The sequence below is a fragment of the Physcomitrium patens genome, chromosome 17, assembly GCF_059467195.1.
Source record: "Physcomitrium patens ecotype Gransden chromosome 17, ASM5946719v1, whole genome shotgun sequence".
In the NCBI taxonomy this organism is placed as follows: Eukaryota; Viridiplantae; Streptophyta; class Bryopsida; order Funariales; family Funariaceae; genus Physcomitrium; species Physcomitrium patens.
The window spans coordinates 10,076,258-10,202,183 of NC_143426.1; the positions used below are offsets into that span (position 1 = coordinate 10,076,258).

Consider the following 125,926-nt stretch of genomic DNA (forward strand, 5'->3'; position numbering starts at 1 on the left):
TTTTCATCTTTTAACTCCTCCCTTCCCTTTTTCTTTATACTAACTATCTAAATCCTATATAATATAAACTCTATGATCAAACTAGATTAACTTCAAAATAATTTTTCTTATTTCAATTCATTTTAAATTAACATACTAACTATTCTAACTCACATTAAGACTTATAAACATATTACATGTTTTCACTAATTTTTACATACTGTAAGTAATTTCAGTACGACAGCGTTATTTGATAAAAATCTCTTGCTTCTATGGCATCCAATTCTCCTCTATCAGCTCTCATCCTCCCAATATAGCCATATCTGCTGAAGATGTCTTCTAATATAAACGTGCATATTGCTTCCGTGGTCTTGGTTCTCAAAGCCCTTCCTTCAACATAGTTTGATAACTCTTCTCTTGTTAAAACCAAATATTTCATACCCCATAATCCTGAAGGCATAGCTACCAAATCAATTACCCATTGAAAATGTATAGAAGGTGGATAAGTAGGATGTAATCCATCTCTATACCTAACCTTAGATTGTAGTTGGCACTCTGTGCATGAACTCACAAAGTCTTCTACATCTTTGTATAAACCCTTCCACCAATACCTTTCTTTGATCTTAGTATATGTGGCCCAAACTCCTCTATGTCCTGCCCAAAGTGTATCATGATATTCTCTTAAAACCTTAATTTTAGTTTCAAGATCTCCTATAACTCTCAATGGGATTTTGTCACCTCTTTTTGGCCTCCTCCATAGAAATCCATCCCTGAGTATATAACCATAGGATTGGTGTCTAATATCTTTGAAGGTTTTGTCCATCCACCCTTCTTGTTTTTTCATTGTGCTTAAATAAATTCCAATATCCTTCAACTTGCCTTCATACGTACCTTCATAGAAATTTTGAACCTTGTCACCAAAATCCATTCCACCAGTAGCAAATGAACTTCCATAATTCTTCTCTTCTTCATCTTCACCTCTTTCATATGCCATCATCTCTTCTTCAAATGTATATCTAACTCTGGACAACATATCTGCCACCAAGTTCTCTTTACCAGTAATATGTACCAAAACAGGGTTTAATGTCCTTATATAGGCTATCCATCTTAGCATGGCAATATCTGGAGTAGTACAGTTAATTATCATTCCAAGTAATGGCAAACAATCTGTTTCCAAAACCATACTTGCTCCAATCAAATAATTCCTCTCAGCCTTTAATGCTGTAAGCGCTCCCCAAAGCTCTCTTTTAACTTGAGGATAAGCCCTTTGTCTCTTTGTAAGAACCCTAGCTCCAAACCTTATAGCAAATCTTCTTCCTTCTACATCATTTTGTCCAATAGTCCATCCAATTGCTATAGGACTTGTATCCACTGTTACAACTACTGGTCTTTCATATTGATAATCCACTTGTTTAAGCACAGGTGGTGAACTCAACATTTTTTTTAGATTTTCCATAGCTATTTCTTGTTCTTCTTCCCATACAAATTTCTTACCCTTCCTTAATAACTTATATAGTAGCTCTGAGATATGGGCAAAGTGTGGCACCCAAATGTGATAGAATACACATGCTCCTAAAAACCTTCTAGCTTCTGTAACATTTTTACAAGCCTTAATTCTAGATATAGCATCAATCTTATCAGGGTTTGGTTTCCTATCATACCTGCCACACATGTGCCTCACCACTAGAATCTCATCAACTCCAAAGCTTGATTTCTCCAAAGATAACGTGAGATTAACTGACTCCAATCTCTCCAATATCTGAGCCACATCTTCAATATGTTTCTTCACAAACTTTCTACAACCTTCAACCTCCATAGTCTCATCCTTGTCTTCTTTTTTATCTCCTTTTATAGGTATATCATCTAGAAATGGAATGGTTTTCTCAGGCACAAATTCTTTTAATATTTGGTTCATAGCATTTTGCATATGAGCCACTGAGTTGGTTGCACCTTGAGGTAGCGTACACATCCTCATTAAACCCAAAGGAGTCTTCATGGTAGTTAAATCTCTACTCTCTTTAGCCAATTGAAATTGGTCATATCCAGAATATAAGTCTCCAATAGAATAAATGGTATGACCTGCAAATTGTTCAGCCACTTCATCTACTATGGGACCTGATCCCATATTTCAAATAGTCACCCTGTTTGCAGGTTGCATATCCTGAATAAACCTTAATGCCCCTGACTTCTTGGGTACTCTGAACCATCTATTTGAATAGGGAGCAATTGAAGGTTCCAAAATACCCATCTTCACCTTCTCTTTTAATAATTCTATCAATTTTGGAAGTAAAGCTCTAGGCATAGGTATAGGCTTTAAATCCCATGGAACATGTGGCACTGTAAAGATTACCATAGGTACTATAATACTAGGATCCACACATCCGATTTCATCAGGAGTTAAGGCAAATGCCTTACCATGTCTAATAAGCATTTCTTGAAACATATCTTCCTCCGTTGATGTTAAGAAGTCACCCCCTCCAATCTTCAACTTAGCTAATGATTCTTGTGTAAATTGATGTCCAATTCGACGCCTCTCTCTTAGACTTGGCTCCATAACTGCTTATTTAATATGCTCCATATTATCAACTGGTAATTGTGTAGCTACAAGTTTTATCTTTCTTGCCACAGTTTTATATTTAGTTTGTACTCTAGCCTCATGCTTCAACCCATAGTTTGTAGCAAGTCCACCATTTGCTACCATCCTTTCTAATCCTTCATAAGTCCTTCTTGAATATATTTCTACTATAGCATCTCCATCTATGTTTATAGCCAGATTCTCCAAAATCTTTACCAAATCATCTTCCAAACCTATTTCTTCTATTACTCCAACTATGGCTTCATCACTTGAAACTAAATCCACTCTTTTTAAGTTCTTCTCTTGTTTCTTTACTTTTTTTTTTTTTTTTTTTTTTTTATAGAATCTAAATCTTTAACCTTTTGAACACTCATAAATCCATTATTAGATAAGTTCAAAAATCCAAAACTCATACTATCTACACTGGGGTTTGTAGATGAATCATTTGCATCCATGTGCCCCCATCTTACAAGGGTGCTTTTTAGAAATCCACAAAGTTATTTCTTGGCTCCAAGGGCATCCCTCTTAATGTTTCTCTGTGTCTCTCATGGATAAGTTTCACAGTAATAAATTGCACAACTTTTCTCCCATCCCAACTCCGAATTCTGGCATAATGTAAACCATCATTCAAGACTCTAGTCTCCATTCTAGCAGCTGTAATATAAGGTTGACCAAGTATTACCGGATATGTAGCAGAATTTTGCACAAAAAAATTTTGCTCCACTTCTACATCTCCAATTCTAGTCTTTACAACTGGACAAGCTCCATGTAAATCACCTTCTTGATTGTTTGCAGCTCTGATTACCCAACCATGGTTGATATCAATTGGCCACTTATTCTTCTCATATATCTTCCTTGACATGATGTTGATTTCAGATCCATGATCAACCAGGGCCAAAATTGGATCTTTAAAGTCCCCTAATCTCACATATGTTTCTGTAGTAGCTGTAGCCCAATAAGGAACTGAATAACTACTACTCTCTATTCCCTCATTTTCACATTTGGAGCAAGTATTAACACTTGCTTCTTGTGCATCCTTCCTTATCCCTATAAATCCCAAAGGTGTGCATTCCACTTGATGCTCTTTTTTACCTTCAACATGTTTAAATGAAACCTTGTTTTCCATATCAACCTTATTTCTAGTTTCAGGCATTGCAAATTATGCAAATACCTATCCTATATCTTCTTCTTCATCCACAGTTACCCGAGTATCCAATGCCTCTACCATAATAGCTTCTGCTGTCATTTGCCTCTTCCTCTTTATCACATTGATGATTAATTCATGAAAATCCTTCTTGGCTATGCCTAGAGCCTCTCTTAGAGTGAATTCAATCTTTGCATCCAAGATCTTCTCTTCTAAAATACTCTTCATATCTGTAGATAATTCAATCTCAAATTGAAGTTTATAAGCAGGAGTTTTACCTTTAGGTTTGCTTATATCTTCTTTCTCCTTTTCTTTGCCCTTCTCCCACCACTCTTTTGGTAATGGTGCACTACCATGATGAGTAGAAGAAGATACCTTCTCAGTTTTTTGCTCCTTAGAAGCTTCTTTATTTCTTGGAGACCTCTTCTTGTTTTCAGGCTCAATAACATCTTCTTCATGAATAGTTCTACCTCTTTTTTCTTCAACCATAGCATCATGCATATCATCATCATGCTTGTCTCCACACAAATATGCTTTAATGCTAATAGAATCAACTAGATCATTCCACCCAGTTTTCTTTCTGATAGCTTCAGCTCCCCTCATCATGACTCCTTTAGTTGGCAAAGAAAGAGCCTTAACTCCCTTTTGTTCAACTGTAATAGAATAAGACTCAGCTCCTTCCCCTTTTATGGCACTATTCTTTGATGTTTGCTCCTCTACTAATTTTTTCATGCCACCCTTCCCAAAATTAGTCTTTAGAGGCTCATCTGACCTTGTGAGTCTTATCCTGCCATCTTTGAAATACACAATACCATCCTTGATTGCAGCCTTATAGCTATCACACTCACCACGCTTACGGTTTGGATTGTCACACCACATACATCTTTCTATAAATCCCTTTGAGCCTTCAATTGTCTTTGATGAGCTTGCCATCTGGAATTTCTTCAATTTAGTCATTTCCACCTTCAAGTCCTGCATGCCCTTAATTAGTTCTTCAAGAGTACCATCCTTAACAGTCTTGATTCCATTTTGAGGTGGCATTAGATTTTGAGATGCAGGCATTGGCTCCAACCTTGGTAATAATCCACGAGTCTTAATCTTTTGTTGCCTAGCCAAAAGCCCCACTGTCTCTTTTACTAGCTTCCAATCATTAGTAAAACCACTCTCAGATATCTTGTCTGCTAGATAAAAGAGTAGCTTATCCTCCAAATGTTCATCAACTGCTTGTAAAAACAATCCAGTCTTCTTTGTTTCCAAAAGCTGCCTCTCTTGTCGTGGTAACTGTCCAAACTTAGCCTCAAATTCCCTGATTAATTCATTGGGAGCCATTTGATTCCCTGGCCTTTGCTCAATCCAATCCAAAAAAGTTTGTTTTGTCTTTCTTTCTGAATCCTCCTCAAAAAACTCATCTTTCAACAGTTCTTCAAATTTCTTCCATGATATAGTCTCAATATGCAACTCTTGCACCCTCTCTCTGATTTCTGGTACCACTGCCAAATCAAAGGTAGAAATCATCTTTACTTTTGAAACCTGATGCACTTCCATTTCACATGTATAAACCCTGAGGAACTTAGTGATGTTCCTCCTATCAAACCTCCCAACCTTATCCACCACTACTTGTAAAGCTTTGGTGGTATTCTTATCCTCCCCATGCACATGTTGCCTTTCTTCCATAAATTGAGCAAATGCCCTGAATAAATCATGAGCACCTACTCCACTTGGTAATCCAAACCCTGGAACTTGATCCCCCATTCTAACTTATTGAGAATTTTAGTGCCTTAAGGCTCTCTCAGTGGAAGCACCAAATATGTCGGGGTAGAGAGAGTTTGCCTGAAGAAAGCGCTGGGCTTCTAACTGTCACTAAATACTCAATCAAGTTTGAAATATAAGGGTAACAATTTTATATATATAAACTCCTCTCCTTTGGAGCAATTACATCAATATACAAGCCTTAAAATCCAAAGAACACCAAAATACTTGATAAGGTGTTATAAAAAACTTATATATCCTTATGAGGAAATTTTCCCGAAGTTCAACAGCTCATAACTTACGATCTAACCGTCTAAACAACTCCAAATTTTACATGGAGTACTGATATATCTTTAGCAACTACCACACCAAAATTCAACCGTAAATTCGTCTTGAATCTTGTGATATCTTGAAAACTCTAACTGTAGCTTCAAACCCTAGCTTTTTTACACCCGTGTACAACTTCCTTCATATCTCACAAAGTAATTATTTAAATACTATGAAACTTTGATCTAAAGCTTCTTAACCCAATTACACACACTTGTGGAAATTTTGAGCTAAAAATTCGTCCAGAAACTCAAGATATGGCTTCACCCATAACTAGCAACAAAACGATATACTTACTGCCTTCAAATTACAAGTGCTGTCTTCAACGCCTCATAACTCCTTCACCCAATCTTAGAATTCACTATACAATAAGTAGAATGTGTAGCCGAGAAAATGTTCCCTCCAAATCCAGTCGCCGATCTTCCGTTGCTCTCCGTATTCGTATGTGATGCCCAAAAGAAGTGACAGTAGGTACAAAATTGACACCTTATCTTTGAACATTCATATCTTTTCCATAAAAACTCGAAATCACACAAAATCTTCACCCAAATTATACCCAAAATCCTAAACCTTCTGACTCTAGCCTCAAAAGCTCGAATGGCCTCGAAAGAGGAACCCTAATTCCTAATATGGCCTCGGGCAGCCTCCTCAAAGCCCATTGGGCATGGTATTCGACCAATAGGGATGAAGTTCTTCACCCCTTGCCTTCATCCAACCATGCCTTACTTTCATCCTTCCCAATAAGCCTCCTTCTAGTTATATTTTCATCTTTTAACTCCTCCCTTCCCTTTTTCTTTATACTAACTATCTAAATCCTATATAATATAAACTCTATGATCAAACTAGATTAACTTCCAAATAATTTTTCTTATTTCAATTCATTTTAAATTAACATACTAACTATTCTAACTCACATTAAGACTTATAAACATATTACATGTTTTCACTAATTTTTACATACTGTAAGTAATTTCAGTACGATAGCGTTATTTGGTAGAGGAGCCCCAGGTAGATTTAGTTAGAACCTTACTCACAAGACAAGCCTTATCTTGATTTGTTCCTTTATTTGAGAAGAGATCTTTAATCTTGAACAACTTTTAATTTTTATTAGAAGCATTTATGGAGGCATTTAGAGAACATGAGAAAATCTAATGGGCAACAATAATGATTTGCTTATTACATCAAGGATCACATTTTGTATTAATTTATGCATCTAATTTTAAACAATTGGCTTGTGATATCAATTGAGATGAATAAGCTCTTATGAGCTAATTCTAGTGGAGACTAAAAGATGATACAAAAGACCTATAATTATTATTATTTGATCCTCAAACACTCAACAAAGCTATCCACTAAGCTATGAAGTAGAATAATCAATAATTTTAATACCATCAAGATCAACGCTTGTGAACTTTGACAAAAGAAACATACTAAAAATTTGTACTTTTTTGCTTTAATAAATATATTAATTCTACATTCTAGAGCTCAGGATATACAAATTGGTTTTACATAATTTAAACCTCTTACAATACGGAAAAGAAATATTAATTTGAATAAGGCCTATGTCTATATTATAATGAAAGAGGCCACAAATCTAGAAATTATCTAAATAAAGAACGTATAAGTAGGACTAAAAGTACAATTATTCAAGAAAATAAAGATGACTAGCTATAATAAAGATGTTATGATTAGACACTTCAATACCTCAAGTTTATCAAGGTTCCTCTCTATTTATTCAATTTGCTCATTGTTTTACTATACTTTTATTTCTTGGTCCACAAAAACTTCAAACAAATGCCTTATTAGATTCAGGAGCATTTGCTTGTTTTTTAGATGAGGAATTTTTTAAATTTCATAAAATTCTTCTAATACAAAAGCCAAAATCTATACATGTAGAAGTAATAAATGATCAACCTTTATCTTCAAGCAATGTTACTTATGAGACAATACCACTAAAAATATCATTTGAAAGTCACAGTAGCAAAATAATATTTAATATTATTAGAATCTTATCCAATCCTATCATTTTAGGACTTTTGTAGTTAATAAGATATAATCTATCTATAGATTAGATATTTCATAAGGTTGAATTTCTTATAGAATTCATTTGGATAAAGCTATCAAAAAGTCATCAATTATGAAGCCCTTATTTTTTGAAGAAAGGACTTTTATGAAGATGGCTAAGAAAGAAATGCCATTTATTATTTATGCAATTCTAGCTTACAAAGAAGCAAACTTACTAGTAGCTATGTTAAAGCAATATAAGAAAGTTCAAGATGTCTTTGAAAAGAAGAATGTTGACAGATTGGTAGAACATTGATCTTATGATTGTTTTATTGATCTTCAAAAAAGGGCTCAACCACCATTTGGCCTAATGTACAATCTAACTTAGAACAAGCTTTTGACATTAATGGATTACATCAATGAAAATCTTGCAAAGAATTTTATTTAGTATTCCAAATCTCCAACAAGTATACCAATACTTTTAGTGAAGAAAAAAATAGATCTTTGTAAATGTTTGTTGATTATTGTGGCATCAAAAAAATAATAGTGAAGAATTGTTATCCATTATTATTGATATTATGGCTTTTAAAGTAACTTGATTAAGCTAAGATTTATGCCAAAATAGATCTCTGTGGAATATTAACATAGTACATATGTTCTTATTTGAAAATGCATCAGGCACCTAGCTATAGAGGATAAATGAAAATGCAACAACAATTCTACCAAGTCTAATAGAATCTTAAATAAACTTTAAGTAATCCTTAATAATCTTAATCAAACTTTAATCAATCTAAACTAATTTTAAAAGAAGTTATAATAGAAGTAAAAAAAAAATCCTAAATTAATCTTCAAAAAATAATAAAAAATCTTGGAGAAATTAAAAAAAAAAATCCTTACAAAAAATCTTAAAAAAATATTAGAAATAAAAAATTTAAAAAAGAATCTTAAAGATATATTAAAAATAAAAATCATAAATAAATCATATATAAATCTTATATAAATTATCTTAATTTAATTTTAATTCAAATTATAATGAACCTTAATCAAATCTTAAATAAAATTCTAATTGAAACCTTAAATGAAATCTTAATGAACTTTAATCAAACCACAGGTGAAATCCTAATAAAATCCTAATGAAATATTAAATCCTAGGTCAAGTCAAATAAATCATAGTAAAATCTTAATAAAATCCTAGACAATTTTCAAGAAAATACTAATTAAATCATAATTAAATACTAATCAAATTCTAATAAATATCTAGTCAGTTTTAATTACTCATATTCAAAATCCTAATCAAGTCCAAATAAAATCCTAAATCTTAATCAAATCCTAAACAAATCCTAAATCATAACCAAATCCTAACCAAATTTTAGATCCTAAATCAATCCTCATCAATCTTTAATCAATTCTTAAATCTTAAAAAATCTGAATAATCCAATAGATTATTAAAAATTAAATAACCAATGATTAATTTAATGATTTTGGCTCAAAATTTGCATGTATTGCAATAACTAAGTATGAAACAAGTGTACAAAATTTGAAAAATAATGCACATACCAATAGTAAGCAAAGCTCTCAAAACCTCTTGATCGTTGGCCTCCCTCCTTCTTTGAATTGAACATTGATCTTACAATATAGATTTCTCCTTGCTGAACTATTCAATTGCTTCACAATTTTTTTTTTGTGTGTAGATATTCTACTTTAAATTGCTCTTATTAATTTTTGATTCAATAAAACTAGCAAATATTGCCACATTGTTAAATCCTTTAATGATCCTAAATCTCAATTATTCAAGTTTATAACTTATAAAAATCCTCATATGCTTCAATCTAATAGCTTGATTGAGCTTTAATTTCATACATGTATTTACAACAAGTACAACAACATTTTTTTTTAATTTTTATTTATAAATATGCTATAACTCTGACAAAATCTTAAAGTTTATAAACTTATTTTTAATTTTGAATACTAGAAATAGATATGGCATAAATAACAAACAACAATCTTTCTTTTGCAATATGCATAAAAGCTCTTGCATCTACAAATAAGATTTTTTTTATAATAATCTTATGATTTTTTACTTGATTAGTAAAAGTCTTAATTATGTTCTAAGAAAAAACTAAAAGTATAAAAAATCCAATTTATTTTAGAATGAAATTTTTTTGGCTACAATAAATTTAAAATAATTAGATTTGAAGATCTAATAATATTAAATATCATTATACTATTATAACCATTTGTTATTATATTCATGGGAATGTTTTCATAAATAACATCTATAGAAAACAAAAGACAACCATCTATGACTTCTACATATATATATTTAGTTTTTTTTACTAAGGATATTTTATGTTTTTTTAATAAAGACTTTATTTTAAAATATATATATATATAATGAAAAAAAGGCTTTGTAATTTTTAGATCATAAATAAATATCTATTATTAAAAAAAAAAGATTCTAAAAAAAGAATATTTATTAGGCATTGTACAAGATTCTAGCTGCATGGTTTTTAATGTAGTTGGACAAACTTGTTTTGTAATATACTATCTTTTTTGACAACTATGCTTTTTATTTTGTGATTATGCTGCTTCTTTAGACATGTTGAGCATTATCTTTAGGTTCTCTATAATATACATATAATCTTTCTTAACACCATTGAGTCTTTTTTTGTTCAATTAGAGGTATAAAATATACCACATTAATTTGTATTTCTTTCACTTTTGAATATATGTATTAAGAAGACGTTGGTATTTCCATTGAATTGTAAAAACATTAAGGTCTACATATACGGCTTTCAACTTAAAATTTGAAAAATCAATTGTTACACTTCACAAAAAAGTTAATTATTTAATTTAATGTATGAGGATCAAGTAAATTTAGCATTAATTTCTTTACCTCATATTATGATTTGTATGAGTGGATATTTTACAATTTCATCTTCTTTTTAAAATTTCCTTTATAGATTTTAAAATGAGATAGAAAAAAATCAAGATTGCCTTTATAGTTCTAGAAAGAGAAGAGTACACTTACTCCATTCTTAAAGATCAAGTCACATAGAGCATCCAAGTCCAATCTTAATACCACAACAATAATTTATTGATAATAATAAATTTAAGTATTTAATCAAAAGTAATATAGGATATAAATTTGAAATATTTTTATTTCCAATCAATGGTCTTTTAGAAGCCACAATAATATACATGGATTAAAGAACAATGTTTTTTAATTCCAAGAATCTCTCATGGTGTCTCTATTTTTATTAATGGTCCTTCGAAAGTAAAGAGAGAATTTTAGAATTGAATCTAACTTATACATACAGCTTAGATTTTTGTCTTTTTATCCAAAACTATTAGAAATTCTAATTTTGCTCGACAGTTTTGTGTGTGTGTATATATATATATATATACATACACTACATCCAAGTGGAAAGTGGTTGAAAGCTCCAAATATCTTTATTTTAAATTCACATCTTGGATTCCTCACTGTAACTTCTACTTTTCAACCTTTCCAAATCTGTAGCTCAACATAGAATCTGGAATCCATTCTTTCTGGGTTTGACCAGCTGTTCAGAACGACAGTGCCAATCTAACCTGCAGTTTGATCTGCTACACGTTAGCTTGCAAAAGGTAATTTAGGTTGAAACGTCCATGTTTTGCGATTCCTTTCGATCAAAACTCGAATCGCAGGAATGAAAGACGCATTCGCCAAGTAGCGTTTGGTCTGTAGGGACAAAGTGAACACTTAAGGATAACATGATGATAGCATGATGATCCTTTAAGTTACTTATTTCGGAATAATTTGGAACTAATAGTAGTTGGGTTGGCTCCGACAACTACAGCTGTAGGGTACATCTTTAGATACTTCTGTAGCTCGACCGCAAGCTTCCGTCTGCTTATTCTGAATACTAGATGTTTCGATTCGTTTTGCAAGAGTAGTGTACCTGCCTCAGAAGTATTGTTGCATTTTCAAAAATTTGTTTGGGTCAAGGATCGTCGATTTAGGGCGGATACCACAAGTGTAGGTTTCAGTTCCGCTTGTTAGAATTCAACATCCATCACTGCGTTTCTGCATGGGTGCTCTAAGGTTCACAGCTTGTTTCCTTGCTCTGAGTGTTTTCTTTTCGAAGTCCATCAGTTGGACCCATCACTATAATATGCGGAGGAGGCCGTGCTTCTTAGTGTTTTATTTACCAGATAGGTCTGTTGTTCTGCACAGTCGAGTTTGATGGATGTTACGTCCTAGAGGGAGGAAAATATTTCGAGCTCCACCCAAAATAAGGCTCTACAAAGAATAATGGTTTTAGTTCTCGTTTCTTTATTGGTGGCAGCACACCACAAAATAGAAACTCCTGCCAGATTTGCTTAGTGAATGAAAGTGACTGTCTCGCTGTTACAAATGCAACACGTCGTCCAATCAGATGGACTTCTTCTACAAATCCTTGGAAGGAATCGTCATCAGCGCGTCTACGTCTGTAGTTCCAATTTCTGGTGGCTGTGGTGCTCTATAGCACAATACCTGTAGCATTCAACATAGTAATTGCTTCTGAAGGTTCTAGGTCCTAGGTGCTTTAATGGTGCTTCTGATCCAAGAGATTGAACAATGGAAAAATTCAAGGAAGATTTTCCAATTTCTTCTCACAGATTTTCCTCCACTCACATTGTTGTTTAGAGATTCCTTCCGTATTCAACCAATCTCTTAGCTCTTGCTACAAAACGCTTTAGCCTCAGCACCTTCTGCGTTGCTGCTTAACTCACTTGCTACGAAACCCTATCGCTACTGCACCTTCTCTTGAAGCTGGGGATTGTAGATACGGCGTGACCTCTACCAAATTTGTTACTGAACCAGAAACCAAGTACATCCTGGAACAACAAACTTATAAGTAGCATACAGTGATTGTGGCCATGGTTTGCTTCGAGCTTAAGGGCATGGCAGCATGATATGGACTCTGATAGCAAAGAAATCTTCAAGTTTCACGATATGACAAAACATGGCAATTTGCTCCGAAGCTATGACTTGAGTGAAGTGAACACCACAGTTGTGCTACAGAAACTGCTAGATAATAAGCTCGCTACCGTAGTTCCAGCGACGTGAAACTAACCCTGTTTTTTCGAGGCATTACCAAGCCAATGCTGCAGAACAAGTTGCTGCGTCAGTTAGAAACTTCAGTACACCACATTACGTAAGACTAGCGAGTCACTTGCCAGCGACCGGAGGACCAGAAGTGGGATTGGTCCAACTTAATATCTCGGTAGACAACACTTGCACAGAGGAGGCAATTGACAAGACACAATTACTATTACACCAAGAAGCAAGAACAGACCTAGTGGTTCTCCAAAGAAATTTTTGAAAACTCTACGGATCTCGAAGTGAAATCATGACACTGTAATTCAAAATTTACAGAACAGCGGATTCCTTAACACGATTTCGGTGCCCACCTCAAGGTCGTAGTTTCGGAGTAAATTATCCTGTTTAGTCGTTGTAACACTGGCTGATTAATTTGGTTCCAGAGCCCCATCATGTAGCCATGCTCTTTACTTCGAGGATCTCTGAAACTAATTTCACTAAATTGTCACGCAATTCCCTGATCCACCCTGATCTCTATTCCTCGAGGTATTCCACAACTACGATCCGTGTATTGTGCAAGTAGGTTTGCTGTTTCCAGCATGAAGTTGGTTACCTGTAAAGTAACAGCCTTGAAAGCAGTAACACCTCGTTTACAATCCCAATTCGACGAGAGGGCTTATTGGCCGGGTTCTACAAGTGTGACATGTCGCAGAGCAGAAGGTGCTGTAGCCAGAGATTTTGTAGCAAGGGCTAGAGAGAGTGTGAAGACGGAAGGAGATTCTGAACAACACTGTGTCCCAGTAGGAAGAGAATCTCTGAGGAGAATGTAAACTATCCTGCTTGGTCTCTCCTCTGTTCAACCTCTTGGGTCATCAACAGTATTATTCGTAACACCAAAGGTCATAAAACTTCGAGCAACTTCTACTGCATGAAATACTCGTTTAGAAAATACCAAGGGTGTTGAACTAAAGAGCACGACAGCCACCAGATATTCCAACTTCAAACGTGGACGCAGTGATGACGGTTCTGCCTAGGGATATGAAGAAGAAATCAGTTCTACTGAACGACGTGTTAGACTGCATTCACAACAGCCAGAAAATCACGTCCATATTCAATCTAAAATCGTCCTCCGAGAAATTTCTACCGTGTGGTGTGCGGCCACAGATTCACAAAAGGGAACACTAAACATTCTTCTTTGCAGTGCCAGGTAATAGATGAAACTCTAAACATTTCCTCGTTCTAAGACGCAACATCCATCATAGCGAATGTGCAGAATAACGGACCTATATGACAAATGGAAGACTAAGAAGTGCAGCACCCTCCCTCGCACCTCGAGTGGTGGGTTCAACAGATGGACTTCCAGTGAAAAGACTTACTCAGAGCATGGTAACAGACTGCGCAGCAAAGAGCAGCCATGTATGAATGGATGCGGAGTGCGGAAATCAGAGTAACTGGTAACCACCCTAAATCGACGATCCTTATCAAAACAATTTGAGAATGCAAAAATCCTTGAGAGGCAAGGTACACTACTTGCTCAAGGGGAGTGAAAAACGAATCAAAACCTAGTATTAACAATAAAGAGACGGAAGCCTGGAGTCGAATATCAGCAGAAGTAGCTACCTTCAGGATGTAAACAACACCTGTAATGGCAGTAGCCAATCAATTTAGTGCGTTCTATTCTTAACATAGAACATCCTCTTTCATTTAAATATATTCGACTCCAGTACTGCTGCGGCATATTCTCGTATCCGTATGGTTAGGAATTAGGAGATTGCGAAGGCACGTGTTGAATGACTAGTTGATACAAGAAGCTCTCCTCATTCCAACCGGGGTTAAGGGCACACAGAAGATAAAAAAGTGGTGTTCAATTGATTGGTATCAACACCTGTTGGTGTCCCACAACGCAGGAGGATAAGGAAACGCTGTGGCTGAAGCTCGGCACTCGTCGCTCGCTGACCTCAGAACGATGACAATCTTTTGGCACATTCTTTGGAGAGGCAGCAACAGGCCCTACAATTGAATGGCCCATTCTCCACCGTGATGTTCTAGACTGAGAACATCTCGACACCAGAATTTTTTCACATCCACTTTCTGTCATAATCGTCGCCGAGAAATTAGAAGACTAAAATTAGAAGTCACAATTTAAAAGAACCAAAGCTAAATCCGACACCAAGCACATGATCATATCCTGTACAACCACAAGAACCAATGCCAGATAACCGTGAATAAGTGTCTGGTACACAACAACAATTACCTATATTTATGCGGCAAGTCCTGCAATATTTGTGCGAATCATCAAGAACGGTAATTCAACTCACTTAGATAAAAAAAATCAGATGCGAATGCGGCGGCTGCAGCCGCTTCAAACTCGTCCCACTCCAAGTCTTCCATTTGCTGGCTAGTGACTAACTCGTCTTCAGTGACGAGCTGCAGTGGAGTTTCCAACAGTGGCGACTTCGCTCTATCATTTCTCATCTTCGCCATATCTTTCTTGGCATCTGCCTCTGCCTGTAGAGTTGCAATTTAAAATAAGATCACCCCCTCTTGTCCACTGCAACGCAGTTCTAATGGTCAAGCAAATCGTAACAGACTACCCAAGGTTGACACAAACTATCAATCAAACATCGGCCAAAAATTAACTCACCTGCTGCTTTAGCTTGTTGAATATACTTTGCCTCTCCTCGAGCTGGGGCAAGGCCTTCATCAAGGTATCTGATGAGCTTCGCTGATGCCTCACAACTGGTTTCGGAGTCGGCTCCTCCGCCCCGACCACGGGCTTGGGTCTATACTCTGGTATTTCAAGATTCATCTCCCATTGAAGCAGCAAGTTCGATTCCGCCGGCTTGATGTTATCAGGCTTGGTCCAAGATTGGTTTTATTCGGAGGGGGCGAGTATAGAAGGTGACTTACAAAAGATTTGAGAAAATGAGGGAGGGCATGGCGGCGACGGAAGAGACCTCGTGGCCGGTTCGGTACCCAACCAAGCCGGAGGCAATCCAGGATGGGTTTGGCGAGGAAGACTTATGATTTGCAAATGGCTGTTCAATGCGAGGAGATATCGCCGCTTTGGCTTGTAATTCTTCCGCTAAATAACTATCTTTTAGAGAACCTCCTGCATCTGAAAGGTAGCGAGTGCTCGCCGGAGCGCCTCCGAAGACTTCTAAAGATTTTCGGTCCGAACGTGGAACAGCGTTGATCTTCCCACGCCCCCGAGAGCCTCCGGGGCCGGGGAGTGATGGAGGAGCCTTTGGACTTAACCCATGTCCAATTGCTGTTCACATGGAACCTTTCTCCACTTCAGTCTTCAAAGTTCTCATTTGAATATTTGCTACTAAGTGCACAGGGTCCTTAACCTCCATCTTACTCCTGGAGGCTGGAATTTAATACCGAAAGCCTCTACAATCGTCGCAAGGATTCGTTACACTAACGGATTGATCTACATCAGTGCATCCTTCCAACTGGCGCTCCAGTGCTCCGGCACTCCTGAACTGTTGGAAACTGCAATCATAGTTTGAGCATTCATGTTGCCCGGAATGGCAGGACTGCATCTTTCCCGTTAAGTATATGACCTCTATCTGACAAATCTGGTACACCGGGAAAAAATTGCTCACATCTTGTCTTACAAGACAGTAATGAGTACTATATAGAATGGAAGGGTGCAGTAATATAGAAGTGAATGATCTGGTAGCTTATTCGAATCCCACCAACAAAGGGACTCGAACGTGGGAAACAAATGAAATTCGACACACTTATGATTGCTGCCGAAGATTGGAAGTTGGTGCCTACCAAAACTATCGTGGAGGAGCTGCAGGGGATGACCTAAAAAGCTCTTGCTGGATTCGGCTGACAAGCCAAAAGTATGCACAATCTCTACACAACAACACAACTCATGCACCGGTGTAGTCTCCAAATTCCAACTTATCCACTCCACGTGCCAACATGGGATTATTCGGGTGTCGAATTGATGGGAGCGAAAAAAAAAAAAATCTCCGCAACTCCGTGCTGGAGAGGACAAGTGAGAAGCCTACACTGCTCGCACAATCCGTCCGACAAGCCTGCACACTGGGTACCATTAGCCCAGAGAGGCTTGAGGCATGACTATGGGGATTATCAGACTCCACATCGATGTTCATGGGGGAGAGAGGCCCACCCCTCCCCAATGGTCTCACTGCGGGTGATCAGAGGTGTAGCTGCAATTCCTTTATTATAGCTGAAGGGCTGAGCGGGGTCATTAAGATGATTATGATGGAAGTCCATTTCATTATGACAAATGATTATCCCCCCTGGTGCGGTGCTGCGGTGATGGGGAGGGGCTTGCCAATAGGATGTTTGGACAGCGATGCCAATATCTTTGAGGCACCAAAGGATGACTCTCCGTCATGAGAAATTCCCTGTAACTGGATAAGTAAGTTTCAATCCTCGGTGTGTACGTCCTGACTGTCTGTGTCAAATCGCAAGCCTCGGAGATGATTCGAGATCCGAGCGTGCTTGAGAGGCAGTTCCCATGACATCCCGAACTTATTATTGTTTGACGAGGGGCAAGGTAATCCACTTTGAAACAGTAGTGGTAGTCACAGGGTGTGGCTCAAAATTGATTCAGTCTGATTGCAGAATTTTAAATCGTTGTCTATGCGCGTGCTGATAGCGAGAGTGAAAGCCTCACAAATCCAATCTGGGCGTCGAATCCTCCACCACTATGGAATTAACGGCGCGAACTGGAACAAATTCCTTTGGCTTGTCTCCATCTGCCTTTCATTCTTCGTCGATCCGAACGCAAAATGGTTCTGATTATTCCTGGGAGGATATTTGAAAAATGATTCGGCACCTGAAACACTTTTCATCCCACGGATATTTGAACTCGTCGCATCCACTGCACATGACTTCCATACTGTTACTATCTTTACGAAGGCACAAGACAGAACCCGAACATCTGAATATCACGCCCAAGAAGGACACTCTTCTTCACAGAAGATCTTTGAGATATTAGCTGAGAAAAATAAAGAAAAGAAGGAAAAGTGTTTAAAAAAAAAACACACGAACATTCTGCAACGCAATTGTTCAGGTGGGGGGCTATTTAACGCCCTGGTATACTTTTCCCAGAGTATATTTGGCTGCTTCTCCAAATGTGGTAGCTCCCCTGAATCCAACCCTACAACCTGGTAGAGGCTAATTTCGGCAGGAAGTGACGGATCTGGGGTCTCAAGGGAGGAATAGAAATGAGCAGAGACATGCCCAGCAAGGACTGAGGTGACCAATAGGGGACGCGGAGCAGAGTGCCAGGTAGGCAAAGGGAAGGGGGGGGGGGAGTGTGTTCCGGAGCTCTTTGGTTTCCGCATTTTGCCCTAATAGTGGTAGTTCGGAAGGAAAATCTGCTACAGGTTGGTTGGTGCCTGAGTGTGAGATAGGATGCATAGTAAACTTGTACAGGAGTGTGATGTTTGGTGGGTGGAAGTTCACGTGGATGTTCATCTCATTCAATAGTTTTGACAGGTCTAAAATCTTCAAATTTAGAGCATTTTGAATGCTACACTCTACATGTCATCTTGATAAACAAGGAGTTAATAATATGCCTCTTTCTTTTGTGTATTTTTTTCTTTCTTTTATTTAGGAAATAAATTTGGCTAATGTTTCTTACTTGGCTACCAATCATAGTTTAATGTCAAAGATAAGAACTCGATGAAAGCAAATAATCAAATGAGGCTATCTCAAAGAAATTTGACAAAATAGAAATAGATAAGTATATACATTAAAAAGAAAACTGGAATGGCTATTGCCAAAAGACAAAGAAACTAGAGACTCTTGAAATTAGATTAGAAGCAAGAAAAGAGTTGATAAAAGTGAAGAAGGCTTCACTTTTGCTTTTATATATACTATCTACCTAAGATCTATGTGGCAACATTCTATAGAACCTCCAAATATGTGTTGATTTTGCATGATACATATCTAAACTTACAAGGCAAGTTTTCTATATGAACGCCACATAGTTAGCTTGTTCTATAAGCTACCAACACATGTGGCATGTGGTTAGCTTATTGACCAAGTTTTTAACCTACCAATCAACTAAAAACACATGTAAAGTCAAAACAACTTCTATAAAGCCTTTAGGAAGCTTTTCTAAAAGGTATTGTCATATTAATCTATTTTTATCAAGTTCTACCTGAAACAAGACCGATCTAAGTTGTAGCCGGTGCAACACTTCTCATTGGTGTTGCTCATACTCTTCATGGGTTTTATTATATAGGAGGATATCATCAATGAAAACAACTACATATTTGTCCAAAAGGTCCCAAAAGAATCTGTTCGTATAACTCATGAAAGAAGCTGAAGCATTGGCGAGGCCAAAAGGTAAAACCAACCATTCAAAATATCTACAGGGTGTACACAATGCTATCTTTTCTATATCATCTCTTCTAATAGGTATCTACCAATAGTCACTTTAAAGATCTAATTTACTAAAGATAGTCACATCTTGTAGTTGGTTCAGAAGATCATCCACGCATTGAAGTAAATATGTATTTTTAATAGTCTACTTATTGAGGCCTTGATAGTCAATGCAAAGCCAAAGTCCACCATCCTTTTTAGGTGCAAAGAATACATCTGTTCTCCATGGTGATGTGCTTTCTCCAATGAGGCCCTTCTCCAAGAGTTTGTCCAATATTTTCCACAACACTTCAAGATTATTTGGTCTTAGACAGTAAATTGGTTGACTTGCTGGTTTGCTTTCAAGCAATAGTTTTATTTGAAAGGAGGCACCTCGATTAGGAAGAACACCACTAGGTAGGTCAATTAGAAAGACATTTCAAATTTTTTGTATCAGTTGATCTATTATTCTACTCCTTTGGTTGTTTTTACCACCATTGATGCAAGATTTAAAACCATCATATATATCGTTTGCTTATGTTGTATTTGCTTCTTCATAAATGCCGTCCCTATGATTAAGTCTTTAGTTGCAGATTGTTTTTCTTCTTTATTTGATGTAGAGATACAAAGAGTCACCTCACGTCCACTATTTTTGAAAGAAATTATCCTTGCTACTTAATTAACTTACTTATTTTTCATCTTTAGCCATGGCATACAAAAGATAACATTATATCTTAGCTTTGTTACCTTGAACTTCTCTCTTAAGATATAGGTGTCAGTCAACCTCAAGGTTTCTTCTTCACATGTCTCATTCAATATGTTCTCTTAGTCATCTATAAGTATATATTTCCTATTTTGATTATCTTAGTTTTAATTCCAAGTCAATTGGTAATTTCAATCAAGATGCAATTTTTTATAGAGCAACAATCCACAAGCACTTGACATGCTTGTTCTTTTAGTAGTCTCATTAGATGCAGTAATCAACTCTTTTTATAGTTGTCTAAGGCCATGCCATTTGTTTCTAAGAGATAGTAGCTATTCCTAGTATTGGCCCTCGACGCCTTTATTGGAGAGCCTCGTTTATGTACTGTGTCTCATTATCAACTTGGTAAGTTTTGAGACTATGAATCCACCTTATTTTGTTGGTGCTTGAATTTTGATATTTTGGACAACCTTCAATCTGATGGCCTAGCTCTCAATAATAAAAACATTATTCTTTTTGCACCAATATTTGTTGTCTTTGTCGTATCAATGATCCTTGTAGGGCATCAATCTCCATTGGCATTGGTTGTTGTACCATAGTATTAAATAGCAGCATAAGACTTTGTGCTATAGGTTGTGCTCCGTGATTTTTGAAATCTATAGCATCGACCCTCTTTACAAACTTAATTGTCTCTTTCAATGTTTGTAGATTTCTTAGTTCCACCTCTTGTTAGACTCTAGGTTTCAAATCTCATAGAAATCAATCTATCATCTCTTCTTTCAAAACATTACCAATTTGGAGACATAAGGACTTGAATCAAGAAACATAATCTTGCATCAACTTAGATTGTGTAAGATTTTTGAATTGATCACATTGTTGTGATGTAATACAACTATATAGTGAAATTATAATCAAAATTGAATTTCTAATTAATATCTAATTATTTTAGTTCAACTATAATTTGAGGTATCTAGACATGGCTTTTATGAAATTCTCTTAGGCTATTTTCTTATCTTAATAGTTAGTAGGTTGAAGATTAGTTAGTAATTTTACCTTCTAGGTTGTAAAGACTCTTCTATTACCTTAGAAAGACCATAAATTGATAAAATCAAAATAGAAAAGATAAATAGTTGGTATGGTTGATACTAGGATCAAGTTAAGGGTAGAATTGGGCAAAAAATTCCTTAGGATAAGTTAGATTGATATCCAAGGATCGACCATTTGTGAGACAGGGACAAAATCAAACCTCTAGTCACTAAAACGACCGCCAAGGGCAAGTTAGGGATTTATTCAAAGATTGAAGGATAGGATTTGAGATCTAGCTTAAATTTCTTTCCAGAGGCATAAGGATTGTTTTTTGAGGGTTTTTGAAGACTTAACAATTGTTGTTCAAAGTCAGGGTGTGTATCAATGATTTGGGTTTTATATAATATAATTAGGGCTAGAAATTTTGGCTATTTCGTGCAATTGGTGTAACATCTATAGTTGAAAATTTAATACTATTTGGATCATTGGGTGTGCTAAGTGTATACAAAATTTTGTGATAATCTAATAGCATGGTTTAGAGTTATCTAGTTTTTATCACAAGAGAGTTTCAGAAGGTGGCAGTTTGAGGTTGGGTAGGATTTCTATGATATGTGAAGATCTATTAGTTGGATTAAGGTGAAAATTGGCATGGTAGTGAAGGACTTGAAGATCAAGCTACACACCAATTTTGAAACAAAGTTAACAGTTGGAAAGGGAGAAATCATTGCTAGGATTTCTATTTTACTTTTTAAGTTGGCAGCTAAGTGACATCACTGCAATTTTTGGAGGTTTTCTCACAATCTGTAAGTTGGATTGAGCTAAAAATTCTTGAGAATATAGAAGAATTACATTGAAAATTGCATGAAAAATTCCACATCAAGTGGATGATCGGATTGGATGTTACAGCTTGGTAAAGCTCACTAATTAGGATTGGAGCTTACAAGAAAAATCTAAATTGCTTAAATATGAAAGTAACAAGGTAATTGGGATTTATGTATAGTTAAGTCTACTAAGAAGAGTGTTTTTAGTACTTTTAAATTGAAATTGAGATTACATTCTTCTTGTATGGGCAAAACCTATTAGAATTTCTTGACTACTTATAAAGCACAATCTCACCTTCTACAGCTAGGTACTCAATGCATTCCTAAGCAAGACAACATGTAATACGACATGTCATCTTTTCCGCATTGATGGCCCAAAATTGATTCCTAAACTTAGTCTCAAACTCCTCTCAGTTACAAAATCCGCCTTGATCTCCATAATTTTGAATTCATTATTGCCACCAAATAGTTGCCACATCTCTCAAATAGTTGGCTGCATATATAATTTCTTCACTGGTTTTTGCTCCAAATAGTTAGAGATATTGTCGCATGTTGAAGAGCCATTGATATGCATCTTCTTGCCTTGAAGTTCTAAAATATGTACTAGGCTTACTCAAGTTCAGCTTAATAGATATCGACTCCCTTATTCTAAAGGCTTCTATTTGCCCTTGTAAAGTAGCTATCTAGCTTAAGAGGTGTTGTATTTGAGCCTCCATCTGGGATTGCTCTGCCATATCTCCCATGCTGTAATTCACCATTGGACTTTACTTTTGTAATACCTAATCATCTTCTGATTGACTTTTTAAAAGTAGCTCGTAGTAGCTTCAATACAGTATCCAATGTGATGACAATAATTGATTTTAAATTACATGATGACTATTGACATATTACCAAAGTACAATCTAATAGTCACTCTGATATCAAACAAAATAGAACATAAAAAAAAAACTAAGCAACCAAAATCAATACAAAGTAGAACAAAATATGAATATATAAAATCAAATTTTATTAAAAAAATATTGTGATAATTACAATGTCTTATTTGACAAGTTAGCATATGATGGCTCTTAAGTTGAATCTACTAGGTATTGATTCTTTATCTTCTTAATGCCACAATTATATAAAAATTACAAACAAGGATAGAAAGTAGATGCAATCTTTCCTAAATTGTGTTTCTTTTATAGCAAAGATTTGCTATCTTTCATCTTGATTTTGATGGATATCATTGATGAAAAACTTTGACCTTCTCTACTACATTTGTAAGATTTTTTGCTAGCTTTCATGTGTTTACTAATATTATATTTTTGCCAATGAATAAGATATTCTAACCTGTGTGGATGCCACCTTTAGTCTAAAACTTCTTCTACATCAAATTTTTTATTATCATCCATTTTTATAGAAGGTAGTGGTATTTATCTTCTTTCCAAGATATTCACTATCTTATATGATTCTAAAAGAGACATGTAAAATATAGGATGGATTTTTATAGACTCAAATAAATGTAATCAATAAACAATTAGATTGACTTGTTTACAAATAAGAAATATTTTAAGTCTACAATAATCCAACATACAACAAGAATGAATAGTTTTAATATTACAATGAAGTAATCATATCTTATCACTAACATGGAAATGAGGTTGTTCCTTACGATAAGCATCTACATTGCTCTTTTGTTGCTCTTGAGCCTCTTTTAGTTATACCTTCATTATTATATGTAGCTCAAATAAATGATTTGTCAAATCTTCCTCTACATGATTATCAAGTGTTGAAAAGTCAAAAGTATCAAGTTATGGATGATATCTATAATTAAGAAAGAAATGCGTTTGGTAACTAGAAGAATATATTGTCTTATTATAAGCAAATTCTACTAGTGGAAAAAGAGTTGTCCAATCATCTTATTACTACTTGATGGCATATCTCAAATATTGCTCCAAAACATAATTTATACACTTTGTTGGTCTATCAATTTTGAAGAAAGAAAGCTTAAGATAATTTAATATCTATTTTTAGAATATTAAAAAGAATATTTTAAAATCTTGATCCAAAATGAGTTCCTCTATCAAATATAATATCCTTAGATACTTCATGATAGCAATAGTTATTTTCAAAGAAAACCTTGGCTGTTTTTTTACTTGTGATTGTTTTTGTACACAGTACCAAATATGCCATCTTGGTGAAATGATCCACTATTATAAATATAAAGTCACAAGAATCTAAGACTAGATGATCTATGATAAATTCAATAAAAATAGAAGACCATGGCTATTCAAGAATAGATAATGATTGAAAAAGTCCATAAGGTCAATCACAAGGAGTTTTTGACCTTGAACAAACGTCACATAATTGAACAAAGTCTTTCATTACCTTTCATATTTGTAGCCATCAAAAATCTCTAGATATAAATTCCAAAGTCTTGTCATATCTAAAATATTTGGCTACTAAAAAATCAAAACATGCTTGAAAAATATGTAAACGTGCATGTTAATTTAAAAAATATAAACATCATTTGAAAGAAAATACATTGTGCTTGAATTCAAACTTAGAAGCATTATGAGACATAGAAAAATGATTCTTAATATCATAAATAAGAGGATCAAAGGACATATTAGATTGAATTTGTTTCACAAAGATTGAATCAACAATCAATGTTGATTTTATTGCTTAAAGATAAAAATGCTTTAGCTTCAAGAAAATCATTTTTTATTAATCAAAAGATGCATCTTCTTCTTTTGGTGCAAGATAAGAATGTCTAGAAAGGATGTCTAATAAACCTTATTATTTTTTGGATCAATAAGTGATTTCAAAATCAAATCTTAACAAAAACATGCTCTAACGAGTTTGACAATGATTCAAAATACATGCTAACATAAATATTTAAGATTCTTATATTTTATATAAATAATAATTAAATTAGAAGCACCTTTTAGATAATAGCACCATTCTTGAAACAAATCCACAATTGTAAGAAGTTCTTTGTCATATATCTTATAATTGATCTTGGCTATTAAAAAATTTCTTGAATAAAAAGCTACTAGGTGAAGTTTATTATTTATTCTTATTTTTGGCAATACATCATCTAAAGCAAAGTTTGATGTATCTATTTTTATAAAGAATGGCTTAAAAAAGTCAACATGATATAAGATTGATGTAAAAATAAAACATATCTTTAAAGCTTCAAATGATGCTTCCACTTCTTAATTCCATTAAAGTTGGTCTTTATAAGTCAAATGTGTAAGTGGAGCTACAACCTGAGAGAAGTTTTTGATGAAGATCTAATAGTAGTTAACAAATTTTAAAAAACATTAGACCTCTTTTATCGTTTTTTAGATCTTTCAATCTATAATAGTTTGAACTTTGTTACGATCCATCTTAAGTCCATCATTTGAAATGATATATCCTAAAAAATTGACTTGAGTAATATAGAATACATAATTTTCTATCTTGGCATAGAGTTCAGCATCTTTTAATTTTTGTAATATACAACAAATATGAAGTTCATATTCTTCTATGTTCTTAGAATAGATTAAAATGTTATCTAGATAACAAACTACAAAGTCATCAAAAAACTCTCAAAAAATATCATTCATTAGATGTTAGAAAGTTGTTAGTGCATTTATAAGTCCAAAAGATATGATGTTGTATTCAAAATATTCATACCTTGTTCAAAACGTAATTTTTCATTCATCTCTTTTAATGATGCATACCAAATTGTATGCACTTCATAGATCTATTTTTGTATAGATCTTAGCTTGATTTAATTGACTAAAAAGTCTAGATATCAAAGGTAGTAAGTACCTATTTTTGATGGTGATTTTATTGAGTCTTTGATAATCTATACACTTTTGCAATGATCCATTATTTTTTTTTACAAATAAAATTGGAACTCTTGCTAGAAATTTGGAGTAGCATATGAGGTTTTTGGCTACATTTTTTTTAATATATGACTTAAATTCAACCAACTCATTTTATAATAAATTGTAAATTGGTCCAAATGAGGGTTGAGCTCTTTCTTGAAGGTCAATTGAACAATTGTAGGGATAATGTTATGGTAGAGTATCCACATTTTTTTTTTCAAATACATCTTAAAAAACTTGATATTGGCATAAAATACCACTTGAAGTCTTTTTACTATTAGAAATATGTGTAACATAAATGATACAAAGTAATCATTCTTTTGTAGCATACAAAAAAGCTCTTATATCTACAAATATATGTTTAATTACACTAGACTAATGACTTTCTATTTAATTAGCTATATTTTTAATTATACTTTCATAAAAGTCAAGAATTTAAAAAATATAATCTATTTTTGGATTATATTTTTTTAGCCTTAATAAACCTAAAATTATTGGATTAGAAGGAGATTTAAGATATTAAATATTACAAAATTACTATAAGTATTAGTTGTTACTTCTATAGGAAGAATTTCATGAATAACATTTCCTAAAGACAATGGACAACCATCTATGACTTCTTTGTGAATAGGTTTATTTTTCTTTATTAAAGGTCTGTTATGTCTTTTAGCAAATTTTTCATCTAAGGAATATACTGAGGCTCCTGAATCTAACAAGGCAGAGACTTTATGATATTCAAGTTTTCTAATAACATTTATTATAAACAAGAAGAAGGTTTTGAGAGAAGAATAAGACCTTTACTAGGTGTTGTACAAGGTTCCAATTGCATGGTCTCTATTATAACTAGACAAACTTATTTTTTGACATATTATCTTCATTGACACTGATATTTCTTATTTTGTGGTTGTGTCGCTTCTTTGGAGAATGTTGAACAGTGTATTTAGATTCTCTATAATATAAGCACAATCCTTCTTAACAACAATAAGTCTTTTCTTGCTTAATAAGAGGTTTGAAATGTATCACATCAAATTGTATATCCTCTACTTTTAAATATATGTGTTGATAAGATATTCGCATTGTCAATGAATTATAGTAGTATTGAGGTGCACTTATACAACTCTCAAATAAAAATTCAAAAATATACAAAAATCAAATAATAGGGTGGTCTTTCCATCCTAGTTTGAGACATAATTGATGGCTGAACGGATCTATCAACTATCTTTGAAGAAAACAAAGATCAAAATATGTGAGAAATATAATTTGTTGCATCCTAAATTTTCTCAATATATGATGACCATGCTTCGTAGAACTCATTCTTAGAAGGGAAATAATATCATGGACATATACTCTTATTCTAGTAATTACCTATATAATTAAGCAAAAATAGATAAAAATAAATAAAAATAGATTAATCTCATCATATCTTCTAAAACATTTTCCTAAAAGCTTCATAGATATGATTTTGACTTAACATGTATTTATAGTTGATTTTTAGATTAAAAACTTTTTCAACAAGTTATTCATGTATTATATGTAAGAATAGCTTATGAAACAAGCTTGCTTTGTGGTGCACACATAGAAAACTTGTCTTGTAAGTTAAAAAATGTGGCTTGCAAAGTCAACACATGTTGGAGGTTCTATAGAATGTTGCCACGTAGTTCCTATATAGATAGTATATATAGAGGCATGAGTAAAGGCTTCACTCTTATCAACTCTTTTCTTAATTTAGTCTAAATTCAAGAGTCTTTAGTTTTTTTGTCTTTTGACAATAGCTATTCTTGTTTCTTTTTAATATAAATGTTTTTTTTACTTCTATCTTTTCATACTTCTTTGAAAAAGTCTCACTTAGTTATTTGCTTTTATTGAGTTCTTATCCTTGAAAAAATCAAACCTGAAGTTTATATTCTTTTATATTATTAGAATAGATTATAATATTTTCTAAATAATAAATAGTAAAATTATTAAAAAACTTCCAAAAAAATCATTTATTAGATGTTGAAAAGTAATTGATGTATTTGTGAATCCAAAAAGCATGATATTATGTTCAAAATATTCATATTTGATTTGAAATGTAGTCTTCTACCTATTTTTTTTTTCAATACATATCAAATTATATACTTCTTATAAATCTATTTTTGTATAATTCTTTTCTTCATTGAATTAATCAAGAAGTCTTGAAATTAAGAGTAAAGGATTATTATTCTTGATGGTGATCTTATTCAATCCTTGATAGTCCATACATATCTACAATGATTTATCTTTTTTCTTTATAAATAAGATAAAAGCACCTACTTGAGATTTTGAATGATGTATGAAGTTCTTAGCCAAGTTTTTATCAATGAATTTCTTAAGTGCAACCAAATTATTTTGTAATAAGCTATAAATTGGTCCAAATATCAATTTAGCTCATTCTTAAAGATCAATTAAATAATCATACAGATAATGCTTTGGAAGAATATTTACATTTTTTTCCTCAAAAATATCTTGATTTTCTAAGGACTAACTTAAAATACTGGTTATAATCTTTCTACCATCAAAAATGGATGTAACATATACAACAAAAGATGACCATGCTTTTGCAACATATATAAAAGCTTTTGTACCTATCAATAAGGATTTGATTATATTAGACTTATGAATTTTTATTTAACTAAGAAAATCTTGGATTAAACTTTAAAAAAAATTAAGGTTATAAGAAATCTAATCTATTTGAAGATTATACTTCTTTAGCTACGATAATTCTAAAATGACTTGGTTGAAAGGAGATGGAATTACATTATATATTACTAAGCTATTATAACTATTAGTTGTTACACCTAAAGAAACAATTTCATGGATAACATCTCCAAAAGATAATAAATAACCATCTATTATTTTTACATATATGGGTTTGATTTTTTTGATTAAGAATATTTACTATTTTTTGATAAATTATTTATCTATAAAAGAGGCTGAGGCTCTTGAATTTAAAAAAAAAAAAAAAAAAAAAAAAAAAAAATTGTGATTTTTTTATCCTAAATAAATTTCTACTATAAAACAAGGTGAGGGATTTGAAAAGAAGATAGAACCTTTACTAGGTGTCCCACAAGATTATATCCACACGGCTTCTATTGTAGTTGGAAAATTTATTTTTTAATATATTATCCTCCTTAGCAACCATATTCTTCATTTTGTGGTTGTGTTGCTTCTTTGGACAAAGTTGAGCAATATATTTAGGTTCTCTATAATATAAGCACAAACCTTCTTAATAGTATCAAGTTTTTTCTTGCTCAATAAGAGGTTTGAAATATATTGTTTTAATTTGTATAGGTTTCAATTTTAATAAATAAGCTTTTAAAAAATTTAAAAGCTATTGCCATGACTTTATTTGAATCTCTCTAACCAAATCTTTGTTCTTAGTATCTTTCAAAGATTTGGTTATTGTATGCAATGGCTTGAGCAATAATTGTCTTTAATGAATCTACTCTTGGCATTATCAAAAATAAATCTTTGACATATACTTTTAATCCATATCAAAATTAATTGATAAGGGCTTTGTCATTCCAATTCATATTATAAGCAAAATTTTGGAATTTAGCAGCATATATCATGGCTGAACATGATCATTATTATAAACATATGAATTTGGTCTTTGCTAATCTTTTTTATCACTTTCTTTAAAAAATGCTGAAAATAATTTTAAGAATGAATTTAAATTGTGGAGAAGACATGAATCTTTTTTCATCAAAGTTCAAATCAAGAGAAGGCACTTCTAAAGGAAATTATATATATATATATATGAATTTAACTTGAGTAAATTCATGAAGATATTAAGAAGGATGCAAAATTAGATATAGAGTTTTAAGTTAATACAAAAAAAATATAAAAAATGAGGTCAAATTAGGTATAATATTCATACTTATTTTAATAATTTCTACATGGACTACTTAAAAATAAGAATAGTCCAAAATAATAATCAACCTTGGCTTATTAGCCAAATAAAGAATATTTATATTATTATTATTTATAATATTTACTTCTAATAATAACTACTTACAAGATGCTTAAAGTAAGCACACTAAGTATTTTGTCAAAAAAATTGGTGTTTGATAATTAAAGGTATTTTGAATTTTATCTCTTCTTATAGGAAGAAATAAATTAAAAAATAAAAAATAAAAATAAAAATAAAAATAACTCTTTTTAAATATTTTTAGAAAAAAATATGTCTAATTAAAAAGTAGTAGATTATAAAAAGAATAAAAAGCAATTTTTTAAGAATACATGTATATTATTGGATTAATTAATAGATTATTTTCTTAGAAATATTAAATTTTAATAAAGAACTAATAAAGTAAATTATAATTTTGTAAAAAAACAATTAAATTTTTTTAAATATATTTTTATTTTAATTTTTATTTACTTCTAAAATATCCTATTTAATTAAATATATTTTTATAATTTTAAATTTTAATCATCTTATTTATTTTAATTTTTTATAAAATTTTATATATTTAAAATTATTAGATAAAAAGGATGTATTTAAAAATTAAAATCAAAATAAATAAATAAAACATGGATAGAAATTAGATATGGACTATTATAAATGAAATAGTAATACGTAACTTTAAAAACCACTAAAATAAGAAAAATAAAGTAAAATAAATAAAATATTAAAAAAATACATATATGTAATTGAATACACAAAAAAATATTATATGTATTTAAAATTTTTTATTAAAATTTGATGAATAAACATATATTTGGAATTCTTTCAAGGTATACATCAGAATTACTAAATTTCCATAAGATGACATAATTTCTTACTAAATAGAATATACATTGTACTATATAGTATTATTTTTATAAAAATTATAATAGAGGTAGTTATAAATGGCAAATAAGTTTATTGTATTGTACCTAAGAGCAAGTAAATAAAATATATCATATATATACGATTATTTCTATTTTTATTTTTTTAGTGAAAATGATATTTTCTTTTGTTTGTTAATACATGTTCTTTCATCAATCATATTTAATAGTCAACAAGTTTAAGCAGAAGTTGTCATATTAGTTAAATTTATTTTTATATCTAAATTTTTTAAGTAAATCTCATTATCAGCAATGGCATTTTATATATATATATATATATATGTGTGTGTGTGTGTGTATGTGTGTATGTTTTATATTTTTAGATATCATACATAATTCTATTCAAAAAAATACACGTTTTTGATTATTCTAATGTAATAAAGCAAAATCTTGCACTAGATCAATCTTACTACTAAATATTTTCAATTGCATTTCATTTTCAATTCTTTATTCAATCACCATATCATATGATTTTAAGATTGAAAGTATTGTATTAAAATGTAAATTAGACTTCTAACTTATAAGTATTCTAATTATTATAAAAATATTATTAACAGTAGAAAATCTCTTGTGTAAATTTTTAATAAAATCAATATTAAAATATTTTGTGATATGTCTTTATTTCTTTTGTCCTAATAATACTATGACATAAAAGTTAATAAAAACCTTTTAAATAAAAACTATCTATTTTATTGCTTCTCAATATTTAATTTTTAAATTTTTAGTATAATTAATAATTATACCTATAACATACGAAAAATTCAATTTAAAATATATTATTTCATGAAAAAAAATTCATATTTCACATACATATAATGCTTTAAATATTTTATTTTATTTATAGTATTAGGATAATTATATTGAAGATAATAAAAATATTAATATTAATATAAATATTAATATTAAAATCTATTTATTAGTTATACTTTTACTATGCTAAAGTGAATTAATATATTTAGAATGAACCTCTTTTCTAATAATTAAAGTCTATGTTTTCTACAATCTTTGTAAATATAGATATGTAAAATATTATTGTTTGCTTTTAAAAGTTGTAAATAAAACTTTTTATTACTATATATTTTAAACTAATCAATATTAGACTTCTTTTTTGCTACAAACCAATAAATTACACATATAAAATATAAGTATTATATATATATATATATATGTAAAATATTTTTAATTTCTTAAAACATATATATTTTTTAAATTTGCTTTGATTATAACCTTTTTATTTGAACACATCAAATTTCTTATAAAATTATTTATAACCCTACTTCAAGTTGTATAGATATTTCTTTGATTTATACAATAAATTATCATTTCCATGTCTTTTAAATTTTTTTGATCTCAATATGTAAATTAAAATATAAAAGACTTAATTTTTTTGTTATTGGAGTTAAACCTATTAAGTATTTTTTTTTTTTATAACTTTTGCATTCTTAGATACACCTTATATTTATTATCAAAAGTTTTAAATATATTAATTTCAAAAATCTTCATTGAAAATTTTAAAATTTTAGAAAAACCAATTTTTTCTTATAATTATTAATTATAGCTTAATCATCTTTTTTAATTTGGTATAATTTTTTTTAATTTTAAAAATAAAATTATTAAAATTTTATCTATATTTAAATTTCATATATATATATATAAATCAAGAAAATATGTTTTATAAACTTATAATTTAACTTTAAACTTTTTTCTTGTTATACACAAACTTCAATTAGGCGTCTAAACTTTCTAAATTTAAATAAATTTACAATAATTTTATTAAGCATTTCTTCAAGAATCTTACAACCAATAGTAGTGGATAGAAAAAAATTTATTATAATAATAGTAATAACATTATTTCAATTTAGAAATTCTTTTCTATCTCAAATTATTTAGTATAATTTTCATGTTTTTCTAACAACATTCAATTTAATCTTCTTGAAATATATATATATATATATATATATATATATATATATATATATTTATATATATATATAATCTTTCAAAAATATTGGTATAAGTTCTTCTATATATTTTTATTAAATTATAGTACAATAAATAATAATATTAAAGCTTACTTTGCTTTGAGATAAAGAAACTAAAATACACACCATGCAATTGGCCATAAATGAGAAGAATTGAGTATTAATGCATCAAAGAAAATTAATTTTTATTCCAACAAAGCCAAAAGTGAGAGACCATGAGAAAGGACACAAATTCAAGTATGTACTTATATTAAATATGAAGTAACTTATTACAAGAAAATGATAAGACTTTTATAAAACCAACTAAGTAAAACAAAAACAATGTATATAATAAAAATAAAGATAGAATGTCATCAATACAAATAATAGATTATTTCTAAGTAGTTTAAATAAATAAGACAAAACCATCACAATGGTTTTGGTAGAAGACTATCTACGAAACAAACATTGCAATAATGTATGTTAAAGTAAATTAGACAACAAAAAATAAGCTAAGCAATAGAAACATAGATGGAAGATGCATTATGGTATAAGATTAGATGTTTTATTTGTATATTTGTGTGTAAAGTATCCAAATCTAGAATTGTTGATATTGTCTTTTAAGTATATAAAACTTATCTTGTTAATTCAATAGGAGAAGAAAATTAAAGTGCAAGAATAGAGCTTTTTCAATATCTTCAATTTTTTCTCTTCTCAAAGTTTATTCAAGTCAAAGTTTATAAAAAGTTAAAGCTTAAAAAAAGACTGTTATTTAGATTTTTAATTGCAGGCTCTATGGATTAGTCAAATTATATAGAATAGGCTTGTATTTGTGCTGGGTTGTCAAAACAAGCAAATTATGCAAGTACAACCAAAAAGGCATTAATCATGTGTTTTTTAGATGGATTTCATTTCAACTTATGCAATCAAATTAACTAAACATTGTACAAATAGAAAAAATACTAACAACAAGCTATAACAAATTGTAGTTTTAATTATTATAATTCAAAAAAAATAATATTAAAGTTAAGAGATTTTTTTTTTCCCTTATATCTATAACTTATAAGTAATATGCATTAATCAATCTATTACTTATAACCAATGTAAACAACTATTATAAACTAATGAGTCATAGTTTCAATTTCTAAAATAATAATTATAATTATAATAATAATACGAATTAAAAATAAAATTACTTACTATTATTTGTTTTAAAATATAATTTTTGAATACTTACTTATCTATGTAATTTTATTATTGAATTTAGTTCCATAAGTAATCTCTTTTTAGTCTATTCATAAGGCCTTCACTGTGAAATATTTAAGATTGATTATATTCACTTTCAAAAAATAAAATTAAGATTTTTTTGGATTAGATTTCTAAAAAAATATTTAAATAACTTATTCATGATTTTGTTGAGATTTAGAATGGACATCTATTTATACTAACTAAAATTTGAAATTATTTAAAATTCTCAAGATTAAGATAAAGTGAACCTTAGATTAGAATTAATTGGATGTAAAGTATAACAAAGCAATATACTAAACTATAAGAATAAATTGCATGTTACTCTACTTTTATACAATAATAAGGTTAAAAAAATAATATAAAGATATTGTAATAAAGAAAATGTAGAGAATTGGTATTCTTACCCAAAGTTATATTATTTTCACCTAGAATTGTTTTACACCTATCATATTATTATTGTTGTAGATTAGTGACTTGTTGCATTTCAACAACAATTTCACTTGGACATTTTTGAAGAAAAATTTGTGCTTTCTTAATACCTTTGACTATTGCCAGCAAAAGTTGTCCTATTGGAACACTAATCAAAGCAAAATTATCTTTGAATTAGTCACAAAACCACAACAACAATATGATGAGTGCAACGCAATGCTGGGTAGAAATAATTAAACTCTAGGTGAAAATATCAATTTCCAAAATATGATAATCAAATATGGCCAACTTCTCCTTTGAACCACCCATATTGATACAAAGAAAAAAATTCTTCTCACATGCATACAAAACGCAATAAATGATATGTGCAATTATCTTCGTTGTGTGTAATTGAGGCCAAAGTTGAATATATCCACAAGGTCCTCACAAACTCACAGAAAGCTAGTTTACATTAGCTGAAGTTAGACGGATCCTTACCGAATGCTGCCAGCGCGGGCAACTTGTCAGATACTTCCACTGTAGGAAGGAGCTTTTCAAGCATTGGATACGTTCTATCACCTTCATTTGAAATTGAATTGGAGGAAATCTTCACAAAAGCAGAGACTAGTGAAATGATTTCATGAAACCGACAGTGCAGCTAATTATCAAATAAGCCCACAGAAAAGCCAGGTATCTGAACACTATTTTATTTTTTTTATTTTTTTATTTTTTTGTACTTTTTGCTTTGTTTATACAGTCAGATAGTGCACATTAACATTGGTAGAGGGGAAGAGCCACCTTTGTCTTCCAGATAAACCCGAGGGAACCAGACCGTGATTTCCCGAACTTTTTCTTCTGTTCCTTCCGAGGACTACTAGCAACATCCTTGGACAGAAGAGACTCCTGTTGGGGCTCGGTTCCAGATGACTCGCCATCGATGGTTGCTCCCATGCTGAGACTCACACTTAAAGGGGCAGAGTGTGAGAACACCGTCTCCTTCTGGCGTTGTTCACGGAAGTGTTGAAGGAGTTTCTGAGCTTTGTCTTGACCACGCGGACTGTTGCCCATAGAAAGGGAGACGAGTGCAGGGATTACCCCTTCCCGCAACACTAATTGGCTATGCTGCAAGCTATTAGTACATAGTAACAAAAGGGTGGCAGCGGCATGCTCTTTCTCCTTGATACTTCCCGAGTCAAGGATTTCAGCCAGCACAGCTATGCCGCCCTCAGTATCTGCAATGGTGGACCGCCCTTCTTCAATGGAAGCTAAGATGCACAGCAAGGCCACAATCTTCTCCAACAAGTCCACTTTGCGTAAGCTCAGCAGATGCACTAAGATGGGGATTGCGCCAGCCCGAACCACACGGGGCCGGTTGCCCGGTAATATGGTGAGGTTGTTGAGTGTAGTCAGTGCGTCCTTTCGTCCCTGGTTTGAGCCAGAGATCAGCAGTTTCACCAACAGAGGAATTGCTCCAGAGGAGCCTATACAAGCCTTGTTCTCGTTCAAGCACGACAAAGTCAGAAGAGCAGCCGCTGCAGCTTCTTTGCATGCCCGACTAGCTCCTGCTTTCAGTAACTCGACGAAATGAGGAACACCTCCTGCGGCTACGACTGCAGCCTTATTCCTGTGCACATCAATGCATGAAATCAGCTCATTGTACAAGACTTCCAAGGGTGCACTTAGCGGTCTTCCAGTTATTTACGATGTACATAGCAAGGCTAAAATAACCGGAAGACGCAAAGTAAGACATATTTGTAGCAAATCTTATGATGAGACACCATACGATGACAAACCAACATAAATAGACGAATGATAATTATCAGGGCCTACTCGAACTCGGTTCCGTAAAACATCTGAGAATTACACAAAAGCTAATGCAAATAGACTGGATCAATTCCAGAAGTGTGGTTCTTTACCTGTCATGACTGATGGCAACATTGAGGAGAGAAAATGCCACCACTTCTTGAGCTTTCTGGTCATCAGCATCAATTGCTACCCTGAGCAGCTCCACAAGAGCTGGAATAGCACCTCTTTCTCCAAATTGTGATCGTGCCCTAGCATTGGTTTTAGCCAAAATCCGGATCTCCTCGGCAGCCTGATATTTTTGCTCTACAGAACCCTCTATAAGATCTACAATCAAGTCTTCGCACTTGTTTGCCCATTGCCCTTCGGGTAGCAACGCTAGAGAATGATTCATACCATTTCCATCAAGTTGAGAAGACCCAAATTCATCCATGAAGTTATCTTCCTGCATTTGGACATGTTCACGGGTGCTTGAGCAACTGAGAGCGTCCACTGCTTTCTCAGCATCCTGATTCCTAGGAGTGTTGATGTCCTCATCTGGAAGATCATCCACTGGCACAACCCGAGCGTCTTTCCCCTGCTCGCCACTTGGTACCTTGACAAGCTCAGAGGCTGACCCAAGCTCCCATCGCCACGAGACTGGTGAAGGCGGAGGAGATGGTGGGCCTGGAACTGGAATATTATGAGCATCGCACCAGCTTGCGATCAAGCCTTTAACGCAATAATTCGGAGTGAGATTGAGGTGCGCCAAGGTTTGTCTCGTCTTTGGGCATGTAACATGTCCTTCTCGAAACCATTTTTCGATGCAGACTCTCTCATATGTTTGTCCTGACGCAACAATGACGGGCTCCGACATCAGCTGCAGAGATATAGGGCACCGAAGTTCTTCTGGGGCAAGAGGAGTTTGAGGAGTGCGTGGAGTTCGTGGTGTTTTAGGAGTTCTTGGACTTGAGCAATCAGGATCCTCCAATCTATCTACAGTTTCAAGAAATGCCATCTCAGAGCATCGGCAGTCTGCACAATGTTGATGAGTACGGGGAGAGTTGTTCCTGTCCAGCTCTGAATCCCCGCCTCCAGAAATCTTCCCTGAACCCCAACCTCTGTCCGAAGTAAGCCATGAGGACGGGTCCCCGCTTGTGCGCATAATATTCTCCATTCGGTGAACATTATTGAAATTCTTCATAAGCTGTAATATGTGAAGGGTGACCGACTCTTTCCGACGATCCTCCTCGAATCGCGCTTTCTCAAGTAGTCTTTGTAGAGCGCGTTTTTCAGCTAGGATTGCATCCGTTGTTACTAAGCCAAGCCGGATAGCTACTTGACTGAAAGTTTCTTCCTCAGCTTCAGGATTCTCATACTGGGAACCCTTCTGCTTCTGAAGCAGCAAGGATATGATATCAGCCCCTATCTGTTTCTCCTCAGGGTCCAGTTGGAATTTTGTTCGACTCAGCTCAGCTTGAAGCTCACCAATCTGAACATAAAGCAAACACACATAATTTGCTTTGCTGCTTCTAAGCGAACGCAGTACTTAAACAATTATTCTTTACTAATATTTGGTGAAACAAATATCGCGAAACCTACATAGACTCTTAAATCACGTGCTGCAGAATAAAGCACAGCGTGGAGGCCTAAAGAAGATCAGAAAAAATGGTCGGAAAGAGGCAATCACTCTTGCTCGCAGACGAGCAAAAAATGAGGAACACGTAAATATTGTCTTCGGAGCATGCGGTGCAATGCACGCAGTGAAATTGCTCATTATAGTTGCTTAACCTGCAAAGCATTGTACTACGCCGATTTTGGTGGCTCTCACTGCATTCCTTACTCCACTCTAGGATGATTGCGAGATGTCTGCAGGCACAAACCTGACAGGCAAGATCTTGCGAGACCAGGACGACAATTCGTCGAAGAATAGTCTCAAGACTTTCTTTAACCTCTTCAAACCGCGTCAACATGGATTCGCCTTTGATGGCCTGCATAGAACATCAGTTGAAGATTTAACACTCTCAGGATCCACACAACGGAGAAGCATAAACTGAAAGTAGAGGATTTAAGAGCAGGCTTGCTTGTAAGGGCAGTAATACCAATCACTTGATTACTGAGGTGTGACGGTAGTGAATGTATCCGGAGGGAGCAGAAGCCTCGATACGAACAAGATATCACGTGATTGCCTAAGCAATAAGACAAACATACCAAGTAGAGCTTGCTGGAATCAGAACAGTACTGTAGGAGTGATCGAGCCTTGTCCAAAGCCAGCTGCAATGTACAAAGTGCCTGAATTCCTGCTTTACGAAATCTTCCTCGCTCAGAATCCAAAGAATGTCCAATAGCTAGCATACGCTTCACAAGTGCAGCTAAAGTCGCGCACATCTGAGCATGAAGCTGCACAAGACGAGACCTCAGATTTTAAAACTCCATAAAAACATTGCTCCTAAAACGCCTCACAGGCGTGAAGCTACGAGACCATCGCAGCTGTTAACTTAAACCCTTTCGACCTAGTAAGCGCTGAAAATAAAAATACAAAAAATAAATAAATAAAAATAAAAAATACAGAGCTTCAGCCTGGCATCTACAATCTGAAAAGAGACTCATCAATATAATGAGTTGGTCAGTGTTCATGACGATGACATGACAAAGCGTACCTGCGGAGGCTTGCTGAAACCAGGGCCCGATGAAAATCTAGGACTTTGCAGGGACTGAGGACTTCCTACAGAGCGTGGGCTGTCAGCGAACCCTGAAGTCTGAATGGAGCTCCGCAGAGACCGAGGACTTCCTACAAAGCGTGGACTATCAGCGAAACCGGAAGTCTGGATGGGAGGCCGGAGAGGCCGAGGACTTCCCGCAGAGCGTGGGCTGTCGATAAATCCGGCCGACTGGTTAGGTCTCCGAGGAACGGGACAAGTATCCATCTTCCCCCCTGATCTCTGCAGCTCTGCTTGTAGCCAAAACCACAGTACTTCAGAGACGAGGGCCATCCTATTGAACTAGTCAACGAATACACCGCACATCATACTAAACTGCAAATAGCTTGCACATACAGGAAAAAGTCCCAAGCGTACCAATGTCTGCCATGGCAAATTAATCGCTGAGATGTATGCGGGTGATCAGTGACTTCCTGTCATTGCCATAACAGATTTGCCATTGATATGAGTACGATCTCTAAAAGGTGAAGCAGCAAGGATTACAAAAGAAATTAGGATCCTCTCAGACCAGAAACAAATTCAAATATCAGTTGCAATGGCTCTAAACTAGGTTGCCTCACCTCATGTAATGGCCCAAGGATATCCTTCTAATCACAGGATCCTGATCTGCTGCAGTCATGGTCACCTCAGCCACTTATATATGAGAGACAAGAAAGCATACTCAGGCCCTCTAGGGTCATCAGATTGACGCCTCTGGCCAAGAAAAAAGAAAAAAGAAAAATGTTTAAAATCTTAGTAGAATGATACTCCCGTCCAATAACAAAGTCTCCAGTCTTAAAATCCCTGTGGATTATACCACAACCTCTTTACTCTTGGTTTCAGGTAAATTTCGATTGGCAGCACAATCGATGTTGAATGATATTCAACCAAAACGAGTCAAACCTGCACAAACAATTAAACCAAGTGAATTAGATGTACGAAATTCCGACTTCTGACACACGCATTACTAAACCACTATCCCTAAATGTCAAGGAACAGAGGAATGAGTAGTAAGCGTTCAAGACTTCATCACGAAGACTTCACACACAAAGACACGAAAACCCGCTCGTATTACAGCGGAGGCGGAGATGAAACCAGAAGGAATGATGTTGTGAGAGTCCACCCACTCAAACACTCGCGCAACCTAGACTAGTCTGCAACTTTGTAAGAACGCAACAAAAGTACACAACCTTGTGTCCAACACACGGTATCTACACATAGTTTCCCCGAAGGAACAGATGACCTCATCTCAGACACTGGAGGGGCACAATTCTTTGACATCCATACCGGTGTCTACCACCTCAGAATGCACTAAAAAGGCCATCAAGAGAACCTAGCAAAATTGGTTCAACGAGTAGGTGATAAGGTGCATCATTCAAACTAATTCGAGTTTCGCTACCACCTTGCTAGTAAGAGAGCAATCACCTAAACTCTTAGTATAAAAAATGAAACCATAGCCGCTATATAACCACGACAAATACTTCCATAGGAAACTGGCGAAAAACGTCAAGACGCAGGGAAAATACTCCTTATCCACTGCATCACAATCAAACGTGCCAAAACATGCTTCCATCTACACCCTCAAAGGTAGTAGGACTGTAACAGTGTAGAAAAGAAGCAGCCGCTGTAACTAATGGACAACCAGAGCGTCGATGTCACCCGCTTGCATAGTTACAAGCACCCCTAACCTCACACAAGAGGGTGACCCACTCCATCCAAGCCTCAACCTCAGCAAGAACTCCAGCAGAGCCAATATCAAGTACAAAGGATCACTTCGCACATCATGATACTAAGAGAGAAGCTGACCAATAAAATCAAAAGTATAAAAAATTATAAAGAATTGAAAACACCCTAGCCACCTAGAATCAAACAAAAAGTCAAAACCACCAACATCCAACACGTACACTCTGGTTTCAGAATCGAAACATGTACTACGACCGCCACTAGTTGCTAGAAGAAACAATCCTGAAACTAACCTTCAACGAGGAATCCACCAACTCCGGATGGAGGCTACAGCAGTAGTAGCTTCGAACATGAAGCCTTATCACACTCCTCGGACTACCACCGCCACCCCTACCCAAGGGCACCCACGGCACAACACACACCCTGCCACTAATCCCTCGCAGACATTCGCCAGAATTATCCCACCTGACAACTAGAATAGCTGATCATCCATAAGGCCACTGACGACGTCCAAAGACCGTTTCAAACGAACTCCGAGGAATCTCACCCACGGCATTAAAAAAACTCCTTCTCTCTCCCACCCCCTACCCCGCTTGCACCAAGAATTGTCTCATCAAAACTAAACCCAGGGGAAAGGGTTGCGTACGGGCACCCCCCAAAGCACGCACCTCAAGGCAACACAAACGCAACGCAACTTAGAGCAAACTCGTCTACCCGAGCCTTATTTTTATTTTTTCTCTCTTTTGATCTCACCCCGCGACTGTACAACCCCAAGAAACAACTCCTTGCAGAACGTAAAGACTACTACTACCGCTACACGGCTTTTGCTATTGTTCTACAAAAATGCCATCGAAAAGAAGTGTGCTGGGAAAGCTTCGGATCGAGACAAAACCAAACCAGGGTATGTGTGCCGCCGGGAAACGCAAACGAGAGGGGGGCATGATTTGATTGGGCTCGATTGCCCGCTCCGCCATCGTCATCCCGTGTTGGATGCATGCTTCGGACACACCCTCCGCCTCCTAAGCTAGCTCGCTGGCTGGCTCCTCCTCCCTCCTCCTCCTGCCGCCCTCCCCGCCGCCCAACCCATTTCTTTCCGAATCCTCCCCATTTCTTTCCACAGTCCCCCCCCATTTGGCGCTATATTTATAGCTTCTTCCCCCATCCCGAGGCCGGGACAGCGTATCTTTTCCGCATTCGTGCCGCTCTGAGCAAACGAACGGACACAATATTTCCATTAAAGAATGGGGAGAGAGAAAAACCGTTTATTTCCCTACAATTGGCCCCCAGGGGGGAAGGCTAATTACATCGAATATTCATTCTCCTTCGCTTATAGGGCGCACACCTATTCCACCTCGGAGCGCGGCATTGGATGGCGCACGGGGGAGACGATTCTGACCGCTTCTTTATTATTTATTTATTTATTTATTTGTTGTTCTGGAACGGGGCTCCTCCTTCTCCTTCTGTTCATGGTGACTGTTCGGTGGTTATGGCTCAGAATCTGCGCCGGCTTCATCATTCAGCAGACAAAAGGCTTCTTCCTTCATATTCCTTGTGTTTGGTTTGGCGTGTCGCTGAAGGCTCCAGTGAAGGAGGCCCCCCCGCAGGGATCACACGCCTGCCTTGCTTCCTTCCTCGTCTGTCGGGCTTCTATTCCTCCTCCTCCTCCTGTAGCAGAAAGCATATACAACTAACTCTATCTGAGTCTATTAATACGTGAAACGGGATTTTATTATACATGATTGATGATGCTTGGCAACCAAGTTCTAATTCCTCCTCCAGGTCTCCGTTTGGTCTAACCTGATAGATAAATACTATTATTACTGTTAGTATTATTATTATTCTTATTACAATATATGCTGAATGAGCCAAATGGGCTCTTCTCAACGAAGCCGTCTTCTTTCATAAGAGTCTTTACTCCTACATGGACTTAAAGCGGAGCAAAAGGAGCTTTGGCTGACCCCACCCCCCCCCCTTCACCCAAAACAAGTAAATAGATAAATAAATAAATAAATAACATTCCTATTATTAAATTCCACGTTATGTGATGGATATTTCAGTAAGAAAATAAAATAAAAACACTTTTCCATGAGAGCATTCACAAGGTTTTTTCCAGTAATTTATTCAATCTTTTCTACAATTTTGAACAATTGGGTTTTAATAATGATAAATGACAGAAGACTTTTTATTTATATTTTAAATTTATATTTTAAAATCTATGTAGTTTATAAATCAATGCCTCTGATGACGTAAGATTCAATGAACATAATACCACAACAACCCAAAAATGAATCATATTTCTTGAAGTAATTTCAACTTCCATTTTCATCACAATCATCAATTTTTTCTAGCATGCCATGCTAATGTACAAAATAGATTACACTAATTCATTATCATGTGCTTATTTATTTTATTTCAGAATTAAATAATATCCAATACAAGCAAAAAATTTACTATGATATGACACATGATTGATGAGTAGATATTTCATTATGTATTTGGCCACTACATTTTTCAGAGACAAGGCGACTTTAAGCATTTACTATTGAATCGCTTTTTTTATTTATTTTAAATAAACTTTACATTAGACTTGATGAAAAGAAATTGCATCTGAAGTCATTACAATCTCATTATTATCAATTTCAATATATTAAAAAATAAAAAACTTAGAAACCCTAATGAAAGTGAAATATTTTAAAGTTTCATTGAGTATTAGGAAAAAAAATTGATGAAATTTGGCAGGCAGGCAACCTTAACTATAAGTATTTTTAACTTACAAATGAATTTACAAAAAAAAAAAATGAATAATCTTTACTCTTGTTGTCAATTAAATGTACTAATTTGCTATTGTAATGGAGTAACTATCAAGGACCAAATTAGCATTGTTAGAATTTATAGCACTTCATTTTATCATAGCCTTTAATCCATACTAAGCTCTGTCTGTATAACCAGTACAATTTTTTAAAATATATGGTGTCAAATTATCCAGTGAAAAATACATGCCTACTATTACAACTTATGTTCAATATATGATACTACACAATGCATTTTTCGAAAGAGCTTCAAAATTCTGGTCGCTGTAAAATATATGCCCTACACATATTTCTTTCTTGATGTTTAAACATATTAAAGAATTGAATGTGAATTTAAACATTTAAAATAAAATAATATAATATTTATTTATTACTATAAAGTTGTGATTTCTTTGAACAAAATGCCAACTCTTTCAATTTTTTTGTACAACATATCATAAATATAGATGTAGTAGATAGAAAATAATATGTATGTACGTACAACATTTTTCTAAATTCTCTGCATTTTTTTTTCTTTGATAAATGTGCACTTGCAACAGTGAGTACATTTGATTAAAAGAACATAGTTATAAAATAGGTTTCTTTTTCATTGAAACTCAATTCATTTTAGTATATTATTAAAATGTAATAATAATAATAATAATAATAATAATGAATTACCTCTGATTCTAAATTTTTTTTTCCTTACAAAAATGAAGAAATGTATATAAATAAATACACACACACAAAATTTCTACAACTATGCTCCATCAAATAATGTTTGAATTATTGATTCTTTTTGTGGCACCGAATATAACAAGCAATGTTATACCTGAATGAATGCTGCCATTATGACTCTACTAACTATGGTATAATAAAAAATCAAAAATCAGAATAGTTTATATAGGGAATTAGTATAACATATCCATGCATCAAATTAAAAATTTGTAGCTAAACATTATACACCTATGAACCAAGAATTACAAGACAAAATTAAGGATGTGAATAGTTTTTATATTTTGTGCAATATATATATATATATATATATATATATACATACATAAATATAAACTGAATACCACGAAACCATATCATATTGGTTTATGAGCTGTAATATTTTGATTGTGTTAGAGAAGGGACTTCGAACATTATATTAATTGTGATTTACAAAATACATGTAATAAAGAGGATTTAATTAATTAAATTAAATTAAATTAAAAATATAATCTAATTAAAGATTATACACAAACTCTATTCTTTTATAAAAGTATGTGTTATTAATATAAATTAATAAATTATTATTATTTATACATATGTATATTATTTGAGAAACTAAGTAAATAATGAAAAATATCTAAATACCGTGAATTTGTTTCACTATTTATTATCTGAATTATCTATTCATTAGTTTTATTTTATTATTCAAATTTAAAAATCTCTTTTTTATAGATATATATATATATATATATATATATATATTCATATTTTAAATTCACCTAAAATTAAATTAAATTAAAAACTAATAAAGTGAATAAAACATATCAAATAGGTGGCAAATTGTTGTAACAATAGCAAAAACTATGGTGATATGTTGTAGATGGCAAATTGTGTTGACAATAGCAAAATTTTATATAGACTCCACAAGAAATGAAATGAAATTTTAAAAAATAAATTTTAATTAGAAACATCTAAAAATTTTAATAACAGTCATAAATGGTATACTTTCCAATAATAAAATACGTAAAGAGCACAAAACTATACAGACTAGGTTTCTTTTACAAAGAACAGAGATAATAAAAATAAATCAATAAATCAATAAATCCTCCACAATCAATATTAAGATGATAGACATAATAAAAATCTAAAAATATAAAATCTAAAATTTTAATCATTGCAAGTAAAGAAATTATTTGACTTTTAGAAGATCTTAAAATTTTATTTTTGATGGAATATATAAATATTACTATTATTTTTAGTCCATCTAATTTCTCTTGTATTTCACTAATGCAACCATTTTTTTGTAATTTTAAGTAATAAATTTATTGAATACACAATGATAGAAATCATAACAAAAATAATTATAAAAAATGTTAGTTGAAAATTTTAAAACTTGTAAAAAAATTAAAAATATCATCAATACTGTAAGAGATTAAGAAAAAATTAAATTTGGAATATAAAATAAATTAAAATATTCTTTAAGTATATATACACACAAACATGTTTGAATGAATGCTGCTACTTCAATCTAATTTTAATTCAATAGTCATTTCAATACAACAACATTCCACCAATAGTAATACAACCATAAAGTTCAACATCATGAAGTGCAAAACCAAGCACCGCTGTAGAGTTCTTAAAGGAAAATAAAACATTCCATGTCATAACTCCAAACAAGTCAAAATGAAACACAATTCACTTTGAGCTCAATGTGAGGCACTTCCCTTTGCCCTTTATGCTCAGATTACTACACAATTGATGTGGGCTCCAACAATCTATCCGATGATTGAGATTGAAGAAAGCCTCCTTCATTTATTGTCCCCTCAAATGTACTAACAAAAAGTCATGCCAAAAATAAACTAAAATGCAATAAAATAAAAATAAAATAAAATAATTGGAGGCTAATAATTAGAGCAAAGTGAACCAAAACTTGGAACCACATTTGTATGATTATGGGTATGTATTCTCATGAATTTGCACAAATAGTTCATTCACTTTTTTTTTTTTTTTTTTTTTCTTTTTTTTTTATTTCTATCACCCTAAAGTGGTTAATTGAATTGGGTGGTTCACACATTCATAAAGAAAAAAAGAAAAAAGATAAGGAGAGAGAGTCAGCACTGAAGCAGCTTCTGAACCACCATGTACTCCCTTTCTTTTGCTTCTTTCCCCTTTTTGTTTTGTTTTGTTTTGTTTTTTTTTTTTTTTTTTTTTTTATTTGTTTTTCCTTTCCTTTGCCTTCCTTTCATGAATGCTTGCTTGTGTGATTGAAGGACAATCTCAACCATAGAAATTGTCTTTCAAAGCGCTACTTTGATCCCAATCCAAAGTTGGCACCCACACTCTACATTCATTCATCCATTTCAAATCTCATCCATCCATTTTCAAATTTCATCCATCCATTTCATTTGTCCCATGGTATAAGCAATATGGACTCACACTTCCACCAAACCTATATGTCAACTTTGAGCCGTTTTTTCTAAGCTTTCATTACTAATAGATTCAATCTCACTTGGGTTGTGCTCATGGCCTTGGAGATAGAAACTTTCAAATATAATATACCAACAATTAAACTCTCTTTTGTTGAAAATCCAATCTATGTTTACAATTATTTTGGATATTTGATACGCATTTATAAAAATAAAAAATTACTTTGAAAATATGCCATCTTTTTGGCTTTTATGTTTGGATGAACTTTGCTTTGTGACAAGGAGAAGGAGATTTAATCTTTAATTCTTCTTTGTGTTTAGAAATTTATAGCATTTTCTTTTGTGTGGTTATAATGCATCTCATTTTGGTTATGTTCATTGTAAGTTGATTTAAGAAGGCAATTATGTTTATGTATGGAGACAAAATAGTATCAGGATTAAGTAATAAATTGATTAGAAGTTTACATATACATGGTTTATTAGATTTGTACATCCACATTTAGGTTTTTGAGTAACCATGCTCACTTTAAAAAATTTAGAGCATCCAAAAAATTGAACATGTATCACACTCTATATACATTGAATAAATGTGTTTCAGCTTGTGTGTTTTCACTCCATGATAAAATAAATAAATAAATATTCATATGTTAATTTAATAGTGAGAAATGAATTCAATGAACACACAAACATTAATGCAATTTTGTGTGATGTCAATTTAATTTGTTTAAAAAAAAAGTGAATTAAAAATATCTTAAGTATTTGCAATGCAATCAATCCCTTAAACCCCCAAATTGTCAAATGTATAAATGTTATCACAACAGCTATGAACCCTTAGTGTCTAAAAGAGTTAAAGAAAATTAAAGCATATTCATCACTATATATATATATATATATATATATATATATGAAAAGAAACATAAAATGTTTACAAGATCAACAAATATTTACAAACTCCAGCATTTCCTTGGGTGGTTCTTCATCATCACTTTTATTTCTTTATTTGTTTGTTAGCTTGTATTATTAGTACTATAATAATATGGGGATGGAAACCCACCACCTTATGGACCCAACTAACCCCTCCCCCTCTCGTCCCCCTTTTGTGAGCTCCAAGACTATTCTCAATTGTGGGGCACCAAATAAGAGGGGAAAGAGGAAGGGAGCCCTGACAAAATAAATCAATTTCCCAAAGGAGTAGTAGTAGTAGTAATCGTAGTATTAGGGCCACCCCCACCCCCAATAGAACCATAATAATAATATGTGTGCCTCATGCATCCCCATCCCCACAACCCTACCCACTAACAACAAAAAAAAAGGAGAGAGGGAGGGGGAGAAGGAATTGGGTTCAGGTGGACACGCATCTGCCAACTCAGCTTGTCGGTCCCATGTGTCCATTACTTCCGTGGGTCCAGGTGGCAAATATTAATTAATGGACGTCAATATTAATGCCCACAATTAGCCCACTTTTCTCTATCACCGGATTTAGGGTGTGCTGGGGTGGGTGGGTTGGGAACCCTCCTCCCCCGAAGCTCATAATCACCCTAATTCCGAGCCGATGGCGCGCCAATACCGACCCACACCTGGCGGCCATGACTCCAGCCAGGTCAGCATTCACGAGCTCGCATGGGTCAGTAAGAAGCATCCAGCTCGCTCGGCGAAAGGCACCTGCAGTTTGACGTGTCGCGCTGAGCTGGAATCGGGGCATGGAAGTGGGTGCAGCCGACCTCACCCTCAACAACGGGTCGATCGCTCCCCCGCTAGCCACGTGGTGCCACGTGTAAGTCCACGTGGGAACCGACGTGTCATGGGGTTTCTATTTCGTGTGGGCGGACACTCTGATGGCATGCATTACTAAGTGATTTTGAGTATTATTTTTTATTATGTGTAAATATTTGTGGGAAAGATGGAGGTTGAATAATAAAATATGTGTGACTTTATGGTCACTTGACCACTTCAAAGCTTGACTATTCAATCCACACACAAAGTTTGTGACATCTACATCACTCATTCCCATGGTTAAAATAATCAAACAAAATTGTATAATAATCCTTCTATTTCGTATTTACAATTTCCTATGTTTTTCAAATTCACACAGAACTTCATGTGATCGGTTTTGATGAACCAACTTTTTTTTTTCTTTTTTTTTTGGTTTTATTGAATTGACATCATGCCATGCTTTTGAAATGTGGTTGTATGTTTTTATTGTTGTTCAAAACAAGAATTTGAAACACATGGTAAAAAACATCACATCTGAATAATGTTTCAGAAGACTGTCTTTCTGTGTTTAAGACTATCAACAGATTTAAGTGACGTTTGTAAAGAAACACTCAATCAAAAATAAAACTTTCTGAATAGTGGGATTTCCTTGAATACATGGGAATATATATATATATATATACATAAATGTATATGTAGCCATGCATACATTCTCTTTGTTGACAGTGTTTGCATGTTAGATCCTAGTATTCATCTCCTCACCATTAAATTGTGAAATTAGAATAGTAATAATAATAATAATAATAATTTAAACAATTAACTTGCAAAATAACAAACAATATGGTTTTTTCTTTGTATTTTATATATTATTTTTGTCACATTGTAATGTTTTTAAAAAGTATCATATATTTGTACATATATAATGAAAGAAAACATGTCATAATATTAATTTTCATGCATAAATTTATGATTTTACTTCTTGCATCCTTTATTAATGATTATTTATTAATATTCTTACCCAAATCAGCATAACTATCCATATTCCTGGTGTGCTCAGTTATATTAAAATAAAACTATTTGAAAATCCACCATGATACTTTCCTTTAAGTGCAGTGTTTGTCTCACTTCAAAAAATGTTAAACAAGATATTTGAAAATGCATTTTGCATGCATTTTAACAACATGTACAGCAATTTTTGCTTACTGCAATAGTTTATGAAATTATTATGTGCACCTTTTTAATAATTTGAAATTCATATTACTTGATTATATATATATATATATATATATATATATGTCCACATATGCATACTTACATATTAAAACCAAATAATCACATGTTATCACCTCATTATAATTTGAACTGAAGTAATTACAAACAAGCCTCCAACTAAAAATGACAAATTAACAAGTGAATATCTCATATTTAAGAATTTGGATTAGTTGTTATTGGGAATAACTGAATTGTTTTGTCTAACTTCTGATACCATAAATTGAGCTGACAAAGGTTGCATGTGATATTTATTGTTAAACATCAAACTGAATTAAAATTACTAAGCAATTTTTGATGATATGTCGATTTTTTTAAATGACAATTTTATCTAAATTTTATAATGATATTTGAGAATATTATTCAGGTTTTTCAAACCATGATACATTTTTTTTTTAATTTTGTTCTTTTTTTTTTATAGATATTTGTATCTGACACTAAAGGCATATTGATTTAAAACAAAATCAATAACGGGAAGGTGTGAAGATATTAAAATCAAATCTGTGTTCGTAGAACAAGTATTGTTTTTGTGTGAGTGTGTATGTATATATATATATATATATATATAATATTTTTCGGTATTGATCTGAACCAATGATTCGTTTCAGTGGTCTTACATGTTGAAACTTTGTCAACTTGTTAGTTGTAATTTACTAGAATATTTCATAACACACATTTTGAAATTATTACTCAAAGTTAAATTGAGTAACAACTATGATTTTTATTATTTTTTTATTCCATTAAATAAGTAAATATATGTTTTTTTTATGAGCTTCCAATATAACATGTCTGACACAGAATGAATACATCACTACACAATGTATTTGATATTAAAGTTGTGTGTTGGTTTTAATATAAAACAGAAATGAATATTTCTTGAGTTTCTGAAATGTTTCAAAACCTGTATTTGTTAATCAATTGTAATTTGTTCAATGGCCATTATGATAAACTTGTAAGCATCATAAAATGGATTTTTGAATTTTGATTCAGAAAATTGTTCTTATAATTATATGTATTTGACAGGCATTGATTCATCATTAGATATATAGATATATTCATACATGTGCATATTTAAAAAGTATTTGCAAAACACATCTTAATTTTAAATCACTCAAGCCACCAATTTTTTTAAGACCATCTATTTTCAAATGTTAAAAGCAAAATGATAAAATCTTCTCAAAGGATGAGCAGACATGAAAATTCTAAAACCATAATTAATTAAGAGTCTATAAATAGAATGACTAATTTGTGAGACATCAATAAAAAAAAATAGAGCCATCAACAAGACTGTAAACCAATTTCAAAAAGCTCAGAATGTACACTGTAAAAAGTAATTGTACACATCAGAAGTTTATCACAACTCATAAGCATTTGCCATACAACAAATTAATTAGAAATCTTTCCTAAATCACCTCAAAATATAGTTTCTATTTTATGGTTCGAGTTTTACAATACTTTCACAATGATGGACATTCAAAATCAAAATGTACAAAACACTTGCCATTAATAGTAAAACTTGAATTACACATTATCGATCCTACTTTGAGACAATTCAATCAAGATACAAAATCCATTCAAGCAGTTCAAAACTAAAACTTTAATTCATTGATTTGTTCACTTTCTAAGACAATCAATCACTTGCAAAAGTGCAACTTATAATTTAGACTCTTCTAACTATCATATCTCATAATCTCAATTCTAATGCAAGTTAAGGCACTAATATCAAAAACTATCGTGACAGCTCAACTAGTATTTTAACTTCAATTTCGTGAAGAACCACGATGCCAAAAGTCCAAAAAAATAAATTTCATCCACAAGTACAGCAGAGCCTAGTGAAACGACGACAGGGGAGGGCCGGTGGCCATAGAGTCCCAGCATGGATCCAAGTGCGCAAGGACAACAATATGCAAAGCAGCAGCACATAAACTTTATTGCAGAAAACACAATTCTGTTCAGCCATGAGTTCCGAACCCTAGAAGCAACAGTACCCCAGGTACTAGGCTTCTTTGTGCCCGGCCTGGCCTGGCTTCCCTTCTCCTATAAGCCAGCTAAGTGTCCCATGAAAGGGTCAGTGTAAGTATGGAGGTCCAGTCACTGCTCTGGAGGCAGAATGACAGATTATGGGGCTTTTTCACACCGAGAAGGCAACACACGTGCTGAAAATACGTGGTTTTTGTATCTGGGGCCATAATATACATGTGGATTTAGAGGTCTGGTATCTCACACATCGCATCACTTAGGGCGCTGGTGATCATGGATCCAGGCATGTGCTCATGGCATGTCCTGTTTGCATTCCTCCCGCTTGTGCTTTATAGCTGCAAGTGAGAACATGAAAATCACCTTTTTTGAGTTCACTGGAATGCCGTGGTACTGGCTACATGTAGAGTGAAAGTGCACTTCATAATACCGCTTACAAAAAAAGGAGGAAAAAAACAGGAGGGCACGCAGTTGCTGTGGTTGCACCGATACTTCGGTCAATCCCATTTAATCGAGAGCCCATATGCAACTGCATCCAAACTGCGAAGAGTATTCCTGGACCATAACTCTTGATTTTCATAGAATCAAAATGCCGTGGCTAACAAGGACAGAGAAGGAGCCACTTCCAAGCCTTTTACATCGGATATCCATATCTAAGTGAATCTCACAAGAGTGCCCGCAGACTTGTCAACGAGGGGAAATGAATAGAAGCAAATTCTTCAACCGTGTCACTGTAGACACGCCAAAATGAGATGTCATGAATCGTTGTGAACGTTGTTGGTAGTTTAGAATTACATTTTTTACAAACACTCACGAAATACATAGGACCACAGCAAAATTTGCTAGCAGTAGAGTCCTGAGATAACAAACCCTGAGGTAGTACCAAGTGGACCCCGAGGAAAGTATGCCTCCGTCACGGTACGGATGGTACCTTGACTAGACTTTGCAGATGAAATTCTAGCGACGTGCGTTAAGGTCTTTTGCGACTTGATTTTGCCACCTGCACAAACACGCGGTTGTGTAAGCAAAACGAAATACCAAAACGGCAAGATGCTATACGACTAAAATCTTTAGAATTGAGTTCGTCAAGGAGAAATCTTATAACGACATTACTGCTGACAGCGCTAGGCCATTCTATCACTATATCAATTCAATGATAACTAAAGGATAAAAAACCACGAGAACTTGAGAGAAACTACAACCCTATAAAGAGTTACGAAGAAATATAATAAGCGTGAAAAAAAATACCAAAACCAAAAGCATATACACCCAATCAAACTGAAGAGAATGTGCGACTATAAGTCCAGGAAAAAGAATTGGCAGCAGGATGCTGTCTTGAGATGTGGACATCGTGTCAGAAAAAAAAGCGAAAAGGGTACAAAAGCCAGAGACAAGACGAACCTGTGAAGTAAGAATGAAGCCACTGGACTCAAACCCGAATCATCAGTTTTGTCCCTCTGAAATCTGTGTCTGACATTCCCAGGCTGATCGCGTGAAGATGGGATATGCCCAACTTCACTGCCATTATCTGACGAAGACAGCAGCCGGCGCGCCAGATTCTGCAAACCTTTCACGGGAGCTTGGTCCTTCCTGGAAAATACGTTACACTCAATACTTCGGAGGAACATTTTCTTCACACAGTAACATAAATTACGCCTACAGGAATCGTGGACCACAAATTCCTACATCACCGACATTACAAAACTGTAGGAAGCTGTACATGGTCATAATAGATCAATGATGACTAACGCTTGAAGACACGACAAAAACATTTTCATGAAACAACTGATACATCGGCATGAATCAACATAGGCTCGATCAGCACTCGTCCTGAAATCGAAAGCATGAAACAATTAACAGCGTTAAATACCTTGCTAATTGTCGTAACAGTTTGCTAACGAGAACTTCACAAGCACCTGGCGCCAGCCGCTCCAAATCCATCAAAGCGTCGGCTGCATCAGCTGCAGCCCTTAAGGCAGGCCCTTCTGACTGCTCCGCTGCGGTCTGCATTCATTGATGTGAACAATTAACAGTAGACTTTGCTACAACCATATAAAAACAGACTCACCACCTATCTATGTAAAAAACAAAAGAGCATAGAAATTACCTCCTTAAGAGCAGGGATTAAAAGTAGAGCCAAGGCAGCAGATGCACCAGCTGCAGCTGCTCGAGCAACATCCTCCTCACTAGCCCGTGCACTTGCCCGCGGTGTTGCTTTAGGGGTTTCTCGAGGAGTCTCTCGAGGGTCACTGCACCAAAAACTTGAGAAGGTCAGGCATGAAAGTGAGCCTTAAACTAGCGCAGATATACGCGTGAAAATGGAAACAGAATTGCAGGCTAATAAAAGGGTTGTATGTAGACATTTCAAGCAACTGCTGCCAAGGTGCAAAAACAGAGTCACGGAAAACGAAGCACCAACCTTGCGTACTCCAATGCCTCCTTTCGTAATTTCACAGGCGCAGGGCCCCTTGGCCCTCCTTTTCTCATTCCGGCCTGAAGGGCAGCTTTTGCCTGCAAAAAAGCAAGGTTACGTTGAAATAAATACCTAGAACGTGCTGTTCTGGACACAAATGACCAAAGACAAGATGATACGATATTCAGACAAAACACAAGTCCAAAAGGTATTGGAAAATGTAAAATATAAGATAAAGACGCGAGTATCTCCTTAGATAAAAACAATTCCGCGTCAAAAACCAGCGGCATCGAGAAAGAACTTCTTAAGTCCAGGACATGAGATGAAATAGAACCTCGGCAAGATTTGTTGCACTGTCTTCTCGAGGTTCTTGCTTAGCCTTCGGAGTTCCTGGAACAGAGCCCCCCTCGTCGGGCGTGCTGCTTCGTACTATAGTCCCGCTTGCAAAAATTTCAGAGGCCTCTTCATTACGATTACCTCCAGTGTTAGCCTACAAGTGAAGATGTTAGTTCATATTACCACATTAAACAATTCAGGTGAATGAAATAGACGGATATAGAACTCACTAGAGATACCAGAGTGGCATGGCATGTCAGTGAGTGCATCCAGCGAAGACCAAAAGCAAAAGATTACCAAGGAGGTCGACAAAGACTTCAGAGAGGGTCGTTCTAGGGTAGACGCGGCCTTCACAGTGCCACTGGCGCTTGCATAGGACCCCTGCGAATAAATAGAAAAAACCCTGGGTTAGCTAATCAGCTTAAGACAACACATCAACTCAAGAAAATAAAAGACTTAAACATTTGTATGCCGCGAATGCCAAGCCAGTCTTATCTGTTGAATGTATTCAAGTAATGCAAAGCTGAAAAGAAACTTTAATCTGCATCAACAAAATATCGTGATAGTAATCAATGTTCTAGACTCAAGAACATGACATGCCGAAACTCAGTGCAATAGGACAACGAGCAATTGTTACGTCAGGGGACCCAAAAAGCTACGTACTGGGGATCGCTTCGAGAAAACTTACATAGTCACTCGGAGAGTACTGTTCAGTATCTAATTTTCTTTGAATACCGAAGCTATTCCTACGAAACCCATTCCCATCCATACTGGCATCCCTGAGTCCGGCATCAATTTGATAATCAAGTTCAGCTTTGCTCAGAAGGCTGGGCAAAGCTTCACTGCCTGAAAGTACGGTATTTTCATTCCCGCCAGTCCTATCTTGGTCTGTATACAAATTCGTCGAGCCGCTTCGAAGAGTGCCAGTAGTGTGAATAGTGCCAGTCCCAAAGTCCCAACTGGCATCTCTGAGAGGCTTGCGCCGAGAGCTGACACGCACACAAGTCTCAAGAAATTAGAAAATAAGATATTATTATATCATTTACGCTAACGAGAGAAACAAAACCACAAAGGAAGTCCAAGTGCAAATCTCACCACTACTGAATATTCATTCTTTTATCAAACCATATGTTGTAATTCAAGTATACTGATCAAACAAGAACTGGTCAGCTCACCTCAGAGGAGGGTAGACACCATTATCACCCTTCGCTCCCATTTCCTTACTGCTACTCTCATTCTCAAAAGCTTCAGCTGGTCTGGGTACGTCTTTGCTCTTGCTAATGTGCGATTTCGGCCGTTCTCTGCACCATCGCAGGAACATTCAGTCTAAAACATGTTACAGCTAGATTGGCGAGACTAGTTAAATGAGCAAGTTAGAGGATTGGAGCATAACTTTTAAAAGTAGGAATGTAATAAGTGATGTATAGACGCCATTCATTCAACCCTAACCTTATCCTATCAAGAAGCCTGGTACTCTTCCGGGCATTCTTGACAAATCGATGCCTCAAAAGCTCCTTCGCGCTTGGCCTCTGTGCAATGCACTGTAATATTATTTCTACATTCTCTCTCATAGATGTTATATGTGCAAATATGAAGAGCTAAGGCAAAGGTTTACGAATTACACCAATCCATCGATTAAATCCATTGTTTCCATCCATTAAGTGCTGGTGGTATCTATAAGATTCGATGAAAACAATACCAGGTCAATTGCGACAAACTAATTCTTTGTAAGAATCCTACTTATCTAAAATATGCTAAAATATACTCAGAATCTCCTCTCAGTTTTCAACTCCATCCAAATACCTCCTCTACGGTGTGTAGAACTCAACATCCCAGATTACAATCGGATGGATGCTCCATTTCAAGTCTAAAGATCTCAAGGTTAACATACCTCAGCAGGATTCTTCTTGAGACAAAAAGATACGAACTCTTTGAATGGACGCGAATAATGATCATCTAGCTGCACTTGATAGAAGCACATGTTCTACGTTAGTCAACCAAACTCCCAGCAGTTAGGTGTATAGGAGCAACCAAAAATCTTGATAAAAAAACACGCGTAGCGCCGGCGGGTGATGTTTGTGCCCCACAATCTAAGCGGAGTAAATGAAATGATAAACATAGTCCATTACACAAATACCTAACTCTTTAGGTCCCTCATTAGCAGTTGAGCCTAATAACACTGCACGCCGGTAACTCTAACCTGTGGGGGATTGTTCTTGGGAATTAGAAAGAGCACCCGCATAGGGTGTAAATCAGCATAAGGTGGTTCCCCTTTCGCCATTTCAATGGCAGTGATTCCCAATGACCATATATCTGCCTGCAATAAAACGCACTGCTTTCAGCTATTGAAGGAGTATTGACAAGAATAAGAAGAAAAAGAGGAAGAAGAAGAGTCGGTACTCCTCTAAGCGAAGGGTCGATACAACCTAAATAATTACCTTCTCATCGTAGCCATCTCCAGAGTTCTGTATAACCTCTGGAGCCATCCAGAATGGAGTTCCAACAAACGTCTGAGGAACATATCCACCATCCAATCAGATTGGATCATTCTGATGCCAAATAACCAACTCTGAGATGTAGAATAACAGATACGATTTCAATGCTGCAAGTAACCATTTTTTATGCACAGATAAACATGGATGGTGATCTGCTGATTGAAACTGCATATTTAGTTGTAAAGACAACTCACCTTGCGTTTGGACATAGTCCGTGTCAGCTGGGCGGAAACTCCAAAGTCTGCAACCTGCACTATCACCCATCAGAACTGCCATTCATTTCACCACATGCTACAAGTGCATGCATCAAATATGTGACGGATCCAAGGGTTAACCAAGGTCTCTACCATGTCTTTGCAGAAGACTATAGGCTGCATCCACATCCAATCAAGGAAACAAAAGTGTGGTATTACAAATGACGTGTGTGAGAAACAGAGGGTTCTAAATCTCGGATTCATGGGACCCAGGAGCATAGTTTGAATAATCGCAGCCTTGTTCTGAAAAAAAAACCCTGTTATTAAATCGAACTTACCTTAACATCTCCATTAGCCGTAAGTAGGATGTTGGCAGCTGTTACAAACCATCCCCATAATGCATCATGAGTGTCTAATTTTTTTGGTAAATAGGCTATCATCACCACTACTTGGCGAAGCGAGAAATTAGAACATAAAATATCTACGACCAACTCACGTGGTAGGAAAATAGAGCCCAGAAACAAGTTCACTGAATAATTCAGGGAGCCTTCGTACAAAAGACAACAATGCACCTTTAATGTCGCGATGGATTTTTCCTTCCGAATGTAGGTAATCAAGTGATAGCAACAGCTCCCGTAAAATGCATGCTATAGAAACTTCATCGAGTGGTGGTCCGGTCTCAAGCTGTAAGACCACAAAACACAAAGCCTTGAAACATGCGTCTGGAGTAAAAATATTCAAAAATAAAATAAATAAACTACAGCAACTCGTCAACACTGATCAGATCAGTTTGCGACTATATACCTAAGAAACGATTCAGGCAGGTGAAAGGTTGTCAATAGAGAAGTTATTCAAAAAATGTTGCACAAAAAACAAGTGCGAAGCTCTTTAAGCAACAGAAGTAGCTCAAGGTATTCATTAAAACTCACCAAGTCTAATACAGAACCACCTGCCATGTATTCCATAACAATCCATAATTTCGTTGCGTGCAAGTAAGACCCATAATATTCTGTGATGTGAGGTGACCGGCACTGTGATAGTACAGAGATTTCCTGTGCAGAAAGTATAGACGTCCGATTATCAGTCCACGTGCTGAGGGTCTGTGAGACACACTTCCTGTAAAGCAACTCCCTTGCGGACTACAAGATAATACCCATCAGGATGACATGATGTCTAGACCTGAGCTAAAATCTATTAGGTAATAGGACAGAGAACCAACCTTCTGAATATCCTCAACTTCGTCCTCTCTGATAACAGGAAAATTTCACAGCATAGACCAAAAGTCAGACTTCATTGACAACCGCATTTCCTTCTTCTTTGGAGAAAGAAATAGTTTTCCAAATTACCTCACAAACCAATCGGCTAGCACAGGTAGCATTTGAAAAAGACACGTGCAACAGAAAATAAATTCAGAGTTAAGACGTCACTTACGCTTCCTCCAAGTCAATGACTTTAATTGCTACTTCTTTGTTTAACTCCTTGTCAAATCTGCGGATAAACAATTCAACCATCATTTCAAACTATGACTAAGCACTCCAAAAAGTCGAAGGGTCCAATGTGGAGTAATTTTAATAAGACCTACTTAACTTGTACATTTTACCCCCCCACTTGAAGACCTGCATGCTCACGTACTCCATGAAATTATGGACACTTAGTACGCCAAATTTATGCCATACGACATAGCATATTCAATGACATAATGCAAAGTGGATTCGTTTTACCAAACGACTTTAGGAACACTGAATGAGATATAAATTAAATAAATTCACGAAAAAGAACCAAAATGTCCACAATGACTAACTTGGGAATCATGAGGCCCATTTTAAGCACTTTAACCACTTCGATTGCATAAAACTCTTCTTTGAAGTCAAGGGGATTGAAAACGCGACAAAAATCTCGGCGTAAAGCCTAATGTAACTAAACGCTTGTTCTTGTTACAATAGCGAAAGGGTCTCGAAATGGAGGATTAAAAATACAAGAAAGAGTTATGACACTTCATGGACGAGAGCAATCTGATTTCAAGAAAAAGCTATTTCACTTCAAGAGCTTAAGGTTCAAAAAGGACAAATAATCCCGTGAATTCCCGTTCACATCGGTCCAAGAAATTCAGCTCGAAACAATAAACTGTCAAGACCATCGATGATACATAGCTGAGGCAGGGAGACACTCCTATTTCATAATGAGAAAAAAGGCTGAGGTATAAAGAGCCAAATTTCTTTCGTAGGTGAGGTGCACTATAATATGCAGGAGACATGAATTACAGAAACCTGAACGCAACTTACCCACTGAAAACATCCCCGAAGGAACCTTTGCCAATCAACCTCAGATTCTCAAACCTAGCCTCCATGGCACTGTCCACAGCTCCGTGAATCTCATCATCAACATCCTCGTCATGCTCCATTGCAGAAAGTGGACCAAACTTACTACCAAATCTCCTCGTCCCTCAAAGGCTTCCTCAGCTCTCAAGAGCACGTCATAAACCAACTCCAAACTCCATTTTCATAGCACATTCATCGTCAACTCCCGCAGCATCCACAACTCAAACGCTTATTACATTCACTCTCCACAACTTCGTGCACCTGCAGCTCCACATGACCCCCTTCGTTTCCCTAGAAAAAAAACCCCAGCAATGCCACCCTGGCACCTGAACTCCCTCCACTTCACTACACCTGCAATGTGATCCTAATCCTCGCCATCTAACACCTCTTTCTCCCTTCACCTTTCGCCTAACCCTAAAACCCTCCCACAAACCCTAGAACTAATAGAAACCAGCTCGCTCCAATGCTGCAGTAGAACCGCAATCATGGCTAAAGAATCGATTTAATTCCCCTCCGAGTAGTGATGTCATGCTCTCTGGCAAGGAGTGTAGGTCGGGCACACGGACAAGCAAACTTCAGGGGCTAGAATGCTGTGTGGATACCAATAGTGATCTGGCCGCTCCGAGGGGACTGAAAACGAATTCTTGAAGCAAAACGACGACGACGAGAGCACCATCGCCATCTCCACAAAGCCCGTCCCTGCAAAGCTCAGGCGGACAGCCTGTCTTGAATGACCGTGCCGCCCGAGATTGGACGAATGAAACCCTGCTACCAGTATCGTTATCTATCCTGATGAATCGATGTGTGGATGAATGTTTTCATTCGTCTTATGGGAGTTCCGTGATACATCCATGTTATGAATATGAGACACGCCCCCCTTCCTGGTAATATAAAAATCTCATTTTGTGCTCTGAGTTACTTTGTAAGTTAATGTTTGAAGGTCAAATACTGTACCTAAAATAATAATAGTATTTTTTTATATATATAGATATATACACACACACACACACACACACATAGAGAGAAGAAATTCCGTTTTGTGAAATCTTCTTTATATGTATTTATATGTAATGGCTGTAATATGGATAGATATTTCCTAACTTATACCGATATTTAACGAAAACTGCAATGGGTAGTAAATATAATTACCATTGTGATAAACACGGAACGCTGGTCATTGAAGTCATTCTTTCTTTGCAAGATATTTAAAAAAAAAAAAAAAAAAAAAAAAAAAAAAGTTTTGTTGTGAAATTTTGAAAATCATATGCTTGCAATAAACAATAACATTTGTAATGTATAGCTTAACAAACAACTAAAAAACATAAATATTTAATATTAAGGTTTTAATATTTTTGAAAAGAAAAAAAACAAAACAAAAGTTTCTTTTTATCTAGAACTCATGTTATTATATCAACTATAAAAAAACATTTCGAGAAAAGGAAAAACATCCTTTGACACTATATATATATATATATATATATATATAGTCCTTTTAGAAGAAGATTGAAAAAAAAAATGTATGGATGGTATCTATACTTGTTTAATGGATTATATATATAGCTATTGTGCTTCATCAATTCTCTTGATGAATTTTTCATTCAACAAATGGATCATTTGACTTTCTTGTGTGAAATAGTGAATAACAATATACTTAAGTCTATTGTATTCAAATATTGAATCATTGATATATATATATAGAACATTTGAATTGAACGCAAATCATATACAATAAACAATACATTTGTCTTGTTTTTGGTTTGTCTTTCCAATGTGTTTCTACGTTATTGAAGCACATTCAGAATTTTGAAGCAATAACCTAAACATTTATATATACAATTTATTGTTGCTCATGTTATATATATACAATTTATTTTGTCATTTATGACTCTGATGTCGAAAACCTCTTTATGTATGTTGAATAACATGTGTTTTCATTATGTATTGGCATTGTTATTTTATATGTGGTAGCTTGCAAAATAGTAGGAAATAATATATGTTTAGAAGCACCTCTCAACTACCATTGTTGAGAGGCTAATGTTTGCTCGACTTGATGTTTTGAATTAATTGTGTCACAATAATAATTAAGGAACAAAATTATAGGAGGTTAGTTCAAGTTGATGTTTTATAAAGCATCTATACTATGCTTGTGGTGTGATACCATGCTTTTTAAAGTAATTTATTGTTCATTAGAGGAAAAATAAATAAATAAATAAATAAAATGGATATCTATTGTTGGTTTAACTAGTATGTTTAATCACATACATATTTTCATGATAAATCTCAAATTAAAATATTCAATACATACTAATAATAGTATTTCTAAACAAATCATTGACAAGTAATGTCACATGAAAAATTCAAATAATATATGTTGGTTTCTTTGATAAAGATCACAATGAATGTAACTCAATTATAAAGTTTGAGCACAAGTAACAACATGACAAAGATGGTATTGATATAATTTTGACAAATTAAGGTTACATCAGGAGGATCTTCAAGGGTATTTTGTACACCATTCTTCTTTTTTAATGGTAATAAAATAAACAAGGCAATAATACATGGTGAATAGTGCTAAAACTAAGCGTGACTATTTTTTGTTCATGCTGTAAATATTGTTGCATTTTGTATTCCGAGACATTGCCACAACAATGGATTTGTTAAAACTTTGTCCTTATTTCCTTATGTGTCCTCTTATCAAGCAAGTCCCATATACAAATATTTAATTATTTATAATGCACATTATTTTTAATATTGCAATTTTTTTAATTATAGAAAAAATCCCTATTATTTGAATTTGATTACAGCTTCAAAGTATTAGAATATAGTTTTTTTAAATATTATTGAATAAAATAAAATAAAAGCATAAAAAAATAAAACTTATTCTAATACTAATAGATTGTGCACTACAATTACTTAAATAAAATTAAGCACAAAGAAATTTAATACAAATACCAAATAGAAGAAAGGACAAAAAATAACCATGTGTCTCTCTCTTTCTTTCTCTCTCTCTATATCTCTCTCTCTCTCTCTCTCTCTCTCTCTCTCTCTATATATATATATATATATATTAGTTAAATCCAGGTTGTTGTCATAAAAAAATATGCAAAAAAGTATTTTATTTCGTTCAATGAACTATTTCCATAGTTTACCTATAAGATAGCAAAAATCGTGTTAAATCATTTAATTATATGTTTTATATAGAGATTTATATAAAGATGATTGTTGCTCGGAAAACAACGTTTGTGTGAAAATCGACAAAGTGCAAGTCCCAAACCCATAGAACTCAAAATCCAAGTACAAGTAAGACTCGAGTTGCAGCAAGGGGGACACCATAATTTATAAACATATTGTAAATAATGTAATCACTAAGAGAGACAGTGGAAAAAAGCCTCATTATTGTGTACATTACTAAATGACCTCATCTCTCCAACAACGACTATTCCATTGCATTGTGCTTGGAGCTTATTCAAGATAGGTTCATTAGGAGAGCCAATCAAAAGACCAATTTGTCTCCATGATTTATTCCATTGATTTATATCCCTCCTAATGTGTTTTGTATAATAGATACACATATATCATTAATATAATATGTATTTTTTGGCTCTTTTCCTATGTCAAAATATAAAGCAACTAAATCTACTAAAGCCCAATATATTAATTTTAAAAGAGCTACAAATATTTTAAAACATTTAAAAATAAAATTCATAGTATTATTTATTTAGTAATTATTATATATTTTTTTATTCCAAAAAAAATAGGTACTATAAAAAATACTTGTGTAAAAGAGTGTGGCTTATATATATATATATATATATATATATGTATATGACAACCTAAGATTATTGTAACAAATTTTTTTGAATGTTTTTTTTTGAATGATCTAAAGCATTGATTGTAAAATTTTCAATTTAAATGGGTGATATCCACTTGCATTTTTCATCTCAGATTCAACATAATATCTACAGTTGTATTTATACATTATTTATATTTATATTTTTTTAGAAAAAAGCATTATTCAAATATGTGAAATAATTTATAAGAAAAATAAATAATAAACATGTTATTTCAATTTTTGAGCATAAAAATAAGAAGTTTTTTTGCTAACTGATCATTAACTTCTATATACATATACAATTTAAATATATTTAAGTACATCAAACTTTAAAATCAGAATGTGAATATAATAAGATTGACCAAGTTTAGGGTTCAGGGTTTACAAATCTTGTGATCATGGATTTAAAGTATTTTAGCGTTCTATAATATCAAACACTCTGAATTGTCACACCAACATAAGAATTCAGTCATATAGTTTGTTAATGTGAACGGTGTAACCAAAGGGTTTCCTATAGCCGTGACGAGGGAAACGCTCGGGTCCTAAGCGGAGAATAGTGAGATGGGCATGGGTGCCACTAGAAGAGCACCCTGTTGCCGCTCGCCGAGTCTCATTGTGCCTGGCCTTCGTCAACTTCACCGTCGTCTTGACTAACTGTGAAGTGCAATTCAGGATTGCAGAGCAATGTTTGTTTGTTAATCTGGTTGTGATGTCCTTACTATTACGATGGAAATTTGTGTTGCGTAAAGCTTGAATCTGTTTTTAAAAGGAGCAAGAAACTACGAGCGATTTCGAGGTGAGGTAGGGAAGGTGTGAGAATTGTTGTGCAGACAGACTTGGAGGGTGTTTCCTGAGCGTTTATCAACCCCGGGGGGTTTGGCCGGGAAGAATGTTCTTGACCATTTCTGGTTCAGTGTGTGCGGGAATTTAAGGATCGTCGAGAAAGTGGTGTAGGTGAGAGGCTTTTGGAAATGGAGCAAGGGCAAGGGTATGGTCGTTCTTACGTGCCGCAGCCTCCTCTTCCGATTCCGCCCGCGGGGCTTGCTCAAATGCATGGAATGCAGCAGTATGCCCCTCCTCCTCCTTTTCCTTACCATGCACCTCAGTATCCATATCCAGCTGGTCCAGCTAGGTCTGTGGCAGTTCCTCCTGCTGCGGTTCCGCCTCAGGGACCTGGATTAGGGTTAGCAGCAGGTTTCTTTAACCCTTGGGAGCCACCTCCTGCTCCGGTTCAACCTCCAGCGGACAACGATCTGCAGAAACGTATTGACAAACTCGTAGAATATGCATGTAAGAATGGGCCGCAGTTTGAAGCATTGATGAAGGACAAGCAAAAGGAAAATCCTCTGTATTCTTTCTTGTTTGGTGCCGAGGGCCACGATTACTATAGATATAAACTTTGGCAAACTCTGAATCCTGTTCAAGGCAATCCACTTCCGGCTACGGTTCCTTCGTACAACCCCACATTGGCTGGTTTTAACGCCACCCAAAGCACGTCTCTTGCACCAGGACCAGGACCAGGACTTGCAGGTGTAAACTCCCCCTTGAACCCTGCTCTTGCTAGCTCACTCAAACCAGCTTTGAGTGCTGCTCCACCTGTGCCTCTTCCTAGTGCGTTTCCGTCTGCGTACATTGAGCAACAACATCATTCTCAACCATTTTATGATCAGTTTCAACATGAGAGCTACGGAGAAGTCAATTATCAGCAAGCTCCCGTCGCACCGCACTCGGGACCTCTTCCTGCAGATATTGCATCTCAGATGAAAGGAATACTGGACAACTTGACAGGTACATGTTTCTGCAATATCATATTTCGATCATCCCTAAAATCACAATGTGAAATATGGATCCATAGTTTCGGCACTTTGAATCACGAGAAATGTAAAGTGTGTAACTTGGCGTATCCGAAGGGGAAAGGCGGATGAATGTTGAGATTTTTATCTTTACTTGTTTTTGGTTTCGTCGATTATGTCATAATAGTCTCCTTTTAGTGATCACCGTCTTTTCTAATCTGTCAAATGTGGTCAACAATTATTTCGATGGCACCATGCCTATGTTAGAAGTGAGAGACACCACTTTTTAGAGATGAGAAGCTCAGACGTGGTTCACAGTAGGATGTGCGTCTAATTCAACGATTTGTGCAACTTATTTATCGGATTTATTCTTAGTGGGAATATGAGACTGGTGCTTCTTCTCAATCCTAAATGTCAGGGATCATTTGATTTGGAAAATTCCAATTGTGTTACAATATGTTAACTTTTCGAATCTTTGCTCACAGACAACCTTTAAGCTGTTCACTCAATCTTTTTTTGACGGCTTAATTTTGAGAGGAGTCATGGGATGATGCATTTTGGATTTATCGTAATGTTAGTAAGATGTTTTGTTAATGATAAGTAATATCTTTTCCTAGAGATGCCTAACAAGCTTGACTAGCTTTTCAGGTACAAAAGAATCCATCAAAGGAGCAAAAATGTGGTTCATGCAGAGGGCTGCTTACGGGCCAGCGTTGGTAGAAGTGTTGAAAGAGCGAGTTCTGTCAATGGACGATGTGGAGAGACAGTTACACATCATTTATCTTGCGAATGAAATCCTATTCAGCAGGTTCAAAACATCCGATTCTACACTGGTCCCATTCCTTTGCACTGCTTTTTAAAATTCACTTGATATGAACATGCAGCAAGTTATGTGTTTCCACTTTGTGAAGTAGCGTCATCAAAGAATGTCTTCTCGGATATTCCTGGTTTCTCACTTATTAGTGATAGTTCGTAGTGAGAAGGTCACTTAACGCAGTAGCAGTAGTGGTACGGCGGGTGAAAATACTAATACTTCAAGTTCTGGCCTATGTATGCAGTCTACAGCACCGCACAAATTTGAAGGAATTTGATCCCGAAGCTCTCGCCTTCAAGCCTGCTTTGGGGGGTATGTTGGCCGCCATCTATCACAATCCAAAAGACATGGCCATGAATCAAGATCGCTTACAGAAGATCCTGCAATTTTGGGGTGCCAAGGAGGTCTATGATATGGATACTATTAATACTTTGGAAGGTGAGATGGTAGCTGGACCTCCACCCCCAGAGGTACCTACAATGAAACCTTCCTCAGCTGGTAAGCATCCTTCACATGTTTCTGTTTCATATTTGTTCTGTTCGTGTAAGTGTTGAATATTGGCTTTAGACACAGCTAGCTAGATGGATGTACAAGTATGGTCAGCCTTCTATGTCATACATGTCTTGCTTGTTCGTATCTTATACCTGACTGCAGCTGCCAAATTATGTGAACGCTGTCTAACTTCCTCTTCTTGGTGGTGGTTTACCATCTCTTGCTGTTTGTTTTACCCTGAGCAGTACCATTTCAGTATGGAAGTCAGTGGCAGTCAGATCAAGCCTCGCAACCGTCATCCAATGCACCACCACAACAAACAGAGCAACCGCAGTCGTCATCATTTCCAGGAGCTCCTCAATTTTACGGAGCAGGTGTTCAATTTAATTCGTCGAACCCTGCTCAACAATACATAGCGTCTCCAGTGCCTTCTCTATATCCTGCACTAGCTGGACCACCTTTTTTAGCTCCCCTGCCGTCTCCTGTACCAATTCAAACGCCACCACTTGCAGCATTACCAACTCCAGTCCGCCCAACGGACCAAACTCCCTATCCACTATTTCCACCGGGACTGATTCCAGGGATGGTACGGAAGATGCAGATTGGAAGTGGCGTTCCATATTCTCCTTTGAGTCCTCTTGATATTCCCACCGTTATTCCTCCCTCCACAGCCTCAGATTCTTATATTCTTGAGAGGGTGACAAAGTTCTTCAAGGAGATAGGAGAGGTTGATCCATTAGAAGGACAAGTGGCTGTGAATGATGCCAAGAACCATGATGATGAAGGCGACGAAGATATTGGCAGGGAAGGAGGTGCTCGCATCCCTCCTCCTAACAGTATGCAGATCGATTCAGAAGTCGGCACCATGCAAGACGGAAGCCTAGAGCATCGACCTGGCATGACAAGTTCAGGTCGCCTTGGTTTGGGAGCCAGCGCTGATCCAAATGAGGTCACTCAATACGACGATGTGTATACTTCTTACAGAAAACAAAGGAGTACAAATTATCATACAACCTTGAGTGCGAGGGCAGCAGCTAGATAATTAGAGTCTGCCTTCTTTATGTGTCCTAGATACCAATTGCGGAACATATTAGATGTCAGTAGATTTGTCTTCGTAGAAAACCATGAAAACATAGTCATTCTGCTCAGTTGGAAAGCAGTTATGAAACGGCGGATAATTGTTTGCATGTGCATTTTGGATGGACTAATGTTGTGGGTAAAGGTTTCTCTGGTGCAGTTTGATGAATTTTTTGGGGAAAATCATTGAGTGTGAAACAGCATGCAGCATTTTTCAATGCGCGCTTCAGGTGTCTTGCGTTTCCTGGCCACACTCTGCAGTACTGGCACGAACGGAGTTCGGGCGGATGGGTACGGTCCTTTTGAGATCCGCTGCAGGATCAAATAGTAGGAGATTAGCCATGAATTATTGTCATTGAGCATGTAACCACAATAAGGTTGCATGGCAAGCAATTGTTGGGACCACATTAATCGGCATCGAGAATCGATGCACGCACTGTTTGGCACTGTTTGGCGGGATATATATATGACACTTAAATTAATATTAATAATGTACAACACATGTAGCTATTGTCTTGTTTCTAATTTTGCAGCCAGAAAATGGAGTGTTGTGATACACTAAAATTGGATATCTCACTAAGAAAGTTGGTCAGGTGTAAAATCAATTTTAGTGCCATTCAGAGTGATTCTATTGTTCATTTGACTAAAATCATTTTCTCTATGTTCTAATGTATTTTCAACCATGTTCTACATCATTTGCTTAGAAAATTCATGTTGAGGTCTTATTGTTACTTGATTTATGCTTGAATTGTTTTCTATAATTTTGAAAAATGATATAAATGAATGTTCCATATATCAGACTTTTGTATTTTGATAGATTTAGTTATGTCATTTATACAATCTTGTAAGAAGGAATTAAATGAGATTAAATTTATTGAATTGAGTTGGACAAGGAATTGCAAAAATAAATTGTTTTTTTTAAGAATGCATTCCAAGGCTCTCAACTTCCATATAGATTTGGATGTGGATATTTAACTTAAACTTATTATGCACTCCTCTATAATTTAGCATTTTCTTCAACTTATTTGATGCTTCTTCATCCCAATGTAAAGCATGTGATTGGAGACCTATTTTTAGAAATTAGATTTTAAAAAAAATCAATCTTTAACATGCTCTTTGAGTATATTTTATAGGAGTCAGAATATTTTTGACCTCTAATTTCTTAATTTATGTCTTATACATTCTTTGTGCAAAAATATAGCATTTTTACAAATACAAGAGAAGGTACATCTCTCAAAGGTTCAACATACCATATTAAAGTAGTCTTTTATTTATTTATTTATTTATTTATTTATTTTATTTAAAAATATGTTTAAAAAATATAAATAATGAATTTATAAAGGCTGGAAGTTTTTTTTAAAGTCATGTTAGAAATTGCATCTTTTTGCTCAAAGGTTGTTAAAAGTTTAATAAAAGTGTCATTCTTCCTTAATATAATTTCTTTCTATGAGTTATTAATTAGTTGATGTTATGTTAATTGAACATCTAACGAGACTAGAGGTGCTTTGTATATTAGAACAATATGAGTATTATACCTACTAAATCTCTTATTCTTCATAAAATTGGGTTTTGTAATATTCTTAAAGAACATTCAATCATGTATAAGGCCTTTTGTTTGTAACTAATAGAAGGAATTCTTTGGCGCATTTATCCCCCATTTTCGTCTAAAAAACTTTGATTCTAGTTCTTTGATCTTCTAATTTCTATTTATGTAATTTTTATCATTAAATATTTTTTTAAGCGAGATTTTCCTTATAATATCCAACCAATGGATTTTGTTTTAGTAACAACAATTGTACTTCAAGAATTTTTTTTAAACATAAATTTTACTTTTGATATGCTTTCCTACTATATTCTTTTAAAAATTATTTATAAAAATTTAATAAATATCTTAACCTTAGTTAGAAATTTTATACCTTTATTAAAACTTAATCGAATATTTTTTCTTTTTCTTCTATCTTAGGATCATTCAAAAAAAAACCTTTGGTCATCAAATAATAAAAAGGCCTTGGTGCTTGAGGAGAAAAAAGAACTATATAGACCATTAAGAGGTTGGATAATTTAATTTCTCTTTTGATTTCATATTACATGTTTATATAAAATTATATCTTTATTTGCATCAAATCAATGTTGTTTTGCTAAAACAAGTATGCAATCTTTTATTTTTTTTAATATAAAGCAAAGTTCTTTTCTATACTGAAGAAATATTCTAAATAGAAGTGTATCTTCAGAAATTCAATACCTTATCTTTATCTCTTGTGGTACTTTTCTAAAGAAGATGAATAGTTAAAATCTTGCTTAAATATATCCTAATTTCTTCTAAAAATCAAATAAATATTGTTTGAGACATTATCTATTATATCCATATATACATATATATATATATATATATATTGAAGTATTAAAAGCGTGTATATTTGATTAATCTAACTTATTTCCAATAATGGCTTCTAATATGATTTATAAAAATCTATTGCTAACAAGAGATCCAACCTTACAAACTAACTGCTTAGTATATGGAAAAATAAAATTATATACACTCCCAATTCCAACTCTATTGGAACCTTTAACATATTTAAGATTGACTTTTGAGACAAAAAATCATACTTTTAGCTATAAAAATTATTCTAGCTCTTATATACTTAGAATATATAACTTGTGTTCTTATAAAAAAAATTGTTACATCTTTGTTGGATGTTAAATAGATATTATTTTTTAATAATTATTTTAAAATATATTTATTCAATTATTTTATATTATAAAATAGAATATTTATTTTGACACAAGTTTATTGTAAGTGGATAAAAAATTAAGAATTATATATAATAAAAAATATGTATTAATTGAGATATTAGAAAATATTAAAATATTCAAGTCTATTTTTATTTGAATTTATATAAATTATTTGTGAAACAACCTTATTTTTTATAATATAACAATCCAAGATTTTGCTAGTATTGAGAGTCTCTTAAGTGGATGCAAATTTGCAAAATAGACCATGACATTGGGATATGGGTTGAGATTTCTAGATGATTATCAAGTATTTGTAGGCATGTTACACTGAAGTCTTGGTTTATACTCAAGATTTACAAAGCACAATATAAAATGTGGGTCTCTTTCTAAGAGATTGTCATTCTAAGAAATTATAGTTAAACTTGTATACTTCAAAGTTTGAATTGTACATCTATCCAAAACTTCTAAAATCCTATTCTATTGTGTAATATTATAAAAAACCATAAAAACTATTATCTTATTTGCAAGCATCAAAATTTATGCCTATATTACCTACATATTTATTATGTAATAGAAATATAAAAACTATCTTAATATTTTTACTATAAATGTAGTCTAAAGGTGAAGATAGACTATTGAAAGATATAAATTTTTCAACAAAATATGATTAGACTTGATAAAATAATAAGTAATATATTTAAATATTTATACTACTAGTTAGGTTTAAACTTGACCTCTCTTAAGTTTAAAAAAAAATCTCTTTTTACCAATTTAATAAACCCATATAGAACATGTTCTATGTTTCAAATATATAAATATTTATTTAATAATGGATTATACTCCTTGTATGCTCAACCTAAGCTTAAAGATAAAAGATGACAAATAAGTAATAGGCAATGAATAAAATCCTTTGCCTAGCCACAATCCTATATAGATGAGTATTTCTTAGATGACATTCATCTACAAGGTTGAGTGTAGAGGTGTTTTTGCAAAAATACATATTTATAAGATATTCCTTATTTACAAGCAGCATAAGAAAAAAAAATCATTAATCAAATTATTACAAAATTATTTAAAAAAAAAAATGTTGAAAATAAACCAAGTACACAAATTATTGATTAATGAATTGTTAGTACCATATGTTAGTCCTTCTATTAAAGTAATGACAATTTCTTTCAATAGATGATACACATAATTTTTTTTAAAAATTATGAAAAAATATTTATTCATAATTTGAAATTTTATGAATGATTTGAAAAATCTTATATTATTTTACTTGAATGTTACAGATACCTTGTATGCATACTGTAATAGGTACATATAATGACTATCTTTCATATATTAATTGGTGATTGACTTGGTTCCTATTGAGAGCATTAAATGTAGTCGACGCTCTTCATAATATTTATTGTAGTTCATAGTAAATACTATAGCTACAATGTTTAGAATGTAGTGGGGAGAAATTGTTTATCTTCTATCATTTTCTTTGTATACAAGGAACAATCACATTAATATACTCTTGTTTTTATGTGTATGTATGAATATTACTTCCAACTACTCTTGTGTCTTTTCAAACATTCTCAACACGTTATCAACACAATTGCTCTTGTATTCTAATCTTGATTCTTAAAAACTTATATGCACCTTGCTCTTTGACTTCTTCTCATTTTTTTTTCTACCCTAAAGTTGTTGAATCCTAGTATTGCTAAAACTTGTTGTTGCTGAATTCTACTATTGTTAAACCTTGTTGTTGTTGCGCTATGGTATTGCTGCACCTTATTGCTACTGAGCCTTGTACCCTAGTGTTGTTACGCCTTACTTGCGGTCAAACTGCCATACCTTGCCACCGATTGCCATTGTACTACTACTACTGCACTCTATTACAGATTCCTATTTTTTGTGAAAAAAAAAAAAATCCTCAAATTATTAATATTTTTGATTTTAATTTAAACTTTATTATTTTATTTGGCTTTACATTTCAAGGTGTATTTTATTCAACCTTTTCTACTTGATCTTATTTTTTTTTACAAATTTATTTACAATGTGTGCTTCAACATTCTCAACTATCTCTACTATGTTTTCAAATATTATCACTATATTCCAATATTTTCAAGCTCTTCTATTTCAACCATTGGTTGTTGATAGAAATAATTATTTATTATGAATAAAAATAGTAAAAATAAATTTATTTATAAAACAACTCTTAGATGTAATTTTGTTTGAAGAATCTTCTATTATAGGTACTTCTATTCCTCTTGCTATCCATTGGAAAGTATTTTTTTCCTTTGTTGTCATCTTGTACCTACATTATAATATCAATATTTAAAAATGAAAGATCTAATCAAGCTTTGGAAGAATCTTAAATCCAAATTTGATCATAAAAAGATAATTTTTCTTTTGTGTATACATCACGATTAGACACATTTACATGTCTTGGATTTTTTAAATTTAAATGATTTCAATAGTAAAATATATTGTATTTTTTTGACAACTACAGTTATATAAATAAAGCATCTATAAAGAAAAAATGTTTGAAAAAATTCTCTCTACATTTTCTCCCACATTTGTTGTATTTTCATAATAATATAGGAATATGAAATTTCAAAGTCATTCTTATTTCATGTCCTATCTACTTTTTGTGGATGAACAAAATAAACCATTCTTATGCAATAAAGAAGCTTATCCTATTGGAACCATGGTTCCAAAATCTCATGCTTTTAATATTTTAAAGTCTAAGAAAAAATTATATAAACATAGAAAATATGCTCATAAATACTAGGGTAGTGATGGTCATGACTATTTCTATCCATATGGAAAGAATAAAAATTTTATTACTAATTACAGTGGAAAAAAAATTAGAGATGCATTTTTGCCATAAATGTGGAATGATTAGACATTTAGCATATGCATGCTATATTTCAAAAATAAGTTGAATATAAAATTATCTATTCTATATTGTGCTATAAATGGTATTTGGGATAGACCATCTATTATAATAGATAAATCATTTGCATGCATGATTGCAAGAGCTCTTTCTTACAAGGAAGAAGATCCTGAATCTTAAACCAAAAAAAAAGTGATGCATCGCTTTCATTGATTAAAATAAAAAATTACCATTGAAAAAAAATATGCTTCTTTGGATAAGAAAAAAGTCTTTGGTTCAATTATAGACACTCTTACATCTTGCCTTATGAGATATAAGATGATATTAATACACAAACAAGATATTAAGAGTCAAATAAGCTACTATAAAGCTCATCTTATTGCCTAAGGATTTATCCAATGATTTGGCATTGATTATGAATCTACATATTCTTCAATCATGGATTCAATTATATTTTGATATATTATAGGAATTGTAGTTCATACCAACTTTGAGATATATATCATAGATGTAGTAACTGTATTGGTGTAATACGTGAAGTGTTACTTGAGAATATATTGGGTGTCTAGTTGTGAAAGATAGAATAGAAATTGTAATAACAAAATCCTAATTCTAATAGAATACTAAATAAACTCCAATTAAATCTTAACAATACTAAACAAACTTTAATCAAACTCAAAAAGAACCTTAAAGAAATTATAAAGGAAACAATAAGAAATCTTAAAAGAATTGAAAGATAATCCACAATGAACCTTAAAAGAATCTTTAAGAAGTCCTAAAAAAATATTATAATAAGCACAATATATCTTAAATGAATCTCAATTAAGTTCTAATTTAACCTTAAGTGAAATCCTAATAAACTTCAATCAAATTCTAGACAAATCCTAAATCCTAAATCAAATCCTAATTAAATTCTAAGTCCTAAACCAAATCCTAACCAAATCCTAAATCCTAAATCAAACTCTAATTAATTATAAATCCTAACCAAATCCTAAACCCTAAATCAAACCCTAAGATAGTTTAGAACCTCAATATCTTTTGAATAAACTATTGATCTTATTTATAATTTTACATACCTTTCAATATTTTAATTATAAACAAGTACAACAAATTTGAGGATAATCACACTTATCAAATGGAAGAAAAATCCTAAAAACTACTCAGATATTTGCTAATATCTTTCTCCAACCTTGATGTTAATCTTCTAATGCTAATATCCCTTCTTTGGACCATTAAATTGATCTCAAATTTCTCATATACATAAGAAAATAAGTTTACTATGCAAATACATAACTTTAATTTCAATCCAACTAGTAGATTGCAAGAAATCTTAGAAACTCTCATTAGACCTAAAATTCTACTTTTCAAAATCCCAACCCACTTAAACATCAATAACCCTCAATTCAACCATTAGATCAAGCTAAAATTTTCAATACATATTAAGCACAACTATAATCATTGACTTACAAAGTTTCACTTATAGATTTGCTACAAAATTCTTGAAATTATCAAAAATATCAACTCTTGTTTATTTCACCAAAACTTGAGTCATCCAAAACAATCTTGACTTTGTAAGGCTCTTACAAAGTCATTACAAATCCAAATTATTCAAATTCAATGCTTATAGAAACATTATTAAGTCTACTACCAAATTCCATTCTTTGATCTCCAAAAGAACCCTAGCGTTACTATAGATGTGTGGTTTTGTGCCTCAAGGTCTGATTTTGACCTAAGTTGACAGCTTGTCCTCTTCGGATATCAATTCTTAGCTTCTTGAGGTAAATTTTACTAAAATCTAATTTTAATTCCCTCCTACACATACTTATATCATTTAATTTTCTAATTTACTTTTTTTTTACCTTATTTATGGCCCTAAAAAAGTAAATAGAATCCCATTTTGTAAAAAATAATATTAGTATTTTTTTTATTTTTTTATTTTACTACCCTTTTGACTATTATGTATATTTCTAAGATAATTTGCTATAATATTTTGAACCAAGATCTTCTATAATATAATAGTTTTCACACTCTTTCACCTATTAGCAATATTACATCATGACAACATTTTTATATGATTCTGTGGATGGTGATATTTATATAAAAGTTCTACTTGATTTGGAAAGAACTGCAAATGCATCTGCTTTAAGTCAATATTGTGGTATTAAATCATACAAAGCCATGTATAATTATACAATTTGGATGCATGTGATATTAACATCTCTAGGATTATTTAATTACAAATAAATTTATAAATAATCTACTAATCCCTTGTTTATTTATCAAATGAGATAAAATGGTTTTATGATCATTATTGTATATGTTGATGATCTTAACCTAGTGGATACTAGATTTGTATGCATTACAACTGCTAATATACTTATCCGTGAGTTTGAGATGAAAATGCCAAAAAAAAACAAATTTTTACATTAATCTTTAAATTATGCATTTCACAGATGATAGTAATTTTTTCTACTAACTAATGTATATTAGATGAATCATATAAAGATTCAATATGATTGATGCTTATCCGTTATCAACACCAATAGTTGGACATAGTTGTGATGGTGATAATGTATACTATCCATGCGAAGAGGAGGAAGAAACATTGAGAGATCAATATCCATACCTTGCAGCAGTAGAAACACTTTTATATTTAGTTACATCTACAAGACTAGATATTACATTTGTAGTTAGTGTTATTGCAAGACACAATGCACGTCCATTACTACGACATTAGAATAGTATCAAATATTTATTACATTACTTAAAAGACAATAAAGACTTCGAATTATATTACATATGATCTGTAGATCTAAAATTAGTTGGATATTATGATATAGGATATAAATTTGATATTGCAATAATTAAATTTCAAATAAGCTATGTATTCTTAAGACATAGAGCTGCAATATTATGGAAATCAATCACACAAATTATAATTGCAACTTCATCCAATCATGCAAAAATTATTGCCTTATATGAAGTATCTAAGGAATGTATTTAATTGCTATCAATTGATAAACTCATTCAAACAACTTGTGGGCTTTTATATGATGATTCTCCAACTATCTTGCATAAAGATAATAATGCTTATATTGCACAAATGCAAGTTGGTTTCATTAAAGACAACATGACAAAGCATATTGATCCAAAGTATTTTAGTTATATCCATGAGTTGGTTTGTGATCAAGCACTTAAGATAAAAAAAAATTGAATTTGCAAATAACCTTGTTAATCTCCTTACTAAAGCTCTTCTTTTGTGCAACCATTGCCAACTTACTTATGGCATTAGCATGCGGTGACTTACTTTTCTTATGCAAGAAAGTTAATAAATTATTTAAATAATTAAAAAAAAATGATGTTGTGTTCTTTTTCTTTCAACTATGGTTTTGTCCTTGAATACAATAAGGTTTTCTTGGATAAGGTTTTTATGTAGTAGCTATAGATCTTGCAAAATTACAAAAAAATAAAGATCATAATTCTATGCAAATTTCATGTTATGTAAATATTATGATGAACAAAGCAAAGTGTTGAAATCATTAAATATAGCCAATATTCTCCACAAGATTGACTGTATTTTACAATAAATAGTGTAGCTACAATGTTTAGAACGTAACAAAGAGAAACTATTTATCATCTGCACTTCTCTTTGTATAACAACCACATCAATATACTCTTGTTTTTGTGTATGTGGGTGAATATTACTTCCAACTACTCTTGTATCTCTCCAAACATTCTCATCAATTCATTTCAAAATGGCTATTATCTTATCCTCACCTGTATTCAAGTGTAAGATGTGGAACTGAGGTTAGGAGCAATGATTGGAATGCTTTCTAGCAACTTTCATGTAGAGAACTTTAACCGTCACTATGTGGACAGTCACGTCTGTTGCAAGTGAAGAGGTCGGTGCCACCCGTTGCTCTCATTGCAATTATTTTGTGTTAACCGATTGCACAGATATCCTCTATTATCTACAATAGTTTTGTCAGCTAAGGAGTTCCTATGTGGAACGAGATAGCAGTAGAAAAATCCAAAACCCTAAATTACCTCAGAGTGAAACCTAGCGATACTACTAACTGAATTTCAGGTAGCAAAAGTGCAGTTATGGTACACATAAGCTTAAATACAACAAAGTATAAGATTTAAGCATTTACAGATTCTGGTTCCTTTACCCAGTATTTGGTTTAATTGAAAGTGAGTGTATCCCAACGAGTAGGTATTACGATACATATCCACATTCCTTACAAAATAGCCAATGCGTGTGAAGTATTATACGCCAACTGAACCATTGGCGCATAATGGAACAGTTGCCTGCAACGATGACACTAAAAATGATACATCACTGTAAAGAAACCCAACAGAAGATGGAGAAATTGGTGAACTTCAAAATAAATAAGGGAGATTGTAAGGACTCAATTAAGTTCTGCGACGCTTTGTAACGGGAGCTGGTGACGAAGGACTAACTGAAAGACCAAGGTCTGGGACGACAAAAGCATCATCAAACTGCGGAACAATAGCAGCATCTTGCTTTCCTTTCCCTTTGCTGAGAGCGGTCGCCCTACCTCCACGAGTTAATCCAACGGTAGGAGCAGGAGCGGACAATTGGGGTACTTCATGGAACGACCCAGCCGCGTACATCTGCTCTTCGAACATGCTCAAATCCGCCATCCAGTCGTAATCACCAAGATTGTTCATGTCAGCCTGCAATTATAACAGTTTTTCAATTAAGAAGCATGGGGTGAAACAACTGCGCAAAACAATTCCGCAAAAAAGACTTGAAATAGAACAAAGACAATTACGTAAGTTGAGAGAAAGCAGAAAAGTTGAACTAGTATCTAGTTCACGCCAAGTTTGATCAGTGTATGTACCTTGGAGGAACCGATATCACCTATGTGATAACCTTCCGCCAATTCTGGTAAATTCAAGAGCTCATCCACTCCCCAGACAGGAACGGCATCAGATAAGAAGTCGGCTGGGATGCTATTCCTCTTTCCAAAGGAAGAACCATGCGGGTCAGACACGTTTGCGGAAGTCGTGCCGACAGGCTTTGACTTGATCTTAGCCCGCTCTGAGTTTCTTCCACCGTTAGTCAACCATGATGGGTTTGGAGTGGGGGTCGCATTTGCTGGCACAGGTTGCGAGTTGTCCTTCAACTTTGAACCAGAGGAAAGAGTGCTCTTTGAGATTGACGGAAGAGTAGACGTTGCAGTGCTTGGCGTAGGAACTCTCGGTGACTCCTCCAGTACCACCTCTGCCCCTTCTTGTCCTGAGATGGAATCCAAACCCACCCTGGTCCCCGTTAACAAGAACCGCTGGTGGTTGGAGGACAGCTTGTTGGCGCTGTGAATGGACACATCACAATCTCGACAGAGAAGAGCCCTGTCTTCCAAGCAGAAAAAGAAACCTGGTTTTTCCTGAAAAACACCAATAACGATGCGTTTATGGTAAAGCAACACATCAAGCAAATTTCGTGTAGGCCTTGTATCCAGCCTAACGCCCTAAGAATCACCACCTAAAATTCTCTACAAAAAAATGGGTAACAACATCTTGCAAGCCCAGTGCAGCCATAGTTTTAATTTTGTTCTAAGAAGAAGATATAAGAAAGGTCCAAGGTTCAACTACAACATAGACATAAATTATTTACAAAATTAGAAGGTGGATACATAAATGCTCCAAGCCTGAAGTATCCATCGGCATTTGAGAAGTGGCAAGTTCTCAGACACGTGCCATGCATTTCTACACCAACTTCATACACCATACGAATAAGCCCTGGCACCTTGAAATAACAATTTAAAATGCCAATGCTCTTGAACATTTAGTGTCGAAGTGAAACACTGAACGAAGCGGTAATGGAACCTAGTACGTGTGCTCACAATGTCGATCTTATTTTTAATTTAATTTTAATTTTTTTTTGGTGAAATACGAAAACCGTAATGTACGGACCTGACATATGTCGCAGCGGGGAGGCTCAAGCTGTCCAACAAGAGGCACGCGGACATGCTTATTGGCTAGCTTATTAGCAGCATGGACCCTAGTGTCGCAACTTGTGCACAGTGCAGCTTCGTCTGCACAACACATCACCGCCGCTTTGTTTTTCTCGCATACATCGCACTGAACTCTCATTCTCACCGCCTTCTGATGTATTTCTTGCAGGTTTAGATTATTATCCAGAACGACAGCATACACTTGGCGCCACGATGCCGAGCAGGTAGTAAAAGGAGCAGCACTGTGGCCGAACTCCACATGTGTCCTTAGCTTCACCAGCATCAAATTGGACAGTCAGAAAAAAACTAAAAAAAATAAACAAACATAAAATAAAAAATAGAAATAAGATAGAAATCACAGAAAAATATCAGTCAAATAACCCGCACTCATTCAGTCCTCTCCAAAAATTTGCACCATGAACCTCCTAGAGTAAAACCCTCTCCATGTCATCCTCTCTACACCATTCCACCCACTTTCAAAATCCTGAGCGGACCCACATATCTAATCAGACTAATTTACCATATAAATGCCCCGACTACCTCACAAACTAAAACTGTTTCAATCTGGAATTGCGACCTCACTGTCTTACCACCCTCATCTTCTCTACTATCATACACCACCACTTCGACGACCTTACTCTCAACTCTCACCCAAAATGCACCACCCCTAAAACTCTACAACAACAACAACAACCGCAACCACAACAACGCCGACGACGCCAACAACCCTCTTCTAACTGAGCATCAAAACCAGAACCACCACTCACCTCGAATCCGCCCGATTCTCCTCAGACGACAACGAAATGTGGCAAACTGTGGCTCTAACGAAGCGCAATCGTAGCAGTGCTGCCGCTTCAACGCCCCCAACTCGACCAAATTTCCACACGATGAAGCAGATGCGGGGTCCAAAACCGATGGCTTCAGAGGAGGCGCAGCGTGCGAATGATTGCCAGCCTCAATCCAGGTGCCGATATGCGCCTCCGATGACATAGCGACCCTTGTGGTGGACATTGAGGTCCCTATCCGAGGGCCGATATCTTGGCAACCGGCTTTTCCGACGTGTGGCTCTGGCGCTAGGTCTATCCAGGTCGCGTTTGATATCCCCACTTTGAGGATCTGGATAGCGCCCCTGCCTACGGCAGACAAATGGGCACCCTGGTTTTGCTTTTCAGGCCACCGCAAACCGTGTGCCACAGCAGCACGGCCCCTGGTTCTAATTTGAATTTTGTGGATCCACGTGTGGACACACGTGGCGGAGGCCTTCCTTCTTGGGTGGCGCCTTACCTATGTCATTTGGGTGCGGAAATAAACAAAAAATACTTAAAAGAAAAGAGAAAGTAAAACAAATAATAAGTGTGTGTATAGAGTTGTATTTATATAATGAATTAAAGAATTAAATGAATGTTAACCATCTGTTTAAGTAAATATGTGAAAAAAAAAATACATACATATATATTTATATTTATATATATATAAAGTGTGTGGAAACTGATGGCTTTTGTTTTGTGGTAAGACACGAACATAGACTACACAAATTAACAAGATTTATGTATTTAAGAAATAATTTGTTGTTTCAAAAGTTGGTGGTCCATCGTCATGTAGCAATTATTTAGAAATAAAATTTCAAAAAACGAAAGTCCATATACAATCAAAACATAATGATACAAGTAATGGACAGTTTTCAAAGACATGAGTAACTCATGACGTAGTGCCCTGATCAACCTTAAAAATTGAAAAAGAAAAGCTTGATAATTTCACACAGATCCCCAGTGGAGCTTGACTGACGCATTTACACTACGCATCAGGGTCTGGTGTGAATTACCCACCAACCCTTGGCATTCGAAGTGGTACTTGATCACGAAGAAAAATAGTTATTTGAATTGCAATTTGAGATAGTCAGTGGGGTTTTGTAAATGAGTTGAATGCCATCAGATCCTGCCCACAGATCAAATGTTGAATGAGCTCAATTCCTGTCGAGTAGCGACAACCAGAGGAGCTTCTCCTGAATCGTCAAGGAACTTCTCGTGCATGAACGTGCTCTGCACAATGGAATCTGGTTTTTCAACAACCTCGTAGCAATAACAACTCTTCAAACCTGCTTGTTGCCTGCATTCAGTGCACTCGGCAGAGTAAGAACCAGTTTGATAAACAGTAGCTTAAGATCACAAATTTTGTAACAGCGCTATATTTTTAAAATTCAAATTGTGCTGGTTCCGGAACGAGGTTGGTACCTGTAACAGTCATGGGTGCTGTCCTTCACAATGTCGAAGTTCCAGACAACAGTGAAAGTTCCTGCTGAAACCACCAAATATCGCTCTTGCTTACCCTCCTCTGTGACCTGGAACAAGAAAAAGAGAAACCAATGCTGACATAAATACAGATCATAGAACAAGGACTTCAAAACCAGATGTAGAGGTATATGGCATGTTGCAACCATTATTCTGCATAAATGGGGACAGGAATTTTCTCCTGTTTAACAAAAAAAGTATGGCAGAGGGAATATTATAATGAGAACATGTGTATTGGCAACCAACTGCTTACCCAAGAAAATTTGCCACCGTGAAACTTCTGTTGTTTGCCATCCCGATGTGCATCAAAAGCCCGGAGCTTCAATAACCTTGGTGCGCCAATCTTACCTCCCATACGACCAGAAAATCCAGTCTTCATCCTTCCATCCTTGTCTTTGAAAACTGTACTGATGAGAATCAAGTACGTGTCTGTGGTGGCTAACACCCATTTCCCATCGTATGTGACATCTACATGAGTAATCGGAGACCCTAAACCAGGAAAGGCAGTCTTTGCCTGCATGTCACGTTTGGCAGATAGAGAATTAGGGGGATGTCATCACACATTTGAGAAGACTTCTTGCACTACGATCACTTCAGAAGAAAATAAGATACAACCCAGTTTGAGCGTGAGAGGAGAGACAATTCGATGCAAGCCTCACGGTGAAGGAAGGAAATTTCCAACTACTTTAAAAGATAATTATTTGAACAGAAGAAGCCACATTTGTGGTAATTATGGCATATATAAATATCTGTTGTGCTCCTTGGAATTTTTTCAAGACACTTAACAATGTGGACTATTATATTCAGAACCTTTTCAAATATTGATGAAGTAACCACATTCAAGGACTCATGATAACTAACGTTGGACCTCAATAGGATGGAGAACAAGTTGTTGCTTCTAGAGAAAACCATTTCTGGGCGAATGATTTCACAGAGTTTCAATGCGTACCATTAATACAACGATGCATACAATATCAGTGGATGAAAAGCAAAGTCATTGACCTTTTGATGCACTAGAACAAGATAGGAATGTTTACCATTCTCATGCTGGTGGTGCCGTACAGTCTCACTTTGCCATCTTTAGATCCAACAACCACGCTGCCATCTCCGGCTGTTGCAAAGCAGCTAAAATTTGTACCTCTTGTGAACTGCCATGACAAATGAGAAATTAGAAAAAGCGATGCGATGAGGAGCAAGGCCAAGTCAGAATACAACAAGTGTAAAGTTCAAGTGCAAATATAAAGCACATGGAAAAACCCTTACATTTGAATTACTACCTCTAAGAAAAAAACATTTGAAACCACCTGTCTACCAGTCCTACCACTGCTATAAGAATGTGATTGTGACCAAACAAAACGTCATAACTAGTGTGCAGATCAATATTGCCACAAACTCGGCCAATCACTTCAGGCACTAGAGCATGACCAAACAAATTTCAAGGACACGTCCAGAAACACAGCTCTCTAGGCATGACTAGAATAACAAACCTGATGGCCTTCCGTCCAAGTCAGAGCCGCAGGGCTGGCAAGCTGCTGAACAATTCCGTGAGAATCCCTCATATCCCACCTGCACAGTCTGTTATCATCCAGGCCAAGAAAAGTAGAACCATTGCTATACAATTGTGCACCTTTACTGTCATTGGTGACATCCCTCATAGTGATGGGAGTACCATCCTTTTCAAACTTCCACTCTGCAACCATCTTCCCTGTTCCGATATCAAGCTGGCTAACACCGCCAGCAATAGATTTCCCGTCCTTAGCTGGACTAATCAGCATCATGTTGCTCTCTCCTCTGATGAGCATCCCTTTCTTCGGGGTTCGGAACACAGAGCTACCCATACCAGGTCTTCCTCCATCCTGGAATCGGATTGTCAGCCCTGTACCTTCCAGACCAGTTGATCGGTTAGCCAGCACATCTAGTCCATAATCGTTCACCAGAAAACTGTGATCCATGCCACCTATCGCTAAGCTTTGAATATTTGTTTTCGAAGGTGTCTTAAGCGTTTCTCTGAGCTCCTTTATTTTGCTAGGTGTTGGTATCACATCCTCGGCATCCATCCAAACAGAGGCGTCCTCCTCCTTGCCAGAAGCCCAGCCCAAGAAGTCTTTTCCAAAGATCTTAACCTTATTCGCTTCAGTTGGTTTCAAGAAGTATGTATTCTCAAACCTGTCCTCGGTAACGAAAGAAAAAATGGTGATTACTCCAGTGTCAACACAATGAGGAAGTACATATTTTTCTTCAACCAAATTAAGAATGCAGATTGAGAATTGCGCTACATTAATCAACAATGGTTAATATTCCCACAAAAAAAACTGCGCAACTTACTTAGCATCTTCATACTCCATAGCACAGGCTCGATACTGTTCTTCGTTGGGAAACTTTAATGCCCACACGCCTTTAGCCACAAAATCCACTCGCCTTTGGTCTTCGTAAAACTGCATCTGCAGCAGATCGTCGACTCTAGCTCTAACACCACCCACTTCAAACATCCAAAATGTGAAATTCTTGAGACCAACGGTAGAGTTTCTCCACTGTTCGTCTTCTTCATTGTCCTCATCACCATCCTCTTCTTTGACAAATCGCCAACCCACATTCTTCGCAGTAGCAAGCCATTTCCCTTGTATATATTTATACAGCTTGGCCTTCATCAAACCAGACAAAGGCATCGCCCCGTCTAGGGTGAGTGAACCCATCCTGAGAGAAATAGTAGCGTCAGGAGTTGAGAAACCTGTGGATCCCTCTCGTGGAGCAGGAGTTGGAGTTCCCGCTTCAGAATCATGAAAATTTCTCTCGGATGATGGGCTCTGAGGGGAGTCAAGTCCGTCATCCTCAGAGTCCGATTCTAAGCGCCCTTCACGACTAGCTGCAGTCCCCATCCTGGTGATGACATTCAAGAAGACATTCAATGCTTTTAAACCATCCAAAGTTAAGTGAAGACAAAAATCTACAATGTAGGCGATCAAGTTCACGAATCAGATATCTTCTCCACTTGGACAGCAGCACTTTTCCGAACTACTCAAACTGCTGCAACACAGATGAAAAAAAATAAAATAAAATAAAAATAAACTCAAAAAACTCAAAAAATAATCTACATTGCAGGCAGGATATGACATCTCAAGCCTCTAATCCTGAAACCTTCCCTGACATTGATCACAACTTCAAGCTAGAACTTCAAACTCACGCAATGTAGGTATTCTGTGCTCCCAAAAATCGCAGAAGCCGCCAACTAGGGTTGACACTGCAGAACCACGAGGGCGAATGATTCTGTGTCTTGTGAACAATGTAACACTCGCCGAGCTGGAGAAGAGGAGTTCGGAAAGCAGCAATGCCGGTGACGATTGAAATGGTTGATGAGAGTGGACTGAAATCGTTAGAGAGGCCCAAAGATCCGCTTGTTACACAATCAAAATGCGTAAACAGATGTCTAATCACTCACTTATCAGTTTTCGTAGATCCTAAGGCCGCGTTACTAAGCAAGCAAAGGCGGTAAAGACGTACATCATGTGGGCTACCGTAGAACTCCTCCCCCAACTCGGGCACAGAGGAAGACGATTTTTCTCAATCCGGTGTTCATCCAGGACAGTTCAGAATTGTTTTTTGGATTGTGCAGATTCAATTTTTTAATATTTAATTTTTTTTTGTGTTTTTTTGTTTTTTTAGTTGGGTAGAGTTAGAAAATTTTAATGTGCTCGCATTGGTAGTGAAAGAATGTTACCTGTGGCGAGATGTGTTGCCAACATCAGGAGAGAATTGAGGTCAGAGAGAAGAACATGAGTACTCTGCAAATACAAAATTATTACTCAACTAATACAACAGTCTATTTGCTGAAGTTCAATCTTGATACCTCTTGCATATCAAGTAATACCTCATCCACCACCTTCAGTTAAAATACTAAATCTTAAGTAGATCTTAGGTAAATCTTAACCAAATCTAAATGTAGCCCTAATCAAACCCTAATTAAATCTTAATCAAACCCTAATCAAATCCTAAATTCTAAACAAACCTTAAGAAAATTTTAATGAAATTTTAACCAAATTCTAGACCAAAATCCAATTAAATCCTAAATTCTAACCAAACTCTAATCAAATCCTAGACCAAATCCTAAGGAAATCTTAAATCCTAACCATACCTTAAACAAATCCTAAACAATTTCAAGAAAATCCTAAGTAAATCTTAATCGATTACTATAGCTATTTAAAATCTTCAATGAATATTAATTTTAACTGTTGATCTTTACTAAAGTTTTACTCACATCACAATTCACAAGCACACAAATTTTAAAGAAAATCAATTCACCAATTCAAAAAAATAGCTCCTAAATCACTTAGATGTAGACCGCCTTCCTTTTCCAATCCAAATGTTGATGTTCTAATAGCAATTTCTCCTTGCTGAGCTATTCAATTTCTTCACACATTTGATGGTGTGTAGAATTTTAAGTCTAAATAGATGTCACGTATTTTTGCTTCAATCAATTTAGTAGATATTACAAGATTGCAAAAACCCTCACTAATCTTAAATTTCAATTATTGCAAATCATAATCCACAAAAAAACTCTCATAACCATCAATTTAACCATTCAATTAATATCATATTTCACAAACTCATTCAAAACAAACACAATGATAGACTAACAAAATTTCACTTGTAAATATTCTACAATACTTATGAAATTCTTAAATTTAAAATTTTCTTTTTACTTCTTAAAATCCAAATCCACTAAATATATCTCTTACTTTGAAAAGCCCTCAAAACCTTAATATGTATTCAAATCACATGAAATAGACTTTAGGTACCAATTCTTGGTATTTTGAGATAACTTTTACTAAAACCTATTTTTAATTCCTTCCTAAAGATGTCTTTATCAATTATTTATCTCATTTATTTTGATTTGGTTCATTTATGCCCCTACAAAGTAAATAGAAGTTTCTTTTAAAAGAAGGTAGTATTAACACTTATTAATTTTTATTACCTTCTTATCTTTTATTTATATTTCTAAAGATAATTTGTTAAAATATTTTTATTTAAGCTCTTATATAATGAAATTTTTTCTTTCCTCTTTTACATAATGGTTGTGTTAGTATACAACAATGTACTTTAATAGTCTCAATTAAGACAATGTTGGAATTGTAACCTTAAACAAAACTTAACTTGTAGAAATTTTTGAAATTTTGATCATATTCCATCAAACTTCTTTGGCATACTAATCTTTTCCTCCTTTATACTTGTAGTAGCATGATATTTTAGATTTATTTATAAGGTTGATGTGCTTGCTTTTCTTAAGTATACAATTTCTTGACTTAGATATTAGGCATCATTATTGGCTTCTTTCAAAAGCATACTTCTATAATTGATATTAATAATGTATAATTTTTTTGCTTTAAGAATATTGAGAAGCTTATGAAGTTATGCATTAGTTGTAAAGCTATTTCACTTCCAACAAATATAGTATCTATACTTTATTTTTCTTCCATCTTAATAATATAAAATTTTAATAAATCCACAAATCAAGTTAGATGATGGTAATTTACAATCTCAATTAATAAATCAAATATTTTCACAAAGAAAGATAGTCCACTCTCTGTAAGGAAAGATTTAATGTTAAAAAAATTAAAAATGTTAATTTACAAGTAAATAATCTGAAACTTTTAAAATACAATAATAAAAAATTGAGTAATCTAATAATTTCTAAAATAAGATATGAATAAAAAATTATTACTCTTAGAATTGATAAGAATATGGAAGGCATTACTCTTGTTTTTATATATATTATCTAAATAAGAAGTCACATAGATATGTTCTATAAGTCATCCAATATATGTCTAACTTATGAAGAAAGTTTTTCATATGTACAATACATGGCCAACTTGTTGTCCAAGTTTTCAACCTACTAATCACCTATATATACTACTAAAGTCAAAACTGTGTTAATAAGGCTTCTAAATAGTTTTTTCACAAGTTATCAACAAAAGTATTTATTTTTATTTTTGCTTAATTTATCTTACTTTCTTAATTATTTATGCCAATATTCATATTCATAACACCTATCTTCCTCTCTTTCTCTCTCTTCTCTTCCTTATATCTTTTTTTATAATTTTTTTTGTCTATAATTCCAATGGTACAAATAACTTGCTCTATAAGTTCTTAATTTGCAAGATATAGCAACTTTAAATTGTACTTAAGTACCTTTATATTTATTATAACTTTTTTTTTAGAATTTTAAAATTTCGATAAATACATTGATAGATATTCCATTTTAAATAAGTTATCCAAATATTCTAAAAGTGAATAGATTTATAGATATTAAAAATTTAATTATTTAAAAATATGAGTGGATTTTATAAATATTTAGGATTTTTAAAATTTTGATTAGTTCTATCACCTTATTTTGGATATCTCTAAATTTAATGGTGGACTTAAAATACTCTACTTATTTTTTAATTTTTAATTATAAGACATTTGATTTAATACATTTTATTTTGATTTTTTTCTTTGTTATTTTTAAATTGTGAGTTGATTTATCTTATATTTTATAATTATAATTTTAAAGGTATAATTAAAATATTTACTAAATCTATAGCTTAGGCATAATGAATTTTTGTAAAATTACAAAATTATCTTTTTTTTAATATGTAAAAAAAACAGAAAAAAAAAAGAAAAAAAAATTATATTCCATTTTGATTACATAGATGTGTTTAGTTTTTTGACTTCTTTATTTTTTAATTTTGAATTAACCTACTTCTTTCTCTTTCTTCTTATTTTTGATGTTAACAATTCTATTGGATGAAATAACTTGCTCTTTTAGTTTGTAAAATATAGAAACTTTCACTTTGGCTTTTGGATTTTGACTTTTATTTTAGAAGTATTATTCTAAAGTTTAAAAAAAAAGTCTTTGTATCTATTTTTGGATTATTTATTTTAATTTGTCATCAAATTATTTGAATTGTATTTAAATTTATAGATATTGAAGATTTGATCATTTTAAATTTTGAGTTGGCTTTAGAAATAAGTAGAATTTTATAACTTTTTATTTAGATTGTTTTTCCATATTAACATACTAAAAATTCAAGAGTGGACTTGTTATGTTGTATAAGTTTTTTAATTAAAAGATATATAGCCTTCAGGTTATTATTATTATTATTTTTTTTTTTATATATTTTTAATTTTTAATTGACTTACCTCTTATTTTTGATACTTTTGATCTTAATTATATGTTTAATATCTTTACCAAGTCCAAAGTTTATAAAATATGAGATTTCCAAAATTACAAATTATTCTTTTCATAATATATTAAAAAAATAAATTATATGCCAATAAAATGACAATAGTTATATGGAAATAAAAAATTATACTATAAAAATAAAATAAGTAGATTATATAAATATATTTTTATTTTTTGATTACAAAATTTTATATTTAAACTAATTTTTTAAATATAGTATATGCATAAATGACTCACAATTATATAAATTATATTCTAAACTTATATCATAGATTGTACATGGTCACAATAATTTGTACCATATTTTCCAATGAAGTGGTGAACTCTCTTAAAGAAGTGGCAAGCTCTTCCAACACAATCTTTATATATTCAAGTTTTATTATAAAAAGTTCAAATAAATATACAAGTAGCATCAAATTATCACCAAAATATTTTCTTTGTAGAAAAATGACAATTTTTGTAAAATTATAAGGTGGTTTTATTCAATATAATAAATTAATTGATTTTATTTTAATTAGAAATTATTAAATATCTTATTACTACATTTGAGATTAAAGAACTACTTAGATATGAAGAGAGCTAATGGTGGATCATGGATATAATTGTGTGCTTTGTTTAATGTTTAGATATATTAATATCAAAGTTATATACATATGAATAGAAAACTTTATGTTGATAAATAAGTAGGTTATATAATATAATTTTAACTATCTTTGAGTTAGTGGACTTAATTAATTATAATAATGTGATATATTCATTATCTAAAATGCTAAAATTTGTTTTTTTTATGTATGAATATTTACTTTTGTCATTTATAAACAAAGTTATTGTATGCCAAGGAATTGCTTCAAGGTACTTTAGACATTATTAGCATTTGGATTTACAAGAAGCAAACAATACTTTGCAAAAAGCCTAGTGTACAATCTATTAGTTAGACCTACTATTATAGCACTTATTATTATATGCAAATATCACTCTTTGAAAGTATTTTTTGAAGTTGTATCATGAAAAGTGATTTATGAACATATAAATCCTATTTTTTAGTACCTTTATTCTAAAAGTAAGTAATTAAAATACTTAAAATATAATATTTTAAGTACATTATTAATGGTATTTGTAAAACATAAAGAACTTGTCATTAATTAGATACTTAAAATGTCATAAGGTGTTGAAGAAAGACATGTGATATAATTTATTTCTTATCTTAAAATCCATCTAGAATAGGCTTGCAATGAAGGATAGATCATCAAATTATGATTTTTTTTTTTTTTTTTTTTTTTTCTTTTGTATCTCTTTTTTTTTCTACTCTCTCTCTCTCTCTCTCTCTCTCTCTATATATATATATATATATATATATATATATTTCTATTAAATAAAATGAAGCTTATGTGTTGTAGAAAAAATACTATTTTTGATTCAAAAGTCATAATTCATATGATGTTGTGATGTAATACAACTATATGGTAAAAATATAATCAAAAATAAAATTCTAATTAATATCTAATTATCTTAGTTCAATAATAATTCAAGATATTTAAACATGGCTTTTATAAAAGCCTCTTAGTTTTAATTTCTTGTCTTAATAGTTAATAGCTTAAAGGTTGGTTAGTAATTTTACCTTCTAGGCTATAGAGACTCTTTTATTGCCTTAGAAAGACCATAAATTGATAAAATTATATTAGAAGAGGTAAATAATTAACATGGTTGATACAAAGATTAAATTGAGAATAAGGTTGGACTAAAAAAACCTCTAAGATAGGTTAGATTGATACTCAAGGGTCAACTATTTGTGAGATAGAATTGAAATTAGACCTCTAGCCACTAAAATGACAATCTCGGACAAAATAGGATTTTATTTGAAGACTAGAGATTAGAATTCAAGAGTTAGCTTAGAGCTTGTTTCAAAAGATATAAGGATTATTTTTGCACAGTTTGTTTGGAATTAACAATTGTTATTCAAAGTTAGGATTTGTATTGACAACTTGGGATTCATGCAATACAATTAGGGCTAACACTCTCGACTAGTTCGTAAAATTGGTATCACATATATAGTTTAAAATTTAACAATTCTTGGTTAATTGGATGTGCTAAGTTTATGTGAAAATTTATAAAAATGTAATAGTGCGAGTGAGAGATATCTGAGTTTTGGTACAAGAAGCTATCAAAAGTTGGCAGTTTGGGACTAGGTAGGATTTATATGATATTTGAAGATCTATAAGTTGGATCAAGGTGAAATTTGGCATGGTGTTAGAAGACTTGAAAATCAAGCTATTTATCAATTTTAAGTTGAATTTAATAATTGAAGAAGGAAAAATTACTATTAGAAAATTTGCATGAACTTTCAAGTTGGCGGCTAAGTAATATCAATGTGGTTTTTAGGCGTTTTTTTACTATTTATAAGTTGGATTGAGATGAATTCTATTTTAGTATATAGAAGACTTATAATCACATTTAAATGCAAAATTTTGCTTTAAGTAGATGATTAGATTAGGAGCAACAACTCACTAAAGCTTATTGATTAGGATTAAGATTTGGCAAAAAAATTCAAAATGACCTAATTATGAAAGTAATAAAGTAATTGGAGTTTATGTATGGTTGAGATTACTAAGAAGAGAGTTTTTGAATACTTTGTATTGGATTTAAGTACTTTTGAATTAAAATTTAAATTACATTCTTTTTATAAAGGTGAAACATATTAAGGTTCTTGAATGCTTGTAAAACTTAATCTCACGTTCCACAGCCAGATGCTCAATGCATTTCCAAATATGATAACATGTAATATTACAATGTAATTATTAAAGACATAAATTTCAAAAAAAAAATTCAATATACTTTTGTGTCACTTCAAAAGATTAGAAAGTCACTCAAAGATGGTAATATATTGAATTGAAATGGCTATTGTCAAAGACAAGAAGACTATAAAGTCTTAAAATAAGATTAAAGATTAAAAAAGCATTATTAAGAGTGAAAAAAGCTTCATCCTTTCCTCCATATATACTACCTAACTTGGAGTTACATGACAATGTTATATAAGGCCTCTAACATGTACTGACTTTGCAAAACATATGTTTTAACTTACAATGCAAGTTTTTTATATGTGCACTATATAATTAGCTTCTTTCATAAGCTATCAATATGTATCATATGTGGCTAACTTATTGACTAAGTTTTCAAGTAATCAATCAATTGTAAACATGTGTAAAATCAAAGTCACATCTATGAAACTTCTAAAAAAAATCTTTAAAAGATATTATGAAATTAATCTATTTTTCTTACTTCTACTTAATGCTATAGATAATTATTGAAATAAATATATATTTCTATGACCTTATTTCTCTTTCTAGAGAAGAGTTTGACAAAAAATAATCATTATATGTTGAGGAAATCTAAGATGCAATGAATTTTTTTTTGTCTCATATTTTGATATTTATTCTCTTTGAAGATGGTTGATAGGTCCTCTCAACTATTGAAAGTATCTTATACAAAGGCAAGTAGACCATCCTATTATTTAATCATTATTAAGGCGTTTATAACTTCTTTCAAATATAATATTTGGAACACCATCAAGCATTGTTTCTACCTTTAATAATATCATCAAACAACAAGAATCTCTTCCAAGGTCATGATACCAAATACATTGTATCTTGCTATCAATTTGAAGAAAGACATGTTGTTCTTGAGGATCTTCATGTTAATTACGTCATCTTAAATGTTGTAAAAATTATAATGTCTCATTTTATAAATCAACAAATGATAACTCTTGAGTTGAAACTACTAGTTGTTGCTTTTCTATCTTTTTAATGCCACAAATAAAGATAGAAAGTAAAATGTTATCTTTCTTGGATCTTATTTCTTTTATAGCAAAGAGTGATTATTCTTCATCTTAGTTTTGAATGATGTCGTCAATGAAATGCATCAATGTTCTTTGCTATATTAGTAAGATTTTTTGCTAATTTCCATGTGTATTCACTAATATCATATCCATGCTAATGAACAAAAGATTCCAATCTACTTTGACATTACTTTGAATCTAAAACTTCTTTCACCTTGAATTCTTAATTATTATCCACTTTTATAGAAAGATGTAGCATTTGTCATTTTTTAAAGTTATTTATTATTTCATATTCTTCAAAAAGAGATACATAGATTATAAGATGAATCTTCATAAATTCTAATAGATGTAATCAATAAATAATAGAATTTATTTGTTCACAAATGAAAAATAGTCCAAGTTTATGGTAATCCAACTTGAGACAAAAAAAACTACTCTTAGTATTATAATAAAGTAATTATATCTTATTGCTTACATATAATTGGTAGTTTTCTTTATAATAGGCATCTGTATTGGTCTTTTGTTATTTTTGAGCTTTTTTTAATTATATATTTATTATTGTATGTAGCTCAGATAAATAATTTTCTAATTCTTTTGCCATAGGATTATTAACTTTTGAGAAGTCAAAAGCATCAAGATATAAATAATAATTATAATTAATAAAAAAAAGATGTTTTTTACATAGAAAAATGTAACATATTATTATAAGCAACTTTTGTTGATAGCAAAAGAATTGTCTAAACATCTTGTTGATAGTTGATGATACATCTTAAATATTACTCTATAACTTGGTTTACATGCTTTGTCACTCCATCAATTTTAGGATAAAAAATCAAAGATAGTTTTATATCCATCTTTAGAATCTTTAAAATAATATTCTAAAATCTTCAGTCTTTCTATTTGATATAATATCTTTGGATAATCCATAATAATGATAGATGTTTTGAAGAAAAAGCTTAGTTATTTCTTCACTTATGATAGATTTTATACATGGTATAAAATGTGCCATCTTGATAAAAAAATCTACTATAAGAACTTTAGAATGGAAGACCCGTAATAAAATCTATAGAAGCAAAAGATTATATTTGTTTTAGAATAGATAATGATTAAAGAAGTCTATATGGTTGATGGCAAAGAGTTTTAAATCTTAAATAAATGTGACATGATTGTACAAAGTCTTTAACTATCTTTTCCATTTAAGACCACCAAAAATCTCTTATTATTAGCTCCAATATAATAGGATAAAGATAAGATATTTGTATTTTTGACATATAATGATAGATAGTTGGAACTATATTTGAGAAGTTATGGAAGTTTCTAGAATTGGGACTAAGTAAGTGGACTATGTAAGATCTATTGTGGAACATTCTAAAAAGAGCCTAGGATGGTTATCTAAGTGTGGCCTACTATGGAACCTTCTACAAGGAATTTAGAACAGTTATCCAAATGGGGTCTATCATCTAGGAACATTCTAGAAAGTCCAAGGTGGTAGAATAAGTATAAATAGGACTAGTCGGGGACTTTTTGAGCATCTAATCAGATATGATTTTGGTTTTTTTCTCTTAGTAAAGTTTGGTTTTGTATTTTTCTATTCAATTTTATTTTGTTTTATTTTTGTTTGTACAATTTTATCTTTTGTGTCTTATTTTGTTTAGTTTTGTTCAATTTTGTTATGATCTATTTGTCCTACTTTGTGATGAGGTTTATAACTACTATAGACTAGAAAATCATAGACTCTCAAGATAGACTGGTCCTATTTTATTGGTATTAGAGCAATTATTAGACTATTTTTTGATAGTGTATTGATAGCTATCATTTAGTTCAAGGTCAATTGTTGTGATTACACTAAATATTGTGTTGAGACTACCACAAGCTATTCTTAAAAAAATCAACTAGTATTATGTTCTAACATAACTATATGGTAAAAGATAATAATATAGATTTTATTATAGAAGAGCCAAGTTAAAAGATAAAGTAAAAAAATATGGATAAAAGATAAAAAGATAATAAAACTTTTAATAGTAATGCTATCTTTTTTAAAAAGTGACTTCTACTTACTTTGTAGGGCCATAACTAAGGCAAAATAAGGTAGATTAGAAAAATTAAAGATATAGGCATATGTAAGAAGAAGTAAAGAGTTGGTTTTAGCAAAAAATACCTAGAAAAACTAACTAGTTATTGATATCCAAAGAGGGCTGGTTATGAAGCTGGATTGAAAACAGATCCAAAGACACAAAATCAAGTCCCAACAACAATTTACGGGTTCTTTTGTTGATTAGAAAGTGAAGTTGGAGGAAAGACTAGCTAAGATTTCTATAGACACTAATTTTGGGGGATTTGAGTGGATAATGACTTTATAAGAGCTTTACAAAGTTGATGTTATTTTTGGTGACTTTGATTTTTGGAAAATAAAATAGGGTTCACTTTTTGAGCAATTTCAGGAGTTTGATAATAGATCTACGAGTGAAATTTTTTGAGTTTGTGGATGTAGTTGTGCAAGATGTGTGCTGTGAATTTGGATTCAATTGAATGGCTAGATTGAAAAGCATAAAGGTTTTTGTGGGTTATGGTTTCGGAATTCAAGATTTTGAGGATTAGTGAGGTTTTCTTAGATATTTGTCAATCCGCTAGTTAGATTGAAGCAATTTTTTTTGTAGAGGTGGTCAACTTGATTTCTACCAAGTATCTAAAATTTGGAAGCAAAGTAATTAATTATGTGTGTACTTTGTTAAAATATAATTCAAAATACATACAAAGTAGAAAAATGTTGATAATTATTATATACATAATTATTTATGTTCATCATCTTTTTAAATAATTTAGATTTAAAGAGTGCTAAATAATTTTTTGTACACCATATTATCATATGCATGTTATTTTGTATAATTAGTATTAATTATTGTAATTCTATATGATGTTTGTCTTATCAAGCAACTTATATTAAACTACATGAGCAATATAGTGAGATGGCATCAAATCATCTAAGAAAATTATATACATTTTAACATTTATAAATATTTGATTGTGTCATTGGTGTAAATTTAGAGCATGTACATGTATCACATATTTATTATATATAGATAGTAATTTGTTGCCATGATTTCTATAGTAATATTTTAATGATGACTTTTTGAAAAGAATAACAATGAAAAATAGTGAATATCGTAGTAATTATGATATTTTATACAATGATCAAAATGAATTCATATTTGAACTATTTATTTTCATGTTTATAGAGATATATATATATATATATATATATATATATAATCTTTGTTAATTAATATCAATTGTTTTCATATTTTTAAAGAATATATACAATTTTTGTTAATTAATATCATTTATTGCTAGAAAGGGTAATAATTATCAAAGATTATTAATCCTTGGAATTAGCACATTGAAGGCAAGATAGAAATCATCTCTACTAAAGCCCTACAATTTAAGTTAGCCACTTCCACTGTTGTAGCCACTTATCCTTACCTTACCTAATTACAAATAATCATATAGTCCTACTAGTAAAAGACATTTGGTAGTTATTTTTTTTAATTAATAAAATTCAATAAAAATCAATTAATTACTAAAAGTCAATTCTTTTTATAATTACATACCAAAGAATGGATCCGAATTTCAAAATTTTGATTAATTATTGGTAGTTATTAATTATGTAGGGATTAATTGATAGAAAAAATGTATATTTGAATTTTTATTCTTTAACAATGTACCGCTAAAATTTTGCAAAATCAGATATTAACTCAAACATTTTTGAATAATAATATGTTGCACCAAGGTTGAAAGTTAAAGTAACTTAAATAATTTTTCAGGAGGTATACATGTAATAATTCATAAAAATAACTATTTGGTTTTTGGTCTTCTATTTTTTAATAAATAATTAAAAATTATTTATATTCTAGGTTCAATTCTAAAATGTACAATATATAAGGGTTTTTGGAATTCGCAATAATATAATTAAAAGAGAGTTTTTATTATTTACTATTTGGCTTGCTTTTATGCCAACTTTTTTATTTTTTAATTTTTTATTAGATATAAATTGTATAAATGTATCAAATAATTTATTTTAAGTAATAGTACTGATTGTAAGTAATGAAATAAATTATTCTTATTATTATCATCATTTTTGTTTTTTTATAGTCATAAAGTCAATATTATTTTATTAAACGAAATTAACTATATTCTTATTCATGTTGTAAAATTAAAATGATAATCATATATATTATACTTATTTTATATAAAGGTTTTTATAATATATTTAAGATTTAAGTAATCAAATAATGACTTTTATAAACTTAAAGTAATATAAATTTAACTGATAAAATCCATTATTGAATTAGTAGTGGTGTTAAATATATATTCTTCAGCTTGATAAATTCTTATAATGATAGAAACAAATAAAATTTCAAAAAAATAGTATAAATATTTTGCAATATAAAGTTTTAAAAGAAAAATATAATCATTCTTTATTATAAATTTCTATACAAAGACATGGTTACAAATGCAAATAGTGTCCTCAAAACTAAGAAAATGACATACTCTAAACACTAACCCACACAAAAATTTACTGTAATTTCTATGTGAGTTTACTGTAATTTACTATAACAAAGATAGAGTTACTTTACCCAATTTTAAAAATGCCTTTTAAAAATAAAATTTACTTAGAATGATTCAAATATAATATTAAATATAAAAAAACACAACAGACAAAGCAAAAATTAAGTAAATTATGAAAGCATTTGATTTTATACTATGAATAGCAAAAAGCCTGGTTTTATCCAACAATAACAATGTTGCAATTGTTTTAGTGCAATCATATATAATAATAAAACCTGTAAGGCATAATTTGAGGCTAAATATTCTTATTAACATTACCAAATTAAGAATCATAGTAGTTTACAAATTACTTCCATCAAAATTTCACAAAGTTTTGATATTTATTCTAATTTGCTGATTATTACCTTTTATTTTTTTACCATTAATAATTATTTTATATAGGTAATTAAAAACTTAAGTGTGCTTTGGTGAAATATACATACATACATACATATATTTATAAAGAAAATTGTTAAATTGACCCAAACATGTTCTAAATTGACCCACTCATCATCATTAGTTGCAAATCCAACCATTTTTTCCATGGTTTTCATAAAAAAAAGGAGAATTTTTTTGATGATGGTTATGATGGGTGGGTTGATTTAGTAAATGCTTGGGTCAATTCAACAATTCCCTATATACATACTAGTTGCAAAGATTTCTGTAAATCTTCAAGCCTCTGGAAAGGAAACTAAATAAAAAGAAAGAGAAAGAAAGGGGAGAGGATGAAACCCTAATTGGATTCTGTCAAGGAGAATCTAGTAGAATGAACCACCGCAAGCTTCGCTTGTGCTGGAGGAACTATCAATTTATTACTAACGACGGCTGAAGCATCATGGTTACTCGCAATTCCATGTTTGCAGCAGCATTGAGCGAGAGAGAAAGGGGAAAAAAAAGGGGTGTGTTTGTTATCCATTCTCATGACTGAATGTCGCACGGAACAGTGTCGTAGCGGAATTTTATAGCTCATGTGTTTGTGAGGTTTCACCATCGCTGCGGCATATTCTGCTTCGGCTGCACAGATTCGTGGCTTCTTTGATCAAGGTAGCAGCGCAGCGCATTGATGTGGCAAACCCACCTTGTATAATCACGTTTTCGGGAGTTACAGAACTTTGCTACCATACATTCTGTTCGAAGCTTTCGCAACCCTACATCTTCCTGTCAACGGTTGCGTTTAGTTTGAAGCTGGTTAGATTTGCGATATGCCCTACGATTCAATTGATGCCGCGCAAAGGATTACGTTAATTCATACTTCCTAGCACTCAAAGAGCCTTACAAATCCTTGTAAATCACTGGCAAACCACTCACCACATCCCCACGCAACCGAAAGTTAGGAAGCGAAAGATGGGAAGCTACCCATCTTCCAGAGCAGAACTTCCGTTGCAAGTGGCAGCAAATCCATAGCTCTGTACACCTGGCGAACTTCTCACCTGAACTTAAAAATACGCGCATATTCCACAAGTAAATAGCTCATTATGAAAACTTGTCTGGAGAGTTTTTCGCCAGCTTTCGAATCATAAACGGCGACGAGCAAATCAACATTCACGATGAGTTTACACCTTACCTCATGGAGTAGCAAAATTTAGGCTCAGGATGCCAGAATTTCTTAATTAAATGAGAGGTAGTGAACAAGATAGAATTTTATCAGAATTAAGTAAGGTAATATGTTGATCAAAGGCAGATTGTCCTCCCTACATGCTGACGCATTGCCGCACCGAGAGAGTTCCTCGAACATCGAACGGGAGAAAAGCAGTTTGCTAAAAAAACTTTCGATCACCATGTCACCTCATTATTCAATTTCAGTTTTACAGTTCCATTGGATCCCTGCACATTCTGATATTACAAATTGCAAACCTCCCATCAATCATTTCATCGTTCTGAAAACAAAATCATACACATAATTTCTGGATTTGTCTTGCGTAAAGCGAGACGAGGTAGAAACTCCTTCGAAACAAAGACGAAGCTGACGACAAGTTGCTCCGGTTAGGGTGAACCGCCGCAGCGACAAACACACCTCAAACATGCGATCGTTTCGTCAGCACGGTGAAACGCATCAGGGCCTGGAAACGGTGCAGCCCTAAAGATTCGAATCCGGAAACCCTGAATACCAACTTACTCATTAGGACCAGCACAACCTAAAGCTGCGAAAGTAGATATCATGTCGACGAAGACCAGGTCCTGGCACTAGAACCCTAACAAAACTCGAATACGTTGTTGGACATAGCCGCGACGGGTGCAGCAGCAGGGTCACATCTAGTTAAGGACGGGTCTCCACGTGAAGGGCCGTCGTTCGGGACATCGGCAGAGAACGTGAGCGCGACATGAGGCTTGTAGCTGCCGCGGCTTACGGACTAAAAAGGAAAGGCCGAAGATGTTGACGCGATTCGTCAACTGGGCGAACGACACTTCATCCCGTGGGCGAACTCGTCGGTCTCTTGCTTGGATTCCCACTGCTGTGCAGCGCTAACAGCGTTTCCCACAGCAGCGAGAGCTTCCCCATTGATGAAACCCGAAGCTGTGCATTGGTTTGGCTGCTGAATTTCAGCAACGGAGGACGACAACCGGAGGATTCGAGGGAAAGTGCCAGCGGTTGCGCGCTTGAGAGTTGATTTCGGAGCGTCTTTTAGGGGCGAGATGGGTTGTTGACGAGGTTTATGGAGGGCGTTCTTTGAGAATGAGCTTGGTAGTGATATTGTAGTGGTGAAGACGACGGAAGGGCTTGGTTAGAATTGATGGAGTGGCTCTGCTTCTGAGGATGTTTTGAAGAGTAGGAAGGTCCCGTTGATGGGTGGGGCAAGAGGAGGTGGCGTGGTTAGTAGTTTCCGTAAGGCGGGGAGGGAGAGAGGGAGGGTGAAGTAGGTGGAATTGAAAGTGTGGAATTTGTGCGTATGCAGCAGAAGATGGAATTTCGTTTGTGACTTATCTCACCCAAGCTTCTTTCCCCTGGCGCGATCGGGGTAGAGAGTTGCGGGAGCCGTCACTACTGCCAGTTACAATGAGGTTGGCTCCTCGCGCACCGGTCGTGCGATTCTATTGATGTTTCTGTGAATTCGGGAGGTACTGAGGAGGTGTAGTACATCTGGAAGTTTGCAGTGGATGACCTAGTGACGCTCTTGTGACGTTGTGTCCTTTCTTGAGCGTTTTGTAATGACATTTGAGTGCTACGTAGCAATCTTGGTTGGAAATAGGTGTTGGGAATCTTGTTTACAATGGAAACCTGTACACGTCTTCAGTGCGAAAAGATCCTTGTATACGAATCTAGTGCGCCTGTGTTACGAAGTGGTGGTCTCCGAACGCATTTCTTGCACATGTGAGAGATTTCGCTCGGGACTCTTATTTTAGTGTTCGTTTCGAAATCCTTTGTCGAAACTCTTCTTCGTAAGGAAGGCCGCTATAAAACGTGAAGACTCCAAATTGGCAGACATTGAAATGCCCCAAGGAATCTGCGACTTAGATCTATCTCAAGTTGTGTCTTGATTAAGGGTGTTGAGGGTGCCGCATTTGAATACAAACTATGAATTTCCGTAGATGTTTTCGCATAGCTAGCTGGAATTCGAATCTTTTTGGAGATGTTTGTGCACAAAAGTCGCTCTTGCTGCCGCCTGACCCGAGCTTTTCTGTCAGCAGTGTGAAGTGCTTTGAGCTCTTCCTTGAGCGCACGCGTAGTTCCGCGTTGTTTAGGGTGCTCGTACCAATTTTCGGTAAATGCGAGGAATCGCTTCTGTGTCGTCTTGCAGCACTCAGCTTAGTTTGTAGTCGGCGAACAGTTGGAACCTTTCTTCTAATGAATTTTTGAAAATACCAGTTTTCAATCTTGACTTCTATTCTATCGCACTGAAGGTGCTTTTGTTAACGTGCAGACAGCATCAGGTTGCTAGCCCTGAGGGAGCGCCTGTCATTGTTTCAAGAAGAGGCGCGGTTAAAAGTAATCGAAAAGAGGAACCTACAGGTGATGAGAAACTTGCAGATTGCTTGAAGCTAGTGAATAGACGAGTGTTAGTCAAGATACAAGGGAACAGGTTGAAGGTGACAACTTCTTCTCAACAAGGCAAGTCTAGTAATGATCTTGCTCACAAAGTTCCTGAAGGCAGTCAAATTCGTGTTGAAGAACAGACTCAGAAAAGTGTGGTAACAGTACAAGTTCCAAAACGGCCGAGTTCTGATGGAGTTGGCTTACCACAATGGGGTCAAAGGAAACGATTGCGATTTAATAATAGAGTTGATGTCAAAGCTGCCGCAGAGGACATCGCGACGGATTTGAAGGCCTCTCCCAGAACAGGTAGGGGAGCCGTGAAGGTAGAAAAGAGTCCAGGGGTACCTACTGTGAAGATTAAAAGGCCAGCCGGTGTCTTTAAACCCTCTCCATCAGTTGAACTAGCTACCGGAGATAGCAAGAGGTATGCATTACATAGTAATGTTCGCGCAAATTTAGTGTTCTTATACATTCCTTTATATCATCGACCGGCTAAAGTAAGCTCGACTTGAAGCTTTTTAGAGAGTGTGCACTGGCTTTCTTTCTTCATGACTGAGTCCTCTTTTTATTTTTTTTTATTTATTTTTTTTTTCTGGACAGGGATGCTGAGGGTACTGGAACTACATGTACAGCACTGAGCATTAACAATAATATTAATAACATCATTGAGAGCGGAGCTTATACTGCTCGAACGGCGAAGGTGCAATTAGAGCAACCACAAGTGAGTCCCGAAAATGTCACCATAACCCCTGCCAGTTCACCGGCTGGTACGCTTCCAGTAGTTACTGCAAAGACGGAAGACAATGTGCACCAAGACAAGACGGATGAAGTTGAAAAAGTAGATATGGACTTTTTCCAGTGGCCTAAGTTTCTGGTATCTTTATCACGAAAGGAAAAAGAGGACGATTTCCTTGCAATTAAGGGTACCAAGCTCCCAGTTCGACCTAAAAAAAGGTCGAAGCTTATGGATAAGGCCATAAGTGTAAGTGTCTTCTGTCTCTGTATTTAGTCAAGGACGAACTGTGAAGTCTTCCTATACAGTTTCAATATTTGTTTGTTCTTTTCTTAGGTCAACTTTGGGTTCCATTTGGAACTGTCCTCTAACTTGCTCCCTGCATGTTACAGTTCATCAGCCCTGGAGGTTGGCTTTGTGATATAACAAGGGAACGCTATGAAGTAAAAGAGAAAAAGACCATCAAGAAGGTGAGTCATGATTTTATGTTATGCTTTGTTTAACTTTGAGAACGATAGGCGGCATTGAGTAAGTTCAGCTCTGATCATATTCAGAGTAGTGATTGATGCTGACAATTCCTCTGACGATGCAGAGACCAAGAGGCCTTAAGGCTATGGGTGGTGCAGACAGCGATATAGATTAATCGCGAGAACTAGTAGTTTAGCTTACTTTTTCAGCAGATCTGGGATCCGAAAGTGCAGGTGTTGACTGCTCATTGATTCTTCCGAGCTTGTAATTGTGGGCCAAAATCTGGGAAGCCAGTGGCGGTATGCTATGCTATGGAACCCGCTTAATGTCTGTTAACATTAAGCAGTTTTCATCTTTCAATATGCCATTGATACCATCACGTGTTGCCGGCACGGATTTGTGCTCTTGATGGAGGCCTAGTTTGATGGTAATGTAGATGTAGTCTTCATTTTCATGATTGTATACTCAACTCTCATGTTGGGAAATATCAAGATTGAAAGTCGATGTTTACTGCATATTTCAATTTAGTCTAGTTTTTCGTCAGAAGTTTCTGTGTACATGTTGATTGTTTAACGAACTTCATACGACCAGGATCCGGAGCGACTTCTTTCACTTTCAGAAACCTCCTTATGGTGATCGTTATGTTTTGGCAAATAATTTTTGTCTCACAAGTTAATCATTTAACTAGACTTTCCTGGTTACTAGTGTACCTTTTTTGTTTTACAATGAAGCCATGAGTATTGGTAATGAACTGGCAGCAAGGAGATCCTCAAACTGCTTCGGCATGCATCCTTGAGGTGAATTTCGATATTGCAAAACGTCCATTTGTACTGTTTCCTCTGCAGGAAGAGCTAGTATTTCCTGAGGAAGAGCGTACGAGTGTACATTTGTACTATTTTTGTCTGCAAATACTTGCTCTTCTTGATGTTAACAGACATGTAATTTGCTGGTAATTTTAGTCTGAGCACATTGTATTCCTTTATACTTACCTGGATCGAATTGTTACGAACTATTTTGTGATCGGTGCGGGCTCAAGTAAATCCCACACGATTTTCATGAAACAGACTTCCTGTTTGTTTTTAGACCAGGTTCACAGATTTCTTCAGTATGCACCTTGTTGCTCAAGTACACCTCTGAGATAATCAAGCTTTCCAAAGTCTGGATATGAATTACACTTGTAAATAGTTTAGGATCCTGTTAGCTTTGTCACATTAGTTTCCATCTTGCTGTAAATGTAGGCTAACTTGTTATGGTCAAGACCAACTTGCCATTGGTCAGTTACATGAAACATACTTAATTTGTAATGTTGAAATCATATTATAAAAACATTTTTATTTATTTATTTTTTATTTTGTACAAGCACAGATCATAAAGTCATATTATATGTATTTACATAAAGAAATAAATGAATAAACAAATGATTCAATAATAAAAAAAAATAATGAACCTAAGCCGATTTAGTTCAAATAGATTTTTTTAAAAAAATTCTGAATCCTTAAATTGAATTAATTAATCACCATTATTTTTTGAAAAAATGTAATAAAAATCTGACTCATCATAGTGCATAAGAAAAAATCGGTCTTAGTTTAGTATGCAATGACTCATAGAAAATTTACAATTGTAAAACAACACAAAATCAATTTATCATAGTTTCCAAGAAAAAAATATGATTATTTAAAAGCAATCATAAAAAAGAAAAGAAAATGTTTATACAGTATTACAAGTTGGTAAAAACCAAATGCTTTGTTTCATAATTGGTATGTGATAAATCATTTAGCAAATGACGACCCTTAATTTTTAGTGTATTGATTTTGAATTTTCTATTATTTAAATAAAGTAACAACATAATAGTTTATTTTGGGAATAAAGAAATAAATTGACAAAAAAATAATTAAAATGATGAAGTCACCAGGCGGAGTGTATTGAGCTAGGATTACAATGCTGAACAAGAGGGTCATAGGAGAGGCATAAGGATTGCAAAGACTAGTTGCAAAGAATAATGTGACGCAATACCAGAGTTGCAAGGTGGTGATACTGTGAGGTGGCGAGGCGGAGCTACAAGGGCCATACTATTGATTTTTTTTCTTTTCATGGAGATCGTTCCAGAACAAGAAGATACAATTTTTAATTTTTAATTTTGTAGAAATTATTACAAGACTTATTTCGATTGCAACAAGGCAGTTGCATTGGTGGTTTTTGGCATTAGGAGCAAACTTAAGGTTGTTTAGTGAGGTGCTTTGTGTAAGACAGTGCAGTACAAAGATTTGATACAAGTTGCAAGAAAAATAATAAGTATTGCAATGGCAATGAATGGCTTTTGATATTCTCTTCTGGTTTAAGGAATCAAGCCACAACCTTAGGCAAGCATGATATCGCGCTATGGTTCAGCTACCATGTGAAAATATTGTGTTTATATGTTTGATATACAATTTATTAAGTAACATGGTAAGAGCCATATTAGTAGATTTAAATTGGTTGTAGAATGTAGTTAGATTACTATTTTGAAAGGAAGTTTAAAAGAACAACTATTAGAATTTTATATATATATATATATATATATATATATAGTGGCTTTTAAGATTGATTTTGGTTGATAGTGACTTTTATATATTTAAAGTCACCTTTATTAGACATTGGTGACTCTTAAAGTCTTATTTTGTTTCTCTTATTTGATGTTTAGGGAATATATTATATAAATCTTATTAGAAAAAGAATTGGAGAGGGATCTTTGTAGCAAAAAAGAAAGTTAGGGCATCTATATGGATGAGTGGAGATGGATGATAAAAATCTCCATTCCTATTGGCCAAACATCATGTCCAATGGGCATTAAGGAGGTTGTTCAAGGCCTTATTAGGAATTAGGGTTATTTTTTTGAGGCCATTTGAACTTGAGAAGCTAGGATCAGAGAGTTTAGGTTTTTGGTTATGGTTTTGGTGCAAACTTTGTGTGATTTGGAGTTTTTATGAAAAAGATATAGGCACTCAAAGTTAGGGTGTAGATTTTGTACTTACTGTCATTCTTTTGGATATAACACGCACGTTCAAAAAGCAATGAAGGATCAGCAACTAGGATTGAAGAGATTTTTTTTTTACTACATTTTTTGCATATTTTTTGATAAATTCTAAGCTAGGATGAAGGAGTTTTAGGAAGTTGAAGTCAGCGCTTTCAATCTAAGGGCAATAAGTAACCTGATTCACTAATAGTTGTGTTTCAAGCTATATCTTGAACAATTTGATAAGATTTTAGCTAAAAATTTCTAAGAATATTTTTTATCATATAAATAAACATTATATATGAGATTTGTGGCATTTTTATTTTGGATTTCTGGAATATGGAGAAAATAGTATTTGGGTGCTTATAAATTAGGACTTAAAGTACATGTTAGGATTTCTAAGATGCCAAATAATCTATAGTAATTTATAGTTCATTTTTTTATAGTAAAGCTTAAGAATATAACTTATATTATCTAGAAATTTTTAAAAAATTGAATAGTTGGATCAAGAGTTATGAATTTCTAAAATTTAGAGAAAAAAAATCTTTTGAAGAAGAAAAATATTTTGAAGGATTTTTGCAATAATTTGGGAATTTTATGCAAAGTAAAGGGATTTTTGGAAGCCAAGAATTTATATATATGTTAAAGATGGAGATATAGAGCTATAGAAAAATTATAATATAAAGATTGATATTTGTAAGAGGATTATGGATTTTCTTTAAGCTTATAAGAAACCAAACTTATTAGTAAATAATTAGTTAAGATTTGGTATAACAAAGGATGTTAGATTATTTTTAAATCTTTTAGGAAGCCTTATTTATAAAGCTTCTTAAATATAGAAGGATTTTTTCAATAGAATATCTTTAGATACTATTATATTTTTTTGGCCTTTATAATAAGAAAACATCATTTATTTGAACGTGTCCAATAAGTTAAAGTTAAACTCTCTATAGCTAAGTATCCGATGTATTTCTAGATAAAGAATTTTGCCACACAAAAATAGTCACAAGGTTGTATAGTTACAAGATATCTTTGAGATTATAGGAACTATAGTAACAAGATTAACAATCAAATGACCTTATGGTCATAAGATCTATGGTGGCAAGGTTCTCATGGTCATAGGACCACAATGATAAGTTTGCAATCATAGATCCATTACTTGATTAAAAAATCCCATATTAAAATTAAAATAAAAAACATACATCTTATTAAGAATTCCTAAGTGTTAAGTTTAGAAGCTCACTCTAAATACACATAGACTCCAAATTTGATTATTTTTGAGCCAATTTTATATAAAAGAGGTTCAAAGAGTTTATTGACATACTAAATTTTTGAAGTAGAGGTTATTTGGAGCATTGAGGTGGTATTTATTTATTATCAATTATTTTTTAAGTGAATTTTTGATTTTCTTTTATTATTTTATATTTTATGTTATTGCAATTATCTTTCATTGTCATAGGTTTTACAATTTATAAGCATCAAAGATAAGCAGGTGCCAATTTCTTTGGTTCACTTTGATTTTTGCTTATATATTGTTAAAGATAAGAATCTAGTGTAGATTTTTAGATTTTATTTTTGATACCTTTTTCTAGTTGTAGATACTATTTTTGGAGGTTTGTTATAGTTACCTCATTTTGGATTTGTACTAATTTGTATTAATAGGCATAATATATAAATAAATTTGAATTGATGGCTATCCAGATCCTTTTGTTTGTAGGCATGTTGGACTTGTAGTGATCTAGAAGTGATTATTGGTCAACTACAAAGCTTAGTGGTTTGCAAGCATAGGTTGCCTTTTTAGCCTTTAGATAGTTACAAGTATCAAAATAGTTTCTTTTATAGTATATACTAGGAGTCCATATTATCAATTTTTTTCACTAGATTACTTAAATAGTATTTTGGAGAATTGATCAAGATGACAAAGATCAACTTTATTACTAGAAATTTCTTCCATTTGGTCTTAAGAATGCACCATTTGAATTTCAATGGATGATAGACTAAGTTTTTTCAGCTTATCATTTTTTAGATGCTACATTAATAATATTATCATTTTTAGTAGTACACGATAAAATCAAGTGAGACATTTACAAGCAGTTTTTGAACGATTATAGCAATAGAGATTGCATTTGCACAATGAAAAGTATAAATTCTTCTATAAACAATTATTATATTTAGATCACATGATTATTCCAAAAAGTCTTGGCTTATAATAAGTAAAGATAGATGCCTTATACAAAATTCCAATACCAAATGATGTATCATAAGTTTGGAGTTTCCTAAGATAGAAATAATACTACTGATATTTGTCAAAAAAATTAGTATCATTATTAAGCCTTAAACTATTTTCATATATAAAGATCAATTATGGACTTGGAGTTGTGAGCAATAACATATATTCAATACATTGAAGCAAAAATTATCAAGTGCTTTGACGTTCAAATGCCAATAGATCTTTCCAACTACACTTAGATTGGAGTGCAATAGAATTGAGAGGAGTCTTGACACAAAAAGATGATGAAGGATGGAAATATGTCATTATATTTATTTCTAGAAGTAATAACAATACAGAGTCAAATTACTCATCTTATGAAGGACAAATCTTGGTAGTAATTTGGGTGATTACTTACTTTTAACCTTGATTGTATAGTCAATATTTTATATTGATAACCGACCATCAATCTTTGGAGTAGCATACAAAATCAAACAAGCTTACTAGCAAGCTTGCAAGATGGGCTTTGTTTCTTTAAGAATACAACTTTAAGGTTGTGCATTGGACAAATATTAGTAATTTGGATATCAATGGAATTTCTTGTAATTCATGTCGATGAAAAGAAGACTTGATTAGAGCTTGATAGAATGAAAATTGTGATGAAGAAGCAATTTTTGAATGGCATTCAGCCATATACTTGACTTCAATGGTAAGTTTTGCAACCATGGTTCTTGACAAGAATGCAGCCGAGGAATTGAATAAGAATCAAGTGATTAGAAATATGTGGAAAAATCTTGTAGTCTTGCACAAGCTTCAAGAAGGAACATTTTTTTAGCTATCTCTAATATGAAAGAATAATTTGTTATTTTATATGTAGTTTCATGGAATTAGGTGCATAATTTCAAGGCCACATTAAAGAGCTTCTTTAATACAATAAGTACATGGTGAATTTAGACATTTTGAAATACACATGTCACATTCTATATTATATAATCAATATTAGTCGAATGATATATATCAATAAGTTTCTACATGTGTTTCTTGATTTGAAGTGTGTGATTGAGTTAGATCCAATTTTAATACTTTATCACCTCAATTAAAGCCAATATCTATTATAGATTTGTGTTATCATTGATCATTAGACTTTGCTAGACCACTCATTATTTATATGGAAATAAATACATATTCGTGATAGTAGAGCATTTTAACAAGTGGATTGAACTTGTAGCTTTACCACAAAACTCTTCAAAATTGGAACTATGGCTTTTTTTGATCAAATATTAGCACATTTTGGAACACTTACTAAAGTCTTAACAGATCAAAGAAAAGAAGTTTTTAGAAGTTTTAAAGCTTTATGTACTAAAGCTTTGATAGATTATTATACGACATATAAAAATCAGCTTGAGATAAATGGCCTAGCTGAGAAAATTGTTTAGACTATCAAATATAGATTATGAAAGTATCAATTACTTCATAGCAACCATCATGATTGAAACTTCATATTGCCATGGATTGCAATAGATTATCATTTCAATAAACAAATACCTTTGGCATCTTATAGTCCTTATCAATTATTATATGGATAGGAATCAATTCTACTTAGTTGAATATATGAGAAGATAGTTCTAGTTGTAGACCTACATGATTCTAATGTTTGAGCTCAATGTCTACATGATTAAGAAGAGTTCTTTGAACAAGCTATGCCTATGGCTATGGAAAACTTATCTGTTCCTCAACATTACAATACTTTGCAATATGCTTGCATTTGTAGTGGAGCTTATTAATCCCAATTGTGAAGATTCTCTAAAGAAGATCATGTATATTTGTAATATGAGGTATCTAGAATACATGATATTAAGATAAGACACATGATTCTACATATAAAGAATATCTTGCTTAGTGATATTTTATTGTTAGATGGTAAAAATGGATAAGAGTATTGGCACCATTCAAAGAATTGTGCTCCTTATTATCTTCCTATTGATGACTCTATACATTTTCAATTAGCAATTGTGCTAATTGGACTGATTTATTTCATATGTGGTAAGAAGAAAGAAGCTGCTATTATGCTTTTATGTGATTAATGCCAATATAGATGGCATATAGCATGTTTGATACCACATCTTTTAACTCTTCTATCAGGAGATTGAATTTTTTCTTGTTGTAAGAAATCTTTAAGAAATGTCTCATCTTTTGATAAAGATTGAAGATTTCTTTTATTGTGTGTGTCACACACTTTGGTGGTTTAATTACTGCAATATTAACTTTGAAAGAGTAAAATTTGGCATTCACATCATAGTAGCATTTATCTTCAATAATATGTATTTGTAGTCCTAGTTGAGTGAAAGACTCTAAATCAACTGGAAGAATATTTGAGAGTGTATTGAGTTTGTATTTGTATTTGGTTTAAATTACATACTTTATGATTAGTTTGTAGCACTCAATGTGCTATGTGTAACGATCTTTATTTGCATAACAACTATCACATGATATAGCATTGAATGCCAAATCTCATCATAGGTATGTAGTTTAGTTTGGTTAGTGATTTTTTATCCATTAATAGTTTTTCTATTAGTTGACTTATTCATATTAATTAGAATTTGAGTTTTTAAGTGAAAAAAATCCTTGACTAGACATTCTTTTCAAATCAAGTATTGTTAGTGATTTTAAGAGTGAGAGAACTTATTGTAAAGATTTACTTGGCTATAGTGTTTTAGCCATTTCAATGAAGTTTTAAGATTTCTCTTATTTTCACATTTGCACTCTTGGATTCTTCTTTTGTGGTATGAAAGATAGCTTGACTTAGTTTGGTATAGATTTCTAATCTTTCTTTAAGAGTGTGTTGAATGTGCATTTGTATTTGGTATAAATTACATAATTTATGATTGATTTGTAGCACTCAATATATTGTGTGTAATAATCTTTGTTTACACAATTTTAGTTTAAGATTTTATAAACTAAAATTAATTAATACTTTAAATTAATTAATATATATATATATATTTATTTATTTATTATGGTTTTATTTTTTTAAAAAATAAATTTAATTAATATCAAATTCAAATTTTTAAATAAAATAATTGAAATAAAATTTAACCATGAATAAAAATAAAATTATAAAGATATAAAAATAAATATGAAAGAATTTAAAAATTAATGATATATGTTTTATTTTTAAAATTATTTAATTTTTGATATTTTGATATTTTTTTATTCTATTTATTACTTTTATAAAAAATAGATATATCTTTATCCATGAATATTCTATGGTTCTATGTTATTTCAACCTTCACTTTTTTCATTCTTAAAAATCAACTTAATTTTTAAAAATTGAATAATAAAAATTTATTTTATTTTAAATAAAAATAAGTTAATTTTTCATAAGGATGCATATGCAAGGAGGTGTCCATATAGTAAAAGAAGGGTGTCTATTTAGCTCTTTCAAAATTAAATACACTTAAAGCAACCATAATTTAAATTAATTGAATGCTTCTTTTCATATGAAATAACTTTTGATTAGCTCTATTTGTCACTTCAAAATGAATATCTTAGTCCTACTAATGCATGATTAGGTACTTAACCCATTGGTCAATCTACAAACTATTATACTATAATTTGTTCATTTGTTGGGTTTTTTTTGCTTCTTCGGAATTATAATTTGAATTGGTGATTTTTCAAATAGAAAATATTTTTTTATCAATATAATAAGTTATTTTATAATAATTTATCTTTTACACAAAAAAATTTGGCCTCCTTTCAATGTATCTAATTATATATATATATATATATATATATATATATAAGAGATATTTTGGTAACATAACTATTTTTTATAATTATAATGTTTAGTATAAAAATTTAATTAAATTTTTATGAGAGAAAATATTTATTATTAGGAAATTAATTTCTTGAAGAAATTACTCTATAATAATGTTGTATATTTTTTTTGAAATATTTTAATATGTCTGTTTTCTTTATTTTCTTGCAATTAAGGCATCCAAAATACTTTAATAATATGCATAGCATCTAATTAGGAAAATTTAAAGATATTCTTTAATTACATATTTACAAAATAAATGCATAATTAATTACATGTTGTAAGTTGATTTATTTCTTTATAATTGTTATAATTCAATGAGAAGTTATTTAATTTATTAAGTTATAAATATTTATATCAAAAAATATATATTATTAGACTATCAAAGATATTAAACATATTAGAAATATTTTAACTATATACTACTTCAGAAATTAATTTAATCTCTTTAAATTTCTTAAAATTACGTAGAAAAATTATTTGCATTAAAAATATTATCTTTCTATTCAAATATTATATATATATATATATATATATATATATATATATATATATATATATATTTCTATATAAAAAAATTGTGATTTTATAATAATTTTCATATATAATAATTTTTTAAAAAACTATAAAAAAATAAAAATAATTTAAAATAATTTATTTTCTATTTATAAATTTTTAATATATAGTAAAATTTATTTATTTATTTTAAATAGAAATATTATACTTTATTTCTTTATTAAATTCTATGATTTTTTAAAATTATTTATTACTATTTTGATACCTATATAATTTATGAATTAAATAGGTTGGCTCAATTCCCTCCCTATTTTTTGTCCACACGTTGTGAATAATTGTCCTTATCATAGTCTCCTTAGCTTCCAATTTTGATATTTAATTCAAATCGCTCATATTACTATACTTTGCACATATATACAATGGCTTTATATAGTTGCCACTCATGTAGCTTTCTCCAGTTTCTTTCACATTTTGAAACTCTATGGCCACTTTCTAGAGCTTTGCTTTGGTTGTAACATATAATTCTTTGATTTTTTCCTTGGACTATCATCCTTGCTTTAAAAGACTTTGTTTTTAAATGCAGATTATTAATAACCTTATTCAATTCTTGTTCAAAATTTTGTGACCAATCCAAGAGCAGTATTTAGAGAGAGCAACTCTTCATTGGCATCAACAACAATCTTTGAAGTCCTCTCCTCATTCTTACTTTTCACAACTAACTATGATTTTAGCCTTTTCTATATACATTTTGCTTTCAAGACCAAATCAGTCTCAAAGGCTTTACTGCTGTTGAAGATATCATTGACAAGCATCATGATGACTCTTACGAACGTAGTGAGAGTTATATTGCAAGTGGTCCTTATAATTGTCTTGGTTCAAAGTTATGTTTGACCTCCAACTAAAATTCTACCTCTGCTCAATCCTTTGACAGTAGTAATGTTAATAGATCAGTTATGCTATGAGCTAATTTTATTCTCGTCAGCCATGGACAATCAAGCACAGTGCTTATAGCCAATATTCTCACTTTGATTTTCTATATGGATGAAGAAGACAAGCATAACTATAGATTCCATCTTTTGGCTACTAATAGACCTTATGAATTTGCATGGTATCAACTTTAAGATAAAATCTATACCAAATCATTTAAAGAGAGGCTCATATCCTCAAAAATTGAACTTGTGATGCAATATTCTTTCTAGATATTTTAACCCAAAAGTTGGAAAATACATCATGGACCAACATTTAATGAGTCAAAGATCTTCTTGCTGCTTTGGTAAATTAAACCTTACTAAAATTATAGGTTGATGAAATGTGGTGATCAATACTTGTTGTAAGTCAAATAAAATAAAAGTATAAATAATAAGTGATGTTATATAAAAACAACTAGATCTTGTCAATAGCCACTCTAAGGTTATTATAATAGTCTTTTGTGTATAAAATATCTTAGTTATATAATAATCAATAATCAGCTTCTATCATTCTTTCTTCAATTGTAATTTTGTTATCAACTACAACTTGCAAAATTAGAAAAATTATGCATTAGATATGCTTTGTTTATAATTAGTGGTAGTTGTATTGTAGCAAGTTTCATGGTTGTGTCTATGTAGTATAGATTGTTACATCTTTTTTGCAATGGTGATGCTTCAAAGATACTCTTTTTTTAATTAATATGTTTAAGAGTTGCGTCATTGTTAGCAAATTCTAGTATCATCTGCTCCCTAGAGCTTTATAGCTTATTACAATTGTAGCATGCTTTGTTATTGTTATTGCTTCATGCAACGATATTATTAAAGACCTAAAAATATATTTTTTTGTGTCAACTAACTATGTGGTGTGCTTTTGAAGGCAAATATTTTATTTTATTTGATCTATATAAATCTTCTCTTCTTCTATTCTTGTTAGTAAACAATACAGACATGGTATGCAAAGTATCAACCATTTCCTTTAGTTTTTTTTAATTCTCTACCATTCATACAAGCATGCAGCATTGAAGCATACCTAATGTCATTAGACTGAAATGTATGTAGAGAAGGCTGAAATCACAATTAGTTGTAAAAAGCGAGAATGAAGAGAGGACTTCAAAGATTGTTGTTGATGCTAATAAAGAGTTACTTTCTTTGAATATAGCTCTTGAATTGGTCATAGAATTTAAACAAGAATTGAGTAAGGTTGTTAATGATTTGCATTTAGAAGCAAAGTCTCTTAAAGCAACAATATTAGTTGAAGGGAAAATGAAAGAGTTGTATGTTGCAACCAAAGTTGAGCTCTAAAAAGTGGCCACAAAGTTGTAAAAAGTAAAAGAAGTTGAAGAGAGAGCTACTAGAGTGTTAACTATATAAAACAATTTTGTTGAAATATAGAGTATAGTAATATGTTATGCATTCACAATGAGATTTGAATCAAATATTAAAATTGAGAGCTAAGGAGCCTACAACAAGAACAATTATTTACAACATGTGGATTAGAAATAAAGAGGAAGTTGAAACAAGGTTTAAAAATAAGGAAAATGTAGAAAATGGAGATAGGGAATGGAAGGGTGCAATTATGGTTAAAATAGAATAGGTCACTTTAATAAAAATTTGGATTGCTTTATCATTCATATATATATATATATATATATATAAATTTGCCAAATTAGTAACTATATATTATTTTTAAAGATTAGGTAGTTATGTACTAATAGTTTTTAATTTACTTATACTTTTTAAAAGCTTTTTTATATGTTATTAAATTGAAACTATTGTATATTGTGTTGGAATTGAAGATCTATAAAATTCTTGATATTTTTTTTAGTAATAAGATATTTGTAAGTATAAATTATTTTTATTAATCACAATTTTATTGATGAATCTAAAGATGGCTTAATATTAAGAAATTTATTTTAGAGGGCCATAATATAAAAAAATTAGAAACGTTTTTTAAAAAAAAATAATTATATATATATATATATATATATATATATATTTTGAAGCTTTGGTCTTTAAAGATAGTATAAATTAATAATAAAATATAAATTAATCAAATCAATATCTTTTTATAAGTCTAAATATGTCAATACTTATCTTAATTCTAAAAAAAAATATATTTTAAATATTTCTTGACATACAAATAAGATGTATCTAATGTATTAATAAAATTGTAAAAAAATACATCAAATTATTTTAATTCTTTATATCCAAATGACAAAGAAAAGAGTACTAGGAGAAAGTAACAACCATTAGGGCTAATTCATTTATAGTTTTGTATAAAATCACAATATATGAAGATATTTTAAAATTTTATTTGATTATCTTGTCAAATCTAGAATCTAGTATGTGTTTTGCCATCTATGATTTATTCTATCTCTTAAGAAGAATAGTTTTATGTCTTGGATAATTTGCTACTTTTGTTTCAAAACAATTCTAATTAATTCTTTTTATATTTGATTAGTCCTTTTTTAAGTCAAGCCTCTAGTATGGAGGTTACTCCATACTTCATTTCTAAATACAATTTTGTTTTTGAGTTGAGATGGTCCATACACAAATTTTCTTTAACAAGGATCAGATCTTACAAATATATTTAAATTGAGAAGACATGCTTTAGCTAAAATGGCTGGTTTTTAAATGAAGGTTTTTTACAGACTCGATTTCTAAGAATTTGATGTTAATTTATATAAAAAACGAGTTAGTCCAATTTTAAATATTATACACCTGATTATATTTCCTATAGAGAATAGTATCCAAGTTTGAGAATTCATACAAAGTAGAATAAATATCAATATTAGGGCTAATTATTTTTCCTCAAATTACTATTTGCAACTTATCAAGTTGGTAATTAGAGTATTGCTTTGAAGTAGCTTTCTACCAAATTTTATAAAATAAGTCATCCACAAATATATAAGAATAAGCTATATGGTCAAATATTAATTCACTAATTAGACCATTTTTGTGATATAAATAAGTCTTATGTATGTAATAGAATTGTATCTCTTTTTTGGTAAGGATTTAGGTTAATTAATAATCTAGTTTTATTTCTTTAATTTTTTATTTATTATTTGATTTAATTTTTTTTTTTTTTTTGCTCTAACATTGAGGTTTTTATTAATTTTTTCATTAGTTATATTATAGTGCTCTACCTTCGTTTTTTGATAAATTTTCTATTTTATTTTATTTTTATTTTATGAGATTTTCTTCTTCCAATTTTCTTCTTTAAAGCCTAAAAACTTGCAATTGACTTATCCTAGGTTCTCACCTTTACTTAAATCTTTCTTGTTTTATTTATATTTAACCTTAATTTCACTTTAGATTTGTATTAAGAGTCGTAATGACTCTAGTTGGCTGCTTTTAAAATAGTAATAACATTGAAGATTAAGTTAGACATTTTCTTAGCATTATAATGATGAGTATACATATATATATATATATATATATTTTTTTTTTTCTGGTTAAACCAACCAGTACATGGGAGAGAGAAGAACGAGCAATGGAGAGAATGTCGTCCTGTGTTGTTCAATTGGAGATCTTGAGTCGCTATTTTGAGGCGATGTATAACGCCGATGAGGTTGACTCTCTTGAGACGGAGGGAAAATCAATTGCTGCTCTGAAAAAAGCAAAAAAACAAACAAAACAAAACAAACAAAAACAAAAACAAAAAAACATGGTGGAAATGCTTCCTCCCGCTTTGATAAAGAGCGCAGCTGCACTCACCATCAAACACGATGCGCTTAGGAATTATCATGCTCGGACGCTAGACAGGGCAAGGTTTCGAGGAGCATGCCTGCCTCACGGCCGTCAAGGCTCATATGGGTAGTCATACGATTTAGAGTTCTAGGGAACCGACAATGTTCATATCAGGATACAACTGAAGATGACGAAGTTGGGTGCGAACCGAAGGGCGGACCGTCGAGGATTGAACCAAGTTTATCAGTAATACAGGACGCTGGACCTCCAATAAAAGGCGACGCAGGATCTTCTCCGAAGGTCAAACAATAGTTTTCTTTTGGATTGTTGCGTTTTTTTTTTCGGTATTCGCGAGGAGAAGGAAAAGGTAGCAACGATCAGGACTAGTGGAGAGAGGGTTCAAATTTTTCTGTGAGGAGGAATAGTCACATCCTGGAGAGATTCGCGAAGGTCGGGAGGGTTCGAAGATTTGCTGGAAAATAGTCGTTTAGATTTTGATGTTTTTCTGTTTTGAAAAATGTACTGATTGTTTTCTTTTTCTCAGAGAAACAAAAGCCTCTTTTGGTAAACTTGTGGTACACGTGTGCAGCGGCATTATAGTGTCGAAGTGGTGATGAAGTGATTTCACAAACTGTTTGGCGCTACCATGAGCGCTTTACCACACAGGATTTTATTGGTACTACCGAAGTAGTTGTTGGATCAGCGTGGAATCGATCCGTGGCAAAAGGAACACGGAGATGCAGAGAAACGGCGGTGCGATGCATTTTTGAGGCAACAGATTAATGCAAGAGGTTCTGACTCACTTGAATGAACATGCGATCGGTTGGTGTGTTGTTGCGAATCTGCCATTCCAGGAGCAATAGAATGTAGTGCAATATTCTGATCAGAATGTGCAGAAAAGTCATTTAGTATTGCCTAGCGGGTGCTGGACTTGTTTGCCGCTTGACAGAGAGAGCGGAGTGTACGTCACCGACGGTCGACGTGGTCCAGATTGGCAAAATTATATTCTATATCGAGTTATACTTTTGGAATGGAGTGACAAATTCCAGCAAACACCTTAATAGGGGAGATCAAATGAACATACGGAGTGCAGTGTTTTGGATAATATGCTCGACACACGTTCCTGATTATCTGCGGGACAGGAAAAAAATGGTTGCTGCTTTCGATGTGATGTTGTCGTTGAGAATTGTACGCAGAGTGGTATAATTCTCAGGAGTAGTTCACTCTTGGTTAAATTGATCAGCTAAATGCGCGTCTAAATTTAGTTTGCGCCTGCATCGGATTTTTCAAATTCGAATGGCCGATCGGATAGTGTAGCGTTATATAATCTAGCAACGATGTACACTGTGGGCATAGAGATTCATTCATTTATTAACTCATGATATGCTAGGATACATTCTTAACATTCTGCGTACACTTCTTGTGTCCGTCTGTTATGTTTTTACTGTCTCTACGAAATTGCACAGGTTATGGGTCAAGATTTCTTTCAAAACTCGTAACGATCTTCTAGTCCACTCTCTGTCGCAAACATTCTACAGCTACATACATTTATTTTGTTCTTGCTACACAGCACATTATCAATTACTTACCGCGATTCTATCTCTACTGTTTCCAAATTAGAAGGCAATTTAAACTATGATTAAACATACCATGAAGGGGCAACCTGACAGGAGCATGTTTGGCGGTCATTGTCGTCCCCAGAACTTCATAAACCCCAGGCCCCATTTCACAGCTTCATGTATCACATCACAGTGTTGGTAAGCAAGGAGCAGAAGTGCGGCAGAGAATCGATCGCTCCCGAACCCAGAGGGATCGTCGCAAGCCCACGTGTGATCAGAGACTCGAGGGAGGCAGTATCTGAATTGCGAGTTCCTGAGCTTGCGTATCCAACGAATGCACTGTGGTGTCGACTTGGCTCATCCATTAGCCTAGTGGGTCCAGACCCAATGGCATCCCGTGGTTACGGGGATCGGCATCGCTGCAACCCAGAATTCGTCGTCGTCAGGTCACCACTTGAACTGGCAGATCTAAGTGAGTGAGTGAGTGAGAGTGCTGCTGCAGGACACTCCATGCGAGGCCACAATCCGGCTGTTCACGTGATTTGATCTGATGCGTCTGCACTGCAGTCCTCTCATCAGAATTTGCGCACTCACTCGATTGTTGGTGTCAGAGGAGGAGGAGAATATGTGTTGAATTCAATAGTTTCGAGACATGGCGCATGCGTCACTGACTGATCGGTGGATTGCGGCATGTTTGTTTGTTTATTTATTTGTGTTTTGGAGTACAAGTGAGTGTCTCACTGCTGTTGATTTGTGAAAATCTTTGGTCTTATTCAACATTTTAGCATAGGACAATAAATACAATCTTAGCAGGAAGGTATTTCTTTCAGCTTAGAATTGAGGCTATTTAATTGAAAGAATTTAAAGCTATTTCTTTATGTTGGATGAATAAACTGAGAGTTGATTATTTTTTGGCACTTGTTTTATTTCTATTCTATTTAGAATTACAATTAAATAGTATTTAATTATTTATTTATATTTAGTGGTGATTTGTATTGAAATAAAGATAATATGATTTTTTAATAGACTTCTAGATCTTTTGTGTAGTAGAAGTCTTTTTTTGGTATGTATGTTTGTAAAATCATTATGTAAATTCTTGCAATTTTTTTTATATTGTGTAATCTAAAATTTCTATTTATTTTCTTATATAAAAATTATTAAAATTTAGAATAAGAAAGAATCTTAAGAAGTATCAAGTTAGCCAAAGCTTCTCACTTATTCATCAAACTTTTATAGTAGAGGTCTAGTTCAATTAATTTAAGTCTAAAAATAAATAAATAAATATATATATATATATATATATATATATATTACATCATTTCAAATATATTTCTTATAATAATAGAATTATATAATAAAAATCTATTTCATACCCAAAAATAATAAAAATAAATATAAGAATTCAAAATTAATAATGATAATTATTTTAAAGCAAAATAAATATAAAATATTAATAGTTTAATTTTTTTCGTATAAGTTAAATAGAAATATCATAAAATTAAAAATATTTAATAATAGTATAAAAAATGATATCAAACAATTTACTAATCTTTTGGAATTTAGACCACTTTTATAAATATATATTAGTTATTGATAGATATTTTTATTTTATTAAATAGTAATATCTTTGCAAGTGTTTATGATAAAAATTACTTGTAACATATAAGTAGGAATGTCATAAATATAGAACTAAATTTAGGATTTATAATTTTAGAAGCATAATAGAATTTAGTCTTAGATGGATATAGAATTAAAAGTCATTGCTTCTGGAAAAAATTTGCAATATATGAGTGAGCTTGGTGGAAGCATTTTGTATCTTAGGTGTGGCAATAGTAAAGTTGTGAGCTAGAAATTTTTCATGTGGATATAGCTTTTGAGGAAGTGAACTACACATATCTTGTATTTGTCTACATTTGCTTTCTTGTCATCATTTCTATCATTATAAGTGTGTAATTTTTTTTTTGTAACATTAGTCTAATCAAATTTAAATATCTTTAAAACTAATAAATTTAGATATATGTGTAAATGATATTGAAATGTAAGTTTGTCAAGGATATAAATTAAAAATAACAAAAATATGAATATACTCTTATGTTACTAGAAAAGAATAGATATTCACTCAAAGATAGTACAATAATAAAGTTAGAATGGCTATTGACAAAATCAAGAAGACTAAAGACTCTTGAAACAAAACTAAGAACAAGAAAGACACTGATAGTAGTGAAGGCTTCACTTTTGTCTTTACATTTACTATCTTATTAGAAGCTATGTGACAATATTCTATAAAACCTTCAATACATATCTAACTTTCGGAACATATGTCTAACTTGCAAGATAAATTTCTAAATATGTGCTATTTGACTAAATTGTGCTATAAGTCACCAATATATGCTATAGATAGCCAACTTGTTGGCTAAATTTTCAATCTATCAATCACTTACATATACATACAATGTCAAATCCGTGCCTATGAAGCTTTTGGGAAGTTTTTCTATAAGATATTGTATAATTTATTCACATATATTTATTTCTATCTAAATTCTTTTATTTAGGTAATTACAAGTATCAATTATATCTATGAAAAGGATTAAATTAAAATTAGAAATTTTCTTTAAAGTAGTATTTATATTAAATTTTTTACTTTATAAAATGAATTAAAAAACTATAAATTATTGTTATTATTATTATTATAGATCCAAAAGCCTTTTATGTTTTATTATCTTATTAATAATTTAAAGTCTTATCAATTATAAAGAAAAAATAATGTTCTAAAAGATATTTTTATCTACTTTTTATTGTATAGTTTTAATTTGTAATGAAAAGTTGTTGATATTGATTGTAGCTTTATCCACATAAAATAATTTTCATGTCATAATTATTAGTTTATATCTAAAATAAAATATTTCTATAATGTTAACCAAAAATTTCCAAAAGGTATAATTATATATTTTGATAAAATTAAATTTAGCATAAATAAAACTTCTTCAAAAGATTTATTCTATTTCAATGAATCCTTATAGATTTCAAAGATATTTATATATTATTTTTTTTATAATATTATTTTAGAATGATTATTTTAAATATTATTTTAATTTATTTTGAAGAATTTAAATTTAATAATTTTTAAGTTAGAATCTTTTTTATTAAAATATATATAATCTATAATTTAAGTATTAAAAATTAATTAAAATATATGATTCTTTTAATAAAGAAATGGTGCTAATTTTTTTTATATATTAAAATATTTTTAAATTTTCGGATATGCTTTCTATTGATATAAAGAATATAATACAATATTTTCTTATTTTGACCTGATTCTCTTTTGCATGGATCTCCATATGCATAGACCTCTATTATCATTATTAAGTTTAAAATTAATTGTAGAGTTTAAATTCTATTCTACAAATATTTAAAAATATTTTTTCCTCTTTGCATACGAATCTAAGTTTGTATATAGGTGCTAGTCCACAAATGTTGTGGAAGCATGATCTGGAGCATGGTAGATATGAATTATGATTGGTAATAAAAATATCCATCTAATAGTACTAAATATGTTAAAGTTTCTATAGAAGTAATTGGCTTCATTGAAGATTTTTTTTTAAAATATTTCAAATTAATGCATATAATACAGCATCAATTTCAATTAAGGCTTTTACAATATAAATAGAAGGATGATGTCTTAATGTCAAATAGATAAGGAAAATAGTATTTTGTGCTAGGTTAGAATGATTAAATTGTTGTATTTGAATAGCTATGGATGTTACCAGTTTATTCTCGTTTAATTTTTAATTTTTAATATTCTACATATTGATATATTAGGTACATTTTATGTCTATTTATATTTTCATGTTTTCATAAGTTATGAATATTTTTTCACTTTTTAATCTTCTATTTGATAAGCTGAGAAAATTTTATTAATTTAGATTTTTTTAAAGAATATACAACTCTTTCTAAATAAAAAAATATACCTAAAAGAGTATTGGGTACAATATTTAGATTGCTGCAATAAATAGAATATTTTTATAAAAAAATAATCACTTAACTCTATTGTTGTACCAAGTTAATTTTTTTTACTTGTCTTAGTGTAATGTTAGGACTTCCTACTTTATATCTCTTAATTTTTTTGTAAAGTAACTAATTAATATATAAAAAATTCTTCAATATTTATATAAATTAATTAACCAATATATAATATATAATTTTTGAAATTTAAGATTTTTATATAAATAAAATAAAAAATATTTAAGTTATAAATAATACCAATAGAAGCTTGTATTTTTTAAATTAAATTCAACCTAAGACCAATTTAATTTCTATAATATCTATCTAAAGAAATCTATGTCTAAAAAATATTAAATTAAATTAAATTAAATTAAATTATTTAATTATTATTTTTATTAAATTAAGTTTTTTAGAATTTACATCTAAATTTGAATCTTATTTTTTTATATTTTATATTTAAAAAATAACTTTATTTTTTAAGATTTAAATTATTAATGTAAATATCTATATATATATATATATATAACTTGAAATTATAATTGATGTTTCTTAAATATTATTTGAGTTGATAGCAATATAAATTAAAATTAAATAAAGTCTAAATTATATTTATCTTTTCTATAATTTACCCTTAGATTATTAGTAATTTATATATTTATTATATTTAACTTATATAGCATAGTCTTAAAAATATTCTAAATAAATATAGAATATTGATGTTGTTTCTTTGTCAAGGCAAAGTTTATGAAGTTTATATTTAATTTTTGGACTATTTACATTTAATGCAAAAGATTTAAAGGATTTAAAGTTGAAATTTTTGGTAGTTTTTATATTATTAGATTTAATATTATTTTCTCTTTTACCAAAGAACCTATCTTATTATCACAAACATACACATGTAAGCCAACAATTACTTGTATAAGTAAGTAGAAGTAAGTAGAAGTAGGTAAAAATAAGTAAATTCTATAATATCTTCTATAGAAGCTTCCTAGAAGCTTTATAGACATTGTTTTGACTTTATAAGTGTCTTTAATTGACTTTTTGGGTTAGAAATGTGCTCAATAAGTTGGCCATGTGCCACACATGTTGTTAGCTTGAAGACGAAGGTAACTATGTGGTCCACACATAGAAAAACTTGCCTTGTAAGTTAAGGCATGTCTCCTACAAAGTCAACACATATTCGAGGTCCTAAAACATTGCCATGTAGCCCCTTGTTAGATAGTATATATAGAGATAAGAGTGAAGCCTTCTTCACTCTTGTCAACTCATTTCTTGCTTCTAGTCTAGTTTCAAGAGTCTCAAGTTTTCTTGTCTTTTAGCAATAAGCCTTTCTAATTTCTTTTAATATATGTACTTTATTTCTATTTTGTCACTCTTTCTTTGACATGAATTTGATTGGTTTATGCATCATCTTTAAGTTCATATCCTTGACACTAATATAAATTTATACCTAATTTATTTTTTAAAGCAAAAAATATATTGCTTAGATCTCATATATAGAAAAAAATTAAAATAAATAAAGACTTGAAGTATTTTTATATAGCTAATTTTTTTAATAGAATTATGTACATCTACCTCTATAAAATAATTTTAAAGTAAAAAAATATCTAAAGAAGAAGATATCATTTATACTTTTTTTAAGAAGATAAATATCCTTAATGTGTTTTTTTACTTTATTTTCTTATATAATTTTATCTTTTAATAAGTTGGCCATGTGCCACATGTTTATTGATATGGCATAATTTCCTTCTATTATCTTGATTGAATGCCTAAGACAAATTTGTATTGCATTCACTTTATTTATTATTTTTAGAAGCAAATATAAGCCTAATACTTTTTGTATATAATTTATATAATATTTAAAGATAATTATATACCAAATTGGCCTATAATTTGAATATTAAAATTCTTATTATTTTTTGAAAAATATCACAATTTTAGTCTTAATTTTATTAAATTTAATATAATATTTTTTATAAAAAAATATTAAAGCTTTACAATGCTTCAATAAGAATAATAGAATAAGAAATCAAGCAAAATAATTTATTTTTTTTTCAAAAATAAAAATATATATATATATATATATATATATATATATATATATACTTTCTTTTAGATATTATAGAGTAATAGATATTAAATTTAGAAGTATTTTAATGCTCTTTAACTAATTAAGATATCATAATTTTATTTAAGATAATTTTTGAAGATGCTCAAATAAATAAAGCTAAAAGGTTTATTAAAAATGTATTAATTTAATAATGAATTTAATATTTAAAGGTATTTAATGCATATGTATTTATACAGAGAGTGACAATAACACTATATCATTATTTTTTTAATTTATTTTTGTCATAAATTCTTTTTTATTGAAATTATTTTATTTTGGTAATTTTTATATTTTAAGATCAATAAAATGTATATAAAAATTTATTTTTTATTTTTTATTTTAACATATATAAAAATCTTAATAAATATTTGAAGTTTTAATATTCAGATTGTAACTCTATTTTTTTTATAATAATTCAAAAAAATACTTCAAATAATAATTATGTAGATACTGTACATTTAACATGCAGTTTTTTTTCTTAAAGTTAAACTGACACATTCTTTTAATATCTTCTATAACTTAAACAGAATTTTAAAAATCAGTATATGATTAAGAGATTTTTTAAGGGAATATTTTGATGTAATTTCTTTTACTTTAATTATGACAAGAAAACTTTGAAAGATGGAATTAAAATATTTATTTTATTGTGCTCTTTTTTTATTATAATTCAATTAACAACTTTATTCTATGGAATTTTTTAAAGTTTGTATAATCTTATTAATTATGAAATTTATTTTTTTAGCTTCTAATTTTTTAATTTTTTCTAATCTCTTGTTGTCTTTTAATGGTCTTTGGATAGATTTTAATTGTATGTTAGATATTTTTTATTTTCAAATTTTTATATATATATATATATATATATATATATATATTTAGAATATATTTTATTAATTACAAAAATAATAAAATTAACTACTTTAAATAAAAATGAAATTTAATCAAAATTATAAATTAAAAATAAATAAATATAAGAGACATTTATTATTATTTGATTTTAATTTTATTAAAAAAAATTAAGCTTTATATATACCAAAGTATTGATTTATAGATTTTAGATATAAAAGATTTTGTTTATTACAATCTTTATGATTACCTTTAAAATCTATATATAATTGTAAAAATATTAATAATAAAAATTTGATTTCTTATTTAAACACTATAATATTTTTTTTATTCTAAATTTTTTATGAAATCATATTACTTTAGAAATGATTTTTTATAAAGGACATTAAAAAAGATAGACTTGCTTTTGTTTTTTTTTATAGCAATCATATGTTCTTAAGCTTAAAAGTTAAAAAATAAACCGAAATCTGTCAAGAATATGAATTATAAATAACCAAAGAATCAATAGAATTTTATGTTACTAAAAAAGAGTGAATATTTACGTTAAAATAATATGATATTAAAACTAAAATGACTATTATTAAAGAAAAAAAGACTAGAGACTCTTGAAATAAGACTTAAAATAAGAAAGACATTGTTGAGAGTGAAGAAGGTCTCATTTTTGCTTTTATATATACTATATAGTTATGAATTGTATGGCAACGTTCTTTAAGAACTTTAACACATGTCCAACTTCCAAAACACATATTTAACTTATTAGATAAGTTTCTTGTGTGTATGCTACATGGCCTATTTGTACAAATTATCAATATGTGCAACATGTGGCCAACTTGTTGATCAAGTTTCAACCTAACTATCACCTACAAACATATATAAAATCAAATTTGCATCTATAAAGCTTCTTCACAAGATATTATAAAATTTACTTATTTCTACTTATTTATCTATAACATTATCTTTCCTCTCTCCCTCTTTTCTCCTCTTCTAAAAACATGTCCTAAAAGATATAGTAATCTAATGTTGAAGAAGTCTAAAATACAACAAATTATATTTGCTACATTTTATGATATTTGTTTCTTTTAAAGATAGTTGATAGGTCTTCTCAGCCATCGATGGTGTTCCATACTATGTTATAAAGACCACCCTATTATTTGATCATTGTTGATGTCTTTCTAACTGCTTTCAAACAAAATATTTAGATCATGATTTAAGGTGATTCATACTTTCAATAATATCATTAAACATCAAGATTTTCTTCTAAGTTCACAATATCAAATAATTTTTATATTACCATCTATTTAAGAAAAATAATGTCATTTTTTATGATATTCATGTCTACTACATTGTCTCAAAGGTTGTAACAATCTTTATGCTTTGCCTAGTAACTTAGCAAATGATAACTCTTAAGTTGAATCTATTGGTTATTGATTTTTTTTTTCTTTAGTTTCAGAAATATACATAAATAAGAAATAATATTAAAAAATATAATATAATCTTCATTAAATATCGTTTTTTTATAGCAAAGAATTTTTTGATTCTTTATCTTGATTATAATAGATGTTATTAATAAAAAGCATCATCTTTTTTTACTGTATTTATGAGATTCA

The 125,926-nt window shown here is 32.3% G+C and overlaps 8 protein-coding genes and 2 long non-coding RNA genes across 23 annotated transcripts; 3 read left to right on the forward strand and 7 right to left on the reverse strand.

The window, feature by feature from the left end:
* Positions 1-12,072: 12,072 nt before the first annotated feature.
* LOC112294088 (uncharacterized) lies at positions 12,073-16,904 on the reverse strand. Its single transcript, XM_024544237.3, has 4 exons — positions 15,488-16,904; positions 15,162-15,351; positions 13,215-14,934; positions 12,073-12,908 (listed from the first exon to the last, which is right to left on the reverse strand). Exons 1-3 carry the CDS (start codon positions 15,650-15,652, stop codon positions 14,708-14,710), a joined length of 582 nt encoding a protein of 193 aa, XP_024400005.1. The 5' UTR covers positions 15,653-16,904; the 3' UTR covers positions 12,073-12,908; positions 13,215-14,707.
* Positions 16,905-34,766: 17,862 nt separating this feature from the next.
* Positions 34,767-41,274, reverse strand: LOC112294397 (U-box domain-containing protein 6). Of its 7 annotated transcripts, none has more exons than XM_024544732.3 (8): positions 41,137-41,274; positions 39,138-39,459; positions 38,935-38,990; positions 38,518-38,807; positions 38,069-38,257; positions 37,741-37,848; positions 35,992-37,349; positions 34,767-35,699 (listed from the first exon to the last, which is right to left on the reverse strand). In XM_024544732.3, the coding sequence occupies exons 3-8, from the start codon at positions 38,945-38,947 to the stop codon at positions 34,847-34,849; spliced, it is 2,811 nt and encodes a 936-aa protein (XP_024400500.1). In that variant the 5' UTR covers positions 38,948-38,990; positions 39,138-39,459; positions 41,137-41,274; the 3' UTR covers positions 34,767-34,846. The 7 variants fall into 7 exon arrangements, with proteins under 7 accessions (XP_024400500.1, XP_024400503.1, XP_090099853.1 ...); XM_024544735.3 differs by lacking the exon at positions 41,137-41,274 and adding an exon at positions 40,908-41,040; XM_090243727.1 differs by lacking the exon at positions 41,137-41,274 and adding an exon at positions 40,533-40,716 and having other exon boundaries at positions 38,100-38,257.
* A 6,825-nt stretch (positions 41,275-48,099) lies between these two features.
* On the reverse strand, positions 48,100-49,710 carry LOC149987546 (uncharacterized). Of its 4 annotated transcripts, XR_016498061.1 has the most exons (3): positions 49,231-49,671; positions 48,903-49,086; positions 48,100-48,627 (listed from the first exon to the last, which is right to left on the reverse strand). It is a non-coding gene; the product is annotated as an uncharacterized LOC149987546 (long non-coding RNA). The 4 variants fall into 4 exon arrangements; XR_016498060.1 differs by having other exon boundaries at positions 48,100-49,008; positions 49,231-49,710; XR_016498059.1 differs by having other exon boundaries at positions 48,100-49,086; positions 49,231-49,710.
* A 1,348-nt stretch (positions 49,711-51,058) lies between these two features.
* On the reverse strand, positions 51,059-59,575 carry LOC112294760 (uncharacterized). 3 transcript variants are annotated; one of them, XM_024545568.3, is made up of 21 exons: positions 58,851-59,575; positions 58,000-58,056; positions 57,788-57,815; positions 57,498-57,620; positions 57,141-57,252; positions 56,907-56,944; positions 56,569-56,622; positions 56,318-56,389; positions 56,080-56,196; positions 55,771-55,839; positions 55,329-55,408; positions 55,055-55,180; positions 54,568-54,868; positions 54,177-54,260; positions 53,878-54,033; positions 53,550-53,641; positions 53,238-53,379; positions 53,001-53,134; positions 52,532-52,720; positions 52,062-52,130; positions 51,059-51,468 (listed from the first exon to the last, which is right to left on the reverse strand). In XM_024545568.3, the coding sequence occupies exons 1-20, from the start codon at positions 58,967-58,969 to the stop codon at positions 52,088-52,090; spliced, it is 2,136 nt and encodes a 711-aa protein (XP_024401336.1). In that variant the 5' UTR covers positions 58,970-59,575; the 3' UTR covers positions 51,059-51,468; positions 52,062-52,087. The 3 variants fall into 3 exon arrangements, with proteins under 3 accessions (XP_024401336.1, XP_024401335.1, XP_024401334.1); XM_024545567.3 differs by having other exon boundaries at positions 51,059-51,861; XM_024545566.3 differs by lacking the exon at positions 51,059-51,468 and having other exon boundaries at positions 51,893-52,130.
* Positions 59,576-63,340: 3,765 nt separating this feature from the next.
* On the forward strand, positions 63,341-67,010 carry LOC112294797 (SUPPRESSOR-OF-WHITE-APRICOT/SURP RNA-binding domain containing protein 1). Its single transcript, XM_024545640.3, has 4 exons — positions 63,341-64,506; positions 65,160-65,319; positions 65,570-65,823; positions 66,063-67,010. Exons 1-4 carry the CDS (start codon positions 63,690-63,692, stop codon positions 66,857-66,859), a joined length of 2,028 nt encoding a protein of 675 aa, XP_024401408.1. The 5' UTR covers positions 63,341-63,689; the 3' UTR covers positions 66,860-67,010.
* Positions 67,011-76,647: 9,637 nt separating this feature from the next.
* Positions 76,648-79,426, reverse strand: LOC112294745 (B-box zinc finger protein 24). Its single transcript, XM_024545521.3, has 4 exons — positions 79,263-79,426; positions 78,455-78,761; positions 77,380-77,925; positions 76,648-77,212 (listed from the first exon to the last, which is right to left on the reverse strand). Exons 2-4 carry the CDS (start codon positions 78,632-78,634, stop codon positions 76,928-76,930), a joined length of 1,011 nt encoding a protein of 336 aa, XP_024401289.1. The 5' UTR covers positions 78,635-78,761; positions 79,263-79,426; the 3' UTR covers positions 76,648-76,927.
* On the forward strand, positions 78,221-78,903 carry LOC149987547 (uncharacterized). 2 transcript variants are annotated; one of them, XR_016497926.1, is made up of 2 exons: positions 78,221-78,357; positions 78,665-78,903. It is a non-coding gene; the product is annotated as an uncharacterized LOC149987547 (long non-coding RNA). The 2 variants fall into 2 exon arrangements; XR_016497927.1 differs by having other exon boundaries at positions 78,234-78,370.
* A 733-nt stretch (positions 79,427-80,159) lies between the features above and the next one.
* Positions 80,160-84,238, reverse strand: LOC112294025 (protein CYPRO4). The gene is made up of 7 exons (XM_024544108.3): positions 83,965-84,238; positions 83,109-83,660; positions 82,271-82,949; positions 81,821-81,931; positions 81,037-81,297; positions 80,727-80,833; positions 80,160-80,601 (listed from the first exon to the last, which is right to left on the reverse strand). Exons 2-7 carry the CDS (start codon positions 83,657-83,659, stop codon positions 80,442-80,444), a joined length of 1,869 nt encoding a protein of 622 aa, XP_024399876.1. The 5' UTR covers position 83,660; positions 83,965-84,238; the 3' UTR covers positions 80,160-80,441.
* A 12,721-nt stretch (positions 84,239-96,959) lies between these two features.
* LOC112294077 (uncharacterized) lies at positions 96,960-98,272 on the reverse strand. The gene is made up of 3 exons (XM_024544213.3): positions 98,135-98,272; positions 97,748-97,869; positions 96,960-97,597 (listed from the first exon to the last, which is right to left on the reverse strand). The coding sequence occupies exons 1-3, from the start codon at positions 98,217-98,219 to the stop codon at positions 97,424-97,426; spliced, it is 381 nt and encodes a 126-aa protein (XP_024399981.1). The 5' UTR covers positions 98,220-98,272; the 3' UTR covers positions 96,960-97,423.
* Positions 98,273-98,731: 459 nt separating this feature from the next.
* LOC112294076 (uncharacterized) lies at positions 98,732-102,140 on the forward strand. 2 transcript variants are annotated; one of them, XM_024544212.3, is made up of 5 exons: positions 98,732-99,439; positions 100,300-100,836; positions 101,013-101,394; positions 101,538-101,615; positions 101,738-102,140. In XM_024544212.3, exons 1-5 carry the CDS (start codon positions 99,435-99,437, stop codon positions 101,786-101,788), a joined length of 1,053 nt encoding a protein of 350 aa, XP_024399980.1. In that variant the 5' UTR covers positions 98,732-99,434; the 3' UTR covers positions 101,789-102,140. The 2 variants fall into 2 exon arrangements, with proteins under 2 accessions (XP_024399980.1, XP_090099855.1); XM_090243729.1 differs by lacking the exon at positions 98,732-99,439 and adding an exon at positions 99,544-99,749.
* Positions 102,141-125,926: the final 23,786 nt, after the last annotated feature.

What these genes read in the sequence shown, in the direction of transcription:
- LOC112294088 (XM_024544237.3), bottom strand. Translation starts at nt 15,652, where the DNA reads ATGAATCTTGAAATACCAGAGTATAGACCCAAGCCCGTGGTCGGGGCG. An exon ending in TCAACAAGCTAAAGCAGCAG is followed by an intron (nt 15,352 to 15,487) that starts GTGAGTTAATTT and finishes GCAACTCTACAG; the next exon opens with GCAGAGGCAGATGCCAAGAA. An exon ending in ATCTGATTTTTTTTATCTAA is followed by an intron (nt 14,935 to 15,161) that starts GTGAGTTGAATT and finishes CGATTATGACAG; the next exon opens with AAAGTGGATGTGAAAAAATT.
- LOC112294797 (XM_024545640.3), top strand. Translation starts at nt 63,690, where the DNA reads ATGGAGCAAGGGCAAGGGTATGGTCGTTCTTACGTGCCGCAGCCTCCT. An exon ending in AATACTGGACAACTTGACAG is followed by an intron (nt 64,507 to 65,159) that starts GTACATGTTTCT and finishes CTAGCTTTTCAG; the next exon opens with GTACAAAAGAATCCATCAAA. An exon ending in AATGAAACCTTCCTCAGCTG is followed by an intron (nt 65,824 to 66,062) that starts GTAAGCATCCTT and finishes TACCCTGAGCAG; the next exon opens with TACCATTTCAGTATGGAAGT.
- LOC112294077 (XM_024544213.3), bottom strand. Translation starts at nt 98,219, where the DNA reads ATGGTGATCGAAAGTTTTTTTAGCAAACTGCTTTTCTCCCGTTCGATG. An exon ending in GTGCGGCAATGCGTCAGCAT is followed by an intron (nt 97,870 to 98,134) that starts GTAGGGAGGACA and finishes TTTTAAGTTCAG; the next exon opens with GTGAGAAGTTCGCCAGGTGT. An exon ending in TTCGGTTGCGTGGGGATGTG is followed by an intron (nt 97,598 to 97,747) that starts GTGAGTGGTTTG and finishes AACCGTTGACAG; the next exon opens with GAAGATGTAGGGTTGCGAAA.
- LOC112294076 (XM_090243729.1), top strand. Translation starts at nt 99,649, where the DNA reads ATGGAAACCTGTACACGTCTTCAGTGCGAAAAGATCCTTGTATACGAA. An exon ending in GCTACCGGAGATAGCAAGAG is followed by an intron (nt 100,837 to 101,012) that starts GTATGCATTACA and finishes TTTTCTGGACAG; the next exon opens with GGATGCTGAGGGTACTGGAA. An exon ending in AGAAAAAGACCATCAAGAAG is followed by an intron (nt 101,616 to 101,737) that starts GTGAGTCATGAT and finishes CTGACGATGCAG; the next exon opens with AGACCAAGAGGCCTTAAGGC.
- LOC112294745 (XM_024545521.3), bottom strand. Translation starts at nt 78,634, where the DNA reads ATGAGAGTTCAGTGCGATGTATGCGAGAAAAACAAAGCGGCGGTGATG. An exon ending in CCCGCTGCGACATATGTCAG is followed by an intron (nt 77,926 to 78,454) that starts GTCCGTACATTA and finishes GGTGTTTTTCAG; the next exon opens with GAAAAACCAGGTTTCTTTTT. An exon ending in GTGATATCGGTTCCTCCAAG is followed by an intron (nt 77,213 to 77,379) that starts GTACATACACTG and finishes TTATAATTGCAG; the next exon opens with GCTGACATGAACAATCTTGG.
- LOC112294397 (XM_024544732.3), bottom strand. An exon ending in CGCAAGATCTTGCCTGTCAG is followed by an intron (nt 37,350 to 37,740) that starts GTTTGTGCCTGC and finishes CTTTATGTTCAG; the next exon opens with ATTGGTGAGCTTCAAGCTGA. An exon ending in GTTGCCATCAGTCATGACAG is followed by an intron (nt 35,700 to 35,991) that starts GTAAAGAACCAC and finishes TGATGTGCACAG; the next exon opens with GAATAAGGCTGCAGTCGTAG.
- LOC112294025 (XM_024544108.3), bottom strand. Translation starts at nt 83,659, where the DNA reads ATGGGGACTGCAGCTAGTCGTGAAGGGCGCTTAGAATCGGACTCTGAG. An exon ending in GCACCACCAGCATGAGAATG is followed by an intron (nt 81,298 to 81,820) that starts GTAAACATTCCT and finishes CGTGACATGCAG; the next exon opens with GCAAAGACTGCCTTTCCTGG. An exon ending in ACGGTGGCAAATTTTCTTGG is followed by an intron (nt 80,834 to 81,036) that starts GTAAGCAGTTGG and finishes TTCTTGTTCCAG; the next exon opens with GTCACAGAGGAGGGTAAGCA.
- LOC112294760 (XM_024545568.3), bottom strand. Translation starts at nt 58,969, where the DNA reads ATGGAGCATGACGAGGATGTTGATGATGAGATTCACGGAGCTGTGGAC. An exon ending in GAGATGGCTACGATGAGAAG is followed by an intron (nt 56,197 to 56,317) that starts GTAATTATTTAG and finishes GTTTTATTGCAG; the next exon opens with GCAGATATATGGTCATTGGG. An exon ending in AGGCTTCTTGATAGGATAAG is followed by an intron (nt 55,181 to 55,328) that starts GTTAGGGTTGAA and finishes GCGATGGTGCAG; the next exon opens with AGAACGGCCGAAATCGCACA.